Genomic DNA, 120,083 nt, shown 5'->3' with positions numbered 1-120,083 from the left:
TCATAATTACAAGATCCGAAACACATTTGAGAGAAAACTTTCGGAATTACTACTAATTATGAGAACAAGATCTTGTATTTAAGAGAAAACTATTTTTGCAAGAGTAGTATTCCATTGTTATGAATGAAACCAAAAAAATTGAGTAGCGGTTAGGATCAAAAGTGTTTGAGAGTTATCTCAAAATTACAAGATGTGTGATAAGATCTGCATTGTTTTTTTTTTTTTTTCTTTGTAAACTACAATATCCGTATCTCAAATTTATGAGATACTAAGGAAGGAGATGAAAAGAAGGAGGAAGCAAATTTTGGCAATGTTAATTTTTCCTCCCAAGTAAACAAAAACTTAAATAAAAAATCTGTAAAGGAGAAAAATGGAAGAAACCTGAGGAGGAGCAGAATAGAGCAACAAAGTAGATTTACAGTGTGAACAATCAAGATCCAGGGGGACATCGAGGGACTTCCAAGTGCTGCCAGACCGACGGGACCTGAGCCACATGACAAGCTCCCATCCACCACGAAGACCTGGAAAGACAACAGACCACACACAACATTCAAAAGGCAACACCAAGCACATCATTCACACGTCTAGGAGAGGGAAAGACGAGGAGGAGGCCGGGACTCCTGGAGGATGAAGATCCAGATCCAAAACATATGGAACGGGGCACCAACAGCCAGGAGGGGGAGAGAAGTCCCAGGATGGTCGATGGTCCAGCAAAGAGAGCGGAAGGAGAAAGTAGGGAGAGAGAGAGAGAGCGTTGGATGCTCATGTGCTTGAGGGAATAAACAAACACGGTTAGAAAGATGCAGTAGTTTTCAGAAAGTTTACAGTAATCTCGTCGGCGGGACAACATGGACTCTACCGTATGTACTAGGTTTAATTGATTCAAGAATGAGCCACTAACTGAAAGTTTAGGCATAAAGATGACCTCAATGGAGTCAGACAGTCTGATGCCAGCAGCCTGCGGACTTCTATTCAACTCTGGGGACAGACGGGAGTCCTGCATTCTGAGAGCAAAGAGCACAGGATGGAATATAAGGCGTAAAGAGATCAGACCGGTATGAAAGGGGCAGGCCCAATGACCATTTTTTAAGTCATCAAATGCACCTTAAAGTCTGATCTAACGTGGATAGGGAGCCAGTGAAGGGAAGCTAAAATTGGTGTTATGTGGTCTGATTTTCTGGATTTAGTTAAAATTCCAGCTGCAGTCTTCTGAACCATCTGAAGACTGTTAGTACGAGCATGTGGCAGGCCTGAAAACAAAAAAACAATTGAGCACTGTTCTGGTCTGAGGGTGTGTGACATTCTTGGTTTTTTTTAAATTTCTTAACCTTATTTTGGTAAAGAAAGGCCTCGGCTGATCTAAGACACCCCCATTAACAGATGCTGAGCGGTGACAAATTCATCCGGCTTCAACTTAAACTAAAAGTCGATTTTAAAGCAGCAGTAGTCACTTTTTTCTTTTTCGTTGGCCACTAGGGGGCAGAGAAACCTGACAAACAACAGACATGATATATATTATCACTGTATAAAGTAGGGATGGTTGTTATTTTCACGTCCGCCAGATACAGAGCAACATGATTGTCCCATTGGAGTAGTGTTTGTCTCCACCTGATGAATGTAACGTCCATTGTTCCCTCTCTTTTAGCTCTGTTTTTGGTCTCCACCAATCCCTGAGGGAAATATCTGGCTCTTTACCTGCTAAAAGCTCCACTGTGTTCACCAGCTAAGCTAGAAGTTTACTGTCTCTGTCTGCTTGTCTGTGTATTGATAAGTGTAGCTTTAAATACGAAACATATCGTTCATTAAAATCAGTGGTGGAGGAAGAGCTCAGATTCTTTACTTAAGTAAAAGTTTACAACAGTGTAAAAATGTTCAAGTACAAGTGCTGCATTAAATATTTTACTTTAGTATCGAAAGTAAAAGTGCTTGTTTTGCAAAAAGTGACTGTAGTCAGTGATATTATTATATATGATATCATTAGGTTGTTGATTTTGATGGATAAATGCGTAAGCAGTGTTTTACTGTGGTAGCTGGTCGAGGTTTTAACTACTACACGTCAAATACAGTGAGGTATTTTAATCCATTGATTCCCAACCTGGGTTCAGGGCCCCTCTGAAGGCTCACAAGATAAATCTGAGGGGCCGTGAGACGATCGAGAACAAAAAAAAAATAAAATTATGTGAGCTAAACTTGTATTAACTTTCTACCTGAAACATGACGATGGGCTTCAGCTAGACTCTGCTTTTTTTTTTTTTATCAAGAGGTCAAAAGATTAAAAAGGTTGGGAAACACTGGTTCAGTCTTTAACATTGTGTTGTATTTTATAAGTTTATCAAATGTTTTAAACATCTTAATCTGAAAAGTAACTGGTAACTATGACTTTTACACAAATCCAGTGGAGTAAAAAGACATTTGCCTCCGAAATGTGGTGGAGTAGAAATGGAGAAATACTCAAGCAAAGTACAAGTACCTCAAAACTTGAGCAAATGTACTTAGTAATTTTCCACCGATTCCACTGATTAAAACACAGAGGGGAGATTGGTGTGTGATGTAAAACAGACACAAAATAATAAAATGAACCAAAGACTGCCCCATTAAACGCAGGCCTGGACCTGTGTTTGTTTGTGTGTGTGTGTGTGTGTGTGTGTGTGTGTGTCTGTTTGCCCTCTGATAATAGCTGAATGTCTTCACACGACAAACATGCATCAATCATCCAGCTGGAGCATGATGTCATGCTTACGAGACGGTTGCAACACGTAGGGGGAATTAACGTTTGGCACACAGATCTCCGATGACTTCAATCAGAAACCGAAGAGGGGGAAAAAAAAAAAAGCTCTTCAAAAAGATTTTCGTTCTTGATTGATGTGACAGAGGTGTGGAAACTTGTAGAAAATATTCGATAAACAACGGTGAATTTATTTGATGGGGAAGAACATAGTTGGAAACACTCAATGCTGGGAGTAGGCGTGTTTCTCTGATGCCGTTCACGAAAGAAAAGCCTCCCAAAGGCTTGAGATCGGACGTGCGAAGGCAACATGGACTCACATCTGTCACCAATAAAAAGATAACTAATGGAGTCGGACTTGTTAGGAACAGGATCTGTTGTACAGCAGGAGTGATCAGAGCTCGGGTTTGTTTTTTTTGTTTTTTTCTTCCACGTTTAGCCCTGGCATTGAGGTTAACATAGAAAATCACATCAATCATCACAGTCACAACACTGCGTTTCCCTTCGTTTTGATGAGCCCGGCAGGTCTTTGGACGACACTCGCTGCTGGAGAGATTTTCCTAATCCGTAAAGAAGCTTTTATCCTGTATCAAATTCCCAGTGTCGTTGGAGACACGTTTTTCTCCAGGGAAAGGAAAAGATAGAAGAAATATAAGGCAAGAGAAAAATATTTATAAATATTTAAGGTGATTTAAAGATTACGACCTGACAAAAATTCAACTTAATGGGGCTGTGATCGACATTATTAGAAACAATGTACGAAAAGACAACGTGAAAACAATGTGACCGTGTGAAAGGTTTCACTCATAGTGATGAACCTACGGAGAATTATCACCTGGATCTGCAGTTTCCCATCGGCTTTACCGAGCTTTACGGCGACTTTCAGCTCATTGTTTCTCTGCCTGGTCCATAAATTTGCTCTCTCCGCTCTCATAGCGACGTTTTTCAGTTGCAGCAGGCAGCTGTTTTCAGGGAGAAAAGCTCTACAAAGCCACTGTACACCACGGGTCGTCACAGATGGTGAACGCAGTGGAGCATTTAGCAGCTAAAGAGCCAGATATTTCCCTCAGGAGGTGGTGGAGACTAAAAACAGAGATAAAAGAGAGGGGACATCGGACTTTACATTCATCAGATGGAGACAGACACTTGTTGCTCTCTGTCTGCTGGATGTTTAAATAAGCAGCTGATAACAAAGTCATGATATCAACTTAGAAGGTGACACGTCTGTGTTCACAGCTTGTTTCTGCTTAAGCCAAGTATCGAAACAATCAAGTTATTGCAGGTTTAAAAGTCATAATTTTGACCTTTAAAATCTTTCAAATTTTGATTTAAAGAGTCAGAATTTGATGTAGTATCTCATAAGTAGTACTTCATAACTGTAATTATCATCATTTTTTAATAAGTATCTAACAATTTTGACCTAAAGTCATAATTGTGACCTACTGTTCCACATTTTTGTCTTTAAAGTTCCATATTTTGAGTCAGTATCTTAATAACAAATTTTTTTATTAACCACGTATCTTTATTTTCATTATTCCTAACCTTTCTTCCTCCACGGGCATTTCTCTGCTGTAGAGGAAAGTAGATTTTAAATCTGTTTCGCAAGGTCCATCACTGGAAACGATGGCGGCCGGATTGATACTCAGCCACCGTTCTTGGTTGCCATCTTTGTTTGGATCAAAGAAAAGCGCCGTACCTTGTGAAACAGGTATAAAATCTCCTTCACCTGAGTATTTTACACTGTCGGGATAAAAGATTTCCGTAATGTTTTCAAACTGGTTTCATGTTTCCCTCAATGTACTGTTGAACTAAAAAGCCGCCTATTTCTGTGACTACAGTGTGAAAAGTCTGCAAATGTAAAAACCAACACTTACTGTGCATCGGAGGCATTAAAGGGCAGCTCGGGCATCGATCAGTGCTGAAATCACGATTTTAAAAAGGGGAATTGTTGCGTCGGCAGCGAGGGGGTGGTGAAGACAACTCCAGAAACCTGTGGACGGTGACTCACGGGCACGCGTTTAGGAAACAACACGAGACATCTGCATCCAGAATGTACGAGTCAGGCCACAGACGCCTGACAGTCTGAACTGAGGGTGCGTTTATTTTAAAATTTGAATGCAGGTTTTCCTTTTTTCATTTTCTCTATGCAGTTTGTTGCATCGTGACTTTGTTCTGTTTTACCCTGAACAGACTGAACTACAGGGTCAGCACAAAGAGGGGAGTGTGTGTCCCCGTGTGTGTGTGTGTGTGTGTGTGTGTGTGTGTGTGTGTGTGTTTTAGGACTTGTCATGGACGCTTGGGTTGTTCTGTCTGAAACAGCAGATTAAAAAACTCTGACCTCAAACAAACACAAACTCTATCAGACCTGCTGCGTTTGTTCGCTGTTAAAGTCTGAAAAATTCCGCTTGAGGCTGATCAGATCACGGTTTATTGATCGGCGTTGGTGTAAAGGTGAAAACAACAGCCGACCGAACTGATTGGAAATAACAGAACGGATCAATAAACCAGGCAGAGAGTAACGAAGCTGCATATTCGCCCAGCTCAGGTCGCAGCCTGTTCTCCAATGAATATGTCCAGGCAGGCCCACGCATCGCTCTGACTCTTTCTCCAGGGACAGCAAAGTTCACACAAACAATTCAGATATGAACTTGTCGTGGAGCAAACTGCTTCCGTGGAGGAAGAACATGAGATACAGCTGAAAGCTCAGGCATGCATCTTGAGTTGATTTGAAACTAAATCTTTTTTTTTTCTCCTTTTTCTTTTGTGGTGATTATTTTCTTTTCATTTTTTTTTTTTTTTGGGGGTGTCTTTTCCTGTTGTCACGGTAACAGTTGCTCATCCAGTCAGTCTCCCGTTCTACAGAGCAGGGTGGGGGGGCTGTTGTCACGACGCGAGAGAGACCAGTGGCTTCTTCTTCCGGCCATCTTTGAGTTTGACCCAGGTACCTTGGCAACGCGAAGCCGGCTCGCTGTCGGCCAGGGCTGATCACCGTGGTAACCCCGAGGGGGGTAGATCGCCGTGGTAACTGCTGCCGCAGGTCACCTTCAAAGGACCGGTCGACGGAAATGACGCGATCCCCACCTGGACCAGTAGAATCCCTTTTTTCTACCTTGACGAGTGGACCAGAGATAGAGGAGATGATTTTATGAAACCGAGTTTCCGCTCTGCGTTTTAAAATGGGACTTTTAATAAACACGGAACAGAAACGCTCATCTTCATAATAGTTTGTCACCAAAAAAAACCCGTCACTTTTCTGGTATAATTGTACTTAAAGAGTCACAGATGTCCCGATTTCTACACCCATTTAAATCCACTCCTTTGTTCACCGGGACCCTGCCGCTCTTCATTCTGTTGTGTGATCAGACTTGTTTCGCCTCGCCGAGAGGCGGAATTGAACTTGCTGAAGTCGTCCCCAGGGGGCCTCGGAAGGCGGCACGTCCCGCCCGTGGGCGACCTCCGACGAAAAAGCGAGCTCGGCCTCGTACCAGCCTGGTGCTGCATTCGCGGCTCCCGGAAATATGGCCATTGAAAAAGATTTCCTTCTCCGTGAATCAATGCCGAGTCTATGATGTGATGTGGAAAGCGTTGAAACCATTAAAAACGTAACCGGGCTACGCTCCGTCCAGTGTCGCCGTGTTGTCGTTCTTTGTGAAAATGAATAATTTTATACGTTTTTGCAGGCTTTTGCGTGACCCTATTGATGCTCGCTGTTTAAATCGAAGTTACAAAGCATAATGCAAATATTATGTATAGAATTATATATATAATATAACCACAATGTAAATATAAAAATATGTGAAAAATAAGGAATGGCATTTTTAATTCAAAAATGCAAGACAATAATAGTTTTTTTTCTGGAAGCTAAAACTGAAAAAACAAACAAACCTGAAACAGACAATTATCTAACAAGATGAAACATTATTTTTAAACTTTCTCGGTAGATTATTGATCTAATTGAAAAGCTACTTTTCCTCATTGTCATTATTGTGTTTTCATTTATTTTAATTGGTCTTTCTGTTTGATTTGTTCACTATATCATGTTTGACTATATATACCTGTACAAATGTCTGTATCCATACATACACAGCAACTGCTTTCTTATTTGTTTCTTTCTTTTTTTCTAATGACTTTTTGGGAAACACACTGACATTGTTAAAATTAAGTATATTTAATAATCCCTCCCATGAACGCGTTAATGAATTGTTTTAGATTCTTCTGTCTTTAACCCTTTTTTAAATATAAATTAAATGTAAAGCAACGTGAAACTGGGCCGGTGTATGATTTATGCTACAGTATATAAATAAATTCACCTTGTCTTATCACGAGAAAAGTATAGAAATGAATAAACAATAGTGTGTAAATAGTGGAACTGGGCCTCGAAGAAGTATTCACTGGTTTATTTCACACACAGGTTCTGCACACTTTACATCGGTTTCTCAGGGTTTGGGGCTGGGACCCCACCTGGAGTAAACTTTACAAGCAGACAGGGTCATGAAAGTTTTCTGAGGCTAATATTTGATATTTTGGTTGAGCAGTATTGTAGTAGGTTTGAAATATATCAGCATTTTCTACATTGTAGTTGTGGAGCGGCCAAAGCTCCTCCTGAAGATTAAATATAACAGTAACAGCTTTAGGATTTCTGAAAATCTGGTGATATAAAAACAGACTCACTGGGCCAGAAAAGGTGGAAAGACTTAGGGTAAAGATCGGTTTGGAATTTGTGTACTTTATTTTCTCTCTCCTTCCTTTTCTTAGATCTGTTTGTTTGGCCTTTTTTTTTTTCTGTTTTTCTCACAGACATTATCCTTGTTTTTCTCTTTTAGTAACCAAACAGTATTTCAAAAACTACTGTACAGGAAATAATCCAAGCAGAAGCAGATTATAAAATAAATACAGTACAATTAAAAAACAAACAAACAAAGAAATGTAATAAAATAATGGAAAGTATAGGAAGAAACGTTACCGATAAAACACAATAAATACAACCATCTGATCACATTCTTTCAAGGCTTTTTTCCCACTTTAACTTTAAAAGATTTTAATTAAATATTTTAAAATCTCAAAACGTTGCTTTGAAATATCTACATTTGCCTTAGAATTAAGCATTTTTATCGTAATACTGTTACACAAGAATTAAAATAATTTGTCCTGCATGAAAAAGAAAAGTAATTTGATATTAGAGCATTTTTGATTCACTGCATTTTTAGTAGTGAATTGTGTTTCTCTTATTGTCCTCAGAACTAGAGAAATCTCGCTTTCCGGCTATTTTAAAAAATAATTGTTTCTCTGTGTAGATGATTTCTTGACTTCTTTTGTTTCCCTGACAAAATGTAATAAATAAAATATGGCACCAAAAAAACCCAAAAACATACAAAACAGAAAAAAACATTTCCATCCAGGGGGGGGCGGTAAAACGCCAGTGACGCCTCAGCGTTGTCAATCAAGCCTCCGACGAGAAGACGGCGACGCTGAACTGTCCGAGTTCTCAGAGCAGCACCTGAACGCCGCAGCAGCCAGCCAGTCTCCGTGCGGTTCAGGAAAAACTTCAGACCACCTTCGGGCTGCTCCGAGGAGACACCGCGGGAAGACGAAGCGCCGCTCTCTGTCACGCTTAACCGAGAAGCCTCCGAAGACCATCCACGCGAAGAGCCGTTAAAGATGCCGGCCACAGAGAAGGACCTGGCCGAGGACGCCCCGTGGAAGAAGATCCAGCAGAACACCTTCACCCGCTGGATCAACGAGCACCTGAAGTGCGTTAACAAGCGGATCGTGGACCTGCAGCTGGACCTGGGCGACGGCCTGCGGCTCATCGCCCTGCTGGAGGTCCTCAGCCACAAGAAGATGTACAGAAAGTACCACCCGAGGCCCAACTTCAGGCAGATGAAGCTGGAGAACGTGTCGGTGGCTCTGGAGTTTCTGGACAAGGAGAACATAAAGCTGGTCTCCATAGGTGAGTAACGGCGTCCATTCATTCGGCCGGAGGCTCATGTGAGGCTCCCTTTACTCAACTCCTGTGTGTGTGTGTGTGTGTGTGTGTGTGTGTGTGTGTGTGTGTGTGTGTGTGTGTGTGTGTGTGTGTGTGTGGCTCCCCACCACACACACACACACACAAATTAGTTTGCCTGCTAATTAAGAGTCCACACATGACCAGGATGATGGCATTACTACTGTTACCTGTCCCAATAAAGTCCCCCCCCCCCCATTGTTTTCCCATTTTTCTATTGCCCCAACGCACCGTCCTTCCGGCATGGAAAGTGCGGACTGGCGTTAAAAACCCTGCGTTTTAAAGTCTATTTGCTTTTTCCACGCTGACACGCGCGTGCTGCCTCATCGCAAAACGCGTCGCCTCGGTCGGCGGGAGACGCGCTTCGATTCGGCACGCGAGCAATGCGCGGAGAGGCCGATGTTTTCCCCTAAAATCGGAGTTTTTTTTTTCGGGAAAAACACAAGCGACCAAAAGGCGGACGCCTCTGCCGCCGTCAGGTGAGAGACGGCGGCAGAGAATCGAGGGGAAAGGCACTTTTTTTAGAAAGTCGGTATTTACTGGACGTTAGCGCCGTGGAGAGTGCCACGTCGTGTCGAAGGGAAGACCGGCTTCTGTCGCTTTTGAAAACCTCGACCTGTCTTTTATCATGGAGTCTACGTGAGCTTTGAGACCAAAGTTCAGTTTCTAGCTTTGTCCTTTCATTTGTGTGGAAGTTTCCCGAAGTTTTTTTTTTTGTGTGTTTTTTGTTTTTGTTTTGTTTTATTTTAACCATAATGTTAACCAAAATTAAACGGATTTGTTCCCTTTTTTTTTTTATTTTTTATTCAGTTTAATGGTTATTCCCGTACTTGCAAGCACCTAGGTGCGACGAGAACTCCTTGCCCCAAACTGTGCTTAAGAATCCCGCTATTTAAGGTCGCTTTGCCCGTCTGCGACACTAAAATCATGGGAAATTATTTCTCTAGAATATAAATAGCATTGAAACGTACCCATCTTCCAATCGGCACACACAGAGTCCTGACTCAAACCAGTTTTGTGTAGAAAATGTTTACTTCCACATGCAAATCGGTAAATTAATCTATGGGAATAACGGCTTTTGTAACCGGAACCAATTCAACTCCAAAACTTTATAGTTGACTCAACCATCATCCATATCCGCGGCCAAAGTTCGGGTCACATCTTAATTACTGATTGAAAATAAGACCGCGTTGTCAACGGCAGCGTTAAATTGACAGGTTTCCTAATGGAGTTTGGCGTGTTGTGGGTCAGCGTCTCGACACGGCACCAGCTGTGTGTGTGTGTGTGTGTGTGTGTGTGTGTGTGTGTGTGTGTGTGTGTGTGTTTTAATGAGCGGGCTCCCGCAGAGAGAGGGGACACACCTGTGTGCCGATGAGCCTGGCTTCACGTGGAGAGGTGAAAGTCTCCTCAGCTCGGGTTTGGAAGAAAACTATTTCCCACCCAGTGCCCCCCCCCGAACATTCACGAAGCCAGAGCCCAGTGCTGTCGACTCCTGTGAGAATAACATCATGACCAGTCAGCCTCCATCTGCTGCTCAGTTATTTTGCTTTTATAAAGCGGTTTTATTTTTAACAAGCTGCTTATCGTTGAGTCCCGAACTCGCATCTGATTTTAAGTAATGATGTCTGGCTTCCACCCAGGCTGCAAAGCACTGACAGGGACTCACGTTGCAGTTATCTTGCTTAATATTTTCCATATAAATGACATGATACAGACCCGGATTTTTCTGTCTTTTTTTTGGATTTATTTATTTTGTTTTTTGTTAAGAGAAAAAAAAAAATCAGATTTGTATTGGTCTCAGCACAGAAGTAGAACATTATGTGAAAGGATCTGTTCCATGCGGTTGGAGAGCGATCAAAAAGCAGTTAACGTACGATGTCTGTTGCCATGAATTGATTTCTACTTAGAGCTTTGTTTAGGCAATCGGATCAAAATAAATCAGCATCAATTTTGATAATTGATTAATAAGATCGGACTTCTGCCAAAGAAAATAAAAAGTCACTGGTTTCAGCTTCTCAGATGGGAATATTCGCACATTTTCTATGGTGGCAAAATAAATGTCATCAGTTTGGGGTCTTTGCTCAGAGTAAACAAATGTTTCTAATTTTTTTCATGTTGCGCTTTGGGAAACTGTGATGAGCATTTATTTTATTTTATTTTTTTAGAAATTTCTGACATTGTGCAATTGCTTAATTGAGAAAAAGAAAACGTTTTCAGGCTGTCAGCCCTCCTCTTTGCTGGCGTTAAATGTGGCGCGGAGAAGAGGTGCCAGTGGCAGACATGGACCTGAGCCGGGAGCCGGTTTATGAGGAACCCCCAGCTAAAACTAATGCAGCCTGGTCTGGTCCAACCGTCCTAAATTAAATCCTCCCCTCTCGACGGTTCCGATGCTCCGTTTGTGTCGAAGCCGCTTCGGAGACGATGCTGATTTCCAACTTCATGGTCATTGCGTGCAGGTTCTGTGGCGCTGTGGAACTGTGCTGCATGATAGTGAGAGCCGCTTCGTGTAGCCCACCCTCGCTGGCAGAAATGGGGCGGACAGAGTAACGGTAACGCCTGTCGGCATAATGCAACACGGGAAGATGTTATATTACACCTCAGGGTTTTAAATTGTCGGCATAATGCAACAAAATTTTAAAATCCTGAGGTGTAATATTACATCCTACCTGTTAAGAGAAGCGTTTTTTAAATACTGAACTAAGTTACTGTGCTGAGAGAAGAATTTAGTCACCAGTCACAAAACTCACTGCCGTTGTAAAAATTTCCGCCCCTACCAGCCCAGAGCCCGGCAGAGTCCAGAATTTAGCAGCAGCCTGTGAGACGTTTGCTCTTGGTCGGTGTCTCAGGGTCAACACTGAGTCGAATGGTGATTCAAACAGGGAAGGGAAAAAAAACAAAACCCGACGCACGTCTGCACCATTAAAGACATCGGGCACTTTACAGAATTCTGATACGGAAATTTGAACTTGTGCTTTTCACTGAGAATTAAGTGCAAACAATGTCGGGCTATCCTAGCATGACGAGCTACATCCATCCTTTCTACCCATAATCCCTTGTGATTTGCTGTCATTTCTTGTAGTTTTTTTTTTCCCCCCCTTTTTTTCTATCGCGGCGCCGTCGTAGAGACACAGCCCGGCACCTTCTCTGCCGCTGATGGACGCCAGCAGAGTTCAAAACGGCGTCGCTCTCAGCCGGAGAGCTGAGCTGAGTCTGCGGGAGGAGCAGGGTTCAGCAGCTCTTCCCTCCGTCTGCCGCTCCGTCGACAAGCTGACGCAGCAGCTCACACCCACACACAAGGACACACACACAAGGACAAACACACACAAGGACACACACTGTCGTTTTTTTCTAAGAAACATCTCAGGCTTTTATTGGTGAGCTCATCTCATATCTGTGGTTGGACCTTCGGACGGGACCAGGTGTGTTTGTTTGTGGAGTGATGAAAACGTCAGGCCTCAGGATTCTTGTTTCCTGGCACTGCCGTGCGGCCGGCGTTGGTCTCTTTCCAGGGGGATCTGTACGCACTTAGACATGTCCTGGTATTAAAAATCATTTAGGTCAAAGTCAGGCTAAAACGTGAACCGACACCAAGGGTCTGTCCCAGAACCCACACTTGAGGTGTTGAGCGCGTCCAAGTGCTAGATTCAGAAATGTCAATTTCATATCTTTTTGTTAAACGTGTTTTTTTGTTGCTGCGCTGCGTGAAACAAAAACAGTCGTGCTCATTCCCCACCAAACACACTACTTAAAAAGATTCACTAACGGATTCAAAATGGTTTGGATTTGATGAGCGGATTCAAACCATGGTTTGGATTCGTAGTGCGTCTGTAGGCTGATTTTTAGGACGATGATAGTGACAATAATGATATTCAGACATGAGGGAGTTGAGGTTTACGACGCGTTGGATTCAGCATGAATATTTTTATTCACGTCAATCACGAGAATTATGGCTGAACCTCCACAGATGGTTAACAACTAATATTAACTCTGATGGGACTGATGAGAAGAATAATATCGCACGTCTTACACTGTCAAGATGAATAGTAAATATCCTTTTATCAAACGTGAAATTGTTCAAAATGTTATGAATTTTTTTATATAAAATACCTACGTTCTTCTAGATAACTCGATTTTTAATGTCTTTATTAATTGTTATTCCTCTCAGCTCTTGAATGTGAAAATTTTATATTTATTTTTTTACTGATTCTAAATGTAAAATTGTCGTTTTAGTTGGACTCATTTGCTCCAACAAATCATCTGAGCTTGTACAGTGTTTGTCTTTTGCGTGAGCGAAAGGATATCCTTATTAACCAAGTGTCGTCCCAGTGTTCCCTCTGATAAACCTCCACAAGCTCGTGGTCTACACGGGCACTTGGGCGCCGTTTCGAGTTACCGGAAAATACGTCGCATGTTTCGGAACTTTGCAAACTCGCAAGTGCCGCAAGTGTGGGCATTGGGACGGGTCCTAAACATCCCCTGGATGTCTGAATACGTGTGTTTCCACGGCTGAACTGAGTGAGCTCAGAGGCGGCTGTCGTAGCGAGATTCTCAGGCTGCACCGGAGTTCACTTGAAATTCAGACCATTGTTTTGAGGTGAACCAAGACTGCGTCTCTGGATTCAACAGAGGATTTTTATACGTTATCAGATGTACTAAGTTCTCTGGATAAACTGTGGTTCAGGGGGGGAAAAAGCAAAACAAAAAAAAGAACCCAAAACAAACAAACCAACCGGCCGGCCGGCGTGTGAAACCGTCCTGAGTCACTGAGGCTGGCCGGCGTTTGGTGATGGGAGTGAGCTGAGGTCAGACCGTGTTCACTGATGTGAAACTGTGGAGGTTTTAATTTTTCCACAGAACAGAGGAAATGACTGGCTGGGTGGGACACACACACACGCACACACACACACACACACACACGCACACACACATAGCTGGTCATGTTTCAGCTTCCAGAGCCACAGACGGATCAGAGATGAACCACTCAGTCAGATCAGAAAACACTGACCCGGGTCATTTTTTTTTAAAGAAAATAATTTGGCGTTTAGTTTAGAAGACTTGGTGATATTTTTTATGAATGATGTAGTTAATATTCTTCATAACACTAATCTGCAACTGTTTTAGTAATCGATTAATCTTGTAAAAAAATATATTTTTTCCAGTAAAATTGACAACCATCCCTTATTTTCAGTTTCTGGGTTGTGAGGATTTTATGATTTTCTTTGACACACATAGAAGTAAACTGAATGTCTTTGGGGTTTTGGACTGTTTCTGAGACAAACCAAGGTATTTTTGGTTATTTAAAACTGTTTTCTGACATTGGATGGAACAAAAAATTAATAATCTAATAATCATTCGTTTCAGAACTGTTATTCTTATTTGTGCATGTTAAACAAGTATATTCTGGACATTATAGCTGCCTGTTTCTAAATCCAGTCTCGCCCTGTCTGCAAGAAGTCGCCCTGCTAACTAAAGCTTTCAGAGTTTGCACAACTAGACTAATTTTTTTTTTTACATATATGATAAATGGCTGTATTTATATGGTGCTTTTATCCAAAGGGCTTCAAAATTTGCTTCTCATTCACCTATTGACACACACGCCAATGGCAGCAAAAGCTTCTGATTTAGGTAACATGACCTTTCCTCTGACGTTATTAGGACAAACTTAAATTTCTATTTTTTTGTTAATCCCACTAGTGATAAGAATCTAAGGGGCCTTTTGCACCTGTAGTTGGGCTCATTTGGTCCAGACCAAGGAAAAAAATGATCAGTTGTCCTGTTTATGTTCACACTGGCTTTTTACAACACCTAGTGTTAGTGTCTTTAAGAACTAAGAACTGAAAAATAACTGATAATGAGCAACATCCTTGCAGCTGGACGTCGGTGACGACTGACGAACAGATGTTAACGTGGGGGGGGGGGTTATGGTAATATTGCAAGGAGAGTTACTGCGGTTGCTGTGTTTCACACTGGCTGGTAACAAAATGATCTCGGTAGGCTGTTCGTCGCTCGTACAGGTTGGAAGGTCACGGTCAGCCGATGGATGTAGTAGTCGTTTCTCTTTCGAATTCTTGCTGGACTGACACACCCGCTACCACACAGTCCTGCGGTTGGTCTGCCTCGCTTCCACACAGTTAAACAAAATGATCCGCACCAAGTGGATAGAAACCCTCCTTTCCCGCCGGCCCCTGTCCTGTTGTTTAGCCTGCACCGGAGTCCAATTGACGGCCTTTTTCGCACAAGCCCCGATAACCCGAACAAAACCGGCAACTTTCCTAAGAATAGCGAAGGTTTTTCTGTTTTCCCGGCATTTTAATCAGCTATGAGCATAACAGCCTGGTGTGTCTGCTAGTGTGGCTACAGACTTGTCTGAAGGGTGTGTCTCTCTCAGGGAAACAATCTTTAGTACAGGCGATACTAACTAGTTTGATAAGACGTGTTGCAGGAATGTATTACAGTACATGTAATAGCCAGATAAACTGTTCAGTACAGTACTTACTGTGTCACATAAGAAAATAATAATTAAAAAAAACAAAAAAGAAAAAACCTAAAAACTCTGGTTCTTTCAAAAGTGGCAAAACGGCCCACCCAGCCACAGCAAGTCAGGATCTGTGAAGCTGTAGTCTGGACATGTTGGACAGGATCCAGTGGGTTTACACAGGTAGCGTTAGTTTGTCATATACCTCACCTGCACGACAGGAAGGGTGCACCAGGCAACGAGGGAGAGGGAGGGAGCGTGGGAAGGAGATGTTTGCTGTCATCAGACTAAGTGATATAACTCACACAGATAACTGAAAAGGAGACACTGTGTGTGTGTGTGTGTGTGTGTGTGTGTGTGTGTGTGTGTGTGTGTGTGCGTTTGCCTGTCTGTTTGGACGCTGGCCAGTGTGTTGAGCTACGTGTGTGTGTGTGTGTGTGTGCTTTTACCCGTCTGTTTGGAAGCTGGCCAGTGTGTGGAGCTACGTGTGTGTGTGTGTTGAGCTACGTGTGTGTGTGTGTGTGTGTGTGTGTGTGTGTGTGTGTGTTTACACAAATGTATAAAGAGGGTGTTGGCCTTCCGCTTTTGAAGACAGGTGTGTTGCATCATGGCTGAAGTGGGCGAGAGATTTCAGCCTGTTTGTGTAGGTTTGGCTACGACTGAAACGATTTGTCCATTAATTGATTTGTTAATCGGAACAGAACCTTTAGATTCATTTGATTATTCATGCATCGCTTGTTAGTTAATATCAGAGTGTGAGCCAGGAGGGTGGCCCCAGATATCTTAAAGTAATCTGTGTTCTTTTGCTTATTTTTTAGCTGCTTGGGGGCAGCGCAACAGGAAGTAAACCCAACACTGAAATCACGTTTTAAATTTGTTATGGCTAATGTGATATTAAACCACGCAGACAGAGCAACATTATCCTCCCACTGGAGTTGTGTTTGTGTCCACCTGAAGAATGCAAGTCCCAGTTTTTTTTATTTCTTTTTTTTGTTCTTTTTTTGGTCTCCACCAACTCCTGAGGGAAATATCGGGCTCTTTAGCTGCTAAGTGTTTCACTATGTTCACCAGCTGGTCTCTAACTGTGTCCGTCTGGTGTTTGGTGCTGAGACGTTAGTGGATAGTGAATATTGGACTTCACATTCATCAGGTGAACACAAACACGACTCCAAATGAACGATTTTGCTGCTCCGTAACTGCTGGATGTGCAAATAGGAAACCGCTGGGGAACATATTCGCCACATTAACTTGAAAGGTGATGATATGTCAATGTTGTTCTCACGACTTGTTTCCGTTTCCCCCAAGGGGCCAAAAGAAATCAGTTATTGCTGGTTTAAGCATCGTGTTATAATAAAGCAAAACAACAAGTGCTTAACACCAGCAATGAGACCCAGTCCGTTCGAACTTGCTGAGAGACTTTCACTGCTAACCACAGACCCATCCTACAGCTTTTTACTTTTGTTTTCCCCCCCTAAATTTAATTTCCACATTTAAAACTTCCTGAAATGAATTTACCTGCTGGTGTGTCGCTGTTTCAGTGGTGTCCTATGTCTGCGTGAGTGTGTGTGATTGTGTGTGTGTGTGTGTGTGTGTGAGAGGGGCCAGGTGAAAACACTAAGAACAGGCCCAGTGGGATCTGTAGCTGTCATCTGCGACCTTGATCAGACTGTTCGACCTCGTTTTCGCTCTCTCTCACACACACACACACACACACACACACACAGTCAACCTCAGTGCCTCTAGGGCACTTTTGAAGAGTAACTCTAGCTTCGTGTGTGTTTAAGAGTTTTTTGGTTTTTTTTGTTTGTTGTTTTTTTTTTTTAAAGAAAAAAAAAAAAGATTTTCACTGAATTGACTGAAGCTTCATTCGGGGGTTTTAACCTGGAAGACAATCACTGATGTATAAACGTATCTTTGCAGGTTAATATGAAATAGTGATTCAGCCTACGTCCACTTCATTAGAAGCTTTTTGCCCTTTGTTGTTCTAAACACTCTCCCTGTCTGGTTGCTTATTCCTGCAGCAAAGGAAATGACGCAAACCAACATCAGATCTGCACGAATGTCCAAAAAAACAAAAACAAACCAACTTTAAACAAAATCGCAGAATCATCTGAGATGAACGTTGAAACCGGTTCAACTTTTTCTGCAGCGCAGAAACGACACATTCCTGGTGGATTACTTTGTGCTACGATGAGGTATTTCTACTGTTTCCCGGCGATTGTGTGGAAAAAATTATCGCACCTTTCCAGAGAGATCTCCTGTCTCATTGTGTTATAAACTGCTGTGCAGTGTTTGGACTCTTTCTAAACCCTCAAACTCATAAATCTGTTAATGAAACTGAAAAAAATACACGGCATTACTGTGTCCAGCGTATACACTATATTCAGTCTAAACTACTGTTGGAACAATGAGTTGATAAATCAAACATCAGAAAAATGGTTGACAACAATGCTCATAATTGATTAATTTTAATGCCAAACTTTTCATTGTGTCCATCAAATGCACCAGTCCACCTTTTCTCCTGATACCGATTTCGATACCACAACTCAGGGTATCTGCTGGTAACAAAGTACCGATCCAGTACCGGGCTCTCTTTTTTTTCCCCCAAGTTTAAAATCCCTATATCTCACTTTGTGGAACTGGTTGCTGTTAGTAATTTCAGGTGACTGCAGGGTAGGAATTGCTGAGGCACTAAAAACAAAACAAAGTTAGGTTTACCGGTCACGACTAATTCTACTCAGCCTGTGAAAAAAGTTTTTAAAAAAAAAAGATTACAAAATTTACAACGGGAAGGCCTGTGTTACAAACTGAGGGTGTGGCGTTTTGGAAAGACGCGTTTACCATGCAGAGAAGATCTCCCTGCAAAAGATGCTATTGAGATGCATTCTAATATTATGCCTTCAGTGTTTATGGAGTTTGATCCATAATAGGGACTAAAAGTCAGGCTAAAAGTCTCTTTTCATCTTAATTTTATCTTTCACAAGTCCCCCAACTTCGTGGGGGTGCAATACTAAATCTGTGTAGAACCTTTTAAGGTGTATTCACATTATTGTGGACAAACGTTGATGTCGGTGGCACCGACGTTTTTTTGTGGTCACAAGACCCTCGATTTCCTGCTGTAATGTGAATACGCTGATACCTGATCCGCTTGATCAGGTCAGTATCGACGCTGATACCTGATCGGTGCCTCCTTTTATATTTTAGACTAAATGATTGATAGACGACAGATTAAATCAATAATGAAAATACTCATTTGTTGTGGTAACCCTGGTCTTAATGTCTGCCAACATGTAGACCAGGCAGTTCACGTCAGGCGGCCTACAACACGTTTACTGCCGCTGCTTTCTCTCTTTCTCTCTGTGACACATTAACTAAGTGAGCGGCTTACCACACTGCAAGCATGCACACACACACACACACACACACACATCTCGTTTTCACACACTCTCTCTCTCTTTGTCTTTTGGCCTCTCGTTGCCTTGGCGCTGTGTGTCAACAACAGTCCTCGGCTCAATGTACTCTTGACAGCTCATAGACGTTTGGTTTCAGTCTAACAGGATTGTGTTTGTGTGTGTGTGTGTGTGTGTGTGTGTGTGTGTGTGTGTGTGTGTGTGTGTGTGTGTGTGTGGTACCAGGTCCTGGTTTAAAAGTTTAGTTTTACACCATGGGATTTACTCAGATTATTAGCCTGGGACCTGTAACAGTAACGCAAGACTCTACCCGACCTGATTAGAATTAGAATTTGGACCGGGTCCGACTCGAGTCCCGGGTCGGGTCCGTTTCCTGAGAACTGAGTGGACTTGTGAAGACTGCTGACTCCAGTGTGGAGACGGTCACCCTCCCACAGGAACCAGATTTAGGACAAGTTTCAGATGACTCCGATTTGTCAACATTGTTTTTCACTTTCAACACAATAAGGAACAATCAGTATCGAGAGCGAGCGCACACACACACACACACACACACACACACAGGGAGAAAAGCATCCTAAGGTCAGCATTGGATGAGTTACATGGTTCATTCCACCCGTTGTCACGGCAACCTCAGAAAACATAGTCAGTGATTGGCTGGAATCAACTTTGGTTGGGTTGGGTGGGGTGGGGGGAAATGGCACGGTAGCCTTGAAGGAGAAGTGTCACATAACTCCAACGATCCAGAGCTGCCTCATGCTGCGTTCAGGTCCTGCGAGAAAGATGGGAGAAAAGACGGGACGCACAATTTTGGTGTTGCTGTGAAAATGACTGTTCAGTGATTTGACCACATGCTCTTTTGTGGAGTGAGTCCGCTGTACACAGTCTCGGAGTGTCTCTCAGTCACTCTTTAACACAGATCGCACGTGGAACGTTGAAAAAGGCCGTCCACGCAGCGGCCTGGAAAACGATCAACACATCAGACTAATACCACTGTGACCAAGTCTGCAGGTCCAGGCTTGTCAAGGCTGTTTCCAGGACGCTGTTTGGAGGGCCTTCCCAAACTTCCAAGTTAAATGTGTCGGGCCGTGACCGATTCTGGCGCTCCCCCTATGTCCTTGTTAACAAGTCGCCAGGGTAGCAGATGTAGAAGTGTGTGATTGTTAGGCTCGGGTTCCCAATTTTTAATCCGGGTTCCTGGGTGGCAAAATACCCGAATTTGTCAAGCTCCAATGCTAACGAATCTCTTAGGGAGCATTTTATCTCTCCTCGTTAATGCTTTAGCAGCAAAGACCTACGTGGAACACATGCAGGTGGTGATAGCAGCTTCTGAACTATAGCCGATGCCTGACTGTTGATTTCGCGGCTTAAAAAGACAGACTTGGTAGATTACATCAACTGCAGCTAATTAATATTAATTGTGCAGTCCGTTGGTTAGCGTGCTCTCTCCAAGCCGCTGACTGTACCTTGTCAAAGATTGTTTGTCAGTGAAAAGACACATCGCTCTGTAACATCACTCCACGGCCGCCCATCGAACTGTGTTTTAGTAGTTCAACAGAGTGGAGACTAATGATCATCCCGTTAAATACAGGGGGAGTCCCACTTCAACTTTTTATTCAGACCCACACTTTGAACTCATTAACGTCACAATTGATGTTAGTGTTGACTGATTTAGTACGTATCCCAACAATAGCTGGTCAAATATGGATCACAGATGGATCTTTGAGCTGTAGTTATTTATAAATTATTTAGTTGCAAATGATGAAAACTAAACTGATAAACTGCTATCAAAACCCCACCCTAATGTTTGTATACTTGTGAATACCATGGCTGTATTAAGGATGGATATTGTGTACGAACACGGTGGTCCACTTATTTTTAGACTTCTTAATTTCCATTGAACCCAGTGGTTAAACATGTGATAATACAGAGGGCCGTTTGGGGCATTGTGTGGTCTGAAATTCTGGCTGAGGCCACTAAAATCAACTCCCAGCCTGGTGCGGTTTCCGAGGCCTTTGTCCCACATAGCAGATTGATCTGGCCCAAACAAGGCTTCGGGTTGGCACTGCTGGCATTTGTTGGGCAATGGCCACCTATGAGGCATGTGAGCCAAGTATGCTGAGTATGCTAATGTCCTGACATTAAGAAGGCATAATGTTAGCCACGTTCGGCTTCTTAGTCCATATTTTTAGGACGCTAACAGTAGCTAATTAGCACAAAACACAAAGTACAGCTGAGGCCGACGGGAATGCCGTTAGTTCATTCGGTGATAAACAAAATATTGTCAAAATTTCAGGTTTTTTCAGGTTCAACGGTAAAATTTGACCTAATGAAGGTGCTAGATGAAAAAGGGATCATCACAATTATTTCATTTACTTACTGAGAAGGGCATGAATGTCTGTACCAAAAATTCATGACAACCCAGCCGATAGTTTTGATCTGTTTCCGTCCAATGATGGAAGTGACTTCCGGTGAACTAAAGAAAAAACTTAAACAAAAACTATAACGTTGATGTGAACTGAAGTGCCGAGATGAGTGCAAAACCACTGTAAAGTCCATGAATCATTTTAATTTCCTTTGGAAATTGGAGCCATAAAGACGCTAATGTGACAAGACATGCAAGGGTCTCCCATGTCTATAAGTCATAGCTGGCAAGAGTGTTTGAATTGGCCTTGTTCTCTCACCAGCACACACTCCGAAACCACACAGCTCCTTTAGTCTCGCAGTAACCCATTTGCTTCTTGGGTGTTTTTCCTCCATCTTTCTTTTCTTTTTTATGTTTCAGTTCTGTAGTTTCATGCTGCCAGGAGGAAAAAAAAAAAAAACACATCAGAGCTGCTGTCATAGTTGTGGCCTTTAAACATGGGGTGTCCAGATTAAGTGGTTTCAAAGTCTAGATTCTCAGCTTCGGCTCCCTGTTTACTGCTTCTGTCGAAATGATCAGTAATCAAAACCAGATCAGTAATCACATCCAGATTGCAATTCACGTCACTTGCAATAATAGTAATAGTATAACTTGATATAAGGGCCTGGGTAAGTTTTGCAGTTGTTTTCCATGTTTTTTACCCTCCGCCGTGAAAGATTAGATATTTAATTTAGAGGAATTACAGAAACGTGGCCTGTGGTGGTGGAACAAGAAAACTGCTTTCAGGCTGTAGCCCACACTTCAAGAAACAGAGCTTGTCTTAAGACACTCGGAGTGAGACGCACCAACAAATTCCCTCCATCCTCCTTGTAATTGGTTGAGCTGACGAGACGTTTGCTGCGAAATCACCACACATTAAACCAAACTATCAAGGAGATACTGTAAACCAAGGTCACTGTGGAAGTCAGGTTACTTTGGAGCATGTGAGCACTCCGGACTATTACTATTTTATTCACAGTAATCGGGTTATAGTGTAAATGTAAGCATGCCATGCTTGTCATCGCCCAAACATCATGGATAGGGCTGAATAATTAATCGTTTCTATGTCAAATTTGTGATTTAAAGGTACAAATTTCAAATTGCAAGAACCAGAAGAACCAGAACCAAAACAAATTTTGACGTAGTTGCTGAATTCATCCAAATTTAAGGTTGTATTGTCAGTTTGTCCGTTGGCAGCGCACGTGAGAATTTTAAGCTCTGGGATTGGACATTTGTTGCTTAAATGCAGATTTGCAGGTCATAGTTAACCTGCCCCCCAAATATTTTTCTGTCAACAGACTTGTACTTTCATCTGGTTATCAAAGAACCACATATTTTTTACACATTTTTCAAACAAAGAGTTTGTTTAGATTAGAAGTATATAAAATCTACAGCATATATATATACTTCCCACATCAACAAAACAAAGATGCACAATCCTAATGACAAAACACAAAAAAAACCATACCATTTAACCCACATATGGTAAAACAAACAAGCTCAACCTCAGTATCTTCATATCTGATCAACTTAAATGATACAGTTCACCTCTCTTGAACGAACCCATCCATTATCCTTCAACGATACGGTCAGGGCCTCTAGATTCGGACCTTGGACCTATCATATCCCAGGTGTCATTATTGTCCAGCTAATCTGTCTCCAAAAAAAAAAAAACCCAAACAAATAAAAGCAAAACAAAAACCTAAAACTAGGTTTAAAGTTTAAACTCCACATTTTTATGTATTAATTGCTTGTAATACTTCTCCCCATATGACCAAAAATTGAGTATAATAATACATTTCTTTTTTCTGGCGTAGTTGTGAATTAGTAAAAACAGTTGAGAAAAATTCTTCTTAATTTTGCAACAATCTCCAAAAGCATGTACCAAGAAAAAGATGTTTTCATATGCAGTTGATGATCTTTTATCTTGATGATTTAACTGGGAGACACTCATGTCCATCCAAGCCGTAGAACTGCTCCAACTTCGAGTAACATTGTCTACGGGAAAAATTAATAGGGCTTTAACTTCTGGATCCAGGGGGGGCCATGAATAGCCTGAAATACCTCCTCCCACTTTGCTGCTACTGTCGCTGGCACATGTCAATTCCAGGATTTCGCCAGAACATGTTTAACGCCATTCACATACTAATTGATATGTTTTCTAAGCAGCCTAACATTTCCTGAAAAACAATAGGCATCATTCCACGCTAAGACACGCAGCGACTCTGCCTAAAATCTCCTTCAGGTGTGACTGAACTGCAAAGGGCGCTTCTGTGTGTGTGTGTGTGTGTGTGTGTGTGTGTGTGTGTGTGTGTGTGTGTGATACAGAACTCACAGAACCTCTTTGTTGCTGTAGAAAAGTAACATGAGAGAGGCAAGGATATAGACTTTCACTTAGGCACGACACACACACACACACACACACACACACACACACACACACACACACACACACACACACACACACCTACCTCCCTCTCTGCAGAGAAAGCTCCTTTGTTGGTTTCAGGTCTCAACGCAGCAGCTTTGTGCAGGTTTTTCAGTGTGATGCTTAAAGGGACAAAATTCACCGTAAAATCCACTTTTTCAGAAAAAGGCTTTATTACAGGCAGTTGGATTTCTCCATGTCTAATAATGATCAAACTGATGAAAACACTGGTTAAATTACATTTTTTTTTTTTTTAAATCATTTTCAACACAGTCGTTCCCAACTTTTTTTGGGTAACGACTCAAGGACGAAGATCTGCTAGCTGTCCCCAGTCCCAAATTGTAGATTTTTTTTTTTTTTTTTTTTAAGTCTCGTTCAACCTTCAGATTGTTGATACCACTCTCATCTCTCTCCATGAAATATTAGGCTACAGCCAGGAGTCAGTTAGCTTAACCGAGCAGTCAGACTGTAAACGGGGAAATGGCTAACCTTTTTCCACGGTTAACAAAATCCATCTGCCACCACCTTTTAAAACTCAGCAACATGTTTATATTTTGTGTTTAATTGGTACTAAAAACAAACGTCATAGACACCAATTTGCTGTTTTACACATGGTTATTGCCGGACTATTTCTTGGCCACGACCAGTAACTTCTCCACTGGTTACCTCATAACTGCTTAGAGCCAAGAAACTGTCCAGCATTTAGCATTGTCACAGCTTAGTTTTTGTATGGTCTACACAAAAGAGATATAATGTGTTCATTGTTGACCTTTTTAGAGGAGCTTGTAGGTGGATTTTATTACCGTTGGACAGAGCCAGGCCAGGCTAGCTGTGCCCCTATTCCCGCTCTTTGTGCTAAGCTAAGCTAACTGGCTGCTGGCTGAAGCCTTAGATTTAATTTACAGACACGAGAGTAGTATCGATCTCTACATCTAACCCTCCATCAGAAAGCCAGTAAGTGTATTTCCCAAAATGTCAAACTTTGTCTCTAAGAGACATGAAAAGCTGAAGCTGCCCATTGGAGCTGCAAAGATTAGTTGATTAATCGATTCTGATGGAAAGACAAATTCGAATAAAACCCCAGACATTTTCTTAGCTGAATTTGCTGTCTTGTTTTAATATACATATCAGTGTAAACTGAATATCTTTGGGTTTTAGACTGTTGAATGGAAGAGCAAGAAGTTTGGAGACGTCACGTTAGGATCTAGGAAATTGTGATTGGCATTTTTATAGACCAAACAGTTAATCTGAGAAAATATCCAGCCACTTATTTGAAAATGAAAAGTAATTATTAGCTGCAGCCCTGCTATCCACAATGTAACGAGAAAAAAGGCAGACAATAGAAAACAGTCAGGAAACTTGTTTTTTCACAACCGCCGGCGTTTATCACAACCACTGTTCCTGAGGTAACGCTGCACAGCACTATTTAGGCTGTTTCAGTATGGGTGGGAGATATAGAAATAAAATCCTTTTTACCTAAATACATAGCACAATAGTTACACTGCAAAGTTACCTCTTAAAGGCCCAGGTTCAATAGTGCATATTGAAGCCTTGTTGTTCAGTGTGGTTTTGGTTTTGAGGTGTTTGCTGATGAGACTTCTGATTCCATTCAAATACAATGGAGGTGAATGGGAAATTTCATTCAAACCAAACGTACAACGCTCGCACACGCACACCTGCCTTTGTGCCGTCCTGTCGTCTCACGGCAGATGTTCACTGTCTTTATGAGGCTGAATGGTTGTCATCATGTCGCTGGTGTCATTGTGATCTGGTGCTTTGTTGTGGGGATGTAATCAAACGCATGCACGCACACACACACACAGACATACTCACACCGCTGTTGTCTGGTGGGAGACGCAGCAGACATGACGCAGGGTTCAAGACCGTCTCTAAATGTTTGGTTGATGATCGGACGGACAGGAGGATGACAGAGAGAGAGACGGTTGGCTCCAACAAAAGACACTTTTCCCCTTCACTTTTACACACACACACACACACACACACAAATCCTACACCTCCAAATTTAACCAACCCTAACCCTACACCCCAACCCAACACACATACACTGTGGTGTTGAACTCAGAGTGTGTGTGTGTGGTCGCGGTGGTTTGCTGGGGATTGTTCACAGTGGTGAACCTCCTGCAGCCTGGCTCAGTTACAAGCATCTCAGATTCTACTCCTCTTACTCAGGCTGCTTCCATTTCATCTTCTCTTTTATCTTCTTCTCCTTCTCATTTTTTTGGGGTTTTTTTTCTGCTCTTAGATCTTTTTTTCTGCTTTACTTCTGGTTATTGTGTCACAATACTTGTGTGTCACTGGCTGAAATATTTCTGTATCACTGAGTATTGAAAACTGTCATGTACTGAAAGTTCAGGCTTCAAAGGTTTGGTCCGATTTGTAATCATGTTTATTTGTTCTTTGATCAGATATATCCTGAGTTAAACCTACAATAACTGATTTTTAAACATGTATTTATGTATTTATTTTTTTGGGGCCACCTGGGGGAGGAGAAAACAAGTTGAATATAAAATCGAGATATCCTCACCTTTTAAGCTGACATGGCGATGTTAGTAAACAGACTCTATTTATACATCCAGCAGTCACCTAGTGACTAGTCGTGTTTCTGGCTGCCTTACAAATGTAAGTCTAATACTCACTTGTTTTTATCTCTGTTTTTGGTCTCCACCACCTCCTGAGGGAAATATCTGGCTCTTTAACTGCTAAATGTTCCACTGTGTTCACCAGCTGGTCTCCAACTGTGTCTTTCATAAGGTAGTGGGCAGTGGCTTTTCAGAGCTTTTTCCCTGGAAACAGCTGCCCGCTGCAGCCAAATTTGACGCTGTGAGAGTGAAAGTTGTGGTCCGGACAGATAAACAACGAGCTGGAACTCGCTATAAAGCTGCTTAAGGCCGAGGGGGGGGGCTGCAGATTCAGTTGATAATTCTCTGTAGGTTCATCACTACGAGCTGCATCTTTCACATTGACATTAAAAAAACACTGATTATAGCTACTTTAAGTTAATTATCTGACGTATTTATCCTGTATTAGGGCTGCAACTAACAATTATTGTTATTATAGATTAATATGCTGATTATTTTCTCAATCAATTGATCATTTGATCTTTAAAATAACCAGAAAACTGCGAAAAATATCCCTCAAAGTTTCCCAAAAGTGCAAGGTGACTTCATCAGTCAACTTTTGTCTGATTCAGCAGTCCAGAACCCAAATATATTCAGTTTACTATCACGTTGGACAAACAAAAGAAGCAAATCCCCACAGCCAAGGTGTTAAAAGGAGAAAAAAAAGCTTGACTAAAAAAGTTTGATGTTTTCACATGGAAAAATTACTTGTCAAAATCAATCAATTATCAAAATAGTTGCCAATTTTTTTTTCTCTTGACCGACCAATTGATTAATCAACTAACTGTTCCAACTTAAGCAGAGTCCTTGTACGACGGCTTGTGTTTAGACAACATTTAAAATTTGAGAACTTTGGTGTCTTTTGATAAATTAAAAAAAAAAAAAAAAAGTGAAAAAAGCATTGTTTTGGTGTTGGTACTGAAAATCGGCTCTCAGGTACAGGCATTACAAAAAATAGAAAATTTTAAAAATTTTAAACACTGCCTAGCTCTTCTTTACATTTCACACTTGCATTTATGTACAGGCTTTTCCCCCAGTTTCTCTCCCTTTACGTCTTGTTTCTGTACTTTCGGGAAGTGAAGTCAAATGGCTTTAGGATGATCGAAAATGTTATGCTTAAATTAAGACACGTTTAGTTTGACAAAACAGTCGTACTTTATGTTCCATTTAAGTGCTTTTAAACCTGCGACTGTTTTTGTCTTTTCATTGACTTTGTATGCAGTCCTATGGTCCTCTAAAATTTTCTTTATGTTCTCCTTAAACACTTCACTCTTTATTCTGCTCTTTATTGGTTTCCCTCTTTGCTATTTTTGGTAACTATAAATTTTTCATTTTTTCATTGCTAATTTTCTTTCCTTTTGTCTCGTCTCCTGTGTCTCTTCCTCTCCTTTTTTCTCACAACTCTTTCTCCGTGATTATCCCCTCTGCTCTCTTCATCCTCCTCTTCCTCACCACATGGCTGGTCTGGTTCTGATGACATCATAGCCTGGGAACCAGCAGGGTGAGGTCATTCAAGGCCAAACAACTTGGTGTGTTTTTCAGTGTGTGTCCTGTTTATGCATGCAAACGTAATGCCAGATGTATATATGTGTGTGTGTGTGTGTGTGTGTGTGTGGTGTGTGTGTGTGTGTGTGTGTTAATGACAGGGCACCACTGTGCTTGTTGCTCAGCTCTCTTGTGGTTCTCATGTTTTCGTGTTTCTTCTGCTATTTATTTGTATCAGAATTCTTTTAGCTTGACTGTCTTGCTGCTAAAAATTGCTCAAGTATTTATTTTTTATTTATTTGTTTTATGTTTAATTCTTTTTCTGTGTTCTGGTTGCTGGATAAAAACAATATCCTGGTCATTTACTGTACTGTATGCGTGCTGTATGGCTTGCAAAGATTATTTCCAGTCTTCCTCTCCCTTGCCTCTGTGGGTGCATTGCTGCCCCTCTTTGCACGTGACTGCCACCAACTTAAGAAATCTAGAACAGCAACGTGTATTGCGTCGCCCGTGTGCTTGCACACATGCATGGTCGTCGTTGTGTGCGTGCGCAGTATAAAACGGGCACCCACTTGTTAAACCATTGCGATGATCCAAAAACTCCACAGGGTGCCTTTTAGAAGATATACAGTATAGTACCATGAAAATGTTTTAGGCACTAAACGTAGAGTGAGGAAGCTTTCAAAATAGTGCCATGAAAAGTTATAGTAGCAGGTAACTTGATACAAAGTGCAGTAAACGGGGAAAAAAACTCCATCAAATCAATATTTGCTGTGACCAACCTTTGCCTTTTAAAACGGCACCGGTTCTCCTCGGTTCACTCCTCCGTGCACAGGTTTTTAAGCTACTTGGCAGGTAGGTTGTGCCAAGCATCTTGGGGAACCTGCCAAAGTTCCTCTGTGGATTTAATCTGTCTCAGTGTCTCCTGTCTCTTCGTGTGATCCCAGACTGACTCCGTGATGTTGAGCTCAGCGCTCTGTGGGGGCCAGACCATCTGGTTCAGGACTCCTTGATCTCCTTGTCTGTGAAAGTAGTCATCTATGACTCTGGCTATATGTTTGGCCTCGTTGTCCTGCTGCAAAATGAATGTGGGACGGACGGGATGCCTCCCTGATGTTACTGCCTGATGGATAAGAATGCTCTATTCTCCTGCTGACCAGGAGGAAGGTTGTTTTATTTTGTCCCATTTGGACCACTGTAATTTCATTAACTCCTGGACAGGAGTCAGTGAAATTACACATTTCTCTCTTGACTGCAGTTCATCTAAAATGCAGCAGCGGGAATCTTAACTGCTCAAATTCAGGGTCTGAATGTTAAATACTTACAGTCGACCCTAAACCACAGTGGGTCTGGCACCCAACTACATGTGTAAAGTCCCGACCCCTGTCGACCGTGTCTCGGCCTGAGGTCCTCCGCCAGGGGTCTCCTGGTTGTTCCTAGATGCTGATTAGCAAACTCTACAGATTCATTTCTGGAACCAACACTAGAGGCCTTACAGTTTCTTTTTTTTCTTCTTTTTCTAAGTTTTTTTTTTTTGGGTCATTCACTTCTGCGATTCCTTGTGAATGACTCTGAAAGACGAGAGTTTTTTTTCTTTTTTTCTTCTTTGATCTTCATCTCTGCAGCTGGTTGGGACCAACCAGTGACCAGATTAAAGAGCGAGAGAGAGACAGGATAACACGGATTTAGCGTCTCGCTCGCCCCTCATTAACCAAGTCAAGGACATTAAAAGCCTCATTCCTTAGTCCCTGTGTCTGTAATCTGGGTTTTCCGGTGGGATCGCCGCCTCTGAGCTGCCGCTGCATGACTCATGTGACTCTTATTAAGCGGCATCGTTATTACAGCAATGCATCATGTGGTGATGTCATGGGTGCCACGGTTTGGGAGTGCCGCTGTGATCTCCCAGGGGGGGGGGGGAGACTCCCAACCTCTGGAAAAGTGCTCAAACCTTAGACCTTGCAAGGATGTGGATTTTAAGTGATCAGTCATTTTAAAAACGATTTAAACCTCGCTGGAGGTGCAAATGATCAGAGGCATCCGCACTGTTGAACATCATACAGGCATTTAGTGAAATCAACTAATCTAATTTAAAATTGTTTTAACTTCAAGTTAATTAAATGTAGAATGTCTAGTTTTAATTTTCAGACCACTTAAGAACTTATAAACACGAGTTGTGCTAAGTTGAGGTTTTTTGACTTGAAACGATGAACTGAGACACTTGAAACTGAGAAAATGTAAAAGGAAAGTAAATCTGTGCGTAACGACTGTGAGTGTGACTAAACGGTCGGTTTGACTCGATACGATAATGTCGTTTATGGCTGGGAAAAAAAAAATTGGTCTGATTTGTCCTCAGATGATGGTGATGATGGCCTTCACTCTTAATATGTAATAAGTCTCTCAGCACAGAGGAGTAATGTCAAGCACCTGGAGGAGTGTGTTGAAAGTACAGGGGGAGAGAGACTGAAGTGTGTGTGTTTGTGTGTGTGTGTGGCTTTTGTTTCTTTGCCACCATCCATTGGATCTTTGGATGGGAGGAGGCGTTGGGGTGGGTGTGTGTGTGTGTGTGTGTGTGTGTGTGTGGTGAATTAGGGGGTGGGGTTATGATCTCACTGTTGAGGAATTTGTGTGTGTACCGTGGGTCAGACCTACTGTGTGTACACACACACACACACACACACACACACACACACACACAGTAGCTCCACATCCTGTTTACCACTGCAGGTACCTCTTGGCCTCCGTTTTAAAAGGCATTTCCACTCCAAATTCACTTTACCCACCAGACTTCGACATCGTTTTTTTCCTTCTTTTTTTCCCCCCTCAGGGAGTTCCTGATTAGTGTGTTGCTCTGTTGCAGCTGGTCGTTCAATAACCTGTCAAAGTATTTAAAAAAAAAAGACTAAACAGTTAAAAATGGACTAAACACCCTGATTTTTTTGATTTTTTGATTTTAATTTTAAAATGAGTTTCTAGCTGTCTGTGTATTCAACGTGACAGTGAAACATTGAGCAAATATTGGTTCATTTTATCTTCCAGGCAGCTGTTAGTGAAGCTTGCTTGAATTGTGTAATCCATCACAGTGAACATTAGATTATCTACATTATCTTATGTGGTTCTTAACCTGGCTTTTTTTTTTTTTTTTTTTTTTTTTTAAACAAAAAAAACAAATCAATCTTGAAATCCCTCATTCTTGTTCTGCATAAGTGAACAGGTTTTACATCTAAAGATATGAGAACACTTTTTTCTTTGTTCTGGTAGAGTAGAGTAAAGTACCCCGAGGGTTTGGGGGGTCTCAAAAGTCTAATTTTCATTTTGTATGGAAATGAGTTAAAACTAATGGCTGCCTGGCAGTAAAAATGCATGCACTAAGCTGCAGTTGATAACTGTCAGCAGCCATGTAAAGTATACCGGATTCTTAACTAAGGAGATAAAAACTTACAAAACACGAGCATGGTCCTTTTTTAAAAATAACTTTTGTAGCCACAAGATAGGTTGTTCAAGCGTTGGCTAATGGCTAGAGCATTAATGGCTGTGTAGCTTGTTATCTTTTGGTTGTCTGAGTTGCATCGTTTGTTGCAACAAGTCCTCCACCATAAACAACCATATAGGCCATTTGTCCCCAACCTCTGATATGACCCAAAGAAATGTTTATGCCGAATCAACGCCGCTATGGCATCAGGGGATAAGCCCAAAAAAAACAAAACAAACGGTTAATTAACTAATAAGATCATAGTTTAGGTTAAAGTCTTTTGTGAAGGTTGGAGGACGTCATCGTCATGGTTACAGTAACAAAGAGTTGGCTAAAGTTAGAAAGACTGTTGGTTGGAAATGAAAAAATGAACAGCCGTCTCCCATGTAAAAGTATAATGTTTTGTCGACCCATCAGTCCGCTGCGACCTGCTCCTAACGTGGACTTTGCTGCTCTATAACTACGTCACCTGACCTCCGCTTTGCTACGGTCACCCGAGGGCTTTGCCGCTCGAATGTAAACATTTTCGTTTTGGGGCTTTTGCCGCGTGATTCTGTCTCGCTTTGCCGCTAGATGTCGCTCAACAATAAAAACGTAACCGTGGGTCGCAATAAAGCTGCTTGCGAAGACGACCCACGGGGTCGTTTCTTTACGGGAGGACGGTCAGATTAATAGCTGTGATGAAGATGTCGCGTCCTTACTCTCCTGCCAGTGAAGGACAGTGAACTGAAGGGTTTTTTTCTTTTTTTTTTTTTTTCGGGGGGCGTGGTCCGCCATGTGTTAGCTGACGTCAGTGTGATGATCTGCCTCAGGCCTCAACCGTTCTTTACTGTTCAGCAGTAAATTGTTGGGTAGGAATCTGAGCGTGTGTGTGTGCGTTGCGTGTGGGTTTTTAAAAAATTTTTTTTTTACTGTGATTTTAATTTAATCATCATGTGAAGGAACAGCTGTTGTGAGACAGCATTTGTGCCTCTGAGGGCGAGAGACATAGAGACAAAGGGGAGGGGGGGAGAGGGAGGAGCAGGGATTCTACTGTCACAACAAGCAGAGTGAACTACAGTTACCTGACACGGAGACGTTATCTCACCTGTAGAGGGGGATGCGAGTGTGTTGACTGGATGAAATTCAGAGCAAAAGGCTTCTAAATGTATCTTGTATTAAACGCACCGAAGTCAGGCAATTGTGTGTGAAAAGCAGCACGACTCTGCCCCCTTAATTTTTGATATTTCAAATTATCGGTCAAAAAAGCCCAAAAGTTGAATCTCATGTTCTGAGTCATCTCATGTTCTGAGTCATGCTGTCGTCCCACCACGGGACGACAGCATAGCAGACTGCAAGGTTTTACAAACCGGTTTCTGGCTACATACTTTTAACCTCACTGTACTGTAAATAAGGCCGCAGGTGATGGATACTCTATAGGCAGGAGGGAAGAGCAGTGTTATGTTGCGTGCTGTGTTTTCTCTCGCCGTATGATTGGCTTGTAAAAGCAGCATTTCACATGGACTGTGTGTGTGTGTGTGTGTGTGTGTGTGTGTGTGCACATTATTGCGTAAACAACTGTTAGATATTGGTTTTATGTCTTTTGAGAAATACTGTGTTTATCTCACATGTAACTTAATATATTTACCAGGCCCTGACTCAAAAATACCTTTTAATATCAACATGCAAATAGTAATTGTGATGAGGAATCTCATATTTTTGTCTGAGGTCTCATATATCTGCAAAAAAACCATTATCACAGTATTTTGCTCGTTTGCTGCCTGCAGTTTTTAAGACGTCTTGTGTAGTTGAGCGAGCCTCCCTGCAGTTTTGAGCTCGTTAGCTACACAATAAATTGAATGAACATTGGTTACGGCTCTAAACTGTCATCTATTTTTGACTGGAGAGACTGCTGCTGGGGCTTGAGCCAACGTTACCAAGAGAGGCTTGCTTGCGGGCCCGTCATGCCAGCGCTAGCGGTGGCAGTCTGGGACATCGGACCTTGTCTCTCTGTATACTCGGTGGGAGGGCAATCTAACGGTTTCATGTGGCGCAAAAGGTTTTTATCGCGTTTGCCGTCTTTGTCGACACAGGTCGACTGCATATTTTACAACGGATATCGCTCCGCTGTTTATTCAGCTTTAGATGTCCAAACCATTTCCAGATCAGATGTTGTGTGATCTGTCTTCACCCCAATGGACTCATCTTGTGTTGACGTCTCACGGTCTCGTCACCGTCTCTCATTTCTATGTTTCCGACATAGGTTTTTCATTTATTTATTCATTCATTTATTTTCCTTGTTTTGGCCCTATGCGTGTTAGCTACGTGAGGGTTGACCCTTTTGCAGAACAGATATATTCATTGTCAATTATTCATTAGTTTATCATCGTTGTACTGGTGATAATTTGGTATTTTGTTATGATAATAATGTTTTATCGGCTTGAAACCATTTTGGCTTATTTTTTCCACCCAGTCTGCTACTTAACGTGTCGGTTGACAGGTTGGTTAGTTGGCAATGTGAGGTAATGAACCACCGGACTAGTGTTGGTCAACAGGTTATTAGTTTGACTGTCGGGACCACAGAGCAGGTATTTTTTTCTAGTCGGCTGCGGACTCATTATGTAACTTCCTGTACCAGAGAAGGTGTGCCACACTGATAAGAGAGGCATTTTGTTCCTCCTCGATTCACCTTTGCACACACACACCCACACCCACACCCATACCCACACACACACACACACACACACACACACACTTACACTTTGTACATACACACAGTTACTTATCTCGCTCCGTCACTTTCCGTTTCTCATTTTACATATTCACCCATTCTTTGTTTCTCCTAATGCGAACTTAAACCCTCCCAGCTCCAACTTCTCCATTAGTGTCCCTGTTGTCTGGATGTTGTTGCGTCGCCATGGCGACAGGTCAACAAATCAGCAGGTAGGGGCAGGAACAGTGGCAGCCCGAGAGGCGCAAACACTGTTTATCTGATGCAGATCTGGGCTGAGTCAAACAAAGGCCTTTTGTGAATGGATTTGTGGGCAGATAAATCTCTGAATGAAAGAGGAGGTGACTTTAGTGTTTAATAACGCTGAGAGGGCAGGGGAGTCGAGGCGAACCTCGCATGCGAGCTTTTAATGGTTGGAACATGGTAATGCTTAAAACTGAGCACCGTGACTGGTGCTACAGTAGATAAGGGGGGATACCGGTTCAAGGTCGAAAGAAGTCTTCGTTAACTAAAGGCTGTAGGATTCTTTGACTAACTGCAGCTCAAAGACTACATCATATTTGTGATGCTGCTTTGACATCGTTGGGGGCTGTTATTTTTCAAGTAACAATTGGTTACCAGTGCTTGGTATTGTTTTAAACCTTACGATAACTGTGTTTTAATGAAGTACAGCCGATCAGATATTTGTCTGATTTTAAAGGCTGACAGTGTAACTCTGTCTGTTTTAATTACGTCAAAGCTGTGACTTTTTTTTGTATTTTTTTTTTATGATAATGAATCGAAAGCCACTAATATTGAGTATCTCCCGATACCGACTCCGATCAGATATGTCAATTCAACTAAAGGACACAGCTGCCCCGGTGCACCCTGAACCTAAAACCTGAAAATGAGATAATTTAGAAATTGATTCATCCCGAAGTTTTCGTGCCAGAGGTTAACGCCTATTTTTGCACCATCTACTTGATCTAAATACAGGACGGTCCTGGTTTAAAACTGTACAGTTTATAAGCTTAAATTGTTAATATGATATGAATGGACGTTTAACTGGGAGAACGTGACGCAATCAGTTAGGGAATCCAAAAGCAAATCAACGCCAGAAAACCACCAGAAATCAGTCGCTCACACCAGTGCCCCAAAATAATTTTGCACTGTAATTTTTCACGCACATATGCTGCAAAATGCTGATAATGTAGACTCGTTTTAATCTTGCCATCATCTGAGTCCTCAGCCCGTCTCTGAAAAACCACAGCTCCAAGGACTAATTTCAAAAAGTGAGGATGTTGATTCAAGCTGGGTGGGATCAAGTAACATCGGGGCTAACCACAGGACCGGACAATTCCTTGAACCCGTGAAGGATATGATTGATAGGATTAGGCAGTGTGTGTGTGTGTGTGTGTGTGTGTGTGTGTGCGCGCTGACGTGAAGGATTTTTGTGTCCTTTGGAGCAAACCCAGAACATTACATCCATGTTGCTCGCTTAAATCTCGCTGTGCTCAGCACACGTTGAAGATTTGTCTCTGTGTGTAGGCGAAAACCGACGGTTTTGGGTCCCCGACCTGAGTCAGTCACATGAGGAGGATGGAGGGAGAGATCAGGCTTTAAGAAGCAGGAAACAATGCTGAAGATTATTAGAGCTGTTAAAACCCACTCACTCACACACACATATTTACACACCCATTTACATGCAATGCACTTGTGTGTTTTCCTCTTCTTTTTTTTTTCTATTTTTTCTCTCTCTCTCTCTCTCTGAACAATAGGCTACCATGGGGATAGCCTTGTAACTCACAAAACTGTCGGCAAGGGCACACACACACACACACACACACACACACGGTGTTAATTTCCCAGTTTAATGGTCTGAACTGTTTGAGTGAAATTAAGTTTGTGGCAAAAGGAAGCAATTTAGGGTTTAAATGATGTAACATTTCAAAGGTTAGATTCACAGCTCATCCAAGCGACGGCACTGTGCAAAAGCTTTAGGCACTAAAAGTAAAGTGAGGATGCTTTCAAGAACAATGCAATGAATAGATTTTATTGATCAGTTAACTTCATGTAAAGTGCAGTAAAAAGAAAAAAATCCTAAATCAATATTTGCTGTGACCCCCCTTTGCCTTTAAAACAGCACCAGTTCTCCTCAGTACAGTTTTTCAATGTACTTGGCAGGTAGGTTGTTCCGAGCATCTTGGAGAACCCGCCACAGTTCTTCTGTGGATTTAGTCTGTGTCAGTGTCTCCTGTCTCTTCACGTGATCCCAGACTGACTCCATGATGTTGAGATCAGGGCTCTGTGGGGGCCAGACCATCTGTTGCAGGCATCCTTGTCCTTCGTGTCTCTGAAGATGGCTCTTTATGACTCTGGCTGTGTGTTTTTGGCTCGTTGTCATGATGCAGAATGAATTTGGGACCTATCAGACGCCTCCTCCCTGATGGTAACAGAAGTATCTGCTGAACCCTCAATTTTTTTTTATTTCTTTTTTTTTTTTTTTCGGTCCCAACCCTTAGGTTGGGAGAATCAACTCTTATTTTTTCTTGTGTGTTTTTTCCTTATTCCTTTCTTATTCAGAAAAAACTGTGAAAAAAAAAAAAAAAAGCTCTTTGTTTGACCTGGTCATAACCCACAGACTTATGCAACATGTTACAGTGGGTCAAAAATAGAAATCGCGTTTGTTTAATGGCTCACAAACCAAAAAGGTTGGGAACCACTGAACTAGAGGTAAGAGAGGGGAATATCTTTTTTTGTGATTTGTTTGAACAAAGCATTAAAAAAAAATAGCTGCTTAAAGTTACACAAGTACCACTATTGAGATAAAAAGTACTCCTTCAGTAACAGTCATGTCATAACTTGGTCTCAGTGAAGGAGTTGGCTCATTTATTGACTGATCAATGTTAAGCTGAGTGAGTGAGCTCAGCTATGGGTGGTGCTGTGTGTGTGTGTGTGTGTGTGTGTGTGTGTGTGTGTGTGTGTGTGCGCCTGGGTGGGTGGGTGTTTGGATGGTTGTGTGGAGGATAAAGGCCGTTGTTTAGTGCTGCTCACTGACAGGATATTTGCTGGAGAGGTGGCCGGCGATGACACACAAACTCTCACACAGGTGTGGCAGGACAACCTTAGAGTGGAGAAAAAAAAAAAGGAGGGAAGAAATATAACTGGGAGGGAGAAAAGAAAAAGAGAGAGAGACGGAGGGAAAACCACAGAGATCAGAGTGAAATGAAACCAAACAGGTGGAGAGTGAAAGTGTTAGAGGAGGCAGGAGAGGAGAAATGAGTGAAAAAGTTGAAACAGACGTTGAAAAAGGAGAAACAGGGAAAAGGAGATAAATGAGTGTGTTAAATCTGGCAAAAGAGAGAGATTAGGAGTGTGGAAAGCAGGATGTCGCAACCTCTCCTCTGTGGATATTCGCAATCAAGCTTAACACACACACACACAAACACGCACGCACAAACACATTACAGTGTTGTTTCACCCATGGATGAAGCAGCAGCCTCCCAAAGCTCCACCTAAGCCCGAGCTGCCGAAACACGTTTGGACCACAGCTGGTCTGCTGACAGTGCAGCAGAGCCCGGAGCTTCACCAGGTGGATTACAGGATTTCCCAATGACACGCTGCCGAGAGACACAGCTCATATCAGCTGAACGCACCAACACGCCGCGTCGGAAGACCGCTTGCAGCAACGCGGTTGCATAAACAAGCAGGGACAAACATGCTGGGTAACTGTGAATGTGTGAGGGCTCTAGTATGAGTTTAAAAAAAAAAAAAAAAAAAATTCCAATGACATGGAAGTGTTAAATACACACACACACACACAATATAATGCCTGCTGCATTTTATGGCGGAGGAGCCTCCACTAAAACGTTTTTTTATAAAACACAATATTAGTCATATAAAGCTTCAGGGAGAACGAGCTGAGGCACTACGTCATGTAGCCGAGGCCTACATAGTTCATGAGTGAGGTGATAGTGTTGTCATCTTGTGGCTACGTTGTTAACCAGACGAGGTGCATCAGGTCCTGTCTGATTCATGCAGGTGACTGATCGATCACGTTGTGCAACCGGCATGTGGGTAAAATCGTAGACGTGGAAGAGAACCGGTAAAGGAGTCGTAGGTGTGGCAACATCCGGGTCGAAAGGGGAGCCGGGCCGACGCGTAGCTGACAGCTTCAGAACCCTGTGGCTCAGGAGGTTGAGCGGGTTGCCCACTAATCACGGGACGCTAAGCCACAGTAGTGACACCGATCTGCTCATTTAACGTCCCGTGAGACGCAGTTTTAGATTTGGCGAGGGGTGGTGGGAGCACGTCCCTAACAACCTTCAGCTAAAATACCCCTACCAGCGTTCTGTCTCGTTATTGGCTCTGGCGGGAAAACGGCCTCGTCTCGCGTCCTCGTGACGACAGTTCCTGGTCTGTGGCTCTACTCGTCTGGCAGATCTACTGTGTTTCACGCATTTTTGTGTTGGCGGAAGGATTATAAAGTAAATAACGACAACCTATATTATACAACCTTATATCATATAATCATAGTATTGATAATTGGCAGGGTTTTTTTTCGTTTGACAACATGTAAACAGCCCTATTTGTTTGCATTGTTTTAATTTATTACAAAGTCCTTCGTGCCGGCAGCGAGTAACGGTGGCTCGTTTTAAGTTGCACCACTTTTAAGTTGCATGTTTTTTCTTTTTGTTTTACAAAATGACCCACATCATATTGTCTGACTTACCTGCGCTCTTGGCATATTTCACCGCACCCCTTGTGTCTCCGCCAGCTCCGAAACAAAATCTTCACTCTTGCCGTAAAACGGAAAACAATGAGTGTCCCTTTTTTAATGAATAACTTCTAATATACGGGAGAGAAAAGTGGAGTCAGAGAGATTAAGAGCGACTGGAATGTTTTGTCTGCTTTACTCTGAACTCTGAGTGCTGCAGTTGAAGATTAGCTGGTGTGTGTGTGTGTGTGTGTGTGTGTGTGTGTGTGTGTGTGGTAGCTGGTATAAGGTACCAGCTGGTACAGTGAGGTCTGATTAATAAGAAGCATTACCCAGCGGCACTCTGTTCTGCTCTGCTCAAACAGGACTGGCACTGGCTTTTATTCAGAATCTGTGTTTCGCAGGATGGGCCCAGTGTTGCACAATTTTTTTTTTTTCATCACTGTCTGAAATAAACTGGGATTCTGTCGGGTGGGAACGAAATGGCAGCAGATTGAGTCTGCATGTGGTGTAAATATGGATGCCAGCGGTTAAATTGTACTGACCGTAGGAACTGAAATGAAAGTATTGACATCTCGATTTGGTATTGTCCATTTTTCCTCTACTCGTGGAGTCTTGTTAAATTTGATTTAATTGGGCAATATCCTCCAGTGATCACTAAAAATCGTAAATAATTTTCAACGACGTATAGCACACTGTACTTGTGTGGTTTGAAGTTAGAATATGTTTTTCTTACCTTCCAGGTAGTCATTGATTTCTTCATTTTAATATGGGATCAAAAGCAAACTTATCTGCCGGATTGGGCTATGAGGTCATTTTTACACCAAAGTAGTAAAGTAGTTTAATCTCCTGAGCGGAATGTGAGTCTGATCTCAAGTCTGTCTTTTTTTTCCCATCTCCCTCAGACTCTAAAGCAATTGTAGATGGGAACCTGAAGCTCATCCTGGGTCTGGTCTGGACTCTGATCCTGCACTACTCCATCTCCATGCCAGTCTGGGAGGGCGAGGATGAAGAGGTAACAGCCAGCTGACTTTTCATCAACGTCTGTTGATATCGAGATACTTCTGTATCTCCGTTTGCCCCTGTGCAACCGAACTGTGCTTTGGCTGGTTTGCAGAACGACAAAAAATAGGAATGAACCGTCAAAAAAAACCCAAAAAACAGAAAAATATGTAGTTAATGCACAACTGTTGTTGACTATGTTGGTGCCTTTGTGTTCAGGCAGAGTCAAAGACACCTAAACAGCGTCTGCTGGGCTGGATCCAACACAAAGTCCCCGATCTGCCCATCACCAACTTCAGCCAGGACTGGAGGGACGGCAAGGCCCTGGGAGCACTGGTGGACAGCTGTGCACCAGGTACTGTGTGTGTGTGTGTGTGTGTGTGTGTGTGTGTGTGTGTGTGTGTGTGTGTGTGTGTGTGTGTGTGTGTGTGTTTTTTTTTCTTTTTCTTTCTGTCTTTCAGGGCTTTAGATGTGATTGTACTGTGTGTGAGCCCACGATTTGCAGTGTTTTCCATCAGTGTAACAGTATTGATTTAGCTAAAACTAATGCAACAGTCCTACAATAAATCCTACCTTTTTTTTTAAGTTTTTAAAATTCAGTTTTTGTAGAAACTGTTTTAGAAAGGTGTTGATAAAACTTCACGCTTTTGAATAAAACCGATATTGTATTGTATTGTGTTATTGTCTAACACAGATGGCACATGACAGCGGGACATGACACGAGCCTCTAAGATCTCGGTTGACTCACACAGTGCACAGGGGCCTCAGACTGCTTTAGTTTTAGCTTTGTACCTAAAAAACTGGCGGCTGAGTGTACTTCCTTACTGTAACTGCCATCATGTTTTTCCAGTATGAAAATAGAAGCAAAGACTGAAGGCAGCTCACATTGTGACGTGTTTGTCCAGTCAGAGGTATGAAAAGGGCCGTGATAGACAAGTGAGGGCAGATCAGACATTAACCACAATCTAAATTCAATTTTTTTTTCTTTTTTTCCAACCAGAACTGGTTACTGGTTAACTAGTTTTTAAAAAAGTTATATGTTTTGTCTTGTTTGTCATGTGTTTTTTTTGTTTGAAAAATCCATAATGTCCATCGGTGAAATTTGAGTATTTTCCAAGCAGAGCTCACACTGTTGTTTATCTGTGGGTTGCTGTTATCAACAGTTTTGGTTTTTTTTTCTGTCGTTTGCAGGTCTGTGTCCAGACTGGGAAACCTGGGATCCAGTGAAACCAGTGGAGAATGCCACTGAAGCCATGCAGCTGGCTGACGACTGGCTGGGCATCCCGCAGGTTCGATTCCCTCTGACGCTGCTCCACACTGCTTTCTGCCTCTTCAGTGTGACCTTTAACCTTTAACACTTTACTGAGATTCATAATCCAAGTAAAAAAAATTGGGGGGGGATTAGAAGTTATGGTTTGTCATGTTTCTACTTAGAATATGTTACTGTTGTTGCTATAAGAATTTTCACGTCCATGATATCAAAGGTACAGATTCTACTATAGTCTATAGTTATCATGCATTGTTTTCAAAATTAACCTTCGACAAGGTTGACAGAAAAACATAAAGCAAATATAGAAAACAAAATACAGATTCAGATCAAGCTTTTTTTTGAATGAGTTAGTCAAGTAAGTAAGTCAAAAACGAATCGGGAGGCACAAGCACATCCATGAATTTTCGCAGGTGCCGGAAGTTGCACAAACAAAACAAAAAAAGTAAATTGGTCCATTGTATAGCTAACACGCTCAAAACTGTTGTTGGATGTGTGCTCAACGGCATAAGACTGAATAATCGTAGAGGGCAAACAATGAAAAAAATACTTGCAGAGGAAGGAGCCTTTTGACGGTTATGCAGCGCAGACTTTATTCCATGAGCTGACGTTTCGGCACACGCTGGGCCTTCTTCAGAGCTTAAAGAGCAAAACAGATCACATCATGTATCATAAAGCTCTGGAAGAGCGAGACAGTCTGTGTCAAAAAGACGCTCACATTAGCTAAATTCTTACAAAATTCAATATGAAACAGTGAAACTCAGGGTAGATGTTGCACAGGGAGACCATCAGAAGAATGACATTTGGAATTTTCTGCTGTCAGATTGTAGGTCCCTTCAGTATGTCGACCCTTGTCATTGTTCTGATGTTTTCTCTGGGGGGGGGAGGAAATGTTTGTGACTGGGAACAAGGTAGCAGCGTGCGGGTACTTTAATTGTTTGTTGTAGTCTGGACTGCTGACAATGCTAACGTCGTAATAGATTTAAATAGACGCGGTGGCATTTAAATGTTTTGCAGTGGCATTTGACAGCATAAGGTCAGGCCGGTATCCAACAAACATCACACGTCCTGTATTCTCCCTGTATCGCGCAGCCCAGCGGAGACCGAATTCGGCATTGTGCCGTAATTTTTTTTTTTTCTCCGCAAGGTCAAAGGTCGCCAGCAGCGTCTCACCATAGGCGCTGTTTGGCTTCCTGGTTTGTCACAGCAGAGGAAACTCTCTGAACCTGAGTTTGTTTTTACACACTTCTGTTCGAAGCGGAGAGGATGCAAGCAGCTAAAATGGAAATGTTCTATAACGTGTTAAGCAGCGAGTGATTATTGCCGGGAAGGAAGTAGTAAAGTGTGTAGTTTCTGAACGTTGGTTAAATGGTGTCATGACAAACTGATAATTACTGTTTCTCTAGTAGAGCTCATTTTTCTCCTTGGGTTTTTTTTTTTCCTACTTTTTGCTCAGTATGAAGAAAAATCTCAGCGATAACTATGACGACAGTTTCTTTTGTTCTGATTTTTATAAATTCGGAGCTGGATGTTCTGGTATCGTGGCTGCATTACATTCTGCTCTGCTTCCTGTCGGGTCAGCTGACACCCCCAGGAAGTCTCCTCCAGAAAACACACATGGCTTAAAAGCCTCACTGTTACACGCATAACATTAATTTAGGGCATCTTTGACATGAGCCGAAAGAAAAGAGCGGTGACTGTACATGGCACCAATGCGACACAGGGTTCAGCGTCCCGGACTGAACCAAATGCTTTCATGAGTTGATTCACGGCCTCATTTCCCCCTGAAAGCATCACTTGTCTTCCTCGCTGTCACACCTCTGCTGTGGCCTGAGAGTTCAGCCGGGTCACTAAGGTCTTTTTTTAGATTCACCGATGATGATTTTATCCACACTGCTTTTGTAAGAACTAGTAAAGGGCTTGGACCTTTTTAAACACTCAATTACTTTGTAACTCCCCCCACCCACAAGTGTCACCATACCTATGTGGACAAAAGTTTGTGGACACTGCAATCACAGTACTTATGGGTATTTTTTTTTTAATTTTTGTTTTGGGCTGTGGTTTGGGCCCCTTAGTTCCAATGATGGGAAATCTTATTACTACAGGATACAATGATATTTTAGACAATAGTGTTCCTGCCAACTTTGTCTCAGCAGAGCTGTTTCCTGTTTCAACATGACAATGCCCCTGTACACAAAGCCGGAGCCATAAATAAATGGTTTCCCAGTTTGGTGGGGAAGAACTGGAATGGATTCCACAAAAACGCTGACCTCAACAATTCTGAAACATTCCTCTAGCACCAAAATTTAAGTGGTTCTTCCCTGGCCCATGCGCCATCCCTCCACCAGGTTTGGTGCAAATGGGTTCAGTGCTTTTTGCGTAAAGGTTTTTGTGGAGGTAACCATCAAACATAGGTTAAAAATGCTCAAGTGTCCACATACTTTTGGCCAACTAGTTCATGCTATTTTACTGTGTCTCTACATGTAAGTGTTTATTTGCTGCTTATTAAAGGGGAATGTGGCTGATTTTACACATCCCAGCCTATTTACAGGTCTTGCAGTTTGCGGTACAACTGCGTATGTGAAAAAAAAAATATATAAAAAAAATATATATCTATCTATCTCTGTCTATATCTATGTATCTCTATCTATATCTATCTATCTATCTATATTTATCGTTAAGGATACGGTCAAATTCATTCGAGAAATCGTTTATAGGTCAAATAGGCAGATGGTGAACGTCTGACATAATCCAGTGTTATCATGAAGCAGATCTGCTTGTTGATTTCCACCATTTCCCGCAATTATCTCACACAACCGGAGATGGAGAGATTTCTTGGCAGAAACAGCTTGGCAGAATCTCTGATGTCTAACTGTTCTATCATCACATCACCAAACCAACTCTTTGGGGAAAGCCGGTTCATACTGGCCGCCCAAATCTGATTTTAAGTCTATTCAGGCAGAAAATAGATTTATTTCAAACAAGCCCTGAACTTGTTGAATGTGTGTGTGTGTGTGTGTGTGTGTGTGTGTGTGTGTGTGTGTGTGTGTGTAGGTGATAGCCCCAGAGGAGATCATTGACCCCAGTGCGGACGAACAGTCGGTGATGACCTACCTGTCTCAGTTCCCCAAAGCCAAACTGAAGCCAGGAGCTCCACTCAAACCCAAACTCAACCCCAAGAAGGCCCGGGCATATGGACCAGGCACGCACGCAAACTCACTCTCACACACTCTCTCTCTCACACAAAAGAACGCAAACATACACAGAAACTGAAGAGAGAAGAAACAGTGAAGAATAAAAGCTTTCATCATTCGATCAGATGAAATTACATCTAATTAACGTTATGAGAAGGTTCAGTTGCCGCAGCAGCGAACGACAACAGATGCAGCTCAACAAACAAAAATGAAAAACAATTAATTGTTAAATGTAATCCAACATTATTTTTTTCATGTCTCTATATATTTTCGGTACACTCATCTTTATGTAGGTTTTAACTTACTTTCTAATAGGCCATCTGGTTGCTGATGAAATAACACTGTGTTTGTGACCTGCTGATCCCACTTTGTGGTGGCAAATGGGAACACTGGAAACACTGGGTCCGTCTGACAATGTGAGGAAGTGAGCAGCTGTTAGTCTGAACAATGGTCCGCACTCGCATATCTCTCTCTCTCTCACACACACACACACACACACACACACACACACACACACACACACACACACACACACACACACACACACACACACACACAAATTGGTGAGTGCATCATCAGTCCTCCTCCAGGAAATACCTGGAAATGGTTACATGTAGAGAGTCAACAGGACGCACACACACACACACACACACACACACACACACACACACACACACACACACACACACACACACACACACACACACACAGAGCTGTCTGTAGCTCTGCTTCTATCAGGCAGCGTTCAGACCGACAACTGCTTTTGCTGCAACTCAGAGCAACATCCTCTGGCAAGGAACGTAATTCTGCTTTTTACCTTGCATTAATCAAGATGGAGGATAAATGTCACTGTGATCATTTTTTTAGAGTTGTAAAAATCCTGTCTCATAATAACTGTTCAGTTTTTTTCTCTATCTAAAAGCAGCAAATCCTTAAATCGTCAAAGCCATAGATGAACACCTGAAACCTTTTTTTTGTTTGACTAACAGTTCAAACCCCAAAACTGTTCGGTTAACAGGTAAAAATGACAAACATCTGCTGGTTCCAGCAGCTACAATCTAAGGATTTGCTGCTTTTTTTTTTGGTCACATGTGGTCAAAATCATGAATCGATTGTCAAAATAGCTGCCGATTCATTTTCTGTCAGTCACCTCTGGACAGTTGGACCAAAAACACATGCAGTACATAAACATACTAAAATGGTCAATAAGTGCAAACAGTAAATAAAAAGTTATATAGAGCACATGGAATGGATCTAGCAGTTGCTGATGAGATTCAATACAGTGAGAAAGAATAAATCAGAACAAAGACGGAATTAAAATTCTATGTATATAAGTGAGTAAAATAAAGAAGGAAAAATGTCCTCCATGAAATCACTGTCTTACTTTATGACAAGAGATTGTATATTGTCCTGTAATGATGAGAATATACGTTATGTTTCAGAAAGATGGGAAATTCTGGAGTGAATTTGAGGAAAATTTCACGTCTTCATATTTTGGGTGCTCCATATGCGAATGGACTCCCGCTTTCGTTTATTCGTTCACACTGGGACCCGAATTGTTTGCTTCGGTCCAAGCAGTGTTTTCTATGGCCACCCATCTTAATGGGCAATCAGTGATCACTAAGTCTGTCTTGGGTTCACATTGGTGGGTGTCAGGGTTTTTAATTTGGAGCTAGTTTAAACTGTCTTTGATACCGTTGATGATATTCCATTTTTCTAACCGACCGTTGCCGTTTTTCCTGTTCCGCAGGTATTGAACCGACGGGGAACAGGGTGTTGCGTCCTGCTGTGTTCACCGTGGACACGTTCAGTGCGGGCCAGGGTCAGGTCACCATCTACCTGGATCACCCGGACGGCACCAGAGAGGAGGTACACACCAAATCCTCCTCCCTACCGCTTTTCTCCTCTTCTTTTTTTCCTGACCTCCTGCAGTGTCTTCCCACCTGTTTAATGACAGACCTGCTGATTTTGTACGTTTGTATCACATTTGACGGTTCGTGTTCTCTTATCTAAAACATCCGTCTGTGCGTTTGTTGATCAGCTGAAGCCGGAGCCAAACGAGGGCAAGAAGACGTACAGCGTCACCTACGTTCCTCAAGTCATGGGAACTCACAAAGTAAACTTGTGTTTTTTTTCTCTAAACATGTAACAATATGTAAAATGATTTAGATACATTTAGATGCACTTTGAGAAAATGATGTTGTTTCCAGTTTCTGGGAAAGTAAATTCCACTGTGAAGTTCCTTCATGGGCATTTTCACATATGTACTCTGGCAAGGGAAGGTTCATTCGATACTTTAAGACCCGGACTCTAAAGCCAGATTCCACTCTATATTAGGAGTAAGAATCCCACACCCTAAAGTCCATGACAGTTCTCATGAGATTGAACCTTGGTATGATTAGAAAAAAGAAAATTGTACCACAGATTTCAAAGGAAACTATTCAAAGGCTTCATTGCAGTGAAAGCCATTTTTCTCATGTTCAAATGATCAGAGTTGTTGTAGTTTTCAGAGGGTTCTGTAAATGGAAGCCTTAGGATTATTTCATTATTGAGAGGAAAAAGGTAGGAAGAATATAATATCATATTTTTGCCTGCATAAGACTCTGAGTAACTGTTGTTTTTGTTTCCTAGGTGACAGTGTTGTTCGCAGGCCAGCAGATTCCTAAGAGTCCATTCGAGGTGAACGTGGACAAAGCGCTGGGCGACGCCTCCAAGGTCACGGTCAAAGGCCCGGGAATTGAGCCCGTGGGCAACATTGCAAACAAACCCACCTACTTTGACATGTACACTGCAGGTCAGAGAAATCACGGGGACACAAACGACCTCTCAGGGCCACACAGAAACACAGACACGTTTATAGTTATGGACAAATTGGCCTGCAGTCCTTTTCTTAGCCCCTGAAAAAAAAAAAAAAAAAGGGGTGATGTTACAATCACAAAGTCTGATAAACCATCTATAGGAGTGACGCCGCAGATTGTAGTGTGGTTGTGTAAAGGGCAACAACTGCGTTCAGCCTCAAAGTACCCACGCCTACTCTTTTCTATGTAAGCATGTACACTGGAGGCATCCGTACGTGTGTCAGCCTGTCAGGATCAAGACCCAGTCGTTGAATAAAGTTTCCTCCGTAGGAGCCGGTACGGGAGACGTGACGGTCATGATCAGAGACCCCCACGGCCGCCAGAACAGTGTGGAGGTAATGATGGAGGATAAGGGCGACAGCGTGTACCGCTGCACCTACCGGCCCACCCAGGCCGGACCGCACGCAGTTAGCGTCTCCTTCGGAGGGGTGGGGGTCCCCAAGAGCCCCTTCAGCGTAGACGTGGGGCCCGGTGAGTCGTTTTGCCTTCGCAACATCAGTAAATTGTTCAGATGGACTCATGAATTTGGTAATCGTGACTCCACTGGAACACCCCATCACCCCTCCGTGTGTTTTCTCTCCGGCTCGTCCAGCCTGCATGCCGGGGGCGTGCAGGGCGACGGGTCGCGGTCTCCAGCCGTCGGGGATGAGGGTGAAACAGGTCGGCGACTTCAAGGTGGACACCAGGACCGCTGGCAGTGGAGACCTGAAAGTGCTCGTCAAAGGACCCAGTGAGTACAGTTCAAACCGTTGAGGCTTTATAGAGACATAAAGGGTTCTGTTCCAAAGGTAAGAAGACCTCATTCAGAATCAAGACTTGTCCTACGAAGTGGTGAGTGAACCTGAGGAACATGTTTCATTTTTTTTTTTTTCAGAAAGAGTGATTAAAGAAATGCTCAATGAATGAGAGGCTGCATTGAGTTACTGAAACCACTGGAACAGAGGCTAGATCCGGACTTGACGTCAGGACTTTGGCTCTCCATGAGCCGAAGTCCTGTTGATCAACTCCAGACTGTACAGAGCTCAGGTGCCAGGCTTTTAACCAGAACCAAGAGGCATGATCACATCACTCCTGTTTTCACTTCTTTACACTGGCCCCAAGGATGTTTTAGAATTTATTTTAAGGTCTCACTAATTACTTTCAAGGCTGTTCATGGCCTTTATCCCAGTTACATTTATGACCTCTTGGTACCAAATGAGCCAGGATGTAGTGGTCCTGACGGAAAACTTAAGGGGACAGAGCGTTTACAGTCAGTGCCCCGAGGCTCGGAAATGACCTGCCTCTGTCAGTTTTAATCCCCTTTTTTTATAATGTCTTTCATCTTACATCACTGAAACTGGTTTTATCTTTTTTTTTTTCTTTTATCTGATGATTTTTGTTTTTAATTTGTCACCCTGTCTGAAGCTCTTTTTTAAAATGACCCATTTACACCTGGTATTAACCGGCAATCTGGAAACGGTTTCTGGATGATGACTAGTCATTGGCCTTTTGCATTTACGCCTGGTATTCATGAGCAACAGCAGACAGCCGAAGGCATCTGTAAGCTACTGTTTGGTAGCCTTGTTAACTAGGCTACTGTAACTTATACCGTGAGTTGCTCTTGACTAGAGGATTTGATGTCTTTCTTGCATTTAGAAATAATTAAATATACTCAGAGAGGTTCCACTGAGGTTCAACTTCTTTAAGAGACGGTATCTTCTTTTCTTTTTTTAGGCATGATAGTTTACTTTTATTCTTTTTTTTATTCTTTCAAATGTCAGCGTGTTCTTTAAATGAGATTTCATTCCTGATTACTCTGTTTGATACGTGTGTGTGTGCGTGTGTGTCCAGAGGGCATTGAGGAGCCGGTGAAGCAGATTTCCAGTCAGGACGCTGTGTTCTCCTATGAGTATTATCCCGACAGTCCTGGCAAATACACCGTCTCCATCACCTGGGGGAGTCAGCACATCCCGAAGAGGTGACCTGCATGCGTGTGTGTGTGTGTGTGTGTGTGTCTGTGTGAGATTGTGAGATTGTGTGTGTGTGTTAAGGCATTACCTCAGCACATTACCTCATCTGATCTGAATGGTTGGATCGGCAGGGGAATGAAGAGGTTTAGTCTGGGACTTGTGTTCTCTTTGTCAATTCTCTGTGGAGCAGATTGCGTGTTTTGTTGTGCAGATAATGGTAAAAGTATTGGTGCAGCAGCCAGCCAGATGTGAAGAGAAGCCAACTAAGGGGTTTTTGGCCGTGAGACAGATTCATCTAGTGAGGGAATGTTTTTTGTTTTTTTATGCAAATGAGTAGCCTATTTGGACAAACAAATCTAATTATGTAAATACATAATTAAATGAAGCAAACATTTCACAGAACAACAGTGACAGTTGTGCCTGTACGTGGTTCGGTCATAATCCAGACCAGAATCATGTACAGGCACCCTCACAGGTCAAACGGAGTCAGAAAGTTCCCATAATGAAGTAGCTGTCTTCAAATCTCTGGGGGTTTTGAGAAGCTCTCCCTTAGCAGGTTTCTGTTTTATTTCATCCAGTACTGACTTTTATCTCACAAGGCTAATGTAACACACAGGAAACGCATTTCTTCTTGTTTGTCCAGTGGACAGCGAGAGAAGTTCCTCAATGTCCAACCCAACTGTGAACTCTACTTACTTTTTGTGTAAGGAAATATAAACCATAACGATGCTGCAGCTATTGTGCACGTTTTTCCGTTTTTCTGAAGATGTTAAAACGGTTTTAGGACATATTTGTGGGAACGGCATCGCTAGCGTTAGGCTGCTTTTCTCTTATGGGTCTAGACGTGGTGACGGTAAATGTCCAGATTGTCAAAACTCACAGCAACAGGTAGTCCGCTGACCCTCGGCGCTGCATACATGACCAGGTATTCGAATCGGGACGCCTGAAGTAACATAGAACGTTAACGTTGACCCCCTTAGCTAATGTTTGACCATCACGTTTCAAAACAGCTAAGGTAATGAAGTTCTAAATAAATCAGTGTTTGAATAATATGAATAATACTATTAATAACAATTAATTATATTATTAATAGCAGCAGTAGGAGGAGGAGTATTTTACTGAAAAGTGAAAGCAAAGCAAGGCAAAAAATCACAGTAAAAAGAAAAAGTTAGAGGGTTAAGTCTTGTTTTTAGGGGTCAGGTTAAAATCAGGTTTAGGTCAGGGTTAGGGTGAGGCATTTAGTTGTGATGGTTTCGGTTGGGGTAAGGGGGTTAGGGCTCAGGGAATGCATTACGTCAACGAGTGTCCTCACAATAATAGACGTGCAAATGTGTGGTGTGTGTGTGTATAATGAAGACAGTATGAAAAACAGCATGTGACTTTGTGTGTGTGTGTGTGTGTGTGTGTGTGTGTGTGTGTGTGTGTGTGTGTGTCTGTGCAGCCTCACGGGTGAGTTCACGCTGTGTGGCGTCGCTTACCCCCAGTCACATGCTGTTTTTCATACATGTTAAGACATTACCACGGATGTTTTTTTTTTTTTGTTTGTTTTTTTAATTATTAATTAATTCATTCATTTTTTAATATACTCATTTTGACAGTTCTGCTCTCTTGTTCTCTTTTTCAGTCCTTTTGAAGTAGCGGTGGGCACGGAGGCGGGGCCTCAGCAGATCAGGGCCTGGGGTCCCGGCCTAGAGGGAGGCACTGTGGGTAAACCTGCCACCTTTGTGGTGGAGTCCATCGGCACTGATGTCGGAGTGCTGGGTGAGTGTTTAAATCACCTGTCGAGTCAGTCGGTGAATCACCCGCTGTCGGGCTTTTTCTCTCATCAGACTCTGATCTCAGCGCAAGTTTCACTGATATCATCTTAGGGTATAATCTCATCAGTCTGTTTCTTTTCATTCTGGACCTCCAGGTTTGGATCAAGTAGCTGCCGGAAAAATACGCCTCTTACTTCCCTGTGCCCAGACTGGCCTCTGTATTCATCAGCATTTCATATCTTCTGCTGCTCATTTTGTTTTCATAGCTGTGTCAGATGGTTGCGAGGAGGGATGTGCTGTTATCAAATTTTCTTGACCCGATTATTGCAGCCAAAAATATCACAGTACACAACTTTATCACGTTATTCATCAGACTTCTGCTGAAATACTGCGAGGGCTTGAAACTGGTCAAATTGCCTCCGATCCCGTTGACAAACCCAAAAAAAACGAAACATGAATCGATATTGCAACTTTGTTGTGCTGAAAAAAGAACGAACATCAGTTACACTAAAAACACCATAAACCAAAGCAGTCTACAGATTAAAACAGTTGACTGGGGAACAGTTTGAATGCAGCACAATTTCTGTACGTATTTGCACCCAGTCACGTTTTCATACATGTTTTATACATCTTAAGTTCCTTGGGGGTGTTTACATTTTTTATGAAAGTTTGTCAAAGGGGACCGAACATAACATCGATGCACCGTATTGGGCCATATTGCCTGCCCCTCTGCATACGACTACCTCTTCACTACTAACAACAAATACCACGGACAGGGCCGAGGCTGACTCACGAGGAAGAATGTAATGTGCACAGTCCTGAGGCAGTGAGGTTTCATCTGTCAGTCACGTAAAATGCCCATCACTCTCTCTCTCTCCCTTAACGTTATGACTCAGCAGCCATTAACTAGCTGCGCAGTGGGTCGTCTGGCTGATGTTAGCAGAGCAGAGTTATGGCCGCAGTAGCAAGAGTTTAACAAAAAAGGAAAAGGACGGTAGTCTCCACGATCGCTGTAATAGAAATTGTTGTTACCATCATTATGCCGTCCTTAAACACGGTCTCTGCCTTCTCTTGGAACAAAAATAAATAAATAAATAGCATCTTTGAGTTTCATCTTTTCTTAAGTTTAGCTACCAATGTTGAAGGCTGAACCCAAATGGATTTGATAAGGGACTGGAAAGGATTCAGATTAGATTTGAGGATTTTAAATTGGATTAATCTTTGATTAAATGCTGTCAAACACCAACTCTGCTTTCCATCCAATCCTGTCCGACCTGCGGCGTCCTCAGGTTTTGCCATCGAGGGACCCTCCCAGGCCAAAATTGAGTGCGAGGACCAGAACGACGGGTCGTGTGATGTGCGTTACTGGCCGACAGAACCCGGCGAATACGCCGTCCACGTGACCTGTGACGAGGAGGACATCGAACACAGCCCCTTCATGGCCTCCATCGTCCCTGACAACAATGACAGTGACCCAAATAAGGTCAGTGACTCGCCTTCCAAACTTGGGTTCAGGCCTATGATGGACTACGGTTATATTTAAATATAAGACTCAAGATGGTTAAGTTTAGGTCTAGAGTTGAAAATAATTATTACTGGTCTTACGGTTGTAGGTCCAGGCTTTCGGGCCGGGGCTCGAGAAGAGCGGCTGCCTGGTCAACCAGCCTGCGGAGTTCACTGTCAACGCTAAAGATGCTGGGAAGGGACCTCTGAAGATCATGGCTCAGGTGAGACGAAGAAGAAAGAAAGAAATCCACCCGCACTCAGTCAATACAGACACACACACACCCCTTTTAAAACCAACAAAGGTTTAATTCTGTGGTGCTCTGTGTGTTTGTAATAACGCTAACAGTTGCACATAGGGCTGCAGATGAGACTGCTTACTGCAAGAAATTTTTCCGACCTTTTTAAGAATGTAAGCTTGATTTATACTTTCTGTGTCCGTGTTTTATGCAAAATGTATGACGGCGCCCACTAACGTGTAAAGACATCCATGTTATTCAGTCAGTCAGTGTGGTCCATGTTTAGCTTCACTATACCCGTGCCTTCATGAACCTTACCTGCGTTTTGATTGATGGAAACAGGGACGAAATTTAGTTTCTGTACGACCGCTCCAGGTGGCAAGTAGGTCTCTGCTCTGGGGGAAGTACTTTATGGTGGGGACCAAGCTCGCGGGGCTGGACGTCGCTGGACTGCTGCAACTTGTGTACCATAAAGCATCATTTCAGATTCACAATATTTAGCATCCAGTTGTTAAAGCTGCACTCTCACAGGGCGCATGTCGAGCCCCGGTACTGTGAGGTGATATGAGCCCACCTGAAAAGATGTTGAGGGTGCAGATGAGCGTGTTGAGCGCACGGAGCAATTCAGGAGGAACCAACCAGATCTGATACCCCACACAGCTCTGTTGGTCATCTCTGCGGCTCAGGATTTCTCCCGTAGTAGTTATAGTAGATTTAGGCAGTTTTAACCAAATGCTTTGGACAGTTGTGGGAAATTTTAATTGGAAAAACTACCAGGCATGACAGATCTTAAAGCTGTCAGAGTTACGACTGTCTTTGCAGCCTTAACTAGGTTAAGCTAGTTACTTAACTTAGTTACGCTTGCTATTTAACAGTTAACCCTGAAATGTTGTTAGCTTCAAAAGCACTTTAAATATCTAAATGTTGCATCTGATGACCCGTTTTTGAGACTCGCAGTACTTCAGCTCTTCCGGCTCCATAGTTCCTGCTTCTATCTGGTCGAAAGGGATAAAAGATATTCGGTTTTTTAATTATATAAAACAGAGAAAAGCAGCAAATCCTTGAATTTGAGAAGCTGGAATCGTTTTTGCTTAATAAATGAATTACAAGATAAATCAATCAAGATAATGATTAAATTCATTCATCATAATTAAATTTCCACCCATGCCACTCTAAGCTTACATTGCATTTTGTGTTTCCCCCCACATACCTACAATCTCCAGACAAACAATGTTTTGCTGCTACATGTTTGGACTTTGCGTTTCTCGTGGCTTTCATCACTTTCTTAACTTGCTGTCTGTCGGTCTGTCAGGACGCAGAGGGAGCTCCTGTGGAGGTGAAGGTGAGGAGTAAAGGTGACGGGCTGTACTCCTGCTCCTACACGCCCCCCTCGCCTCTCAAACACACCGTGGCCGTTGCCTGGGGAGGAGTCAGCATCCCCAAGAGCCCCTTCAGGGTAAGCCGCCAATCACAGCACCCTGTTGCAACAGGAATTGATATCCCGCCCAAATCTTGGGATCTGTTTGAGGCAGAGGGTGCCAAGGTTGTCCAGACGGAACCTTTAGTTAAAACCAAAAGCGTCAGAGTTGTCCAATCGGAGCCGACTGTTTCAGAGGAAAGCTTTAAGACAGTGCAGTCAAAATGTACCGATGCGAGCATTAAAACTAAGAAGCCTCTGATTATCATCACTACATACACTGAGGAGAGGTACAGCTTTTAGTTTAGTTGCACAGAGATAATTCACACAAGTGAATCGGGATTTTAAAAAAGCAGGCATAGATTTGAAAAAGAAAAACAAAACGGCATGTGAAACCTGTGCTGGTGAGAAAATACCCCAAAATGTTAAATAAAGTCATGAGAAAGAAAACAAAAGCAGAATACAAGTGATTTTAATAATGATTAAATCCAAAATATGGGATAAGGAAGGATTAAGTAACACCAGAATTCAACCAGTGGGCCTGAATTTACAACTAAAGAAGTCTGTTTATACTTAAAAAATATATTTAACAGTTTGAAATGCAAGTGCTCAAGTATTTCATCTATCAAGTCTGTGTAGATGAAATTTTAAAACACCCTGGTGCGGTACTATGATTATTCCTCTACAAACCAGCTGTGCCTCCTTCGTGGACACAGTAAAATGTCTGATCTTTAATCGCTGGCCTTTGCTCCAAACTACTCGGCGCTGGGCGCTTGTTAGAGGTTAGCGCCGTCCGTTTAAAGGAATAGCTCAACATTTTGGGAAGTACCCTTTTTCGTTTTCTCTTCGAGAGTTAAATGAAGATCTCACATCTGCGCGTCAAGCACGGAACTGGAGTCAGGACTTGGTTAGCTTAGTTTAGCGTATAGATTGGAAAGCAGGCCTGACTCTGGCTCTGTCTAAGTCTAAAGAAAAAAAAAGGAAAAAACATGCCAATGTCTCTATCTGTATACGGAGATGGAAAAAATGTCAATTTGTGGTTTTAGGCGGAGTCTCGTGCTTAAAACATTTATTCCTAAATAACAGTTGGAGCAGTGACTGTGAGAAGCTTCCTCATGTCATAGCGTCACACTGAGATTGTGAGACCAAAACCTGTATCTGGATCTTTTTTTTTTTTTCTTCTTTCTTTTTTAAAGATAGTTTTTTATTGTATTTTTGCCTTTATTTGATAGCATTAGTAGAGATACAGACAGAAAAATGTGGGTGGAGAGAGACGCAACAAACGTCCCCCAGCCGGGAGTCGAACCGTGGACATTATGTGGTATGTGCCTTGAGAATCTGACCACCGGGCCGTCCTGTATCTGGCATTTCATGACACAGACCCTGCACAGAAAGTACTGGGCAGGTTGATACACTGTGTTTTTGAGGGAGCCCCGTGCTGAAACAGTTTCTGATGAACAACAAACTATCATTTTTACATTGCTCTTGGTTTTTCAGATTGAACAAACAAGATACCAAGTGTTAATTAGCCAGCTTTAGAGGTGTTGGTAGCTTTGGACAGGGCCAGGCCAGCTGTTTCCGCCTCGTTTCCAGTCTTTTCACCACATCCTGACTCCAGTGTCTGTACTTTACACAAAGACATGAGATTGATATCAATCTTCTCAGCTCATTTCTGCAAGCAGTGCCAGTGTCAACAGGCTTAGTAATCAGCTTCTACCAGCTATTAACTTGTTTTTTAATCAAGTGTGTAATTTGTCCAGTATGACCATCACAGAGTGTGTGTGTGTCATGTGACATGATGCCATTAGTTTTTGCTTGTTGATACTAACGTATCCTTTACAGCGTAGAAATATGACTGCCACTATATAATCAAAAACGCGATTGCAGCTTGTATGTATAACTAAACATTTTGGATTTTTTATTCATTTTAGCCTTACATATGTAACACTCTACAACACTGTAACCTGTGTGTACACTCTAACAACCTTTGGTTTGTCTTTTGCAACCTCATTTAGAACCTCACTAATCATAACATTAAAAATTTTTTTTTTTTTTAACTAAAGTTGTTTTTTGTAGACTTCACTGAAGATGATTTTAATCACCATATGTACTGACCGGTGTTTTCTGTACTGTAACCACTGTCCATGCACTGTAACTCACTTTGTTTTTTTTGTATTTTTTAACTCTCTTTCTGGTGGAGCCGCACTAGAACTTCACTTATCCGAACCTTTCTGATCCAAGCTACAAACCAGTGATGAGCTTTTGTTATTTAAGTAAACTGAAAATGATCAACAATTGGCAGCGACCCTAAGCGGGACACGTGATTAAAAATGGAGATAGTGGGCACCAATAATTCTACTACAACTATCGATATTTATTATATACTTTTAATATAGGTACTTTTTTTTTTTTTTTTTTTTCGATCACAATCTGAGTCCTTTTAATATTTGATATCAACCAATACAGAGTCGGATCTGATAATTATATTTACTTAAATATTGATTAAATATGTATCCCACACACTGAAGCTTTAGCCTACTAAAACTGCCACACCTTAGTCTTCATGAGTTGCTTCAACAACATTGGAGGTCCTTGTTCAAAAAATGAAGTTTATAAGGGCTCGTGACGTGATGATAATAACGTAATGGCTGTAAAAGAAACTGGTTGACACGATATGTTTTGCCAAAGTAGACAATCATTTTACTCCCTTTTGTGCCAAGTTTTGCCGTATTTCCCTCAGTCTTCATTGCGAATGCTCAGTTTAAGAGAACACACACAAATGAAGACAACACGTTCACGAATTTGACAACAAATAGATGGCAGATTTAGAAAAAAAATAACATGCATGCAGAATTTATGAACATTTTCACCAATTTGACGATACACGTGTGGCATTAAGAAACATGCTGAACCCACAGAAAACGCAAACAGCGCTTTCTCTATTTGCGGGCGCCCGAGGACTTGGTGTTGAAATCAAATTTTCACAAACGACACCTCCGACTTGGTTGTTTGTCCCCCCAACTAACACAATTGCCAGTGCTTGTTGGTGGGAAGTCGGCTAGGGATCGATTCCTTGCCGCTGCATTAGCGACTCCTCCCTGTTGATCCAGCACCTGCAGAGTTTCTGTGAAACATTGAGAGTGCAAACATTTGCATCTAGTCATAATTAGCTTGCGAGTTGGGAAACGTGAGAGGTTCAGATAAGTGATGTTCTGCTGTCATCTTAAACGACACAATTTATATTTTTTGTCAAGTAACCTTTTGCTCCTGTAAAATGGAAACCTTTTCACTTTAATGCGGGTATTTAATGAAGTAAAAACACTCACCTCCAGCACGGAGAAACAGTGCAGTGACCTTTCACCCCTGAGCTGCGCTTATTATATCCTCATTCACAAACATCTGATTAAAGGATTGAGAGATGTTCCATCATTCTTATTTAACGCAAGTCTACTCAGGACAAAACTGTGAAAGAAATGATATAAACAAACTAACTAACAAACAGTCGGAGTGAAAAGGGTTTCATTTTACAGATGAGATACGATGCACTAAACACTCATCCCTGCACTGTAACCACCTTTTAATCACAGTTTTGGAGACTTATCTGCTCTATAGTTATTGCTGTTATGTTTCTGACTTTTTTTTATCAGCTGTCTTCCCTTCGTTGCTGTATTAAGGCGTTTATAGTTTCACCCACTGGGTAAATAAGTCTCATGAGAAACTGCCAGTGCGCCTCAGATATATATGGAGACATGTCTGTGTGCTGTTCAAGAAATTGATGCCAACAGTTTTCAGTGGTTGACAGTCATTCCTTTCTTTCTTTTATAAGACGACAGAGGTACAAAGTACAAAAGCTGTAAGACAGAAGAACTGTTTGAATTTTTTTTTTTTTTTGAATTTGAAACTTTTGAAATTTGATCGTGCATTCATCGGAATATGAAAGATGAAATTTGCTGTCAAACTTTAGATCCGGACATAGCTTCATAATATTTGTACAAATCCTTTCTTAGCATTCGTTGTAAAAATACAAAAAACATTCTGTAACATAACAAAATGGTAAAGTGTTTCTTCTGGCTCTTGTGGCTGAAGAAAAGCTTTGTAATAGTCCACAAATCATTTCAGCTGGTCCAGGGAAGTTTGTACTTGTCTGAAAAGTATGACTTCGGGGTTTAGAGTGGATGTCACTGCGATGATTCAGCGGACTTGTTGCGAGCTGCAGCAGGCTGCAGGCTGCCTGGCACCAACTGCACCTTTCTCCGCCTTCTGATGTTGATACAGAAGATGGATAGAAAGTAGACTGTAACACCCAGCTGTCAGCGCTGCTGGTAACATACAGCTTGCCGCAGCGACACCTTTTCATTAAAAAAGTGGGAAGCACAGAAGCCAACGTGGAAGAGAGGTTCACGGTGGACAACTGACCCAACCTGACTTGACCCTCACTCGCACTTTTATATCCACTACTGTGACGGAAAACAGCACATAACTGCAGTTTTTGAGTTGTTATTTGATGGTGGGAAAACAACTGAACACCTACCTTTGCTGGCAATGCTTCACTTAATGCAAGTGCCCATATGACAGCAAGAAATTGTAATGTTTGCCTAACAGCCTCAAGCGCATCAACATGTCGTAAATTTCAGACCGAAACCGGTTCATTCCACAGTTACTGGATTGACTCGCTGAAGTTAAGTAAATCTGCCCAGAGCTTTTGTACTAGTTCAATTTCGGTGACTTTGACGTGAATTTGGGCTGTTAATCTACTCTGCTAGAATATAAACCGTTCCTCAAAAGAGACACAGTCTGCAGTCGGTTGTGAAACAAGATTTCATGCTACAAGTGCATCTTTACAACGAACTGAGATTTTATCTGGATCTTTAACAGAACAATAGCTGGCAGAGCTAGTTGGGGGGCCGAAGTGGCTGGCTAGCACTGTGTTACTTGGCCGTAAGCCCCACAAGCAGTCCCTCCACAAATCAACATCATCCACAGAGGTCTGAACTCTCGGCTGTGTTGGCTCTGAGGGTTTACGTGAGATTTGGTTGGACTTAGGCTGGCAGGTCTCAATTTTTCGTCTTTGTTTTTGGAGGACAGCTGATAAAGAAACTCAAACTGCTGAGAGGGCTGCTTCTGAGCTTTACGGCTTAGAGGAAATGCTTTGCACTCACCAGACTGGCTCCTAGTTTTTGTGTTTTATGACTTCTGATCTGTGTAATTTATTAAGATCACTGGGAAACTTTAAAGCAAAAGCTTTCAGAGGAAAGAATATTTTTTCTTCCTGAATTTGTTTTTCAAGACTAATTTAGTTAGATATTTTGTGCATGCACATAATTCTTTCATGTTTTTGTCTAACAAATGTCAATCTGTTTTGTAACTAAAATGTTAGTTAATTGAAAACTCAACTTAATCATCAGCTGTAGTAGAATCCAAACGCATTTATATTCCCTAAAATTACCATAAATGGAAGTTAGATGGGTTTCAAAATAAATTCTGACATTTCATTTATATGTTTTACTGTGTTGTTTGCTTCATTTTCTTTAGTTTGCTAACTTGCATAACCTTATTGTTTAGTATATTTTTGTCTTAGTTAGTTGTTTTTAAATTATTATTCTTATTTAAAATAATTTGATGGAGTATTTCACATAATTAAGTGTAATGTTATATTTTCCTTCATTGAGCCAACCAGAAATAAGGATTTTATTGTGCTTGATAAAATTTTAGCTATGTCACATGTTGCAAGCTCAGCAAAAATTGCAGAACAATGCGGAGGTAGATACAATCTGCATGAAGCTCTCTGACCTCCTTTTGAATTCAGAATTTGACTTGGCTCTAAAGAACTAGGAGCAACTATAATGTTCATCAGGATCTCACAAACAGGAAAGAGACAGAGACGTTGACTAAACACATCACACTGACCATAATTAACACTTCAACCTGTGTACATAAAACACTATGTAGCTGTGCGTTCGAGGTAAGGGACAACTATGTATTATTGTGTTGTACCAAAGAAAAAATATAATCTAGTTTTTAAACACTTTGTGCCTGTTATGCCAGTTTATAATTTATTTTTATTTTTATTTTATTTTTATTTACACGAATATTCAAAGAAGCCCTTGATTTTTAAACAGTTCATATCTTGCTGCCGTTGATGGTTGTCGACATGCAAAAATACCTTGAGCAGCCGTAAAAGAAAAACTAAAACACACTCTTTTAAAACTGATATGGTATCGGTGGTGATAGCATTTTTGGTTTATCATTTTAGTTTATTTTCAACTGTCTACTCCTAAACTTATTTTAGGGGTCAACTTTGTCTGGAGGTGTTCTGCCTCTATATATTCATACACAGAATGCTTTTTGTCTCTTGAGATAAGGTTTGACAATCATTTATTAGTTCTTTTTTTATGCTGCCTGTGAAGCTGCAGCTGGAATGGTAGCTAAAATAGTATAGCTTATTCTCTGAGAAGAGACTAGTAGAAACTAAAAAGAAATCTGTTCACTTGAACATCATCTTGGTATCGCTGGTTTTTGATCAATGAGATGAGCCTCCTATCTCTTGAAACACATATGTAAATTCTGATGTACACATCATTTTGATCTAACATTTGGTTAACAATAGTGAATTTGTACAAAGTTAGATATCTTAAGCACCACAAGCCTGGTACCACTTTCAGGGGCTCCTAAAGACACACTATCTGAAATTCTTGACGTGTCTTGGGGCTCCTGTCCAAATCTAGCCACCCCTGAATACATTTAAAAATTAAAAAAGCATTTTCTATGGCAGCTAATAGGCCAATTAGGATTTATTGATTAACAAGCTGTGTGTTCTGACAGCTTTATTGTTTTGTATGTCATCATTTTTACCTAAACTACCATGACTTGTCAATTCTGTGTTAATAAGGTTGAATGAAATTAAGCCATATGAGAGACAACATTGCACATTTTAAAACGTGTTGAAATATATTTTAATGTGTAAATAAAGACTGAAAAGTAGTGGATCCAGGACGGAGCCCTGTGGCACACCATATCTTGTGTTCATTCTTTGTAATGATAAAGTACCCAAAAACTGTTTCGTTGTTTCAAACATCGGAGTATCTGAATGGAGAAACCTCCTTTTAAATAACCTTTTTAAAATTAAAATATAATTTCCTGTTGGTGCTTGTAGGTGAATGTGGGTAAAGGCAGCCACCCCAACATGGTGAAGGTGTTTGGTCCTGGAGTGGAAAGAACGGGACTGAAGGCCAACGAGCCCACACACTTCACTGTGGACTGTTCAGGAGCTGGAGACGGTAATGAGCGCACACACACACACAACCACAAACAGGGTAATAAATAAGGCCGGAAATCCCCACAGACTGTTTTATTTGGTGTGACAGCAGTTTCCATTTGTGTCAGAACAACGCACAAAAAGAATCACACTAAAGAAGTCTACACGCTCTACACACTGCTATGAATACACAGAGAATTGTCTTTAGATTGTCTGTGAATGATTACAGCACAAACACATTCCTTTCCCTGGTATGTCCTAGTGTTAAGCTCAAGACAGAAACATCCTGAAGGGATAACTCTGACCTTCCTGAGCAGAGCAACACACACAGACACACACATTTCATCATCTACCTGCACAAACTAAGTACAAAAACACACTCACCAATCACTTTATTAGGAACACCATACTAATACTGGGTAGAGCCTCCCTTTGCCACCATAACAGCCTCAGTTCTTCGTGGTGTGGTTTCCACAAAATGTTGGAAATGTTCCTTTGAGATTCTGGTCCTTGTTGACATGATTGCATCGCACAATTTTTGCAGATTTGTCAACTGCACGTTCGTGCTGCCAAAATCCCTTTCTACCACATCCCAAAGCTGTTCTATTGGGTCCCGATCTGGTGACTGGGGAGGCCATTGTTATATTTCTCTTTATAGTCATTTTAAGTCACTTTGTGGTCACTTGTCAGGTTGTGTCTCTTTTTGGTCATTTTGCGCCTCTTTGTGGTAATGTTGTGTCTCTTTGTGGTTGTTTTTAGGTCACTTTGTGGACATTTTGTCTCTTTGAGGTCATTTTGCATGTCTTTGTGGTCATTTTGCATCTCTTTCTGGTTGTTTGCCATCCCTTTATTGTCTTCCTGGGCCAGTATGCCTTGAGGTATTGCTAGTTTTACTTCGTGATTAAAAAAAGAGACTAGTAAAAGGTCAGAGCACTTTCTTCCACACTTGTGCACAGTTCATTGTGTATGATGATGTACTTTATGAAAACACTTTTCACACTACATTGTGCTCGTTGCTCCTCCTGGGTGAACGCGCTCCGGGGGAGCAGGAGAAGGAGAAGGCAGAGAGAGATGATTGATAGTCAGTGGTTCCCCTCCCATTAAGAATCTGACCTGGCTCTGTTGTCTGACATGGTTTCCTGTCTCATTCCTCTCATACTCTGAATTCCTCTGCTGTGATTGATGGCTCAGTTCTGCTACAGGAAAAACAGATTGTACTGAATGGTTAGCTCATTGTTTACATTGGGGCTCATTGCAGTGTAGCATCCCAGGGCCAAAGTGTTGCTGACATGAATAAATTAAATGAATGGTCAGCAGGGAACAAAAACAGTCTAGCACCCCCTTGTGTCTGCACAGTTCTTTACTCTGAAACCAACATGGGTATAGTTTCTCAGAGAGCTGGCTGGCAGGGTAGAAAGCGGAAAAAATAAAAATTGTACGTCAACTGTAGTGACTAGTCCAAGATATTGTTGTACATCTGCATTTCCAACGCTCTCTGTTTTGTTCAGTTCAAACAATGTGTTTTTGTGTGTGTGTGTGTGTGTGTGTGTGTGTTGATTCAGGTGATGTCAGCGTGGGCATTAAGTGTGATGCCAACATGGTCGGTGACACAGAGGCTGATGTGGATTTCGACATCATCCCCAATGCCAACGACACATTCACCGTCAAATACATCCCTCCTGCTGCTGGAAGACTCACCATTAAAGTCCTGTTCACTGACAAAGTAAAATCTCAAGCACGTACACACACAGACACACACAGACACACACACACACACACACACACAGACAGACACAGCTATAACGTTTGCAGGTTTTAATTTCAGATGTTGATGAGAGGAATAAACACATACAGTGGTTTGTTCTGGTGAATTTACCGCGTGTGTCTTCACACAGGAAGTTCCACAGAGCCCCTTCCACGTCAAAGTGGATCCTTCCCACGATGCATCGAAGGTTAAAGCAGAGGGTCCTGGACTGGCTCGCACTGGTGAGAGACACACACACAATCAAGATCTCTCAAAGACCCTGACAGCTCTCGTTCTTATTTGAATGTTGCGCTTTAAATCTGTTTCTCTCTCCCTCTACCTGTCCAGGTGTAGAGAGCAGTAAGCCGACTCATTTCACTGTGTTGACTAAAGGAGCCGGTAAAGCACCGCTGGATGTTTCCTTCTCCTCTCCCGTCAAAGACTTCGACATCATCGACAACTATGACTACTCTCAGACTGTCAAATACACACCTGAACAACAGGTACGTCAAATTCGCACCTGTACAACGGGACGGCCAAGTACACACCTTCACAACAGTTACGGGAAACACGCACCTTTACAACAAATATTTCAAATACACACACCTGTACAACAGGTACGTCAAATAAGCACCTCCACAGCATATTGTAGAACAGGTACATTATATACTCACCTGTACATTAAGTAACAAATATGTCAAACATGCATCTGTTCAATACGTAAGTTAAATACACACCTACACGGTAAACTGTACAAAACATACATCAACTGCACAGCTGTGCAACAGATTTGTCTCTGCTCTTTATCACCTCAAAACGATGATATGAAAATTAAAAGTTGTGAGAAAGTGAGCAAGTTCTCCACAGCTACGAGGACAAACCAGCAAAAACAGGAAAAAAATAAAAAACACTTGGGTCGCACCAGAACAAATTCGGTGAGCGCTGTGCGTGACATATCTTTACCTGTCTGCAATCACTTGAACAGCCAGTGCGTTGCTTCCTGTCTTCTTACCCAGTACATCTATAATGGAGTAATTGTTGACGTGCTTGTCGAATATGTCTGCAGGGGGAGATGACAATCTTGGTGAAGTTTGGAGGAGATCCCATCGCCAAGAGTCCTTTCACGGTCGGCGTCGCCGCCCCGCTGGACCTCAACAAGGTCACTGTGGACAACCTTGATGGAAGTAAGACCTCTTCTCTGTCTTTCTCTGCTTTAAGCTAGCTTTCCATCCAAGTTTAAAGTAACTTAGCAAACATGCAAAGAATGATTTTAAAAAAACAAAAAGTTTGTCTATCAGCAAATGCATTTTTATCTGGCAGATAGCTGGTTTTCTTTTCGTCATTTACACAATAAGTATTTAGTATTGATGTAGACCTCCCAGGGACTTTGGAAGGTCTCATTTGTATCTTGTTGTCAAAGTGATAAATGTCATTTTCAGGAGTGGAGGTCAATCAGAATCAACAGTTTATGGTTGACACCAGGGGTGCAGGAGGTCAGGGTCATCTGGAGGTGGCGGTGGTGAGTGTCAGAGATGCTTTTATTTTTTTATTTTTTTTAATTTCTTGCGTTTTTCACTCAGATCACTCAAAGTTGAACACGCTCGTCAGGAGGTTCCATTTATTGTTGGTTTTGGTATTTGTAATGGGCTTAGTTGCCGAAATGAAAAATACAGAATTTCACCAGACTTCACCAGTTCCTGTGTTCTTGTAGCTGAGTCCCAGTCAGCGTGCGGTGCCCTGTAAAGTAGAGCCTCAGCCCAGTAAAGCAGACGTCAGTTTGGTCCGTTACACCCCCACAGAGGAGGGGGTGTACGCTGTCAACGTGGCCTACGACGGACACCCTATCCCTGGGAGCCCCTTCCCTGTGGAGGCCCAGCTGCCTCCAGACCCAAGCAAGGTAACATCAGCATGTGATCCTTAAGGTGGTCCTTAATGGTGACAAAGAAAAATAATTTTGTTAGTGTTTCTACTATATTCGTTCCCTTAAGGTTTTACTTTGTATGGTCTCTTTTTGTATATTTTTAGACTTTATTTTTTTTGTTGTGATTGGTTGATGAATGGCAGTATTCATTTTGCTTTTTTTATTTATTTCCATCCATAGATGTTCAACAAAGTAAGCAGTGTATACCCTCAATGTCTTACTGGCAATGATTCATAAAGACCAGCTTGAGAATAGTCAAAAAACACACTTAAAATAGTCAGTTTTAATTTTTCAGTCTGATGACACTAAACTTTCAAGAAGAGCGCAGAACAAGTAAGAATACAATTTTCTTGTTTTTTTCCTTCTTTGGTCCCAGTGCCATTCAGATCTAGAGGAGACACAGATACCGATTAATATCTGCAGTGCAAACCTGACTAAAACAGTTTTATTTTCGCAACACAGTATCGTAGTTTTAGTTGTTATTTCCTTGTGTTGAGTCCAGGATGTCTTATAGCTCTGTGCCTGAAATGAGCAGGGAAAAAGGGCCAAGAAAACCACATGGAGTCAAGCATGTCACCATTATCCCTCCCCTCCCCCAGGTAAAGGCCTTTGGTCCGGGTCTGGAGGGAGGTTTGGTGGGGAACCCGGCAGAGTTCACCATCGACACCAAGGGTGCTGGCACCGGAGGTCTGGGGCTGACCGTGGAGGGGCCGACCGAGGCCAAGATCGAGTGTTCAGACAACGGTGACGGGACCTGCTCTGTCTCTTACCTTCCCACCGAGCCTGGAGACTACCTGGTTAACATCCTGTTTGAGGAGGTCCACATCCCGGGCTCACCGTTCAGAGCTGAAATCCAGATGCCCTTTGACCCCTCCAAGGTGGTGGCGTCAGGGTCGGGCCTGAAGAGAGCCAAGGTAAGGGGCGGGAGAGGAAGACAGACAGGCGAGCTGAAGCTAAAGATTAAGCTTTTTAGAAGCCTGATAAAACATTCAGCACTTTTAATCACTTCACTGTCAGATTTGCATCAATTCTGGATAAATTTAGCAATAACGGTGATGTGATTTGCTCCCAGCTGCAAAAACAAGTCCTCTGAATTTGCTACAGCTCAGACTTGAGCATCTGACTCTTGGAGGCTCGCGGGTACCGTGGTATTGAGAGCTGTCCATCATATTGGACGTTCAGAATAAAAACCTGCAGCGTGGTTAAACTGTCCAGGGGACTCCAGTGTGTCCATGTTGACAATCATTCAGGTTCTTTATGGTCATTTTCAGTTTCTCTGAAGAGACAAAAACATCAGATCTGTGTGGAGCAATGAGGAGACTTTAAACTTCTTCAAATGAATAAATGAAACCAAAAAAAAAGGCCATAATTCCATCATGTCTTTCCCATCGTTTGAGGTTTGACTGTAGCTCTTTTAATGACATCATTTCATTGCGTCATCTTCTTCTGCAGTGATTTTAATGGCACCCGACTGGAGAATGAGGGTCACTAACTGTTTATCTTGATGAACCAGCTTCTAATATTCACATAGCAGCAGTGGATGGAAACGCACATTAATTCGCATTTTTTGCCAGTTTTCTTGAAGTTCGGTTAAAATTTGAGCTACATGTGGATGGAAACTTGACTAGTGAAAGAAAACTTTGAAATGGAAATTGTCGGTGGGGAAAATAACTTGTGACTCCGTCCACTTCTCAGCCCTACTGATTTCCAAAAATAATATATTCTCAGACATTTTGCCAGGATTAATGAGGAAATGTCTCTTTTATAATTTAAAAAGCATGACGCGTGATCCCGCTTGTTGCGTCTGCGCAGGTCGGAGAGACCAGTGTGGTGAATGTGGACTGCTCTCGGGCCGGACCGGGCCAGCTCAGCCTGGAGGCTGCACCAGACTCATCCCCGACCAGCCCCACTGGCTCTGCACCAGGTACATTATCAGCTCTAAACGAGCAGGGACTGGTCCGTTTTAGCCCGTTAACTGCGAATAGCATCGCTGCAGACAGAATCATTCATCATTCAACGTCACGTCTGCTTTGAAAGGAAGAGTTCAACATGTGAGAAATGAGCTAACTCACTTTCTGGCGGCAACTCAGATGAGAAGATTGATACCCCTGTCATGTTTTTCCATTAATTATATGGCTACAGCCAGTAGGGAATGGGGGTGGCCTCAGCCCACCTTTAGCTCTATCCAAAGGTAACAAAATCTGCCTATCAGCACCTCTAAAGCTCACTAATTAACACTGTATCTTGTACAAAAACCGAGGTGTAAAAATGACACATTTTAATTTTACCAGGGACTATGTGCCGGACTAACTTCTTGGAGTCTCCACTAGTTGCCCTTTTGCACTTCTGTGGTTGTCCTTGAACGCACCCCACCAATAAGAGCTTTGAAGAGCTCCCAACTTCAGGGTCTGTTTCGGTTAATAATTAAAAAAAAAAAAAAAAATTTAAATTCTACAAGATTGCCCTCAAATTCATTTGGTATAAATATAATTTACTTTTGTCAGAATCAGATTTTTTTCCACGAAGAAATGTTGAGTGTGTCCTCTTCTTAAATCATACAAGAGGAAAAAGCCGTCATTTTGTACATTCAGTCGGTCTGCAGTTCTGCAATTAAAAGCATAAAAACCAGACCCGTTGTTGTTCCAGGTGTGAAAGCTAAGACGGAGGTGGTGGACAACAAAGACGGGACCTACACAGCGACCTATGTCCCTCTGACCTCTGGCATGTACACCCTGCTGCTGAAGTACGGAGGAAAAGCCGTCCCCGGCTTCCCTGCTAAGGTGATGGTGGATCCGGCTGTCGACACCTCGAAAGTCAAAGTGTTCGGACCCGGAGTGGAGGGACAAGGTGCAGTATGGCCCATCTGAGTCAGTGTGTAGCTACGTTCGCAAATGACCTTTTTCCTGCTCTCGATTTAACAAAACATAACTTTTAACAATATTATTAACGCTTGACAATTGATTCAAGTGGTGTCAAAGATAACACGACGGTTCAACATGCTTCATTTAATTAGAACACAGCGGTATACGGCCAGCTAACTGATAGCAGCCAAAGCTGATCAGAATCACAGAAACAACGTCCAATGCAGCATCGAAACTGCATTAAAAAAAAGAAAATGTTGAGGGGATGAGAGCAAATGTAATGAGGGCGATATGAATTAAATATTTATAAGGCCACTGAATACCAAAATACAACTGCTAGCTGGGTGCTAACGCTCAACGTGTGAGATAAACTTGATTTCATCACTGCAGCACCATCAGGGTTAATTTTTTTTCAGACTTGACAAAACTCCAGAGCCACAGAAAACATTATACAGCTGTTTTTCACAGGCGGAGCGCAGTAGTAGTAACCATGACCAGTAAACCGGTCTTCATGTGCCCCTTCCCTCCACCTTCCTCCAGCTGTTTTCAGAGAAGCCACCACAGAGTTCACGGTGGATGCCCGTCCTCTGACCCGGCGGGGAGGGGACCACCTGAAGGCAGAGGTCAGGAACCCGTCCGGAGCGCTGACAGACTGTCAGGTTACCGACAAGGCCGACGGGACCTACGGCGTCGAGTATACTCCTTTTGAGAACGGTAACACCCACCTGCACCTGCGTGTTCAAGCTCCAGCATTAAAAAAACCGCCCACTAATCGTAAAGCTTTAATAGACTATTTTACTGTATTCTACGACCCCAGACCGTGCTGTGGTATCAGTTTCATCAGCCGCTGTCTGTCCCCGCGTGTGTTTCAGGCGTCCACAGTGTCCAGGTTCTGTATGACGACACACCGGTTCCTAATAGCCCGTTCAGGGTGTCTGTGTCGGAGGGATGCGACCCCAGCAGGGTGGTGGCTACTGGCCCCGGGCTCCAACAAGGCCTGACCGACAAGCCCAACAAGTTCAGCATCCTCACCAGGTACCGTTGGTGGGCGGCTTGGAGAAAGGAGAGGACTGTTTGGAGCAGGGGTGGAGTTTGATTAGTATTTTATCGGCTCTCAATCCAGTCCCAAATCCACATGTCATAATATTTTTATATAGTCTTTTCTGTTGTGAATTAAGACATCTTAGTTATAAAAATATTGACTTTTATTTCACCATATATTTGTCACTGCTCTGTGACACTCATTAACTGAAAAAATAAGAATTCTGCTTTATTATTATTCAGCAAATATCAACTAAAGAAATCGTGGATATTTTTTGCATTATGCTGCCTGAAGGTGAACCGTGCTGCACGACACAGAAGCCGGCGGGTCATGGATTAGTCTGAGCGCTCGTCCCTCTCAAGTTGTCAAAAAGGCCACAGGTTCTAACTTTGATGCACAGCAGCTAAATATTTATTGTTGATCACTGTGGCCGATAAGAAAGTTCAATTATAGTTACTGTTCCAGCAAAGGAAATTCAGACGATGATTTAAAATAAATAAATAAAATATTAATAATTTGGAGGGTGCTGTGGACTAGTGGCATCAAAACCAAGTTTTGAATGGTTTTGTTTTTAGCCTCTCGCTCCTCTGCTCTACACTCTCTGTTCTTGCAGCATTTTGTTGTAATGCAAAAAAAAGTCTCTAACCTCAGGTAAAGCTATCGCTGATTTTGGGTGCTCCGATCCTTTAACAGAGGGGCAGGTATCGGTGGTCTCGGCATCACTGTGGAGGGTCCATCGGAGTCAAAGATTTCTTGTAAAGACAACAAAGACGGCAGCTGCAGCGTGGACTACGTTCCTCTCACCCCCGGCCTCTACGACGTCAACATCACCTACGGAGGAGAGCACATCCCCGGTGAGAGATTTTTTTTACCTTAGCTCTATCACACAGAGGACTAAGATATATCAGGCTTTGGAAACACCAATGATTTAAAAAAAACCAAAAAAAAAACAAACCCAAAGAAACAGATCTACTTAGCTTTCTCACGTCTTTTTATTTCCTAAAGGCATTTTAAAGTTCATTCAGTGTTGGCTTTTACTCCCATTTCCGCCTATAAACAACCACAGAAATTAAAAGATGTGTTAAACGTTTTTCAGTTAATGTCAAAAGGATGTTGCTGAAGTTATTGGCTGATAAAAGACGTGTCGAGTGTTTCAGTTTAAAGATGTGGTTGAAGTTACTGCGTAACGTTTAAAAGCCGCAGCTCAGTTTAATTGACTTTGTTCAGGAAAGGCTCAGCGTGTTTCCGTGTTTAACACTTTCCATAGACAGCTGTGGGTTTGTGGTTCTGCCGCGTGAAGGCATCAGCTGGACGTACGGTAAAGCTTCAGGAGGCAGAAGCCACTTTATCCAGAGACCACGTTACCCAGATCGAATTTACAAAGAGTGTTACACCAGGTTGAAACCATAGAGCTTTAGTAAGTAGCCGATGTTAAGGCTACCTGCTATAATAAGGTGAAGACTCTGAGGATCAGAGCTCAGTGATGCACAGACAGATTTAAAGACTGAATATATGACAACTGTTTTTCAGCAATGGGCATTTATTTTCATTATTGATTAATCTGCCCGTTATTTCCTCGATTATTTGATTAATCGTTTGGCCTGTACAACGTCAGAAGATAGTGAAAAACTCCCATCGTGGTTTTCAGAAGCCTTAGTTCACGTCTTCAGATTGCTTTGTTTGTCCAGCCAAAGCTCCAAAACCTAAAGATATTTAGTTGACAATGAATCGATTATCAACGTAGTTGCTGATTGTTACCGTCACTATCTAAAGGATAGTGCAAAGTGGAGAATGTACGAAGTCCCGTAAAACCCGGAAAGATTTTTTTTGTTTCTTTTGGGAGCGGCATGTTAAACTGTGCCCACAAACGATCAAATCATCACACGAGTAACACAAGTTACATTTTAGGAAATTCTGTTGCCTGCAACAGTAACTGGTCATTTTCTTCAAAAATAAGGCAAAATACGTTAACATAGTGAAACGTGTCAAATATGAAGCTGATAGTGGCAGCATCACTGCCTTTTCCAGCTACTGTAATGAGAGATGTTTGTTCACTGACACACCAAGAGGGGCTCCCCCTTGTGTCGGTTTTTGGTTGATGCAGCCATGAAGGTGAAACTAAAACGTTTGTCACATTTATATTTGTTAACATGTAAAGTAGATCTGTTCCTTTGTGAGCCTTTGTTTTTGTGACGTAAACCAACATTTCCTCTTCCTGTTCTCTCCAGGAAGTCCATTCAAGGTCCCAGTGAACGACGTGGTGGACTCCAGTAAGGTCAAGGTGTCTGGTCCCGGCGTGGGGTCCGGGGTCAGGGCCAACATCCCACAATCCTTCACGGTTGACTGCAGGAAGGCGGGCGTGGCCCCTCTGGCCGTGGCCGTCACAGCTCCTAAAGGCGTCGCCGAGCCCGTGGAGGTGAACGACAACGGGGACGGGACTCACACCGTGTCCTACACCCCGTCTGCGGAGGGGCTGTACTCCGTGGCCGTCAAGTACGCAGAGGAGGACGTCCCCCGCAGGTACACAGCAGTACTGCAGCAAAGGAGTACTAATGTTAGGGTCATTTAACAGGACTCAGGAGCCATTTGACGAATTTAAAGATTAAATCAGATCTGCAATGTCTTTCGTTAGGCATTTTTTTTCGTTTTTGTTTCTTATAACTCTCCTTTGAGGCTGTTGCGGGGGAAACATTAGGAATAAAATATAGCTAGTGTTGAAATCAAAATTCAGTTAATAAATGCATTAAAGACCTGTTTAAATGACTTTGCCTTGCGCTCCAGCAGGGGAGGCTTGTATGAAATACCCCATGATCCTGACCTACAGCGCTGCTCTATCACTAAACAGCCTGTTCTTGTTCCTTTCGATGACACGAAATGGTTGAAACTAGTGAGCTGTGCTGGAGGATAATCGTGACACACACGTACTGTGAATTAACCGGAAAACGGTATTCGCTGATAAATACATGTACCTCCAGTCTGGTGGCTGCAGTGGTTGCGGGGCTTGGGCGCCTTGCTCGGGGGCATGACGGCACTGGGCTGTTGTCCCTGAGGTCAGCGTCTGTAGTGACTCGTGTCTGTGGTCTCTTCAGTCCCTTCAAGTTTCGGGTGCTGCCCACTCACGATGCCAGTAAAGTGCGAGCCAGCGGCCCCGGGCTGACCAGCGGCGTCCCCGCCAGCTTCCCCGTTGAGTTCGGCATCGACGCCAAGGACGCCGGCCAGGGCCAACTGAGCGTGCTCATCACCGTCAGTAATACAGACACACACACACGCACACTTACACACACAAATGAAAGGAGGTATCATGTTAAAACTGTCCTCAGGTCGAGCCAGATTTGTTTATACAGCCCAACATCAAAAGTCACAAATATGCCTCAAGGGGCTTTACAGTCGGTACAGCATACGATGTCCTCTGTCCTTAGACTGTCAAGTCGGATATAAAATGTTTTACTGGGGTGAAAAAATGGAAGAAACCTCAGAAAAGCTTCAGAGGAAGGATCCCTCTTCCAGGATGGACAGATGGTCAGTAGATGTCCTGTGTACAGAATAGAGCAAGCTAGTAATTTTACAGGTTGGACAATCAGGACAAAATTATAGATTGCCAACATATTTGAAGACTGTAGATCAGGGAGGACGTTGAGCCACTTCCAGGTGCCACTAGACAGACAGGACCACTGCATGACTCAGACTCGTAACACACACACACACACACACACACACACACACACACACACACACACACACACACACACACACACACACAAATAAAAACCAGTCCCCCATTTTTTCGCTTTTTTTCTTCCCTCCTCCCACCTCAGGACCAGGATGGCAAACCTAAGCAGCCCAGTATCCAGGACAACGGTGACGGTACATACCAGGTGTCTTACATCCCAGACCGTGCCGGCCGGTACTCCATCATCATAAAGTACGGCGGTGACGACATCCCCGCCTCCCCCTACAGAGTCCGCGCCACGGCGACCGGAGACGCCAGCAAGTGCACCGTCACCGGTACGCGGACCACTGATGAACTGTCTCACAGAAAACAAATAAATAGTAAAAGTTTATACAGATTTAAAACACCTGGGGGGCAGAAAAAACCTAATAAAGTGTCGTCCTCTCAGGTCCCGGTGTGGGCCCCACGGTGGCCATCGGCAAGGAGCTGGGCCTGGTGGTGAACGCCAAGGGCGCTGGCAAGGGGAAGGTGAGCTGCGTGGTGGTTCAGCCCGACGGCAGCGAGGTGGAGGCTGAGGTGCTGGAGAACGACGACGGCACCTTCGACATCTTCTACACCGCCCCGGCGCCCGGGAACTATGTCATCTACGTGCGCTTCGGAGGAGAGGACATCCCCCGCAGTCCCTTCAAAGTCATGGTGAGGGAGGGGCGCGGAATGGCTTATTGCAGTAACCTGTGATTTGAACTAAACGGGGGCTTAAGGGATCAAAAATGGGTTTACGTAAGAAGAGGTGGTCGTCTCTTGCAGCTTTGAACGTAAGAGCATTTCAGAGACACGGAGACGGATGGAGATCTCGCTCTATTTGCCTTCATTAAAGTTTGACGGGGGATTAAAAACTGGTTCAGTATGTAAAGGACCATACCTGTGTTTTTATGTTTTAGCTCCTTAGCCACAGATCTTGTACAAACAGTCTGTACTGTTTGTTTTTATTCACTTCCATACAGCATGAAAAATAACTGGCTCTTTAAAATTGCATGAGCTGTGTGATCCGTCAGAGTGAACATAAACTCTGCAAACTTCATTATTTTTATTACATTATCATCATTGTGTGCCAATGCAGTTTAAGAGCAGATAGAGTTGAAAAGTCTCCGCTGAAGTTTCTCTGCCCCCGAGGCTGTTGGTTGACTGGTTACTGGTTAAGCTGGTTGCAGATTAACCTTTGGATCTTGTGCCTTTAGGTGACAGACCAGGATTTTTCCCCATGAGGCCACAGCAAATGTCAACTTTTAAATGTATATATTGTGCTTCCAATCTGTCTGTTAGCCTGTATGCGTATCGCACTTTAACAAACCGCAAATCCGTTGCCACGTAAAGAAACAAGATGTTCTCACAGATTCGAAATTAGGATCAGAAATAGTCTCTGAGGAGTACAGTATGACCACGATGAAATGTCAGTTTAGCTCATGAGCTTGACCAAAATACTGTTTACAGCAGAACATACAGCACTGTGCAAAAGTTTTTGGCACTAAAAGTAAAGTGAGGATGCTTTCAAAAATAACCCCCATGAATAGTTTCTGTTTATCAATTAACTTCATACAAAGTGGAGTAAACAGGAAAAAAAACCTAAAACACCCCCCTTCGTCTTTAAAACACCATTAGACACACCTGCATACGTTTTTTTAAGGTGTTCTTGGCAGGTAGGTTGTTCCAAGCATCTTGGAGAACCAGACTGACTCCATGATGCTGAGATCAGGTCTCTTGGGGGAGAGCCTTTTGTTTCAGGACTCCTTGTTCTTCTTGTCTCTGAAGATGGTCCTTTATGACTCTGGCTGTGTGTTTGGGCTCGTTGTCCTGCTGCAGAATGAATTCTGGGCCGATCGGACGCCTCACTGACGGTGTAGAGTGATGGATAAGAATCCTAAACATCCGAAGTGCCTTAAACTTCTGCACAGTGCCGCATACGATGTTTGCTCCTTAATCTCGAGTCTGCACTTCCGCTCAGTGGTGAAGTAAAGAATGAGAATTTCCACTTACACTCCAAACTTTATGATTTGAGATGGTCCTACATGTGAAGAAACCTCCACACATATATAAAAATGAAGGGGGGGGGGGTCTGTGTCAGATGTTAACCCTTGATGTCGTGTCTTCAGGCTACTGATGAGGTACCCATGATGCAAGAGCAGACGCCTCGACAGCAACTGGCTGCTCCCCCCGGAGCTGGCTTTCAGCCCTGGGTACCCCCAAAACACACACACACACACACACACACACACACACACACACACACACACACACACACACACAACAAGCTTTGATACACTTTGATACAAGTCAGATTCACACATACAAAACACTAATATGCTCGTTTGAACACACACTATTTCAAAGCAGTGGCCACAGTACACACACACATACGCAGACACTTCAACATTCACTAACACACACGTACTGGCTATACACAACACAGTCACAGGCACACATGAAACCACACACACACACTGCTCCTCTCTTGCAGGTGAATGGCTGCTGGTTAAAACCTGACCTCTCTCACTCCATCTCTAAAGTGTACTCGCTCGACCGCTTTGCTTCCTCCCATGTCATCGCTTCTCTTTTTGTCTCAGCCAATGGGATCGCAGCAAACTTCTAACATCCTTACGTAGATAAACCCCAGGTGTTTGTGAGATGTGTTGCAGAAGGTGTTGCTATGGTTACGGGTGTTTGGAGGATTTTTTTTTCTTTTTCTTCTCCAGGGGTTTTGTTGTGGTGGTCTCTCGCCTTCTCCCTCTCCCTCCGTTTCCTCAGTGCACTCTTCATCGCTGTGGCTGCATCACGGTCATCTCATCATAAAAACCCTCATCCTCCCCCTCTTTCTTCCTGCTCCATCACACCCCTACACTTCCCAGGATGCCCCTGTGTGGGCAGGGCTTGGATGCAGCAGCAGCATGTTTTCTAATGCAGGCCGCTGAGAAGGACAGGAAGTTGTTGTTGGTGTCGAATGACGCGTTAAGGTCTGTCCCTCTGTGTCTGTCTTCTCAAGGTGACTTCAGAGAACTACGAGCCAATCAGCAGCAGCGTCAATGGAAGCGGCTTCCGACCGTTCGACATGGTGATACCTTTCTCCTTCAGGAAGGGAGAAATCACTGGTGAGAGACAGACGGATGCTGGGAGTCCCTTGTCTGTTACATGGTGTGCTGGAAAAAGGGTCTGAGCTCGAGTTGGCTGAGTTTGTGTAGCACCTTTTCACCAACGGGGCAATACGTGACATATAAACAGGCACTGAGGCGAGAAAGAAGCCCAACGCAATATAAAAGACACACAGAGAGTTGTGTGCAAAGGTTTGGGCAAATGACATAATTTGTTACTTTCTCAAGAGAAAAGAAGTAAATCCAACCCCTGCAGCAAACAGACATTAAAAATGTCTTCAAATGTTAAATCGCTGTTGCTTTTTATTTTAAACACTTGAAAAGATGTAAGGCATGTGCAAATACTTGGGAACCCCACTAAATCTTTATTTAATGACCTGAACTTTGGCAGATGTCACAGCTTGCAAACGCTTCCTGTAGCAGCCTTTTTGTTCTTGATTACGGAATTTTCACCCACTCTTCCTGCGGATCACTTGAAGTTCTGATATGTTTTTAGCCTGTCCCGCGCACACAGCCTGTTTAAGATCTACCCACAGACTTTCAGTGATGTTCGGGGTCCGGGGGCCTGCGAGGGCCCGTTCCAAAGACTGGACCGCAGCTTGTGTTTCTGGAGAGGAGTTTCATGGTGGATTTTGAGGTCTGCTCGGGATCATGATCCTGTTAACAGAAGCCAGACTCTTTCCAGTTTCACAGGACATTCTCATCCAGAATTTGCTGATATTTGGTGGAATCCATTCCTCCCTCTATCTGTGCAGTGATGCCTGTGCCACAGAGTTTCCACCCCCATGCTTAGCAGTTGACAGGGTGTTATTTTCATCAAATGCTTTTTTTTCTTTTTCTTTTTCTTTTCTTCCTCCTCCTCCAACCACACTGTCGGCGACTGTGGCCGCAGAACTCAGTTTTAACTTCATCTGTCCACATCATTTGTTTCCAAACCCCCCTCCGGCTCATCCAGATGTTGCTTTGCAGACTTCAGACGTCGACTTCCGTGACGAGCATCTAGACCCTGTTTGTGCATCAGTGTTGCACAGAGGAACAGCGCCCCGCCACTCCCGTGTCAGCTACACCTTTCTGCAGCTCCTTTTGAAGGGATTCCACTAAATAGTAGCAAATTCTGAAGTTTTTAAAGAAACATTAGGAACTAGACCAACTAGATAAACAAATGTTGATAAGATGGTTGCCCCCGTGGCTCAGGGGTTAAGACTCCAACCATTAACCGCAACGTCGCCTGTTTGAGTCCGGGGGGAACCTTTGTTGCTCATAACAAAAAATGTCAAACAGAACTATTTTGGGGGAAAAAAAACAACATTTATTTCTCTGTATGTGTCTCTGTCGCAGGTGAGGTGCTGATGCCTTCAGGTAAATCAGCTCAGCCCCTGATCACAGACAACCTGGATGGGACGGTCACAGTGCAGTACTCACCCACTGAGGCTGGCCTGCACGAGATGCACATCAAATACAACGGCACACACATCCCAGGTTGGCACACCCCACACACACACACACACACACACACACACACACACACACCCTCATGTCTTTGACAACATCATTGCTGTTGCTTGGAGTCAGAAAGGTGAACTGGAGACACCTGGTGTGCAGAAGGAGAGCGGCAGCCTGTTTCTCTCTGCCGTCAATCTGCTGTCAGGATGACACTTGGAGAAGTGTGTGTGTGATTTAGGACTGCGTCTTAGCTCCCTATAAAAAGTGTGCAGTGTGCATGTTTGTGATTAAGAAGTGTGTGAACCAGCAGAAGAAAACCATTAACCACCAGCCTGTAATGACATCACACCCTGAGAATCCGTGCGCGAGGGAGATGGTGATTGTGTCCAAAATCATCGAAAGGTTTTGGCTAACGTCACTGTCCCAGCTTTATTATAGACTACATGGCCAAAAGTATGTGGATGCTTGAACATTCCAGCCACGTGCAGCTGTTAAAAATATGCGATTCCGCTGTAGCGGCCTCCATTCCTCTGGTTTTAGACTTTTCACCAGATTGTGGAGCATTGGCTGCAGGACTTAGCTCCCATTCGGCCACAAGGGCTTTAGTGAGGTCCAACGCTGATGTTGGGAGATGAGGCCTGACTCACAGTCAGTGTTCCAGTTCCTCCCAAAAGGTGCTGGGCGGGGGTTGTGTGCAGGCCAATCAGCTTCCGACACCTTTTTCTTCAAGGACCCGGCTTTGTGCATGGGAGAACCGTCAAGTTGAAACAGGCAAGGGCCAAACACAAACCACCGACACAAAGTTGGAAGAACACTGTTGTCTAAAATATCACTGCACGTGCTGCAGCATCACGATTTCTCCTCATTCGAACCGAGTGACCCAGAGCATCAAATAACCGGTCCTTTTATGTGCTGGGCATTACTGAGGTTTGTCCACCGGAGCCCGCTGGTGTTGCAGCGCCGCTCTCCTTCATGACCGCCTACAGTGCAGCCTTTTCACTACTCGTAACTGTGAGGGTGAAGTTACTGGGCTACACCGGTGAGCGACCGAGTTCTGCCGCTGGCGGATAGCTTTTTTTTTTTTTTTTAACCTACTGACAGCCGAACATTGAAGGACTCGGATTGGGAGTGTCAGTGCCTTGCTCACCGACACCTCGGCAGTATTCCCCAGAGCGGGCATCAGTGTCTGTCAGTAGCCTGTCCTCAAGGGGAGTCAAACGGCTCCAACATGAGACAATGACTTTCATCATCGGCCAGGTTTTTACTTTGCCTTTAGTTTTTAGCCATTGTAGTTTTTACTAATGATGAGTGTGTGTGTTGCAGAGTCTCCCCTCCAGTTCTACGTGAACCATGCCAGCAGTCCCAATGTCACAGCCTACGGTCCTGGTCTGAGCTACGGCGTCGCCAACAAGATGGCCACTTTCACTGTCTACACAGAGGACGCCTCTGAAGGTATGAGAGGGAGGGGGTTATTCTGGTTACAACGTCATCTAATAGTTGGCATATAGTTTAGTAACCGTGGTATTTGTTGTAAAAGTTGTACATTCGTGGCTGCGACAGAAATAGTATCAGTAATATTAAAGCCACTACATCTGTGCATGTGAATTTGAAAATAACTTAGTTTGGCGCCGCTCAGTGGTCCCTCAGTGGTCCAACCTGACACTGCACGACCGCAAACATTACTGGCCAGACTTATTATTATTATTTAAAGGCAATTATATTTAGAAAAAGCATTTTATTTAAAAATACATTAATGTGTTGTCAACCCTTGAAGGTGGATGTTATCCTCCCGTTTCTGTGGAGTTAAATAGCAGCAATGATACATAAATGTAAGACTGTAACTTCAGGTTTTCAGCGATTTTGGCTTCATGTGGTTTTGAGGAAGCCTATCCTCAAGTCCAGCAAGATTAGTAGTTACAGTTGTACGTCTGATATTTTTAATCTGATGCAAAGTAAACAAGGACTGCAACTCATTTTCATGATTGATTCAATATTAATCTATTATTTGTTTGGGTTTACAGAAAATGGTGGAAAACTTCCATTATAATTTTCTTAAGTCCAAGGTGGCGTCTTCAAATGTCTTGTTTCGTCCGACCAACGGTTCAAACCCAAAGATGTTCAGTTTAAAATGACATAAAGCAGAGAAAAGCAGCGAAGTCTCACATTTCAGGGACTGAGACCAATAAATGTTTTTATTATTCTTTTTTTTTTCTTAATAAATGATAGAATTGTTGTCAATTAATTTTCTCTCAACTAAATTATTAATTAACTAATCTTTTCAGCACTAGGCAGATGTGCTCTTATAGGTGCAGGAGGACAAAAGCTGCAGTGTTATATGATACCAGTTTATAATGGTAATATTTTTATTGGTAAATGACGAGTTTCTTGTTACAATAGGATCAACACAGAAGCAGCATATTTTGGAACTAATGTTTTATTTTTCTGTGTTTTTTAGTAGATTGTTGATAACATCCTGTGTCAAGCATATTCAGTCGGTTTGACCAACCATCTGTTTGTCTGTCCAGGCGGTCTCGACTTGGCCATCGAGGGTCCGTCCAAAGCTGAGATAAGTTGTGTGGACAACAAGGACGGGACGTGCAGCGTCAGCTACCTGCCCACTCTGCCTGGAGACTACAACATCCTGGTCAAATACAACGACGAGCACATCGCCGGCAGCCCGTTCTCCGCCAGGATCACCGGTCAGTCTGCACACCAGCCCACACGTGCTACATGAACAGACAGATTTATTATTATTAATGATCAATGATCCAAAGCCTTTACCGGAAAATAAATAACAATATACCATGTCTTTTATTCTCATTTCTGCATTCAGAACTTACTTTTATTTAAAGAAAAGAAATTTGGCATTAGATATGGAAACGTGAAATAATATAACCTCACTGTTTTTTTTGTTTTTGTTTTTTTTGTTTTTTTAAAGGACTACCTAATGTTTTAAAAAAAAATGACATTTTCACGTCAACTATTCTTATTTTGAGCACAAGACAAAGAAAACATTAAACATCTCAGTTTGGGGTTGGATTTTTTTTTCTTAGAAGTGATAGTGCCTCCAAAATCTGTTTATCACAACTGAAAGTTTCCTTCTTTGGGGCACAGACGCAGAAGCTGGCAGTTGCTTTATGTGGACTATAAAAACTTCCTAAAGTGTTTCATAGGCGGCCTGCCTCACCTTAAATAAGAACCGCTACGGCTAATGTCAGACGAAATTAGAATAACTGCTTCAGTAAGTACACTAACAGTTTGTTAAAACCAAAATAAAGACAGTTGCCTCCAACTAAACTAAGTAGAAAACAATGACAAAAAAACTTTTCTATAGACTGAAAAAGCTAAAGCTACGGCCTATTATGCCTATTTAGTGTAAAAAGTACAGTACAACAACGAGGTACAATTATCCTGCCAAAAGCTAAGAACTTTTGGATTCTTTCAGGTAGTCATTTAGTTTTATTTAGTTTGTTTTAAAACCTACCAAATCTCAAAATTTTAGTCTTTCGTTTGATAAACAATGGATCTGTTGGTTCTTGAGGTCCACTCTAGTTTACAATTCTGAAGGCTCTCTTGGATGTTTGAACATTTACTTTTCATACTGGAACGAAGCTATTATTTAGACCGGCATCTCGTCACTAAATTGACCATGAGAGGCGCTGCATCAGATCTGTCCGACTCCGCTTAGCAATGACTGACTGATCACACTTTACACTGGATTCTCGGTAATGAAGACGGTCTGTCGGGAAGAAAATGAAAAACCCTGAGTTTATTTTTGACGTTGGGAAAAGTAGAAACAAACTGCTCAGTCTGCCAAATGAATGTAATGTAACTGAAAAGAAGAAGTTAACAGCTCAGTCAGTCACTCTCACCACATCTGCTTAATTAAAGCGGAACACAAAAGAAAAATTTTGATTCATTTTAAGGCACAAAAATTTCTGTCGCTCATAATGTGTAGTAGCCGCGTTCAGATACTTGACCACAGTTTCTGTGCATTTGTGTGTGTGTGTGTATGTTTCAGAGGACAACCAGCGGCGCTCTCATGTCAAACTGGGCACTGCGGCAGATTTCTCTCTGGACATTAACGAGACAGACCTCAGCCTGCTGACCGCCACTATCCGGGCGCCATCCGGGCGGGACGAGCCCTGCCTGCTGAAGAGGATGGCCAACAACCACATCGGTAACGCACGCACAGAAAATACACATTTTAAAGTCGTTAAAAAGTAAACGAAAATCTGTATTTATTTGAATCTATTCCTTCTCTTATCTCCCTTCACCTCCCAGGGATCTCCTTCATCCCCCGGGAGGTGGGTGAACACCGGGTGAGCATCCTGAAGAATGGTCGGCACGTCGCCAACAGTCCCATCTCCATCATGGTCGTCCAGTCAGAGATCGGCGATGCCGGCCGAGTCAAAGCTCACGGCGACGGCCTCGTCCAGGGAACCACCTTCAACAATGCCAGCTTCGTGGTCGACACACGAGAGGCCGGTCAGTGTAGCCTTTTTAGCACGACAGCGGCAGTGTTGGTTTGTCGGTCGATCCACCACTTTGGTCCAGACTGAACTATATGAACAATTGTTGGACGGATTGCCGTGATATTGTACACAGACATTCAAGTTCCTGTGTCCCCTGACTTGTCCTGTCGCGCCACCATGAGGTTGACATGTGTGGTTAAGACCGAAATATCTCGACAACTATTGGATAGATTTTCATGAAATCTGTCACACACATTCACGCCATTAGCATGGCTCTAGACTCTTAATATTTTTTATATAAACTTTACGTAAAGTTCTTCTCTTCTATCAATAATATTATTGTATTCATTCTACTACTAATAACATTTTCACCAAGTTAATTGCTGTGGGAACACGATGACACCACTAAAAACTCCTTGTTCATCTGAAGGCTTGTGTCTGTCGTTAGCCAGCCAGTGTTAGCTTTATATATCTGCCTGTTCCTGTCTAGGTTACGGTGGCCTGGCTTTGTCCATCGAAGGTCCCAGTAAGGTGGACATCCAGACGGAGGATATAGAGGACGGGACGTGTGGAGTCACCTACTGTCCTACTGAGCCTGGAAACTACATTGTCTCAATCCGCTTTGCTGAGGAACATGTCCCAGGTAAAAACCGGCAATTTTTTTTACAGCTTCCACTGTTGGAGGATAAAAAAACGATGCTAAAATTATTAATGGACACGACCATCGCGACAATTCTTCGCCTAGAAAATAAATTACTGATTCCGACTCTCCTGAAAGCAAACTAATACTTTAAGGATGGAAATAACTAATAATGAAGCATGCTGGAAAACATATTTTCGCACAAATAGTCTGAGGTGTGTGTGTTTGTCAACAGGAAGTCCGTTCACAGTAAGGGTGACGGGTGAGGGTCGTATCCGGGAGAGCATCACTCGAAAACAGAGGGCAGCATCTGTCGCCAGTGTGGGGAGTGTGTGTGACCTCAGCCTGAAGATACCAGGTACGTACGCGCGCAAGCGCACACACACTTGGACATCTCGTTGATCTGAAGGCTTGTCTGATTGGTTGTCTGGAGTGTCAGTCAGAGGAATGTCCTGGATAGGACAGGTGCAGTGGCTTTTGTCTTTATGTTATCTTGCACTCTAGACACTTGTAAACGTCTCGAATAGTAATAGCGGTGTGTTAGCTAGTGAAAGCTAACACGCAGCTTGTGAAAGCTAACACGACATCCAGACATTGTTTGCGAAAATGTCCTGCGTCGTCAGAGCTGCTCCTTCTCCTTTTCTAAAAATGCTTCCTGTCTGAAGCTATAACATTTCTCTTGTCTTCTGTTTTTTCTCAGTACTGACTGTATACTGTGTCAGTTTTGTCTTTTGTCATGTCTTACCCTTCTTTTCCTGTCTTTGCTTCCCTCTCCTTCCATGCTTCCTTTTGTCTCACCTTTCCTCTATCTCCTTGGCCTTCCTTTTTCTGTATTCTATTTCTCCATTTTCACATTTCTGCCTTTCTTTTTCCTGTCCTCTTGTTTCTTTGTCCTTTTCTTCTAATCCACTTTCCGTCTCTCTTCTTCCCCTTTCTCCATCTTCTCTTCCTCAGTTTCTCATTTTCTTTTCTAATGCCTTCTGTCCCCCCTCCCTAATCACTCCTTCTCCTCCTCGACTCCTTTTTCCTCCTCTGTGTTCCTTCCCCTCTCCGTCCTCTCACCTCCTCCTGGTCAACCTCCCCTTCTTCCAGTGAGCTGGTTCTTCCTGGTCTTGTCTCGGCATCTCCTCTCTCACACCTCCTCCCGCTCCTACTGCTCCCGCTGGTGGTCTGGAAGATCCAGCAATCGCAGGGCTTCTCCTTCCACTGTTACCTCCGATCAGAGCCTCTATCCTGGGCGTGTCCGCCTCATCTCTGGCGTCTCTAGACTAGCGCTTGCGGGCAGGACGACGGCAGCGAGGGGCGTCCGGGTCGTTGATGCCCACTGCTCTGTGGGCGGTGCCAGGGTGGAGGGTGCGTTATAGAGCCCTAGTACAAAAAAATTGCTCCTGATTCAATTTCAATTCACAAACTCCAGAATCGATTCATTTCGATTTGATTATTAATGAGTCAGTTACATCTGATACATACCAATGTTGTGTAAAGCACAGTGTAAAAATCAAGATTAATCGGAAATTTTTTTTAAATTCAGGCCTAGTTTTTAAGTTGTTCCACCATGAGCCTCCAGAACAGGTTCAGAGTTCTGCATCAAAATCACAAAACTTCTTCCACCACTGCAAGCTTCATTAAATATTTTCGGAAATTAGACTGGGGCAAGACTTTAGTCGAACTTTATATGTTCCTGAAAGTTGGATGTTTATCAATATTGTGATTAACTGGAAAATCAGAACCTTCCTTCTCCTCACGGCCAATTCTCCTTTTCTCCCCCTCTTTTCTTCCACCTCCTGGTCCTGTTTTTCTCTCCTTATTTCTCTCGTCCTGGTCATTTTATCTGCATTTTGACCAAAACAAAAATCCCAAAACATGACACGGCAGATACATCAACAAAGTTACAAGACAAAGTTTATCGTAAATCAGTGTCGAAAAATTAATACACAAAAGTAATACAACACCCGACCTTCTGTCTGTTTACAGCGATCGACATGAAGGACATCGCCGCTGAGGTCACTTCCCCCTCTGGAGCCAGTCAGCCCGCCGAGCTGGTGGCCGTCGGTAATGACACCTACTGTGTGCGCTTCGTGCCCACGGAGATGGGCGTGCACAGCGTGAGTGTGAGGTACAGGGGCGCGCACGTGCCGGGCAGCCCCTTCAAGTTCACTGTGGGGCCGCTGGGAGAGGGCGGCGCCACCAAGGTTAAAGCAGGAGGCCCGGGACTGGAGGGAGCACAGGCAGGAGAGCCAGGTATGCGCACGCACCCATGCAGACATTATACATACAGGGACTTCACACTGACTGCGTACGCTCCGTAGTTCCTAAGTCTCACCTTCAAATCCAGACCTACATGCTGGACCCAAAAGGATAGGTCTCATCATATTCCTCATTTGTTATTGTCAACAAAGCCCATGAAAATACCCGAATCAAAAGTGAATCAATTCCTGCCAACAAGTATTGTGTGTGTATCCGAAGCCCGATCTATCTTATTCCTGTGCCACAGAGCTCCACTGATGTTCAAAAACCGTTAAAAACCCATCAGTGAGCCACACCGTTGCACTGGGTGACACCTTCCTTCACTACCATGAACTAGAGCACCAGAGAGTATTCAGAGACAGACTAACACAATGTTTTTGGTCTTTTCATGGGATTTGTTGACAGTAACAAGATACAGAGTAACACCAGCTTGATCCTTTCGACTGAAGCGCACTTTTAGACATTGATTTGGAAAAGTAACTTAACTTCAAGCTATGGAGAACGGGCCCTTATTATGCCATTATTTGTTTTTCAAAGTTTTCATTGCCAATGATGATGTGACACACGTTTAAATTTTCCAAAAAAATGCGTTTCTTGATAAGATATTCCACTGTCACCAAGTCATCGCATCCTTTTGCAGAGTAGGGACGGGCTCGTTTTGAGTAACGATATTAGCATAAAAAGGATTGATACCAAAAAACTGGATCCATGTCGATTTCAGTCTCATTCTCATGCTCTCTCACCAGCTGAGTTCAGTATCTGGACACGGGAGGCAGGGGCCGGCGGCCTGTCCATCGCTGTGGAGGGACCCAGCAGGGCGGAGATCTCATTCGATGACCGCAAAGACGGATCCTGCGGCGTCTCATACATCGCTCAGGAGCCCGGTAGAGAAAACGCAGACGCAGTTTACTCTGACGGCTGTTCATCAATGTCTCTCTCGCACTCTCTGAGTTACATCCTCTCCTCCTCCTCTCCAGGTGATTACGAGATTTCCGTTAAGTTTAACGACCAGCACATACCCGACAGCCCCTTCCTGGTTCCCGTCGCTGCTCCGGTGAACGACGCCCGCCGCCTCACTGTTACCGGCCTTCAGGTGAGGCATGAGGAGACACCTCCACACCCAGCCTGCCCTGCCTTGCTAAAGGGCTCTGGGCACAGTTGCATAAAAACATGTCGTGATAAGATAAAGCAGATAAAGTGGGTGAGAGGGTTCGACTGATTCAGGTTTTGATCAAAGACAGAGATGATTGTTAATTTTAATTCTTTGTTTATTAACATTGGTGTCCATGTTCTAAGAGCTTTTTCCACTGCAACAGGGAGAAAGCACATTTGATTTGTTTCTCATTTAAAACCAGAAATTAATTAATTAATTAATATGCTGAACACTGGGCTTGGCGGCAGCATTAAATGGCTCATATCGGTCGAACCCCTTGCAGTTGTACAGGTAGGCAGATTTAAGTAATTTTCTTTATGCAACTGGCCTCATGGATGTGACCACAGTCAGGCAAAGACACCGTGTCTGGGTGAAGCTGAAACGTCATGGAGTCAGTCAGTCAATCCACAGATGAATTGACTAATTGTTTCAACTCTACAGTGAACCCTTTCCATTTTGAACACTTTGATGTTTCCATTAGCGTCACCCTCAGGACAAAATGTCAACTTAACAAATTAGATATTTCATCATCAAATAGATTTCCTTGACATTTACTTCCTAACTAGAGGACAAAGGTCAAGAGGTGACTAAAAACATTAGGATTTATCCTCTGAACACCCCAGATGTTCATATTGAACTTTACTGTAGTCTTGCCAGAGACAACTCTTGATGTAACACGAAAAACGTTGACTTTATGGTGAGATTATGTTCAGGGATGTGATTTCAACCACAGCCGCTCAGACTGACGGAGTTCGATATGGTCAGGAAATCGACGCTCTCCTCGACCGTTTTGCCTGGCTCTGGTCACCCCTCTTTCAGTCTGGTGTGGAACTGCTGGTGTTTCTCTTGTGTTTCATTTAAAGGCTTTTAACAGCTCCATCGTCCTCATCAGCATCGGCATCATCAGCTTCCTGGCTGCCAAGCTACAGCAGACAGAGACAGGCCACAGCAGACCCCCTGCTGCCGTCATAGAGACTGTAGTTTGTCTGTAGCTGTAGATGAACCTCTGCTCTGTTTAGTCTCTCATGTGTTAGTTAAATCTGGGTCTTATAGTACAGCCAACCGATAAAGTACTGCTGTCTTGGTACTAGATGAGAAAAATGCATTAGTGTTGAAGATACGATAATACTGACAGGTGATGGGAATTTGGAAGTAGGTTGGGATTTTGCCTAATTTGCTCTCATCCCTTTAATTTCGCACATTTGAAAATGAATGAAAAGATCTGATTTATGGCAAAATTGGATTCACAGCATTTTTGCATCAATGTGATAAATTACCTTTTAAATTTCTTAGATATTTAATTCAGCCTATTAATCAAAATTAAACATTCTTCTCTGGTTATCTCATTCAAGAACAGTTGGTCAATTTAATTTAATATCATTGTATACTTTATCATCGTTATTTACATAATATTGTTATTATGGTTAGGTACTGGAAATGGCACAGAGTTTAAAAACAAGCACTAAAAATAATTTTATTATTCTTTGATTACATCAAAATGCAATTTAAGACTTTTATTTAAAGTTCACGTACATTTCGATTTTGTTTAGACACCATTTAAAACTAATAATACATTATTATTCCAAATTTAAAGGGTCCTTATCAAAAATGTTTATGAAAAATATGTACTTATATATATATCCACCAATATTATCTTTTATTAAGCTCTAAACTGTTGTAAACCATCTCATATTCACTGAGTACTTCTTTTAAGACTGTACTATAACACTGCAGCACATTGTCAGTTTGTCTAACTGCTTTTTTAACACTGGCCATCTGCCTCTGTTTGCTGGAGCTGCACCGACAGGAGCACAGGTAAGAGTAGAAACCAGTCAGTAGAATACATGGAGAGAAACGGTAGAAAAGGGTAGAGCATATAATAGAAAAGAGTAGAATAGAAACTTGAAGGAGGAAAATGATTTTTTTCTTTCTACCACCTCACACGACTACTTGGGTGTGTGTGCGCATTAGTTTACGAGTGTGTGTGTCTGTGTCCCTGTTGTGAAACTGTCCATGCCTGTACACTGACTTGTGTGCGCGTCCGACCTCGGTAGGAGTCTGGTCTGAAGGTGAACCACCCAGCGTCCTTTGCAGTGCGTCTGAACGGAGCGCAGGGGAAGATGGAGGCCAAGGTCCACAGCCCCTCCGGTGCTCTGGAGGAGTGTGTGGTCACCGAGCTGGAAAGAGGTTTGTGTTTTTAAGGTGAAGTGTGGCAACTTAAAGAGGTCCAAAAAAGCCAAAATTGTACGACTCTGAAAAATCTTTGATGTTGGGGCTGCGGGTAACAGATCCCTCTGTCCCGTCCTCCAGACAAGTACGTGATCCGGTTCATCCCCAGGGAGAACGGTGTCCACTCCATCGACGTCAAGTTCAACGGCTCTCACATCCCAGGAAGTCCTTTCCAGGTCCGAGTTGGGGAACCAGGACAGACTGGAGAGCCCGGTCTGGTCACAGCGTATGGAGCTGGACTGGAGAGAGGCACGACAGGTGGGTTTACCTGCCTGTTCACCCATGTGACCCCTGATCTTTTCACTTTTAATTGGTTGAAATGTCAGCCCCCTTTTTAAAAAAAAAAAAAAAAAAACACATTTCAAAGTGCTTTACAATACAATATAAATCACACAACGGCATCATAAAGGAACACAACAACACAAATAGGCCTTTTCCATTACAGGAACCTAACATGTAATGTACCCGTTGTCACGGGTGCTGCATTTGTCTCTATTGTCCTCTGTACACTTTGGGGATGTGTTCCTGGAACTGAATTATTACATGTAAGTGTGGCAGAAAATCAGTATTAACACCAGTTCTTCTATGGTTGTCGATCCCACAGTTCCTCTACCAAACAGTGCATTCAAAACAAAGTTTGTCCCAGCATTTCCTTTTTTAATTTAGCATTTGGATTAAACTTGGGCTACAACATTATTTCCATTATCAATTAATCTATCAATTATTTTGTGTAAAAAATGTCAGAATAGTGAAAAATGCCCATCAATTTCTGTAGCTTTATTCAACAAATGTTGATGTTCATTTTATACACACAAAAAAGAAAAGAATGTGAAGAGAACCAGCAGCAATTTGGCATATGTTTGATTCAAAAAAATTAAAAAACTACTAATAGATTATAATTATTTTTCAAACAAACTATCGATTAAACTTTCTGAAATTTGTCTTGCATCACCACCATACATATGTACATTCACGTACAGCAACAATAGTGCATGGTTTTGGTCCTTTTAGTTTTAATGCTCAACATGCAGTGTCTGACACACACAAGTACACAGGTCCACCATCGTTCACCAACCGGTTAACAGTCGTTAAACAGTCTGCTTCGGGGAACCCTCTTACTACGGGACCACAACGCTCAAACATTGCTAGTTGTGAAACAAAAATTGCTGACTGTCTTTAAATCTCGCAGGGACCCAGTCAGAGTTCATCATCAACAACACTAAGGCGGGCCCTGGGGCCTTGGCTGTGACCATTGAGGGCCCGTCCAAAGTAAAGATGGACTGCCAGGAGGTTCCAGAGGGCTACAAGGTGCAGTACACTCCCATGGCACCTGGAAACTACCTGATCAGCATCAAATACGGAGGACCAAACCACATCACCGGCAGTCCTTTCAAGGCTAAAGTCACAGGTAACATGGCGAACGTCACTCTTTGAGCGACTTACGCTTTTTTCTTAAATGTACTGCAACGAGTAATGTCATTCAGTATCTTAAGAATGGAAGTTGGTTCTTCATCATGGGTAAAAAAACTATACCAAACAGGTGACAAAATAATCTTAACTCCACTTAATAGCTTTCGTTCTAGCTTTCAACCTCTTCTCATGATCTTTTTTGTTGGTCTTGCTCTGTCAGTTGAAAGCTCCTTATTTTCGTCACCCACTATGTATCATTATTTTTCCTCTGCCTTCATTAAAAAATGCTAACAAAAGGCTGGAAGGTAGGTTATTTGTGGCTTGTCAAATAGCACTGTGGGAAATGTAGGAGAGCAGTAATTAAGTAGATAAGGCAGGCGTTAATTTTCTTATTGACCAATTCTATGTATATCTTTGTTTTTGCTTGAAACATTTTAAAGCTACCGCAGTAACAATTACTATCTTTCAGGTCCTCGTTTGGTGAATGTGACCAACGCCAGCGAGACGTCGACCCTGACAGTGGACCCGGCAGCACGGGCATCCAGCAGCAGCTTCACCAAGAGCGCCATGCCCAGGCCGGGCGACTCCGACGCCAGCAAGGTGCTGAGCCGAGGCCTCGGCCTCAGCAAGGCCTTCGTGGGCCAGAGGAGCAGCTTCTCTGTTGACTGCAGCAAGGCCGGTAAGGAAGCCTCCGTTACCACACCTCACCTGTGATGGTTGGTGCACATGAACATCTCATAACATGTTTTCTTTTTGGAGTGAAAGATTTGTCTTCAGTTCACGATTAAATAGAGTCCAGTGAGGCAGCAACAGGATTGGCCAGGTGATCAGACAGGTTGCAAACAACTCCACAGTTTAACCAAGTTACTTATCTTAATTATCTGGAAACAAGACATATATATATTTCATTTACTTCACTGTGCAGCTTCTTGTGTGGTGCTGTGTTCTGAGCATTACGGGGCTGCTGGTGTGACTGTAGGCTTGGTTAAATACGGTTCAACTGGGGACTTTGTTTACATCTTGTCTGATTGTTTTTGTTTTGTTGCTTTCCTAACGGGCTCAGTTGTGAAGTTGTTTAGTGATGTCTCCATGTCCTCAGTACAGCTGAATATCAAAAAACTGTCAAGTACTGCAAGTTGGCATCGAATGTCTGCTCAGACTTAGCAGTCTTGTTTTCTTAAATCTTTGATCAGATGGTTCCTGATGTAAATCAAAATTCAGATAAATTTATTCAGAGGTATTGTACAGCTGCTTGTGTTTAGACAAGTCACATTTGATAACTCTGGCCTCTTTTGTTAAATAAAAAAAAAAAGGGTTTGTAATATACACATTTATATTTCTCAAAGTAAGATAAGCAGTGGTATCAGGAGTTTCAATAAGGATACAAAAACAATCCTTTTATCCAATATCTTGCTTTGAGGAAAGCAAACATTTTTCCACAGAACACCTGATCAAAGAAACCTAAAGATTCTGAATCTCACCGGGCATTTGACGCCGACTTTTGGTACTTGACACTTTCAATACTCTGCTACAGATACATTTTGGTTGCTATAAAAAAAGAAAAAATATGGAGGTTTGATACCAAGACTTACTCAGGTATCAGAAAATTTCAAACAATATCCACCCCTACCTTTCATGATGAGACAGGAATGACACCTGAAACTATGAAAATAAGAGGTGGAATTTTCCTTTAACACTTTTATCAACACTGATCTTTGCATACTTGACTTGCTTGACATCTTCCCCTCCTCTCCTCAGGTAAGAACATGCTCTTGGTGGGCGTGCACGGTCCTCAGGTGCCCTGTGAGGAGGTTCTGGTCAAACACTTGGGCAACCTGCAGTACAACGTCAGCTACATGCTAAAGGAGCGGGGCAGTTATCTCCTGGTGGTCAAGTGGGGGGATGACCACATCCCGGGCTCCCCCTTCCAAGTTGTTGTCCCATGATGCACCAAGAAACCCACTATCCACGCTTCCTGCACCATTTTTGAATCCCTGTTTGAGTTAAAGTGGACACATTAGCTGCACTGCAAATAACTGTCCAGTGAACAAGTTGCTTAACAAAGCTTTGTGTGCTAACTCTTTCAGTTCAGATCAGATGTTTTAAGGATTTTCTGCCCTGACATAGTTGCTTTATTTTGCTGAAAAAATACTCAACCTTCCAAACTGACCCCCCCCCTCAAAAACAGTCAGTTTTTACAACTGCCTTTAAAAACCCTCAACAAGTTGACGGGGAGATTAAATGAACACATTAGTGAACTGAGACTTACTCCACTAGGCAGGCATTTCTGCAGTGTGTCAGGGAGGCAAAATGGTAAACGCTACATAATCTGGCATCAAACTGGAGCTGTAAAGAAAATAGAGGGAGAAATGACCTGATTGGGGGAGAGAGAACTCGTCTGTTTTTTCGCTGCCCTGAAATTTTCAGTAGACACAATTTTGCACTTTTTATACTTGATTGGTAAATTAAAGATTGATGGTTTTACACCAGACGTTAGTTAGTGTAAATGTCGAGACACAACAGCGTGGTGACTGCACATTTCCGATACGTTAGACTGGATTTTGGATTTGGCGAAGGTTTGGACTTAGACGAGTGGAGCCCAACTTTGAAATGCTAAGGATTAGAAAAGTGACTGTAATTACACAGCACCCGGCTCAAAACATGGACTTCGGTGAGGTTTCTTAGTGCTTTGATTGTGCGGCGGGGTGCCTAATGACCAGCTGTTGGTTTGAATCCTTAAAGTTTCTCTGCTTGGGCCAGCTGCAATGAGCATAAGCCCGTAATAACCAAATCTGTGCATAACTTTCCTAACAAAATTAAGTGCTGTGAAAAAACAAAAACAAATAACATCTCAATTAAAAGAACTGGAGTTCTGTATGTTTGGTTTATTGTCATATGATGTTTCTTTAAAGTGTGGACAGACCGGATTCGCTCCGACAAGAAGCGCCAAACTGAACGCGACTACTGATGATTGTTCATTTCTTTCTTTTGAACCTTAGCTCCCGAAATCCCACGAGTACATGATGTTGCCATACCAAATCAATGACTGTTTGACCTGCCCTCACATTACTGTTTCCTGTACTGTACAACAGACTACTTATGTGCCAGAGGTTCATCGCTGTTCTGTTGTTCCTTCGGCAGCATTTTTACATGAACGGATCTGACTTTTAACTGTGTGGCTCAGTTCCGATCTGCTTCACGTCGGCTTGGACACAGCAGAGGTCGAACTCGGGTAGGGGTGCTGGATGACTGGTTTTCAGATTTGATGATGATTTCAAATCTGTCGTCTTCAGTATTTCTCGACCGGTAATGCTTTTTGCAGTTAAAGCACAATCCGACACCAACCCACGCTGTCAATCAGTCCAGCAAATCAGATCTGAGCCTGAAAATTAGAGGTCAGATTTATTGCTGTCCTTATGTCTTACCTAAATGTTTTTGCCTAATCACTGCTACTTTTGATACTTAATGGAGGATTTTTGTATTTGGGGAGGGGGGAGGAAAAATTCTCATTTTGTATTTGGGAATGGGTGTTATAATGTGAAACTAAACTGAGATGATGTACATTTGATAATTAAAATCAACTGGAATTAAGAAGATCGACTTCAGCCTCTCATTTCCTGGATCTCAGTAGAGAAGACGTTCGGTTAGTGTGCTGAAAAACGTACTCTACAAATTGTACCTGGTCTTTAGTAAAAATCTGCCACCAGTAAAATGTATTTCTGAAAACACTGAAAAAAAAATGGAAGAGTTGCTACAGGGGAAATGGTCAGGGGCAATACACATACTTAAGAGCGATCAGAGGGTGGTATTGATTAGCTGAATGAAATCTAATAAATTAATCCTTAAACAACCTCAAGTGATTTCAAGTGAGTTTTTTGCAGTCTACAAATAACATTAGCATTAGACGTCTAAAAGTGTAACATGTGGAGAGCTCAGGTCATATTTGGATCTATGCTAAGTGCCAGACTGGAAATCAGGCTTGTGCGCCCAGTTTCACAATGACAGAGGGAGAGATTGCATGCACAAAGTTTAATGCATCTTATCACTGGACTTCTGCGGGACTTACCAGGCTAGAGTGTCTCCATAACCCAACAAGAGCCAAGTGCCTGAGGCCTGAAAACTGCCACAATATACGGACATACATAAGCGCCTACAAGTGAATGAGTTGCCACAACAGCGGCAATTCGTACAAATTTGTAAGTAAAGAAGTGGTGAAAAGCCTGGTTTTCATCAACGTTGCGAAAAAAAAAAAAAAACCTGCTAAAAGCTACAATCAATGTACCACGCATCTTGTTGAGCATTAACATTGGTACTACTTTTATAAACCCCCCCCCCCGACTTCCCCATTTCTGAAACAAACGATGCTCATAATTACTACACCAGTAAGCACCCTGGCGATGTTGGACCACATTACCATGTGTTCAAATTCAGCATATCTAGATCTGTCTGAAAATCTGCACCTGGGATTTATCACTTTGGATTTAAAACTTCAGACTCAAGTCAAACAGTGGGTGCCCGGTAGCCGATTGGTCCACCGGACCGGTTTACATTATTAACACTTATTCTTCATGTTTTTCTAAATTTATAGAAGATTTCAAATTCATATTCTTGAATATCATTTGCTTTGTAATAAGATTCGTTGATTTCAGTTCTTGAGAATTTCTGACTGATATTTTAATTTAGTTGACAGATCATTTTAAAACTGATTTTACTTTCATTTTCCAGTTTTAGTACCTATATAGTAGCTACTGAATATATTAATATTATATTAATATTAACTATAAAAGAATCTAAAATTGTTATACATCATTATTAATTTTTATTATGTTTTATTAAAAAAAACTAAACAAAACATTATATTAGACTTTTGTTGGTATTAATGTTGTTAATGTTTATTTGGTGTTGTGATAGTAAGCTAAACTTTAGTTCTCACACACACACACACACACACACACACCCTCCCAGCCACAGTCACACCACACTTACACACAACATGACTATGCTAGAGCTCAGAGACAATGTGGCCATTTTATTAAAAAATAAAGCTCTCTCTTCGAATATGGGCCGCCGCCTAGCTGACCCCCAAGCAATGCTCCAAAAAGTCCAATATTTGCAGAGAGCAGCCATGTTCATGGGCCGGAACGGCTTGGATTCGGGCAGTCTGCAGACAGGTTAACCCTGAGGGGCACTGAGATGCAGATGTGTCTGGCTCTGGAGAACGGGTGGACTACAAACACCTGACTTTTCTGGCACATTGCTTAGGTTGGCCAAGCTAGCATGGCGGCCAGTCTCCGGAGAAACGGCTAAATCTCTCTCCTCCAGTAAGAAGTGGATGGTGCCACACCGGTTTTGAGCTTCCAGCGTAGTTATTGTGTGTAGGGCGGGTGTGACTGAGCTGGCGTGGGAGACCTGGTGGGTGAGTGTGAACTACAGCGAGGTCATTAAAAAAAGCCTATGCTTTAGCCTATGTGTGATGGACTGTATATTAAGAGAAACTGCACTCCCCATATATGCATTATATTTTGCTGTTTCTGCAACACAATAAACATATTTTCATTAGATCCGTTTCTGTGTGATTTGTGGCCTGGGCTGCAATACTACCGCACCACTTTCTTGACACAGAAAAAAAAATGGAAGCAATTTGACAAAACACAACAGAGTAGCTCTACAAGAGGAGGGCAACACGATGCGAGGATGGAGGGTCCGACATGGCTGATATTCTGCGTCAGTGGTGCAATTTTCTAACAAGACATACGTAGTGAATATTCAAATTATGCAGATCCACATGATATGGAGAAAACCTGGGGCTCAGACCGAACAATGAACACCGAAGAACAATGTTTTATTACCTCTGTAGTATTTCATAGCACGACTGATTCATGTGGTTAATTGTATTAAAAGTTTTTATCAGAGATGAGTAATTATTTATGATGATCCAGCATTAATTGTGTAACGTGACAGCTTTGTATTTTGCAAGTTTGATATGTGGATGACACCAATGAGCCTTCGTCACATGTCAGTTTAAAACCCAATGTATTTTTGTTTCTAGTTACAGTTAAATTAAAAAAAATATGGAATTAAATATGAGATTAAAAAGCAAAAAGTTTAAAAGCATCATAAATAATTAATTGATTTTACTCACAATTAATGACTTAATAAAACCATAAAAACATAAATATATCACATGCTCTTAATGATTTTCTTACTTGACCACTGATATTTACTTAATGTGTCTGAGTAAAGATACTAAATGAAGTAAATGCTTCCTTCAAAAAATGATGTAACTCAAAAATGGTTCATTTTTTTGAGTAAAAGGGGCTAAAAGTTCATGTGTACAGTAAACAAACAAACAAACATTCAAATCTCACGTTGATCAAGATAAGCCCTTAAGCCCTTAATTAGTTAGTCATAAAATACATTGTTTGTCAAATCACAGTCATGCTGTAGTTTATGGTACAATCTAAATTTAAACAATTTAAATCAAAGCTTTCAGAGCAGTCGTATAGAAAACATCCCCACCACATATAAGCAGATAGAGAGAGAAAATGTATGCTCCCCATATATTAAGAGTATGAAAGTCTGCTCGATAAACGTCCTAAATTGGGTCCCTACTTAAATTTCATAACTTTTTGTCCACATAGCTGATTTTTTTTTTTTTTTTTTCTCATTGTCTGTTGTGAGTTTGGTCCAGTCCAGTCCCAAACCAACGACATTCAGCCCAGATTTCAAACATAAATTAAACAGAACTGTCTTCTAATTCTGTGTGTGGGTAAATAGAACGCAAGTCTGCCTGAATACCTTGTAATCTGAGCATTAGTCGATACGCAGGTTAACCAAAAGGCCACCAACTCATACGGGGCACTTTGCTTTCTGTTGAGTCGCTCACTGGTAATATCTTCAGCGGGAGTCCATTTCCATTACAGAAGTAGGGAAACTGCCTCTCGGTAAAAGTGTGTGTGAAGGTGTGTATGTGTGTGTTAGTATCAGGATCAGAGAACGACAGTTTTCCTCTGTTCCAGTCCAGATGAACCCTGATCCTCTGAAGCTGCTTCTTCAGTGAAACAACAGTGTCTGGACCTGGTAGTGAGCATGCTGTGTATTCGTTTTGATAGAACATTATTCCCCACAATCCAGACTGTGGCTGTTCCTTCCTCTGGACAGATTCCGTGGCCACACCAACTCTCCAGTTTCCACTGTGTCCAACCTCCACCTCCCAGCTGTGAGTCCCCGAGGTAAAGCCCTCGGAGCCCAGGACAATGTGAAAGGAGTCAAACCTCTCTGGATTGTCAGGAAGCTTCTGTCTCGCTCCATGACTCACACTGGTCAGGTCATCAGACAGGATGAGTTCTGGATGAGCAGAGTTTGGATCCAGAATCGCAGGAGTGTTGGAGACCCTCTCCTTCATCTTGTTCCAGATGTTGAAGGTCAGGTTGCCCAGATGTTTGGCCACGTCTATCAGAGCTCCCGAGACCAGCTGTGGATCATCCGGCAGGGGGCGCTGCTGGACTCTTTCCACTGCAGCCTTGTAGTTCTGCAGGAATGAGATGTCTTCAGCTCTCAGCTCCTCCTCTGTGGCTCTGGTTGTGTCTGAAAGAGCTGCTATCTCTCTGCTCAGAGCCTCAATCTCCTCCTTCATCATCTGACTCTTCAGCTCCTCTTCCTCCCTCAGAGCAGCGATCCTGGCCTCCTCTTCCTCTTGTAGGAACTGGCGGAGCTTCTTAAACTGCTCCCTAATCTGTCTCTCTGTGTGTCGGACCTGGACCTTAATGTGTTCTGCTGTCTGACCACAGTTTCCTTTAACTTGTTCAAACAGCTTCAGTTTCTCTTGTAAGAGCTTCAAGGTTTTCCGGAGCTCCTCTCTGTGATCCTGTGCAGCTTCATCGACGGGTCTGAATCTGTGGTCGCTGTGTGTTTTTGAATCTCGACAGACGAGACACACTGGCTGCTGATGGTCCAAACAGAAGAGTTTGAGTTTCTCGGAGTGCAGACTGCAGAGAGACCCAGACCCTGCTGAAGCTCTCTGATCCCTCTCCAGTGAGACGCTCTCACACAGGTTCTTTAACGCCAAGTTACGAGATGGTTCACTCCTCGATGATCTCCTCTTACAAACTGGACACTCATGTGTTTGTTTCTTTCGCCACCATCTCTTCAGACAGGTTTTACAGAAGCTGTGGCCGCATGACAGGACAAAAGGATCTTTAAAGGTGTCTTGGCAGACTGTACAACAGAGATCCTCATTTGCTTGAGAAGCCATTTTCTCTCGATGGAAACACGACAGGAGCAAAGACGAAAACAACGAAGAAAGTACTTTCTTTAGATCAAGGATTCCATCAACATATTCCAACTGTTCTCTCCGGTAGCTGTTCGTCTTTTGTTAAGTTTTGGTTTTGCTCTGATGGTTTTTGTCCCTTGGTGTACGTATCTTTTCCCTATGAAACAAATATAACCTGTATTTTTTGTGTTGTTCTCAGGTGAGTCACGTAAGGGTGGAATTTTTGATACGCCCTTTGTACGTGCTGCTCAACTATTTAACTCTACATACCGAGAGTGTTTTTTAATTTCCTGTGTTTTTTTCATTCATTCACTTTCATTTCAGATTGCGTCGGGGAAATGAGCGGCGTTATTGATTTGTATTTCTAAATCTAGACTACAACAACACTAATTCTGAGAATTTTGACAATTTTTTGAGAATTCTTTGAGGGCATATTATTAATTCTGAGCTTAATTAAAGGCGCCTCCAGTATACGGTTCTTTATTAGGTCTCAAGGCAGCATTGGGAAATTACAACTTCAGCAAATGCAGTGTTTGCTCTGTTAGGTACTAAATAGCTACGTGTTAAAACGGACATGCACACAGTCCATTCATTGTTTTCACATATCATATTTAGCCTTGTTGAGGAAAATACAAGGTAACTTACTCTGTCTGTGCATTGTGGTTATTAATACAGTTGCATAATTTAAGCTACATTTCCATGTATGTGTGTGACTACAGACTACAATTTGTGAACAATCCCATATCAGGATGGAGCCCCCCCCCCAAAAAAAAAAAAAAAAAAGTTAGAATGTTTATTGAAAATATCTGTTTTCTTTCTAACACAATAGTACTCGGCTTACAGCAGGCAGTACCTTTATCACCGTCGATATAGAAAGCAAAGTAGTAAATACTAATACTAGCAGCAATACAGTTCTCCATTCATTCTTAATGTGTTTGCTCAATGATGGCATTATTTAAGCACCTGTGGCCACAGGGGCTGCTATTCAGGAAAGGTTAAGGCTTGTATTGACAACGAATTAGACTTAAGTTAATGTACCAGTTATGTGCCGGTGAAAGAACAGTGTGTGTGTGTGTGTTTATCTCAGGTTTCTCTGTGTTACAGTGCGTTATCTGATCCACAGCTCATTTCCACAGTGAGAAGCTGATCCTGCACAGCTCCGCTTCAGGCAAACCAAAGGTAAATAAGGATATTTTGGATCTAACAGTTATCTAATCTAATCATTTCACAACGGAATTTCAGCAAAGCAGCACCGCCACTGTGTAAATAATGGCATACAGCTTGTTGTAGGGAGAGCTTGATTTTTAGTGCCAAATTCAACTTTGATTTTTTGCTTCTTTATTCGTGAAACACATCTGTCAAAAATGTAAACTGAGTTCTCTAAATGAGGCTTTCTGGCAGGAAATGCATTGCTTTCTGACGACTCAGAGCCAGAACCGCTACCGGGAGCAGATTCAGAAGGAAACGTTGACGCGCTTGGCCTGGAAGAGCCGCTACGCCAAACTCTACCCATCCTGCTACAATCCCGGAAAGAACAGCATGGAGCCCACACAGATGCCCCAACTGCCTGCTGACCCCCGGTGTGCTGCTTCTCTCACATTAAAACCTGCTGTCGGAGGTGTTCATGTAAAGCTAAGACTCAAAAGCAAGACTGAGAGACTGAGACGATCTAACAAAACAGTTCACCTGGACAGGCGCAAAGGGAAAAAAATCCAAAAAGGCAGGCAAGAGTCAGGCACAGGCAGGTAATCAGATGGAAAAAAGGCCGGAGCTACAGCAGGTATGACACGACAGACAGTCTCACAAGGAGCCAGTGAAACCGAGCCGGTAAAAATAGTGGAGATCTGATTAGGGAAACGGGGAACAAGCGAGCAGGCAGCTGTGGGGAATCAGGTGATTAGGAAGGGTGGGAAAGGCTGGGGTACCTACAGGACAGGTGGGAGCGGCTGGATCTGGAACGACATGAATTAGAGGGAAGAGGGAACCCTGACAACAAGTGTGTCCCAGCTCTGTTGTTTTTGCTGTGCCAAAATGTATTTAGTCCAGAATAAATCGTTTCCATTGGTTCAAAACAGCTTTTTAAATGCAACACGCATTGGCCGCGTCAGTCGCATCACTTGACGTGTGCCATCTGAAGCCCCTGGTACACACCAGATACAGAAAAAGTAGTTGAGGTACATTGACCAGGATGTGTAACTGTAACTGTAACCCAAAATTTAAGCTTTAATGTTATTCGTAAACAACTTTTTAATATTAATATTCTGTAAATATTGATAATACTCACTTATCAGGTGTTTATGCTCCAACCACCAGGGCTGTCCTGCCTCCTGTTACCAGGACACCCAAGAGGCAGAGCGAACTTCCTCCTCCTCCTCCTCCTCCTCCTCCTGTGGAAGCGGAGGGCCGGATCAGTGTGGCCCCCACCATGAGGCCAGTTTCTCCCCAGACCAGACAGGCTCTCTATCAGGACTCCTCTCACCATGTATGAAACCCAGATTTGGTTCCAAATGTCTTAATTGCGTGCAGCTTGAAATCGAAACTCGTTTAATCTTAGTTTTAAATCTTTCATTACCCAGTAATATTATGCATAAAACAAAAGTCGTTCAACTGTTACAGTTTATAGAAAAAAATGAAAAACCACTACCCAAGGTTTTACTTGTTTCTGAAGTGTATGGTTTTCTTAAAGATGATGTCCTTTAGCTGGCGATTACACCGTGAGGTGCAACGAGCCATTTCATAACTTGGGTGGTCAGTGGTCCTATATTTCTGCCAAATCTTATTTTTAAACATATTTTAAAGAAAATGTCCTGCGCAGGGGAAAGGGCGGAGTCTGTACCTGCAGAGACGTGGCCTGATCAGACCTGAGGAGAAGTTTGATTTTCCTCTGCTCTCGTCCTGGGAGTACGGTTGGAGGCAGGGTAAGATGGAGGGACTCCACTTCTGTCTGTTAGACCTCGAACTGGTGTCACAGAGTTATCTAGATTCCATGTAGTGACCACGCCTGTGTCTTTCATTAAAGCCTGTTCTAGATTGAACAAGGAGTAAGAGTCTACAGGTGTTAACTAGCGCTCAACACAAAGTTCAGCTGAGGCTGATGGGAATCTCGTTCGTCTCGGAGATATTTGGTCACGAACTAAAATACTGGGCAAATGGAATTTTTTTTTAACTGATGGTCTCGTTGATGAGAAGTCAACCCATCCTGGGGGGAACATGAATGTCTGCACCAAATTAAGTGGCAATTCATTTTCCTCAAAACCACAAATGGAAACCTCATGGTGGCCCTAGAGGAGAAGTCAGGGGATCACCAGAGTCAGGACACATCGTCTTGTCCAACGATCAGTGCTGTTGTTTTTCTGGTTAGGACCACCTTCTCACAGAGGAGCATCAACTCAGGGCATTATTTTTAAAATTGGCTTCAGCATTTAAACTGCTTTCTGCGACTAATTCTAGATGAAACTGCTCAATTTTAACTGGCTTTACCTGGTTTTATAAGTAACTAGAGCTGGTTTTATCTTGAAGTGCTCTAGAATGAACCATAGGCCTTCCTCAGTACTGACTTTTGTACTTGGGAGCCTGAACTTGGCAAGTTCAACTCAGGCCAGGACGAGGAGGAAGCAGTTCTGACAGTGAGATGCAGTTTAAAGACACACCTGCAGTCATGTGGGAACCACCTTCCTTTTTATTCTCGTTGCTCTAGAACATTCCCCCCCGACCCAAGATTAACGGTGTCTGCCCTGGATCCACAGGTGACTACACTCTGGACTACAGAACTCCGTCCCGTGCCAGGTCGTCGGTGGTGAAGAACACCTTCTACGCCAGGAACGGCGTGTTCAGCAGCCCGTCAGCCACCAACACACTGGGCTGAAGTTCAGCCATCGGACACCAGAGCTTGCTCTTCAATGAGAGTTCACAGCAGCTAACAAGGCTTTCGTGTTAGAAAGGACATTCCTGTATGTTCAGATTTTGTTTTAATGGCCCAAGCATAGTAGAAAATCTCTTGGTACTTTCCGGTAAAACTAGACAACAGCAATTTGTTGTCAAGCTTTCTAAGTTTCATGAGGATAATTTATCATTTTGTGTTGGAATGATTTGATTCAGACTTCCTCAGGCACAAATCACCAGTGTCAGCTGTTAGACAACAACTGCGAAAGCAACAGCTGGGCCGATGTAACAAATTTGGAAGCGCACCAAACATTTATGATGGGGTTAGACGGTCTTTCCAGTCAGGTTCCCTGTACGACTGGTGATGATTGGACAAAAAAAAAAAAAAAAAAATATGCAATTGCAACAGATAAATCCTTCAAGAAATCCGAAACCTCCTGAAACACTGTCTGTTTAACAGCCACACAGCTGTCAGGTTAAATGTCTAATAACTTGATACTGTGTGATGGATAATTAATGAACTCCTGGCTTGGTATCAGACAGAAGGAGTCAACTCAGCTCCAAACACCTGATACGTCAGTGTCTCTAAACAGCGAGCCGCTGGAGGAAACCGTTACACACCACAGCAGTTAATAATTTATTCCTAATCAGTCATAATTATTCCACGAGGCTTCCCCCAAGCAGTGTAGTTGTATGACTGTTGTACAAATGTGTAGATGTTTTCAGTAAATAAACTTACTGGATGTTTAAATGTTATCTCTTGTTTTTCCCTTTTTTGATCTCTCAGTGTGTTCAGACTTCGCTCCCTTTCCCTTCCCTCTCTGGGAAGACATAAATCATCCTTTTTTTTTTTTCTTTTTTTTCCATTTCATCCTTGAACAGCCGGGCAAGGTCATTTTTAACAAACGTTACTCAAACAGGAGGAAAAAGTGGGGACTATTTTCAGTGGTGGATTAAAACACATAAGGCAGTCTGGTGAATATTTCCAGCAGCAGCACGGTGTTTGTGGCATCGAGTCAAAATAAACTACAGCACGGTACTGCAGTACTTGTCAGTAGGATCAATTCAGGTTGTCGCTGAGAACTTCTCCAGAAGGTCAGAAATAATGTGTGTCAGTCTATGTGATCTTTTAATATCTCTAAATTAGGATAATGAAACTCCCAGTACTCTAACCCAGCACCTGCAGTGTATACACATGAACAGATTGGTGATGGAAATGCAAAGTATTTACCCTACACTGCTTGAACACTTGTCCAATATCGGGCCTGTGATTAGACTAATATTCAGATGTCTTGTTACTTTGTCCTGTGAAACAAGTAATCGATACAATGGGGTGAAGGAAGAAATCACAACGTGTTTGCCGAAGTCTCTCACAATTCCACTCTGCGCAAAATACGGTTGCTATAAATGGTTTTGCTGGTGCCTGATATCATATCACATCATCGACTGACTTTTTTCATCCGAAACAAAATGTATGATCGAGCTCAGAAGGAGTGAGATTATACTGTACATATTATACATGTCATCAACAGTAGAAAATTCAGTGTGTATTAAAAAGTGTCAGAGAAAACATGATGGACTTTTGGCTAATACTTTACTATTAGTCCCCCGATTTTCCATTTTTTAAATCAGTATGTAAAACGTTTGATAAATTGTTCAAAACATACTATAATGCAGGCGTAAGCAGGAGTAAGGACATTGCAGGTGCCTACTGTCAACACAATAACTTCTCCCTTGAAGACATATTTTATATATTTACAGCAGTGTTTTATCATATTGTTGTTTATTCTCTGTTTGTACAGCGACCCTCCCTTAAGGGTGTTGATGCCGTTGCCAGATAGACTTATATCTGTGTACAGCAACATTACAGAGTGTTATAAAACAGCCATTAAATCTTTATATACTGTTAATAAATGCTAAACAGGGGGACCTACGTAGATGTTAGTGGCTTTTCTATACATTTACATCTAGTGCAAACCTGTGCAGTGTGGAACGTCTCACAGTGGTCAGACAAAGTCAGTGATTATAGTCAATAATATCCAGACGATAGAAACTTGAAGTTTATTGAGGATACATGATACGAGAGTTTTAAACGAAGTGTGTTTCTCGAGCGCTCATAACTGAATGAAACACACACTTAACAGTCTCAGGAAACATTACTAATGTAGATTTGGTTGTTTAATGTTAAAGTGTTACACTGTATGAAATGTATGTGAGTCAGTATGGAAGAAATAGCAGGGTTCGGTCTTGAGCTTTCATTTTTTTGAAGGTGGGGCGATTAGTTTATATCTGGATTTACAGATTGTACCTTTGAAATGCACTGAAAACAACTGAACACACCTTGTGATGAATTCAACTGAAAATGTTATGCTTTTGGAAAATGCACATCGGTAAATTAAAGTACATATGATTCGTACTGACTGTAATGGGCTAAAACATGCAACGCGCCACTGCTGAGCCAACCTTTATTAATTCTGCTGGTCTTTGTAGTACTACAGAAAACACACACTTCATTTCATTGCTGTAAATGTGGCCAAAAGTCTGTGATTTTTCTATCAACTCTGCCCGAGTGGATCAGAGGCTGCGACTCTAGGCGGTGGAGAAGATCAGGAAGCCGGTGAAAGTGTGGCTGGTGCTGCCCTGGCTCGTCACGATGTTGTTGTACCTGGTTGCCTGGAGCGACACCGTGTCTCCGACCTCCAGCTCCAGGACCGCCGAGCCGGAGGTTACCAGAAAACCGTCAGACATGTCGCACAGCGTCATGTGAGTGTCGCTGCCCTTCAACAGCTTCAGACACACCTGGGAGGTTCATACAAATACAGTCAGGAGCGGGAGTAACCACAGCAGATCACAGCCGCAAAGTTACAGCCTAAATATTTTTGTACATACAAGGTACCAAGGAAATACTATGTACCTGTAGGTACAAGTGAAGAGGGGGAACCAAAGCGCTTTTGTAATTACCCAGTACATATTGAATTATTACAAGGTACAAACAGGGTACCAGACTTCTCCTGTATGTTCTTTCACAACAGCTACAGTCGCAATCAAAACTATTCAACCCTGCTCAGTACGTAAGGGTTCACACATTGATCGTGTGTGAACCCTTGATCGAGGAGCAAGAATTTTCACTTCGCGCCAAGTAAACAAACATACTGTGGCAAATAAGTGTAAAACAGAAGTTTAAAACTCATGGCACAGCAGCACACCGTCCTGCGCGTGGAAGAAAGAGGCAGAGACTTGCCGGACGACCTGATGAAGGCCGGAACAAAAGCGTCGGCGAGAAGACACTTTTGTAAGAAGAACGCTAAACAAGCAAGGACTTCATTCGCGGAAACCTCTCTGCACTCCATTCTTTAACCGAAAAGCAGGGAAAAAGGAGACTTGAATATGCAGGACAAGAAACCGGACAGGCCTCTAGAGTTCTGGGGGTCTGTTTTACGGAGTGACGAGGCTAAACTTTGGGATCCGTGGGATCGGAGGTCCGTCTGGCGTGAGAAGGCCGAGGCCCGTGACTAGAAGAACACCATCCCGACAGTCAAGCGCTGAGGTGGGTCGGTCCTGTCGTCCGCAGGAACTGCTAAACTTGCCTGTGTGACTTGCATAATTACTACATTGAAATACCAGGTCATTCTGAGGAAGAACGTGAGGCTTTAAGTGAAGCCTGGTAATCACTGGACTTTTCAGCGTTACAGCGATGATGTGGTAAAATTCCCCAAATTGTAGTGTGTGAGCTCAACATCATGCTCTCAAAAGTTACTCAAGTATGCATTATTATACTTTCTTTGACTGTTTGGTTTGACGGTTGATATGTTTTCATATGACGGTTGACTCGTTCGACTGTTCATGGTAGTGCATGAAATGTTTGAAATGTGCTGAAGTAATTATCCAAGGTAAAAGTTCTCATTGTACATAATGGTTCCTTTGTAAATGTTGCACTATTATTAGATCATTGGATTATTGCTATTCATGCATTTAGGTGCGAGTGGTACTTTAATATTGTAGCTGGCTGAGGTGGAGTCCAACAATGTCATCTATGAACTGTGGTGTAATTTAATCTAATGCGTCATATTTTACGGAAGATATAATAAACATTATTGATCCCATCCAGGGGAAATTCAAGATTCGGATTTTCTTTTTAAAATCTTAAATATAAAGTAACTCCAGCTGTCAGATAAATGTAGGGGCAGTGACAAGTCCGATATTTGCCTCTGAAATGTAGCGATACCTCAAAATCGTACTTACGTACAGTACTGGAGTAAGTGTACTTAGTGATTTTCAACCACGGGTCACGTGACCAAGTCTAAATCTCGAAGACGAATTGAAGCGAGTCGAAAAGATGAGACCGAAAAGGGGAAGACACCAACATACACAGAGCAGTTTTGCAAAGCGTAAACTGTTCGGACTCACCCTGCTCTTTGCTGACATGTGGTAACTGAAGAAATAGACGCCTTTGACGACACATGTGAACGTCCCGTTTTTCAGCGAATCTCCTTGAAACTGCTGATCCAGGTCCGGCAAAATGTCACTGTGGGAAGTTTACACAAACATTTCAGTTAAAATAGAAAAAAAAAATGATGTTCCTCCATCTCATGTTTTGTTTTCCACTTTTGTTAGCCATGCTAGTGGCTTGGCTGTATGGGTGGCGACGTCCTCTGGTCTTAGCGACTATTAGATGGATCGCCATGAAATTCGGCGCTGATATCTATGGTACCCTGAGGATAAATCCTGACGAGTTGGGTGGTCCTCTGTTTTTTTCCTCCAGCGCCGACAAGGGGCCTACATCTGTCGCCGAGTGCATTGTCTCAACGACGGTTGGGTGGATCGGCATGAAATTTGGTGCACACATTCACGTTCCCCTCGGGAGGAAACGTAATTATTTTGGTGATCCTCTGACTTTTATCTAGTACCATCATCTAGTCGAAACTTTCATTTAATTTCTCCAATAATTTGGTTTGTGGGCAAACACCCGCAAAATTAAGGACATAACATGGAACTCATCTGGTAAACATGGTTAATATAACACCTGCCTAACATCAGCCTGTTAGCATTGTTACTGTGAGCGTGTTAGCATGTTAGCATCTTTGGAGCATGTAACTCAAAGCACCGTTGTGCCTAAGCACAGAACCACTAGCATGGCTGTAGACTCTCAGTCTTTCTTCTTTTTATTTAGCCCTGATTTAATTATTCACTTTAGTACTTTGAATTTTTATTTTCATAATGTCTAAGTTTATTTCACTTTTTTAGGAACACAGGATTTTGTGTATTTTGTCATTTGTTAAATAAGCAGATCTCACCATTTATCATTTAGAACAAAACAAAATACAGAATACATAAGATTACTCCAATATAACAACAAATGTGGCCTCCTCTGTGTGTGTTTTCCTTCTGTTTTAATGTTTGACAGTTTAGTTGCTTGTGAAACCAAAGGGTCCTTAAAGGCCCTGAAACGCTGTTTTCTTAATCTGCTACATCCTACCATCGATGGGATCCCACATGAAAACAAACACTTCCCTATGATTTTTCTGTATGTGTGTCTTTTTTCCGAGCGCTTTTCGCTGTGTTTTATGTGGGCGAGGCTCAGGTGGAGAAAAGCGACGTCACGTACCTTCATGCATCCATCAATAGAGCAAGTTTTGCTCTATTTAAATCAAAATCTTAGGACAGTTGCGGGGCCGTTTGCTAGTGTTTCAAGGCCGCTGTCGATCAAATCTAATCAAACCATAGCCAGACAGCCCCGATGAAGCAGATTAACCGACTTTTTGACTGTAAATCTTTTTAAAGAGTTTTTTTTGAATGGTGCGTATTTGGTCATGAATACTTGATTTTATATAGAAATACTTAAGATTTTAAGCCAGGTTTTCAGGGACTGTAATGGTGACTTCAGACTGCAAATAAAAACTCATGAAACCATCACAGATATTTGATTGATCCCGCCCTTTAACCTCTCCTATCCCATCAGCCTTTCTCTGTCTGTTCACTGTCTCATTAGTTTGCATTACATCACATTAAATACCACTGCTGCTTTCTCTCTGCGACTCTAAACCTCCGCTGACCTGTTGAAGTTGATGGTGGTGTCAATCTCTGGTGTTTGTGAAAGCAGCCGTTTTTGGGAGAAGTAGTATCTATCCTGGTTGGAAGGGTTGAAGGGTCTTCCCTTCCCCCCCGGCTGGCCTGGAGATCCGGAGGGCCCCGGCAGACCCACGTCCCCCTTCATCCCCGGCCGTCCCGGTGGGCCCTGCAGACCTGGCGCTCCCTTCTGGCCCCTGACAGGGTGGCCTGACTCACCTGCTCAGACAAAAACCAAGAAAGAAAGAATGACGAAAAAAACACCAAGATGAAACATAGGTGTTTTATTTTAGCTGTAACCTGAAAGTCTATACTGTCCTAAAAGATACTATAATAAAACTAGACAGCGCTGCACCAGTGTTACTGTTATAAAAGGAAATGTTTAGACATTTTAATTTTGAATCAAGCTCTCGCACTGCAGCCAAAGACAACACAGAGACAAAACACAGTCAAATGAAGAAAGCATCTTGATGCATCTTGATGAATTTGAATGAATATGAAAAGGCAAGTTCAAAATAACTACAACTGCTTAGACACACTGACACAACATGTACATTTTCTCAAATAACAAATGGTGACAACATGAAGAGAAACGTGCGAACAGAACAGGTGAAATGTATTTGACGTCTTCATGTCCACTATGAGCTCACCAGGGTCTCCCCTTTCTCCTTTGGGACCGTTGTTGCCGTTGGGCCCGTGGGTGCCTGGTATCCCAGGAATCCCTGGGGTCCCCCCGTTGCAGGACTTCTGCGCAACGACCGGGGCAACATGCGCCAAGAGCAGCAAGGCTGCGGTACTGCAGCTCAGCCACTGGGGGGCCTGAACAGAGACACAGATACACGAGGCAAGAAATCCAAGCTTAGCCCAAATTTTGAACAAATTGGTGATCTAATGCTTGTTTCCATCAACTGCTGTTATGTGAACATTAGACGTTCACGTCGAGAACAGCTGGTGGCGCTAATTCACCAGTCAAGTGCCATTAAACGGTTGCAGAAGAAGAGGGCCCCATGCGATGCTGTAATCAAGAGATCACCAGTCGAACCTCAAATGAGCGAAAAAGATGTGGAAAATGTGTCAGAAGTATGGCGTCAAGGGACAGTCTCCTCGTCCAACCCTGGCTCCTAGAAATTACGTTTATATGCAACTCATGTTTTATAGGAAACTTAGTCGCCGGCTGGCACGTGTTCAGAGACGGGCTTTGTCAAATCGGTCCACACGCATCTGATGTTATTGTCTGCTGCTACTTTTCATCTCTTCAGTGGACGTGTAACTCACATGCTTCTTTCTCTGAGTCTGTCCCCATTGCACTTTGCTGCATTTTGTTTTAGTCAGCACACCAACATTTACACCTCAAACAAGTGTAAAAACGTTTTCGTGACAGTTTGGCCTTTTTTTTCTTTCTTTTGTTTTTTACATTTCTGGTCTTTCCATTCAGGTTTTTTTTTTTAATGTGCAAATTGAACAGGCCCAAAGAAACAGTTGCATGGAAACACACTTACAAACACAAACCTGTTTTTGTCACTTAGGAGAACTATGCACTGCCTTTTATTAAGTCCCTGGAGACTTACCCTACACCCTCACAGTAACTAAGTCATTACCCCCCAGAGTGTAATGTGTTTCCTTGTGAAGGTTTTTCCTTCAGCAACCGATACAACAGACACACACAGATATAAGGTCACATAACTGTAGCTGACTCGCTGGTCCTGAGTGTACGTTCTCATGTAGCTGTTTGTCCATTTTTAAAAAAAAACGATTAAACTCCTGAAGAGTTGACATATTTGAGGGTTCCAGGTTTTTAATCTCACAACAGCGACTTATAAACTCCACAAACTTTTTTAGAGGACTGCACTGTACTGAATGTTTTGAATGTTTTAGCCCATTATCCACCAATCACGTGTACAATACGACATGCAGTGTTAAAATTAAGATCACATTCGCTCACATTTAAGGCCAGTTGATGACTCAAGGCCTTAATTTCAGACATTTTTAAGCCTTTTGAAGAGCTGCACACATCTTGCCCAGGAAAACAGAAGCTCTAACTCTTTTAGCCAAGGAAGCAAAGAATACTTCACTATGTTTAAAGGTTACGCCGAGAAGCACTCAGCCAGAAATATGATGAAACTGATGAAACACCATCCACTTCCGCGTCACCAATGCACCTGTCCGAATACGTGATCTCCTCCCTGTCTAGATTTCCTTCTCTTTGCCTGCTCTTTGGTTCTTCGAGGACAGAAAGGTCTCACCATTTTGAAGGTAAATGCAGTCCCTCGTCCTGTGGTGGAGTGATAAGCTGACGAGGAGCGGAGGCGAAGAGCTGTCAAGCTTCACAGCGACTGCAGCAGCCCAGCCAGAGAAAAAAAACAAAACGGGAAGTGAAACGGCTGGAGGGAGCCAGATCGCCACTCTATTGGTGTTCATTATAATCTGGGAACCTAGAAAAGAAAAAGAAATATTTGCTGCAGGCAGTGGTGGGATATAACACAGTACTGTACATTTACTCCTGTGGTGTACTTAAGTACAAATTTGAGGTACTTGTACTTGTATGTGTTAAGATTTTACACGCAAAACAAATGAGTATTTTATTAAAAATTCACTGTTACAATATATTGAATTGTTCAAATTTGCTCCACATCAAACAACTACAACAGTAAAGTCCTGCTTACACATTGATGCATCAGCTATAGTCAAGAAATGATATAATATATAATAGTACAACACTCACAGGGTTCATTTTTCTGCATTACGAGTACTTCTACTTTTGGTACTTAAAGTATATATTACTTATAATACTTACTTTTACCTCAGTGACATTTAGAAGCCAGGACTTTTACTCGTAATGGAGTATTTCCATATTGCAGTACTTATACTTTCAAATACTTTAAACGAAGGATGTGAATACTCCACCACTGACTGCTGGTGTGAATGGATCAGCCAAGTTTTCCACTGGGGTTTAACAAGGGGTCTGACACTGCTTCGTTTTTATTTCAATAAGAAGTGATAGATTTACTCTGCAGTTACAGTAGAATTACAGGATTACTTTAACGAGAGATCATTTTAAACCATCAATAAGACAGAGGAAAGCGGCAGCATCCAAATCAGCAGGTTGAAATGAGCTGAAGTTTAATAAAAGATGATTCCGTAGCTGGTTTTTGACCCCTGATCCACTAGAGAAGCTCGGGGAGGAAATCACCTCGAGTTCAAACCAGACTTCAATTCAAAGGTCAACCTTCTATGAGTGCTGAAAAGTAACTAAGCATATTTACTCAAATACAGTACTTACGGACAATTTTTAGGTTCTTTACACAAATAAATTCTGTGTTATGCTACTGTACTTCATACTTCTACTTCACTGCACTTTAGAGGGAAATATTCTACTTTTTTCTCCACTACGTTTATTTGAAAGCTTTAGCTGCTAGTTACTTTTTAGGTTCAGATTATTAGTACAGAATCTAATCAACACTCAAGTTATGATGTATCATTAAAGATTAAGCTACTTAGCAGTATATAAAGTAGTTATTGGGCCCTAGCTGGTGTTAGCTAGAGAACATTAACTAACTTAATTCGCAAATTTAAGTAAAAGCACCAATACCACAACTGCAAGTACAATCCCCGAATTCAAAATCCTACTTAATTCAAAAAAGCATTATCAGCTAAATGTACTTAAAGTATCAAAAGTAAAAGTACTCGTTCTGCAGAAGTAACTAATATAATATTATACCTGACTTTATTAGATTGTTAATACTGATGCATCAGTGCATATGAGCAGCGTTTTAGTGTCGTAGCCGCCCCAGGTGGAGCTCGCTTTAACTGCTTTACATACAGTTACCTATTTTAGTCCAGCGGTTCCCAACCTAGGGGGCCGGTGCCCCTCCTAAGGGTCACATAATAAATCTGAGGGGTCGTGAGATGATTAATGGGAGAGGAACGAATAAATCTGCTATAGAAATCTGTATTTATTTATTGTTAATCTAGTCTTTGCTGCCTGTGAACTGTTGGATAATTTCCCTCTTTGGGCCTCAAACACTTATTCAAACTAAACCATCTGAGAAGTTTGGAGGGAAGCGTCTCTTTGGCGGAACTGCCAACAACTCGTACACGTCTGAAACATGACAAGGGGGCCCCAACTACACACCGCTTTCTTGTAAAAGCGCGCAAGGAGAAAAGGTGAAGAACAATGCATCGTACTTAACAGGCTTACCTTACGTTTTTATGTCAAATCTTAACCTGAAAACACAGGTAATACATGGAGTAAACAGTATAGTATTTCCACCTGAAATGTAGTGAAATAGAAGTATGAAGTAGCATAAAAAGAAAATAATCTAGTAATGTAGAGGTAGCTCGTTGCATTTTGGCAATTTCTCACACCAGTTTCACCTCTGTTGAAGAGTTCAATGACTTTTCCTGTAGATCTGTAAAATATTTTATTGCATCTGACAAAGCAAATCCCCCATCAGTGGAAGTGAAACAAGAAGTCCACCTGAGGACGAACTGATGATGAAGCATCATTGAATCCATCTGATTTAAAAAAAAAAAAAAAATCTTTCATCCAAATTAACATTTTGTTCTGTTTTTCTCTGAACTTCCTCTCTGTTGGTGCCGCAAATACAAACTGTTTTCCAGGCTCTTGGCCTCGGTCAGTATCTGTTCCACAAAATATTTAATTTCCTCAACTGCATCTATCAGCAAAGAGCTGATGTGTATATTTAATAATTACGTCCAGTGAAACATGCTAGTTTGTCATTTTCTGATCCTCTTTTCATTTCTTTCATTCTGACCCACGAAAAATTACCCCCGCTTGACATGATTGTGTATGAAACTGCCACTCAGGTTTATTTAACCTTGTTTACCTGAGGTTTTAAAGAAAGGAAGGCCGTTCTGGATCGAACCTCCGTTCGTAACCTGGTTTCATCCATACCCATGAAATTCATAAAACTCGCTCCCTTCTACAGTCTTTGTTTTTTCAACTTTGTAGATGCAATCTCTGCAGCCGTCGTCGCTCTGTGTGCTGCTGTTACTGCAGACATGTCTGAACGAACTGCGACCCCTTGACTTGCTAATGGACTCACCTCCTCTGTTGAGCCGTGACCTTTGGCCCATGTACTTCTAGGGATTGGGGGAGATGTTGTCTGTCAGCGGCCGACAACGATCTGAAGTATATTACGTAAACAAAAAAAAAACGACCGTCCTTATCTGACAGGTGAGGCACTGGACATACTGTTGAGAAAGGCTCTGCGTGAATGTGATTGGCCGTTGCTCGTCAGGCGGTGGCCAAGCGGCCGATGAATGAGGCTCTGATGGTGAAGCATGAATGAAGCAGCTGATACTTATCAGCTAATACAAGTGTGACGTTAGTGTTCAGTTTTATACATATTTTATATGTTAGTGTTTTTCTTTATATTTATTTATTTATGGATATAATTACATTGGTTTTAGAAATTATTAAAATTTATGATCTTGACACCTCCCACTCCCTCTCTAAATAGCACTCTGTCATGTTGCTTTAACCTCTGTATCCGTGGCTATTAACATTTAGTGCTCTCACCTTGTTGCAAAAATCACTCTTTAATAATAAATTATGTCTTTTCGTTGCCAAGAAACACTTGACCAGGAAAAAAAATGTTAAAGCTGTCTTACTATTCTTATTGCTTTGTCAAACAGTTAGTCTCAGCTGCCTTTAAACAATTAATGGAAAGGCTCACTTTATTAAGTTTTCAACTAAATAAAATATTCTTCAGAGCAGCTGTCTGTGTTATGATCAGCCTGACGAGGAATTAAAAATGGAGCTCAGTTAAATGAGAGAAAATGAGAAATTAGATACAAAACACAAAGCATCAAGGTTGTTTTCAAGCCCTTTATTCGGGTTTATTGGGTTTTCCAGTTCAAATCATTTGTTTGCTGTCAGACAAAGAAGATAAAATCAACACAGTGAATTGGATCTGATGTATGATATATTCAACTGTAAATGGCATCAGTCCTATGCATTTGGTGATAAACGAGTTTCAAGGGTGATAAACAAATAGCAAACCCGATCACTAGTGGAGACAAATCCCTTCTTTCTTAAAAGTGACTAAATCGTTCTATAATATAAACACACGCATTAACACAAACTCTGGGTGTGCAAGGTGTTTTTTTTTTCCCACTGTACATACATTTAAGTACCAGTAAGTATTTCATTAGTGCCTGATTCCCACAACTAAATTACACCGCAAATCGTAAATTGTTAAAAATTGTTTCCGAAAAATGAAATTTGAACATGAGAGGTAATCAGTGCGTGCTTTTTAAAAAGGCGAAAGGGTCAGTGAGAAGGAAGGAGAGACATCATTTTGCCAGTAGCTTCAGCCTTGGAGTGTGGCTCTAAAAACGTTAAGTATAAGTGAGGCTGTTTTTTCGCTTTCCCTGTCCTCTGGGTCAGTGAGGGTGCAGCAGGAAGCCGGAGAAGATGCTGTAACCGCTCGGTTTTCCTCTCATCCCTCTGTAGTCTTTAGTCTCCAGCCAAACCTCCTGGTCCCTTGACAGGTAGACTGCCAGGCTGCCCGAAGTCGTCTGGAATCAGTACCGATCGAAATGTAACCATGGGGGGGGGGTTAAAACCAGAGAGCATTCATTTACCTAATTTACTTGAGCAATTCTTCTTTGGCGGCAGAACAATGTGATAGAATTAAGCCCTGGTGCTGTGTTATGCGCCTACCTGTCTCCTCCCACGGCGATGATCGCAGAACGCCGTCAGCAGTGTTTGGTCCAGCTTCAGCAGCACACAGAGTCGGTCCTCTAAAGATGCGTGGAACACAAAGTAGTACGTGCCCGGGATCCGACACCTACAATGCACAAACTTAATTAATTCACCAAAGGTGTCTTTGTTTTGCTCCTGTCTCGGTGGGTAGCCTGATCACACTGGAATTCTCTTGATTCTCTAGATTATCAGGGGAATTGTTGTTGTTTTTTTTCTTTTTCGGCCATGCTAGCTAGTGGCATGGTTCTGTGGACGTTAATATCAGTCTGTCGATTGGTCCACCAATCAATTGGTCCTGACTGAAATATCGCAGCAACTCTGAGATGGATCTCCATTAGATTTTGTACAGACATTCATGGTCCCAGGAGGACGAATCCTACTGACTTTGGTGAGAACTATTTTTTTGGTTGGTGATACAGACGTGTCATAAAAGCTACTGCCATCACGTTTCTGTGTAACATGACTAGAAAACAGGCGGTAATCTCACCGGAAATGTCCTGTCACGGTGTTGTAGTCATTGTTAAGGTTGGTGATGACTGTGGTGAACCGAATGACGCTGGCTTTGTCTGGGTATTCGTTGGTCCCTCTGGCAACGCTGAAGGCCGCTTTCTGCTGGAAGCCAGCGGTCCTGCAGCCACCGAAACAACACAAAGTGAGGCTCAGGGCTGGATTAACCCGCTAACCTGCCTCAAATCAAATTACCACGAACTTGTTGCCACACAGTGAAACTGTGAACCTTGAGGATCTTGGGTTAGGGTTAAACTCACAGTCGTCTGAGTATGGAACATTAAAACCCTGTAGGCTCGAAGAGTGGATTTTTTTGAGGTTATTTTAAAGACACTTGTGGTCACTTTTTAATTCAGTGTAGTGATAAAAGATTCCAAAAGTTTTTTTCCAGTGGTTTTGTCTGACTACATACCCGGTGTCTCCTGGTTCTCCCGGAGGTCCGGCAGGCCCTGGTGCCCCTGGTTCCCCTATTTCCCCGCTCTGACCTCGTTTACCGGGGAATCCCATCGGCCCCGGCTCCCCCTTCTCTCCCTTCTGTGGGCCGAGGCCGCCTCGCCACACTGCTCCTGCAGACATCAACAACAGGCTGGTCGTTGTACGTAATAACCAGCCACACTGACCTGCTCTGCCTGACAGTTTGAAGGATTAGCTCAGCGTGGATTCAGAGGTTCAAGTCTTGTGACTTGAAATCTGCTGAATTAATATGCTGCTGAATGCAGATCATTCACATTGTTAAGCTAGTAGCAAATGTTTTTATGATGCTACTTTGACAGTTAGCTTAATTAGCTTACTTTTCAGCATGCACTGTATTAGCATTAACTCTGTGAGACAGCTTCTTTCTTCTTGTTTCTATATTAAAGGACACTTGTTATGTGTTTTTTTAAAAAAAATTCAAATACGAATTAACGGAAAAAGATAAAACCCAGTTTATCAAAATGAAATTTTCCATTAAATGACACAGACTAAAGGCCTCTTCACTTGTCATGATCATGTCACAAATAAATACATAAAATAAAACTGCAAACTGGGTCCAAGGTGCTAATATCTGAGTGTGGTGTTTATGATCTTTACAAAAAGCAGCGGCTACTGCTTTTTATAAACAATATGGTGATCTGTTTCTGTACGCTGCCTGGAAGCTGTCGTTTGTTCGGTTTGGCTGAATTTCTTTTACTGCAGGTAAAAGAAGGTTAAAAAATTGGCCTTGGCACAAATAAAATAATTTCAGTCGAGTGAAACTTCGGTGAAACGTTTTTGTACATGAGGGTAAGGGTCTTAAGATACAAATTTACACAAAACCTTTAAAAGGTTTCCAGATGACTTGTTCAAAAGATTTATTTTTTCCTTCTAAACATCCATGTTTTTTCCTCATTGTATTTTATCTAGCATGTGCACAAACTTTAGACGGGTCATTATGGCTGCTCCTAAGCCAACTCTGTGTGTATACCTGGTTGGCCTTTCTGTCCTTTCTCTCCATCACGACCGTCTCTGCCAGGCAGCCCAGGCATACCTGAGGATGGAAAGAAAGATAAACAAACACAAACAAAACAAACAGAAATATTCACACACCGACCTATAGAACCATACACACATGAATGCATGTACCTGGTATCCCGGGGATCCCTGTCGCTGGGCAGGTCTCAATGGCGACCAGCAGGGGTACGGCCAATGAGACCAGGGCTCCGATCACCAGAAAAAAATGATGGAGCATGATGGAGAACCTGACGGGGAGGAGAGGAGACGAGGAAAAATGAGATGAGAAGGGAGGTGATTATACGAGAGAAGATTGGGGAGGAGAATAAGGGATGGAGATGGTTTTAGGTGGGAAGAGGAGACAATAAGAAGGGAGATCAGATAAGAGGAGAGGAGGAGAGGAGACGAGGAAAAATGAGATGAGAAGGGAGGTGATTATATGAGAGAAGAGTGGGGAGGAGAATAAGGGATGGAGATGGTTTTAGGTGGGAAGAGGAGACAATAAGAAGGGAGATCAGATAAGAGGAGAGGAGGAGAGGAGACGAGGACAGAACAGAGGAGGCCGGGAGAAAGGAAAGAAAAGAGGAGAAATGACAGATGGTGAGGAAAGTGGGGAGGAGAATTCCGGGAGGGATGAAAGGGTAGGAGGAAATGATAGAAGGAAGGAGGTGAAGGGAGGATAGGATGATATGACAGGAGGGAAAAGGAAATCAGAAGAGAAGAGGGAAAGAAAAGAGGAAAGGGGGAGGAAGAGGGAATGAGATGAGGAGGAAAGTAATAAGTTAAAAAAAGAGAAATAAGGAAAGAGGGGCAAAGAAAACAGGAAAGGGAGAGAGGATGGATGCAGAGGAGAGCATGAAAGAAAAGAGGGGGAAGGTGATAGGACAGGAGATAAGAGGAGAGGACACGGGGAGAAAAGAGAGGAGATTAGGGAATAGGAAAGGAGGAGGGAATAGATTTGAGAGGAGAAGAGGAAAAACAGGGTGGAGAAGGCAAGAAAAGGAAGAGAAAAGACAAGGAATGAGGAGAGAGGAGGACAGGACAGGAGGAAAGAGGAAAGGAAAAGATAGATGGAAAGGGGAGATGATAAGAGGAGAGAAAGGAGAAGAAGAGAAGAGAGGAGGATATGGAAATAGGAGTGAAGAAGGACAGATAGGACAGAGGGTGGAAGGAGAGGAGACAAGGAAAGAAGAGGGGAGAAGGTGATAAAACAGGTGGAAAGAGGATAGGAGGAGAAGAGGAGAGGAAAGGGGGGGGTGGGAGAAAATGAGAGGAGAAGAGGGAAGAGGAGATGTGAAGAGGAAGACAGAGAAAGTGGAGAAGACGAGGAGACAAAGAGGAGAGAGGAGGTGGAGGAGAGAAGCAAATGCTAAAAGGCTGCTGGCTCAAATCTGCCACAGCTTCTGACTGAATCTGAACCATCCACTGCAGTTAACTCAGTTAATCAAAGTATTCTTCAGAATCACAAACAAAATGTGAGAGCAGACCACACAGCTCAAATACCAAAGTCCTCTGTTTATACAAAAAAAAGAAAATACACACTCATAATGATAAAGGGAAAACAGGAGATCATCTTTTTAACAACAGCAGATTCTTTCACAAATGCATTTGGTAAACTGTAATCAACTCACAGATAATGTCAAAAAGAATGTATAAAACTCACCTGAGAGAAGAGAGAGAAAACCAAAACCCACTGCAGCGAGTTCAAAACAAACTGAAGTGAGGATCTTCGTCCTGCAGTAGCCGGAGGAGGAACACAAAACCAAAGATTCAGCAGCTTTTACATCGGAAATTAGTTTCTAAGCCTCCTGTATGAAGTTCTGCAATTTTGGGAGTTTACTGAGAGATGGAAGGAGACAGAGAGAGAGAAGAACATTTCCTCCCGTCCTATCATTTGTCAGCCTTTTCTGTACTGTGGCTCCATATTTAGCTTCTCAAATATTAATGACCAGTGAGTTGTCAAACTGAGACTCAAAATGCGGGTAACCAAGCCAAGGTTCCTACGTGGGCAAAAGTATGTGGACGCCCAAACGTTATATGTGATATATATGTGATAAAGGAACATGTGATTTCTGCTGTTACAGCCTCCGCTCTTCTGGTTTCAGGTTTTCAACCAGACTTTGGAACCCGGGTTCAGGGAATTCTTCCCATTCAGCCACAATAGCATTGGTAAAGTCCAGCACTGATGCAGGGTGATCAGTTCTGGCTCAGAGTCGGCGTTCCAGTTCATCCCAAAGTTGCTGGGTGGGTGGTTGAGATCAGGGCTCTGTGCGGGCCAGTCAAGCTCTTCCACAGCGAACTGGGAAAACTTTAACTTTATGGAGCTGGCTTTGCGTACAGGGGCACTGCCATGAAACAGGGCAGAACTTTCCCAAACTGCAGTTCCCCCCGGGACCTTTAACTCTGGCCACCCCACTGCAAAATCTGACTCGTGACAGGATGTGTACTTCAGAGAACCAGGTTTCAGCAGTTTAACCAAACTAGGACAAGAACAGACACACACACAATGATTTGAGGAGAAAGTCAACTAAGGACGTGTCAAAGTTTATGGTCAAGGCGCATCAAACCAGAAATGCCTCACTTCTATAACCTTCAGAGGGGACACACTAAACTTTTCTGTGTGATTAGGGAAACTTGATATGAATCAAAAGAAACAGATTTCATGCAGCTTCACAGAGGGCTGCAATGTTAATGACAGAAAAACCATTCGGCCTGTGACAGATCATCCGGCTCGGCTAAATTTTGATAGATGAGATGGGTTGAAGGACGTGTTTACGGTGGTTTGTGCGTGGATGAGAGTTCCAGAAATGCTCTTCTCCAGAGTCAGATGGATTATGAGTGTCATCTCCGTGGGCTCAGTACAGAGTGAAGACCAGGACATTTTTAGCCTAGCTTAGCATAAAGACTGGAGGCAGGGGGGAACTGCCAGCATAGCGTTGTTGACCTGACTCAATTAAGTGCATTTCCCAAATGTCAGGCTGTTGCTTTTCCATCTTCCCTTAATGATGTGAAGTCAAACAGGTCGGCTCTTTATGTGTTTACATATTGAAGTTTTCTCTGTGGATGTAGGAAGACATCTTGGTTTATTTATTAGGGATGCTCTGAGACATCCCTGTTTGTATCTGCGGCTGAGACAGAAAAATGACCAAGGAGATTATGTTTTTTGTCCTCTTTGTCTATTTGTCTGTCAAAAGCAGACTTGAGCAAATTTGGGAGAAAGCCAGGAACAAGCCATCCATGATTTTTAAAAAGGATTTCTTAACATTAAGTGAGAGAACATTTTGGAACATTTTCACTTCCTTTACTGCACTTTTTCACTCAAATGAAACAAAAATCCGGCATGTGATTTTAATTTGATATGCGTATTTTGAAATAGATCTTATGGAAGCTCGTTGCCTTCGTGGCCAGAGACGTTTTGTTTTCGGGTTGTCCGTATGTCCGTCCCGTTCTCGTGAACACGACATCTCAGGAACGCCTTGAGGCAATTTCGCCACATTTGGCACAAACGTCCACTTGGACTCAAGGGGATGAGCTGATTAGAATTTGGTGGTCAAGGGGTCAAAGGTCACCTCACAAAACACATTTTTGGCGATGAACTAAAGAATTAATTTGCTAATTATGATAAAATACACGTAATACATTTTATTAAATTATATAATATCAGTCTGGACAGACATGGATGTAAAATGCAACTTGACTGGTTGGCGGAGGAATAAAACCATGAGGCGGTAATTCTAGTTAATGACTAACTTTGGCAAGATCGGGATCCAGATGCATATTAAAACATTTTAGACATATTTTATTATAAAAGAGATTTAATTACAGGGTTAAGCGGTGGAAGTTATGTGCCGCCTGAGTGTTTTGGTGTCCACACTGTGTATGTATTCAGACAAAACCGAAGGTCAATGATAGTATTAATGAAAACTAAAATTAATATTCTACAGTCGCATACTTAAGCACAATGAAACAGGACGTCATTCGGCAAGGCGCTGAGTTGGCCAATCGAAAACATGCAACCACAGACTTCTGGTGGATTACTTTGTATCATGAATACTGTATTTCTACTGTTTACGTAGAGGTCGTCGAGCAAAAGATAAAATTTGTGCCGGCGTGAAAACTTTCCAGAGTTCTGAAATCCTGCTAGTTGGTGGCGAGGGGTACCGCAAGTAATGACAGGTCCAGGATCATTGATATCAATACCTGCATTGATACTTTTCATTGTTAAAAGCAGCTAATGTACTATCGTGTAAGAGAGACAAATGTGTCATGATTTATGAGTGGAATGCATCATC

General features: G+C 42.5%; 5 protein-coding genes and 1 long non-coding RNA gene across 6 annotated transcripts; 2 read left to right on the top strand and 4 right to left on the bottom strand.

The window, feature by feature from the left end:
• Positions 1 to 7,107: 7,107 nt before the first annotated feature.
• On the bottom strand, positions 7,108 to 10,024 carry LOC120807412. Its single transcript, XR_005709816.1, has 2 exons — positions 9,701 to 10,024; positions 7,108 to 8,641 (listed from the first exon to the last, which is right to left on the bottom strand). It is a non-coding gene; the product is annotated as an uncharacterized LOC120807412 (long non-coding RNA).
• Positions 8,364 to 92,638, top strand: LOC120807410 (filamin-B). The gene is made up of 49 exons (XM_040159421.1): positions 8,364 to 8,675; positions 39,351 to 39,460; positions 39,667 to 39,802; positions 40,639 to 40,736; positions 43,769 to 43,916; positions 45,659 to 45,777; positions 45,950 to 46,024; positions 46,540 to 46,702; positions 47,037 to 47,237; positions 47,359 to 47,496; positions 48,597 to 48,723; positions 50,340 to 50,476; positions 51,762 to 51,955; positions 52,086 to 52,199; positions 53,527 to 53,670; positions 60,785 to 60,908; positions 62,449 to 62,609; positions 62,782 to 62,872; positions 62,979 to 63,133; positions 63,697 to 63,814; positions 64,070 to 64,149; positions 64,342 to 64,527; positions 65,151 to 65,465; positions 66,364 to 66,475; positions 67,198 to 67,398; positions 67,953 to 68,126; positions 68,285 to 68,447; positions 69,148 to 69,308; positions 70,683 to 70,974; positions 71,544 to 71,697; positions 72,270 to 72,459; positions 72,573 to 72,820; positions 74,275 to 74,358; positions 75,162 to 75,267; positions 76,606 to 76,746; positions 78,034 to 78,162; positions 79,236 to 79,409; positions 80,732 to 80,890; positions 80,995 to 81,198; positions 81,676 to 81,828; positions 82,061 to 82,183; positions 83,800 to 84,066; positions 84,819 to 84,956; positions 85,050 to 85,165; positions 87,280 to 87,412; positions 87,536 to 87,712; positions 88,644 to 88,862; positions 89,334 to 89,543; positions 90,623 to 92,638. The coding sequence occupies exons 1-49, from the start codon at positions 8,384 to 8,386 to the stop codon at positions 90,808 to 90,810; spliced, it is 7,842 nt and encodes a 2,613-aa protein (XP_040015355.1). The 5' UTR covers positions 8,364 to 8,383; the 3' UTR covers positions 90,811 to 92,638.
• A 3,028-nt stretch (positions 92,639 to 95,666) lies between these two features.
• LOC120807411 (E3 ubiquitin-protein ligase TRIM35-like) lies at positions 95,667 to 97,215 on the bottom strand. The gene has a single exon (XM_040159422.1). The coding sequence runs from the start codon at positions 97,116 to 97,118 to the stop codon at positions 95,694 to 95,696; it is 1,425 nt and encodes a 474-aa protein (XP_040015356.1). The 5' UTR covers positions 97,119 to 97,215; the 3' UTR covers positions 95,667 to 95,693.
• Positions 97,216 to 98,206: 991 nt separating this feature from the next.
• LOC120807215 lies at positions 98,207 to 101,087 on the top strand. Its single transcript, XM_040158976.1, has 6 exons — positions 98,207 to 98,315; positions 98,538 to 98,816; positions 99,038 to 99,132; positions 99,450 to 99,618; positions 99,952 to 100,054; positions 100,883 to 101,087. The coding sequence occupies exons 2-6, from the start codon at positions 98,541 to 98,543 to the stop codon at positions 100,999 to 101,001; spliced, it is 762 nt and encodes a 253-aa protein (XP_040014910.1). The 5' UTR covers positions 98,207 to 98,315; positions 98,538 to 98,540; the 3' UTR covers positions 101,002 to 101,087.
• A 1,969-nt stretch (positions 101,088 to 103,056) lies between these two features.
• Positions 103,057 to 109,492, bottom strand: c1qb (complement component 1, q subcomponent, B chain). The gene is made up of 5 exons (XM_040158461.1): positions 109,328 to 109,492; positions 107,735 to 107,903; positions 107,072 to 107,303; positions 105,426 to 105,543; positions 103,057 to 103,817 (listed from the first exon to the last, which is right to left on the bottom strand). Exons 1-5 carry the CDS (start codon positions 109,328 to 109,330, stop codon positions 103,608 to 103,610), a joined length of 732 nt encoding a protein of 243 aa, XP_040014395.1. The 5' UTR covers positions 109,331 to 109,492; the 3' UTR covers positions 103,057 to 103,607.
• Positions 109,493 to 112,921: 3,429 nt separating this feature from the next.
• On the bottom strand, positions 112,922 to 117,724 carry LOC120807019 (complement C1q subcomponent subunit C-like). Its single transcript, XM_040158633.1, has 7 exons — positions 117,455 to 117,724; positions 115,924 to 116,039; positions 115,766 to 115,828; positions 114,734 to 114,887; positions 114,302 to 114,442; positions 113,773 to 113,899; positions 112,922 to 113,627 (listed from the first exon to the last, which is right to left on the bottom strand). The coding sequence occupies exons 2-7, from the start codon at positions 116,027 to 116,029 to the stop codon at positions 113,493 to 113,495; spliced, it is 726 nt and encodes a 241-aa protein (XP_040014567.1). The 5' UTR covers positions 116,030 to 116,039; positions 117,455 to 117,724; the 3' UTR covers positions 112,922 to 113,492.
• Positions 117,725 to 120,083: the final 2,359 nt, after the last annotated feature.

The sequence above is a fragment of the Xiphias gladius genome, chromosome 21 (assembly GCF_016859285.1).
Source record: "Xiphias gladius isolate SHS-SW01 ecotype Sanya breed wild chromosome 21, ASM1685928v1, whole genome shotgun sequence".
Lineage (NCBI taxonomy): Eukaryota > Metazoa > Chordata > Actinopteri > Istiophoriformes > Xiphiidae > Xiphias > Xiphias gladius.
Note: the sequence above shows the minus strand (reverse complement) of the source record. Positions and strands in the feature narration are given on the sequence as shown.

Excerpts from the sequence above, each read along its gene's own strand:
- LOC120807410 (XM_040159421.1), top strand. The coding sequence starts at position 8,384 with ATGCCGGCCACAGAGAAGGACCTGGCCGAGGACGCCCCGTGGAAGAAG. Across the intron at positions 68,127-68,284 it reads GTATACTCCTTTTGAGAACG|GCGTCCACAGTGTCCAGGTT; the intron begins GTAACACCCACC and ends CGTGTGTTTCAG. Across the intron at positions 71,698-72,269 it reads AACTGAGCGTGCTCATCACC|GACCAGGATGGCAAACCTAA; the intron begins GTCAGTAATACA and ends CTCCCACCTCAG.
- LOC120807411 (XM_040159422.1), bottom strand. The coding sequence starts at position 97,118 with ATGGCTTCTCAAGCAAATGAGGATCTCTGTTGTACAGTCTGCCAAGAC.
- LOC120807215 (XM_040158976.1), top strand. The coding sequence starts at position 98,541 with ATGCATTGCTTTCTGACGACTCAGAGCCAGAACCGCTACCGGGAGCAG. Across the intron at positions 99,619-99,951 it reads ATCAGGACTCCTCTCACCAT|GGGAAAGGGCGGAGTCTGTA; the intron begins GTATGAAACCCA and ends TGTCCTGCGCAG. Across the intron at positions 100,055-100,882 it reads GGAGTACGGTTGGAGGCAGG|GTGACTACACTCTGGACTAC; the intron begins GTAAGATGGAGG and ends CTGGATCCACAG.
- c1qb (XM_040158461.1), bottom strand. Across the intron at positions 107,304-107,734 it reads AGGAGAAAGGGGAGACCCTG|GTGAGTCAGGCCACCCTGTC; the intron begins GTGAGCTCATAG and ends TTGTCTGAGCAG. Across the intron at positions 103,818-105,425 it reads ACATGTCAGCAAAGAGCAGG|GTGTGTCTGAAGCTGTTGAA; the intron begins GTGAGTCCGAAC and ends TGAACCTCCCAG.
- LOC120807019 (XM_040158633.1), bottom strand. The coding sequence starts at position 116,029 with ATGCTCCATCATTTTTTTCTGGTGATCGGAGCCCTGGTCTCATTGGCC. Across the intron at positions 115,829-115,923 it reads AGGGATCCCCGGGATACCAG|GTATGCCTGGGCTGCCTGGC; the intron begins GTACATGCATTC and ends TTCCATCCTCAG. Across the intron at positions 114,443-114,733 it reads GGAGAACCAGGAGACACCGG|GACCGCTGGCTTCCAGCAGA; the intron begins GTATGTAGTCAG and ends CGGTGGCTGCAG.